Consider the following 144,179-nt stretch of genomic DNA (forward strand, 5'->3'; position numbering starts at 1 on the left):
CCAGTCTCTAACCATCTAATTCAGGAGATGGTCAGAGACTGCAGACATGCTACAGGAGATGGTCAGAGACTGCAGACATAGTACAGGAGATGATCAGAGACTGCAGACATGCTACAGGAGATGGTCAGAGACTGCAGACATGCTACAGGAGATGGTCAGAGACTGCAGACATAGTACAGGAGATGATCAGAGACTGCAGACATGCTACAGGAGATGGTCAGAGACTGCAGACATGCTACAGGAGATGGTCAGAGACTGCAGACATGCTACAGGAGATGGTCAGAGACTGCAGACATGCTACAGGAGATGGTCAGAGACTGCAGACATGCTACAGGAGATGGTCAGAGACTGCAGATATGCTACAGGAGATGGTCAGAGACTGCAGACATGCTACAGGAGATGGTCAGAGACTGCAGACATGCTACAGGAGATGGTCAGAGACTGCAGACATGCTACAGGAGATGGTCAGAGACTGCAGACATGCTACAGATGGTCAGAGACTGCAGACATGCTACAGATGGTCAGAGACTGCAGACATGCTACAGGAGATGGTCAGAGACTGCAGACATGCTACAGGAGATGGTCAGAGACTGCAGACATGCTACAGATGGTCAGAGACTGCAGACATGATACAGGAGATGGTCAGAGACTGCAGACATGCTACAGGAGATGGTCAGAGACTGCAGACATGCTACAGGAGATGGTCAGAGACTGCAGACATGCTACAGGAGATGGTCAGAGACTGCAAACATCCTACAGGAGATGGTCAGAGACTGCAGACATGCTACAGGAGATGGTCAGAGACTGCAGACATACTACAGGAGATGGTCAGAGACTGCAGACATGCTACAGGAGATGGTCAGAGACTGCAGACATGCTACAGGAGATGGTCAGAGACTGCAAACATCCTACAGGAGATGATCAGAGACTGCAGACATGCTACAGGAGATGGTCAGAGACTGCAGACATGCTACAGGAGATGGTCAGAGACTGCAGACATACTACAGGAGATGGTCAGAGACTGCAGACATGCTACAGGAGATGGTCAGAGACTGCAAACATCCTACAGAAGATGGTCAGAGACTGCAGACATGCTACAGGAGATGGTCAGAGACTGCAGACATACTACAGGAGATGGTCAGAGACTGCAGACATGCTACAGGAGATGGTCAGAGACTGCAGACATGCTAAAGATGGTCAGAAACTGCAGACATGCTACAGGTGATGGTCAGAGACTGCAAACATACTACAGGAGATGGTCAGAGACTGCAGACATGCTACAGGAGATGGTCAGAGACTACAGACATACTACAGAAGATGGTCAGAGACTGCAGACATACTACAGGAGATGGTCAGAGACTGCAGACATGCTACAGGAGATGGTCAGAGACTGCAGACATGCTACAGATGGTCAGAGACTGCAGACATACTACAGGAGATGGTCAGAGACTGCAGACATGATACAAGAGATCAATGCAGCCTCACCAGTTCCCATCAGATGCAGCCTGCCAGTGCTCGTCATATGCAGCTTGCCAGTGTCTGGATCGATCAATCAACAGGTTCCAGAGTGCTACACAGTGGCATACACTGAGACCGTGCAGTACCCCCCGGGGGGGTAAAAGTATCTGGTGAGTGTAATCACATTACGAGCATGGATAAAGCCTCATGTACACTGCTGCTGGTAAACGGACGTTTAGGAGCAGTTGGGCATTTTTTTCAACTGCTCCTGAACCCTCCTCTATGTTATCTTATCAGTACATGTACACAGGTTCGTTTATAGTCGTTTCTAGGCAGTTGTGTTTAAAGGCTTTTTTTGGAACCCAAAAAAATACGTTCAGAAGCTGTGTTTAGAGGCATTTCAAACGCCAAACCTGGCTAAACGCGGCAACTCGCGTTTAGCCACGTTTCATTTACAGGCGGTTTTCATTTTTGACTATTTTGAAAAAAAAAAAAAATTTCAAACGCTTTTAGACGCAAACGCGGCTAAACGCGGCATGTAAACGCGGTTAAACAGCTGTTTTTAGATGCTGGTTTCTAGCTATCAAGTTAAATCTTTCAGGAGAGCTTGAACAACGTCCCGTGTACATGAAGCCTAAGTTCACTGGCACAACTGTCACCAAAAAGGATTACAAAGAGCAAAGCACTGGACACCGTTTAAGAGTACAAGTCACTTCGTTTATTGTATCAATGGACTAATATCTACTGCGGTTTTTGCACATTTTTTTTTTTTTTTCAGTGGGATTGTTTGCATATTTATTTGCACCGTTTTGTTTTGCAATTTGTTTACCACTGTATGTATATCTAAGCTGGACGCTGCAAACAGAGGGTCAAACACATTTGTTTGTCCGCTTATATGAAGTATAACAAACTAGTGTATAGTATTAGGGAGTTACCATCCTCATAAACGTCATAGGCACCAGGATTAGTTTATTACGGCACCCTGGTTTTTGCAGAGGGTGCAACACACAAGCATTTATCACTTCAAACTGATATTTTCTTTTTCCCCTCTTCCCACCTTTTTTCTTTTTTCTATTTTAATAGCACTAAAAAGCTGCACTTTGAAGGAAGTGATACAATCATATTTTTAGCACATCCCCCATTGCAACTCTGCATGGTGCAGAGGGTACAACACATAGGCACTTATCACCTTTACAAAAATAATTTTTATTCATCTACTTATAATATTACATTCGGCATTAAATGCAAAATTACGATCCATTATAGGATTTCGTTATCAATACGGTTTGAAGTTTCTTCATTCCATGACTATAATTTTAGCAGTTTGAGCACCTGCAGTAGGTCTCTCTAAAGAGGAATAGAGCCACACCTACATCCCTTTTTAATCAAAATACCTTTACTCCACCTAGGTGGAAGTATTTTGTAGGGGCAGCAATTCTCTCTCTTCTTCTCATACATCCTTTATTGATATCCTGGTTTATATATTCCGTGGCGCAGTATCACAAAAAAATTCTTTGGATGCAGCCTCACCCGTGCCCAGATCAGAGCGACGATCTCCGTGTGTCCTGGAGCTGTGAATTGAATTGCCCGGGCGGCTGCAGTAACAATGTCCCACCTCCTGTAATCACGCTGATTCAATGTCCTGCCATTGGTTCAGTGTGCCGTCTGTCACAGGCGGCGGGACATTGTTACTGCAGCCGCCTGGGCAATTCAGCTCCGTGACACACAGAGATCGTCGCTCTGTGGGGAGGGAGGACCGGGGCGAGCCAGGAAGATGCCCCCCACAATGGGCGGCACGGCCCGCCCAGGCCCCCCCCATTTTCGGCCCCATTATCGGTAAGATTTTCCTTTCGGCAATGCGCCGAAAACACCATTTTCGGCCGAAATTTAGGTGCATCCCTAATTATTTGTTGTTTGTGCCCATAGTAGGGCCCAGAAACAATAGTGCGCCTTTTACTTTTTTTTATTGCACCTAAAATACATTGACCCTGACCTGTGACCCTAACCTTGATCCCAACACTAACCCTAACTTAGATCAAACCCTGGTCTAGCGATTTTTTTTCTTTTTCTTTTTTTTTTTTTTACACACATTTTTTTGTTTACACTCTTCTCCTCTACAAAGGAGAAAAGGATACAATGTATCTTGTCCTGCATTCAAGAGGAGGAAAAAAACACAGAGGTTATCACAGCAATCAGGGGATCGGGAATGGGGCCTTCAAATTTCCAATCATTAGTAGGAGACCTGCAGCTGTCAATGAGAATGCAGACACTGTGCTGGGATTTTGTTGTGCAGTATGTTCCCAGCACAAACACTGGTACGCATATATGCGCCCCCCAGATAAAGTCCCACATCTATGAAGCTGCATATACTGTATGTGTACACTTGGCGGGAAGGGGTTAAAAAAAATAGCCTGTAGTCGAGTTTTAATTTGAGTAAAACAAAACAACATTTTTTTTATTTATTTTTTTGTGACCAAGAGGCCTCTTACCACAGTAGGCACTTTTCAAAGGTGTTTCTATGTACTTTTCATCGAGGTGTTTCCATGTACTGTAGGTCTGCTGGGAGTCGCTGTCAATGAAAACAGCAAGACTGGGCAGGGGTGTGGCAGCTAACTGACCACAGGAGATACAGGAAGCAGGGATACACAAACTGACCACATCTACATGGATTTTCTTTCGTGCCTGGTATGGTCAAAATTTGTAAAAAAAAAAATAAGAGACACCAACAGGATCTCCGGGGTTTTGGGAGAATTTGAAGCATTCAAAAACAAAGAGGCTGGATTTACACATTATATCACAAATACATATATGAGAGAATTTTTTTTGGGGGGGTAACATACACTTTAACGTTTGTGTTTAGGCTAGCTTGCTGTGGAGAACATAGTCTGCACCTTTTTATTTGTAATGTTTAGGTCATAGAGGTTCAGCATTCCATACAGTTTCATAGTTTTCCTTTCTGCTCCTTTTCTGTTCTCTGAATACTGATATTGTTTGTGGTGTTCAACGGCTAAAAATTCCACAGTTCACAGTCATTTCCAGCTTCAAATCTTGTGACTCACAAGTTGAGCTTTTTGCATCCACATGTGCTATGTCACAGGCAGAGTGGAAAATAGCAGTTCTTTTAAAACTCCGGGATAAAGTACAACCTGGTTTTGGTTTTCACTGGCAAAGTTGCTTAAAAAGGAGACGTCTACATTTTGTTATTATAACTCCATAAGCCAGCATCCGTGCTAGTGTACCACTTGAACAAAAAGCAAAATCATGTGTGTCGAGCTTGCAGTGGCATTTTTGTTAATAGCACCCCAAACACAGCAAACAAAAAAATGCATTTTGTATGCACAAGAATATACAATAAAAGAGGAAAAACACACGTTTAAAAAACACACAAAACCCAAAAAAGGTGCAGAAGCTTCTTTATCGCATTTCTTGCATGTAGGGCAGCCTATTCAAATTAATGTTGCCCCTTCAGAGTGCTCCCATAGATTAGTTGCCACCATCGCAGTGGCCCCATCGATTAGTTGCCCCATCAGAGTACATACAGTATATAGGTTTTTTGCCCCATCACAGTGCCCCTATAGAATAGTTGCCCTATCAGAGTGCCCCCATAGATCAGTTGCCCCATCACAATACCCCCATAGATTAGTTGCCCCATCAAAGTACCCACATAAATTAGTTGCCCCATCACAGTCCCCCCATAGATTAGTTGCCTCCATCACACTACCCCCCCATAGATTAGTTGCCACCGTAAATTAGTTGCCCCATCACATTGGCCCCATTGATTAGTTGCCCCATCACAGTACCCCCATTGATTAGTTGCCCCATCACAGTGTCCCATATAACAGTTGTACCATCACAGAACCCCATAGATCAAATATCCCTCCACAGTGTCTCCATAGATTAGTTGCCTCCATCATAGTGCCCCCATATATTAGTATCCGGGGTAAAGCTGTCCACAAAGACCATCCTCCACACCACCGGCTCTCACCGCTGTCAGTTTGCAATCGTGACTGGGAAGACTACCCTGCAGTAGAGCGATTGAACTGCTCGTGGAGTGCAGTGTGGAAGGGATGATGTTGATGACTGTGCAGAGGATGGTCTATGTGGACAGCTTTACCCAGGATGCCTGCATACTTAGATATGCCTGTTTTAATCATCAACCATGTGAGTTTCTAAATGTTGTACCTTCATTAAATGTAACCATATTGCTACATTTAGGGGCGTCTCTCTTCTCTTTTATACTCAGTTGTGACATGACGCTACTTGTATATCAAGACATCGCTTGTATATCATGTCAGAATGTATTTAAACATTTTGCAAAATGCTCTCAAACCAAGTTACTCTCAATCCAAGGTTTTACTGTATTTTGTTAAAATGATCCCTGTTTTTGCTAGTCCAATTTACAAGTGAACAAGAAAACGGTCTGATTGCTATAAACAATACCATGTAACATGGTAAATCTCTTTCATTGTGTTCATATCAAACCAGTCAGCAGGACTTCCAGTACATATTTCTTGCTGATATTTGTGCCTTGGGTGTTAGATCTATCAGCTCTGAGCATACATTACCTTTATTTCACATTCTGTTTGCTTTTCATTCAGGGCTGGTTCAGCAGAACAAAGCCCAGGCATTACCATGGGTGGACAAACCTGATATTCATAATATATTGCTGCAATTGGAGGTTACCAGTCAACACAGTGATAACCTTGTTCCCTTTTGTATTCAAATACATTACAGCTAGGGGTGTTACTGGACTTCCCGAATATCCCTAATTCAGAATGTGGAAGTAATGGAAGGAGGAAGCAAGTAAGTGTATGGACTTCTCGGTAATGTTTTATATTCATGTTTTAAAGCACTATTCAACCCCTGTCTGTTGTTTGAGCCATGGCAACAGTGTAATTTAAACCATTTTAACCTTGAGCTTCTATCACTGCACAGTACAAACTGTTGATGTGTTGCCTTTTTTTTTAAAAAAAAGCTGCTTGTAAGTGGTTGGAATTGCCCTAAAATAGCTGTATGTTTGACCATTATAACATTCTTGCAGACCTGGAAAGATGTAGTGCCTAGGCAGTATTTTTTAGTAACCATGGCAAAATAAATAAGATTTGCCAGGCCTTATGTTCAAAGTGTGTGAATTATGAACTGTGTTGTGCCTAGCATCCACTTGGGAGTATATTTATAAACATTTTCATAGGATATTGAATGTTCTCAGGCTATATTCTCTGAGATCGAATGTTATTCATTGATAAAAAAAAAAGTGTGCATGGATAAAATACTGCATAATAGACATTAGATGGTGCTGAGGACCATACTTATTTCTTATGATATCTAGCACTATCTAGTGCCCTTAATTCTTTCCTTTTCCACATTTTTAAATGCACATAATATCTGCAGAAAATTTAGCCTGAGAACATTTGTTTTTGCCCCATTCATCCATTAGCTGAAAGTGGAAGAAAACCTTAACTATATATATTCTTAAAAATGTTTCTTCCTCGCTCCTTCTACTTACCATGTCTAACCTAAATAAAAAAGGATCGGTATACTTGCCTATTTTTCATCTTCTCCAGACCGGTTACGTGATCCTGCAGCTCTTTCTAAGTGAGCACTCGACAACAGATTCTGAGTTCTGGGAGCGGTGATGTCACCCATTGTCCCCCATGACCCAGCTGTTGTTGGTGCTCCCTCCTGTCCACTGCAGCAGCCGGACACTGACACAGGGGAGCCGGAGCTGTGAGATCATGTGACCAGACCAAAGTGGATTACAAAAAGGTAAGTATACAGCTCTTTTTTTTTTCTTTAATTTTAGGTAGGAGAAAAGGAAGAGGGGAAGATTTTTAAGAACAGATATAGTTACCATAGTCATCTCTACAGGGTGTGCCAGGTGAGCCTGGGCACACCCTAATAAGCCCATGCTTTGCCAATTCCACCTGCTTCCTGGCGCCCCCAGTCCCCCCCCCCCCCCCTGCAGTGCAGCCAGCTTCCGTCCTCTCCTGCCGGTTGCTGTGGGGCATGTTTTTAGGATGGAGAGCAGAGGAAGGGGCCTGTAAATATTTATTTTACCAGCTTCTTCCTTTTATGAATGAACACAGTGAGTGATCTGTAACGATCGCTCCTCTGTTCATTCTGAACTGAAGCATAGTAAACTATGTTTACCATGCTTCGGTTTGTGAATGAACATAAAGTCACGCAGTACAGAGCACTTCCCATTTGTTCGCTGTCCAGTGCAGCTGAGGCTGCAGAGAAAGGGACTGAGGAATCTCCGTCCTCAGTCCCTTTCTCTGCCTCAAAACTTAGATATCAGGGATCTGTTTAGACCCTTGATATTTCACCAAAGCCCTCCAACGTGGCTCCTAAAACAAAATTGTAAAAAAAATAATATTGTAAATAATAATTAAAAAAATAAAATTATAAAAAAGATATAAAAATAAAAAACTACTGCCACCAATCTCTGCTCTACTAACACCGTCCACTGCTCTGCTGATATACACACATGTGTGTTTGTGCTCTGGGGTGAACACCCTTATGCAATAGGTTGGGCACACCAATGATAGTTAGGCTCCATTTGTAGCCCCACCCCCCTTCTAGGAATCTTTGTCAGGTTGCGTAATGTCACAGGTCCTCTTCCCTCTCTTGACCTGCTGCTGCTCTCTTGTGACTTGTAAAAAAAAACACCACAGAAATAAACCACTATCCATATACTGTAGTAATAACAATCTACAAACCATAGCAAATGCTTATTCAACCTCTAGTAAAAAAAAAAAAACACTTAACTACAGTGTATTTGTTGGGTATAAAATGAACTTTGAACAAAAAAGCTGTTTTATGGCCTAATTATTTACCATGTAATTCTTACCAAATACCTGCTCCCTAGCAATACATTCGTGAGTGTGCATACATACTAGACAATACAAATGAGTTTCTTGGCAACCTATGTTTGTTTTGTTTTTTTGTTTTTGAGAAGTGCCAGTGTAATGTGTAGTGCATTGTTTAGTGGCACTGTCTTAATCTTGTACCGTTAAAATAATGCTAAACAGATCTATATTATGAAGTGACATTTCATAACTAAATAGTAAAAAAGCAGTAACACACCAACTATGTTCAGCCCATATATAAGAATTTGCCTGTTCTAAATACTGTATGTGCAATATTTCGATTTAGTAATCCCATTAAACTATTTTTAATGTGCCGCAATGCCCAAAGCTGATAGGAGGAGTACATTGGCTGCGCAGTGCTGACATTATTGGGGGTCCATCCTACTAGCTCTGGAACATTAGTAGTGACGTGAACTGTGTCAGTTCTGCACAGTTCTGTGCCCAAAAAGCAAGACAATGAATCATAGATGTGCTCAATGCCCATTTATAAGGAGGCAAAAGGGGCAACTGCTCCTGATCCCCCTCTATACAAAAATAATATAAAACAATATTAAAAAAATATATCAAATAATAAAAAAATAATAATAAAATAATATAAGACATATACTAATTAAATCAAAACCCTTTCTTGTATTAAATATATCTTGGGAAGTAATATTTTGCCTGACATCCTCTGTAAAAGGTTTTACTCTGGACTGGTATAGTATATAGTTTTTAAAAACAAATTTTGGCAGTTCAAGCAAACCACACTTAGAGCGATTACGGTCTGAAGAAAGGTGGCCCATCACTGCGTGCGTGTATGCACTTGTGACCTCAGAATGACGTTGTGTCACGCATTTTGAAAATGTGTGACTGTCATTGAGAATGTAAACCAACTCTGTGAATAAGGGCCCCCCCGAACCTGAAGTGACCCAGGCCCCCAAGTTTTAAATCTGGCCCTGTACACATTAAAGTAGTTGTAAAGGCTGCTGCACATGGAAGGTTTTTTACCGCTCTTTTTTTGGCTCTCCTGGGTCTCTCCCTCCTCATTGGCTGAGACAGCAGCGGTAACCATTGTCTCCCGCTACTGTCAATCACAGTCAGTGAGCCAATGAGGAGAGAGTAGGGCGAGTATCGCTCTGTGCGTGAATAGACACACAGAGCAGCAGCTCAGAAGCAAGCCTGTTCGGGTGCCCCCATAGCAAGCTGCTTGCTATGGGGGCACTAGGCAGGAGGGTGGGGCCAGGAGCACTGACGGGGATCCAAAAAGAGGAAGATCAGGGCTGCTCTGTGCAAACCACTGCAGAAAGCAGGTAAGTATAGAATGATTGTTATTTACATTTATTATTTATTCTTAAACAAGCCTTTAATATCGCTTTAAGGCCCACCAGCCTTGCCGCTGCCTATATGGATAAAGGGGTTAATCAGTTTGTAAACTTTCGCTGTATGAATTACCATTATCCCCTGCACACCAACTGGGAATTCAGATCAGACCGACAGTGAGAGTGTTGGCACTGCAAGTTTATTGAAACCTGCAATTTTATTAAAACCACTCATTGTCATTATCTCCCTATTTAAAACATTATTCTCTATTGGTAATCCAGAGGCATCTGCCTGTCGATCACAGGAAGCCAACAGGTAGATCACAAGCAGGGCTGTGCCGATGCTTCCCCCCAGCCTCCGCCTCTCTTCTTTTAATAGCAAAGCAGAGTGAGAGGCAAAACAGTGCTGGATGGATGGCGGGGGTGCGGGAGCTGCTTTAGTTAACTTAGCAACTCACCTGCTGGTTAACTTGCAAGGTGGTCCTAGCAACCAATCATCAGCTTGTTAACATAAATATTAACTCTGGCAGCTCCCGCTCATGCCCTTCATCCAGCACTGTGCTGCCTCTCACTCTGCTCTAATGTACAGCTGGTGTGAGGTGGGAGAGAGCTACCTACACACTGCTGTGTGCAGTGCAGGGGGCAAATGTCTCTACTTCTGGCAGATAGAGAACACCTCTGGGGGGGGGGGGCAGGGGACACTACTATGGGGGCATGGCAGAGGACACTGCTATGGGAGGGCAGAGGTCACTACAGTGGAAGAAGGGGGGCATAGGACACTGCTTTGGGATTGGGGGGCACAGGATGCTACCATGGGGAGTCAGAGGACACTGATATAGTAGGGGGCACAGGACACTTCTATGCGGTGGCAAAGGACACTGCTGGGGGGGGGCAGAGGATACTGCTATGGGGGGGCAGAGGACACTACCATGTTTGGGGGGGCAGAGGACACTGCTATGGGGGGGAGGGGCAGAGGACACTGCTATGGGGGGGGGGCAGAGGACACTACCATGTTGGGGGGGGCAGAGGACACTGCTAAGGGGGGGAGGGGCAGAGGATACTGCTATGGGGGGCAGAGGACACTACCATGTTACCATGTTTGGGGGGGGCAGAGGACACTGCTATGGGGGGGGGTAGAAGACACTACTATGTTTGGGGGGGCAGAGGACACTTCAGTGGAGGGAGGGGAGGCAAATTACACTGCCATGGGGGGGTAGAGGACACTACTGTAGGGGGAGGGGGGATGGTATAGGACACTGCTATGAGGGGCAGAGGACACTACCATGTTTGGGGGGGGGGCAGAGGACACTTCAGTGGAGGGAGGGGAGGCAGAGGACACTGCTTTGTGGGGGGCACAGAACACTACTATGGGGAGGCAGAGGACACTGCTGTGTGGGGGACAGAGGACACTACTGTGTGTGAGAGGGGGAAAGAACACTACTGTAAGGGGGGGACATTAATGTGTGGGGGGCAGAGGGGCAAAGGACACTACAGTGGGGGGGGGCAGAGTACATTACTGGGAGGGTGATTGAAGGGGGCAGAGGACACCACTGTGGGGGGGGGGGGGGGGGGGGGCTGAGAATACTATCATGTGTTCTTCATGACATCTTTTTATTAGGGGCTTGATTTTATTTTTTAAAATGGGTGACACTGCTCCCCCCTTCTCCCCTGGCATCTTTGATTCCCTTCATGTTGTCCAGGTAGAACTCAACCTCTGAAAGGTTGTCAACCACTGATGTAGATTTATCAACCAAATGATCAGTCTGACAGCAATGCGCAACTTGAGGTTTACTAAATAAAAGCAGGATAAATTGGCAATGCCAAGAAAATGGTAATGGGGGTGTGCAATAAGTAAAGAAAAAATAACAGGCAATGCAACAATTACAAAAACAAGAGTTACCTAGGAACATTTTCCCCATAATGGCACTAGCTGGCAGCACAGTACAGTTTTCAAAACACTAAAAGAAACTCTATAGGAACAATAAAATACAAATGACTACTTGCATTCTCCTTGGAGCAACAACTCTTGTGAACGTAAAGCACAGAACACCGTTTGCTTTTCTTTTTAACTTTATTGAAATGGCACTGTTACATTTCATTCAAATGCAGAGAGAAATGGAGCTATGGGGGAGCTGTGGTGTGGCATGGAAAACTGCAGACATGTTGAAGATTTCTGCACTGCACTGCAGCTCTCCCAAAACGTCGCATTCAGGTGTGAACAGGGCACATAAAAAACAACACAAGTGTGAACAAGTCCTGATAGACCAGGAGGTTGGCTGGAGGGTTCCCCGATTCTGTTCCAAAGACAAGTGGCAGGAAGAGTCTCTGGTGTAGACTCTCAAGTGAATGGCTGTAGTTATATGACCACCTCACTGGAAGCTCGGCACTCTGGAGATAGTTTATGCAGTGCTGTCTGTAGTGACCAGGTGCTCTCTCTGAGGCTGCATGCTATGGTACCCCAAACCAGCTGCTCACATGCCAGATTAAAAGATGGAGGACCTGACACCTGGTAGCAGATCTCATGACCTATCAGCTCTGTTTCACCAGGCACGGTCTCTCAAGACACTGATGAAAATTAGGGAAGCTTATATTCCCTGGGCCTGTCTAGGAGCCCAAGAGCTGATGGGAACCCAGGGGATTGTGGGGGCCCATTGGATTGTGGGAAAAGGAACAAAATGAGTAAAGAGGGATGCTATTATAGTGTAACACCCCTGTGACACTGTACAAGCGGGTGAATGTTCAATGTAGCAATTCTTTTGCTGCAAAGTTATGACCAACGACAGAGGAGCTAGTCTGTCAGGGACCTTTTACTCTATAACTGTAGTTGAGTTTGCATGTACATTTGCATTCTAGATAATTTGGTGGAATAACCACCGCACTACTTTCTAAGTGAAAATTAAACCCTGCAACCAAATAAAACAAACACAAATGTCAGGTTGCTAGTAAACACTGATATGTGTTCCCACACCCACCTAAATTATTAACAATAAAGTGCTACACTACCTGATTACCCTTTAATAATGTATATAAACTCATTGGCCACTTTATTTGGTACACCTTTCCAGTACAGAGTTGGACCCCCTTTTTCCTTCAGAACTGCCTTAATTCTTCGTGGCAAAGATTTAACAAGGTGTTGGAAACATTCCTCAGAGATTTTGGTCCATATTGACATGATAGCATCACGCAGTTGCTGCAGATTTGTCGGCTGCACATTCATGATGCGAATGTCCCGTTCCACCACATCCCAAAGGTGCTCTATTGGATTGAGATCTGGTGACTGTGGAGGCCATTGGAGTACAGTGAACTCATTGTCATGTTAAAGAAACCAGTGGTGAGATGATTTGAGCTTTGTGACATGGTGCATTATCCTAGTGGAAGTAGCCATCAGAAGATGGGTACACTGTAGTCATAAAGGGATGGACGCAGTCAGCAACAATACTCAGGTAGGCCATGGTATTTAAATGATGCTCAGTTGGTACTGAGGTGCCCAAAGTGTTCCAAGAAAATTTTCCCCACACCATTACACCACCAGCCAGAACCTTTTGATACAAGGCAGGATGGATCCATGCTTTCATGTTGTTTACTCCAAATTCTGACCCTGCCATCTGAATGTCGCAGCTGAAATTGAGACTCATCAGACCAGGCAACGTTTTTCCAAACTTCTATTGTCCAATTTTGGTGAGCCTGTGCAAATTGTAGCCTCAGTATCTTTTTTGGACCATTCTCTGCAAACCCTAGAAATGGTTGTGCGTGAAAATCCCAGTAGATCAGCAGTTTTTGAAATACTCAGACCAGCCCATCTGGCACTAACAACCATGCAACGTTTAGTGACTTAAATCCCCTTTCTTCCCCATTCTGATGTTTGGTTTGAACTTCAGCAAGTCATCATCACCACGTCTAGATGCCCAAATGCAATAAATTGCTGCCATGTGATTGTCTGATTAGCAATTTGTGTTTCCAAGCAATTTAACAGGTGTACCTAATAAAGTGGCCAGTGAGTGTATTCCTCACTCATAAATAATGGCGAAACCTTCCTCAGTCAATGACTATTACATTACAATAATCACAAATTGTTCACAAACTCCTGCCAATTATGGTATAACAGCACACATAGAAAAAATCTTTATTATGAAATTCCTTCTGTGTGTCCGTGTGATACTTATGTATTGTAACACCTGATGAGCACCACCACTAGTCATACTATGCACTAACCTCTCATGTTTGGCCTATACAGTATGTATAATATGTCCGAGTGCACTTTTTCCCAACAGGGGATCTTATCCTTTGTGAATTACTCTCTCTAAATTCACCATCCAGCCTTCTCCTTATCATCCTTAGTATTACAGGAATAACACTCACATTGAAAAGTGCATTTAATTCCGTGCAGAAAGATATACAGTGTAGAGAGGCGAGCCCGTGCCACCGTTTATTTTGGCAGTTTGGGCCAGGTCTTGCAAAAAACTGGCACACTAATGAGCCAGGTGTGTGCTGGGGTTGTATTGGAGCTGGGATTAGAAGTCAGTGGCTCCACCCTCCTGAGGGGGTCAGTCTGTGAAAGGGAAATGCGAGGAGCACATTGCTCCATACTGTCCATGCTGGGACAGTGAAAGGCCAAGCCTGTAAGGATGTAGCAGCAGGGAGCTGCAGGAGAAACAGTCAGAGCCGAGGAAGGTTCAGTGTTTAGTGCACGAGCACTGGAACTGTGTGTTTGACGGTCTGGAGGACCAAGGCTGAAGGCCTAAGCAGAGATACTGCAAAGAGGAGCCATGAGGCTGAGTGCTATTTGGTTATCACATTGATGGTGAGAACCCCTGCAAAGGGAAACTTCTTATGTGGACTTTTACTTTGTTTTCAATAAAAGTGAGCAGAAAAGGCCTTAAAACTGACTTTTGGTGTGGAGTAAACTCACAGTTTGGCGCTACCAATGAGCTAAAATACCCCAAATCATCAAAACAGCTTATAGAGATAGGGTGTATTGCCCCCTTAGAGAGCTTCACAAGACAGTATCACCATTCAAGCAGACTGTAAAGCATTACTTCCATTCCAGCATGATGACGTCACTGACCCCACCGAAAACATTTTTTGGAGTGGGGTCAGTGATGTCATCACACTGGACCGGAAGTGATGCTGTACAGTCTGCTTGAGAGGTGATACTGACTTGTGAAGCTCCTTAAGGGGGCAATACACCAAATCCCCAAAAGCTGTATATCGTTGTGCATGGAAGTAAGGGCACTTTTCAATGTGAGTGTAATTCCTGTAATTTATTTTTCTTTTTTATGTTTTTTCATCAAATCATCAGATTTCCGGGAGCTGCGATGCGCTCTGGTTTCCCCCCCCCCTCCCTCCCCTCCGTCTTCTTTGACGCCGGGGGATGGGCGGGTTCCCACAGCGCATCGGCGCCACCCATCCCGCTCCACTAGTGACGTCATAACTGGCGTCACGACGAGGAGCGTGCGACTCTCCACCATTGACGGCTAGATGGCAACAGGGGGGTTTTCTCCGCAGACGCAACACAAAGTCTGTTTTTAGAGACGCCACACTGCAATACAGCGCTCCTTTGGACCAAGCAAGGCACTACCAGTTTTGGGTTTGTGTTTTATTATTATTTTTTTTTTCTCTGTCTGGTATCTCCCACTGATCGGCCTGATGGAACTGGATATATCTCTGCCGTGCATTCCTTATCTCTCTTTATATACTGCACTCCATTGTGTTATGGAGTTGGCTGTATTTTAATTGACATCAATGTTTTTTGTTTTTTGTTTTTTTTTCTTCTGGCACAGACATTCTTTCCACCATCCCCATCAGACCAACGTTAATTTATCCCATTTTTATTGTATCAGCACATTTTGATACAATTTTTATATACCTTTTTCTTTTTAGGCTGTCCATTGTGGCGCTCCAATTTCTTTTTGTTTTTCTTTCTTTTATTTTTATTTTTATCATTTTTTTACGATCTTCTACCACCATTTGGGCACCTTTGTCTTGGGGGAGGCTTGTGTGAGCCCGCCTCGCCTGCGCTGACTCCAGCATACCTCAGCTCCCGGGACGGATGCACATGTTTGGTCCTGGTCCTGCGTTAACCACACACCCTAAAGTATGGACTCCGTGTAAGTATTTAGGGTGTTTGGCACCCTTGTTTGCCTGTTACGTTCAATTACCAGTATACTCACCATAGAATTTATTCATGTTTTAGATGTCCCCTGAATATCTGCCCCTAATGAGTGTCCTTCACACGAAACGCGTCGGGCACATGGGATCTAGACACATGTCTACAATACACCTTCTATCCAGAACATCTTCTTTATTCTATCAATATGTTTACTGTTTTCATCTGGTTTCCCTCCACCGGTGCTGCTGCATTTTACATGTATATATATGAAATGTTTGTATTTATTATCCATCAATGAGACCACAATGTGACGCCAAGTTTGATATGTTCTTGTCGTTTTTTGCATATGCACATACATATGTGTTTGCAATGTACCATTGAAATGATGTTTACTACAATGTCTTTTCTTTATGTGTTTCCCTTCTGATTGGGTTTTTATGCATCTCATTTTTTTCAATAAACATATACATTTATTTCAGTTTCCTTCACCGTGTCCATGACCTCATTTAAAGTCCCGCCCTGTCCAACAATTTTCCGCAACAGGGATGGAGGCACATTTTAATATGTGCCTCATTTAAAGTCCCAAATCCCCCTTTTTTCTTTTCATCAAATACAGGCGAGCGAAGATCGCTCAAAACAAACAGCAAACAATGTAACAAACAGATGTCCATTCCGTATATTATAACAGCAGATTACAAAGATATACTAGATCATGTAGAGGTACAATGCCACGATAATATAGCCAATAGTAAGAATACGATATGCAAAGGAATCAGGAGCCATATGGTAGTTATATAAGGTCAATAAAACAATGAAGGGGCGCACAAATAAAGCACAAAATACATAACCACATTACTCCTTATCAGGTATAGTGGTCAAGGAATCTACCCATGGGGACCAAATCTTATGAAACTTCTTAAAGTGGATGTAAACCCACTCTCATCCTTTCTAAATTACTGCCCTAGTGGTTATCTATAAGGATATACATGCCTCCTGCATGTATCCTTACCTGTCAAATGTCTCCCCTCTGTCTATTATGAGACCCAAAAAACTGCAGATTCTGTGGGTGGGTCTGTTGTCCGGAGCTCGGTGGGTGGAGTCGTGATGTCAGTAGACTCTACCCCACCTCTACACTCCCCTTATCAATATGCATTTTCTCCTGTGTATTTCTTACACTGAACTTCTGCTATGATCACTAACATCCAGTCAAAACCCAGAAAAGTCACCACATGACTTCAGCATGCCCAATCATGCTGAGGTGTAGAGCAGCCAATCCTGGGAGAGCAGGAGAAGAAAGGAGGGGGGGTGGGAAGTACACAGAATGCCTCTCTCAGGCTCGTGCACGAGATATGTAAATCACCTGTCACTCACAGCAAGGGGGAAGAACTGACTACTATTTCTCTGTGTGTCAGTTTTTATCTTACTAAAAAAGATAAGAGGATTGCTCAGAGCTGTATTAACTCTTCGTGGCAAGACTGGGCACAGAAGACATGAAATCCTTTACTGTACTAGGTGCAAGCCTTAATTAATTTTTTTTGTTTCGGGTTTACATCAAATTTAAGGCAACCTTTAGCCCCGTAGGTTAGTTTGTATGAGCGAATCACCTAGTTAACTAGTCGAAGCCACTGAGTCATTGTAGGGGGATGCTGTGACCAATGGATATGCTATCAATTTTCTAACATTAGAAAAATACCAAGTGTAGCAGAATTTTAATAACTTATGGAAGACTATCGAATTCTTGCATTTTTAATGGTATGTGTGCATTGATGGCCTTTTATGATTTTATTTGAGTGTTGCTGACAGAGGAAGAGTATTGATTTATCCCTGATGATCTGATACTAAGGATCATAAGGAGAAGGCAGGATGGTGAATTTAGAGAGAGTAATCCTCAAAGGATAAGGCCCCCTGTTGGGGAAAAGTGCACTCGGACCTGCACTCGAACCTATTATAAATATACAGTATCTAACACAAGTGAGTACACCCCTCAAATTTTTGTAAATATTTTAGTATATCTTTTCATGTGACAACACTGAAGAAATGACATTTTGCTACAATGTAAAGTAGTGAGTGTACAGCTTGTATAACAATGTAAATTTGCTGTCCCCTCAAAATAACTCAACACACAGCCATTCATGTCTAAACCGCTGGCAACAAAAGTGAGTACACCCCTAAGTGAAAATGTCCAAATTGGGCCCAAAGGGGTTGATTTACTAAAGGGAAAAAGGCAAGTGCAGATGCTCCAGAGCTCAGTAAATGAGCAGAAACACTGCTGACTTCCATCATCCAATCTTGTGCAATTTTTTTTTTTCCCTGCACGTGATCGGGTACTCTTTGCAAAGTGAAACCTTACCTCATTTACTAAGCTCTGGAGCAACTACAATTAGCAAAGTGCAGTCTTTTTGTCTTTAGTAAATCAACCCTAAGTGTCAATAATTTGTGTGGCCAACATTATTTTCCAGCACTGCCTTAACCCTCTCAAGCATGGAGTTCACCAGAGCTTCACAGGTTGCCACTGGAGTACTCTTCCACTCCTCCATGACGACATCATGCAGCTGGTGGGTGTTAGAGACCTTGCGCTCCTCCACCTTCTGTTTGAAGATGCCCCACAGATGTTCAATAGGGTTTGGGTCTGGAGACTTGCTTGGCCAGTCCATTACCTTTACCTCAGCTTCTTTAGCAAGGGAGTGGTCGTCTTGGAGGTGTGTTTGGGGTCGTTATCATGTTGGAATACTGCCCTGTGGCCCAGTCTCTGGATCATGCTCTGCTTCAGTATATCATAGTATATATTGACATTCATGGTCCCATCAATGAACTGCAGCTCCCCAGTGCCGGCGGCACTCATGCAGCCCCAGACTATGACAGCAAACTGTTTGCAGGCTTTCTTGTGCATCATCTTTAGAGGCTTCTTTCTGGGATGACAGTCATGCAGACCAATTTGATGCAGTGTGCGGCGTATGGTCTGAACACTGACAGGCTGACCCGCCATCCCTTCAACCTCTGCAGCAATGCTGGCAACACTCATATGTCTATTTCCCAAAGACAACCTCTGGATATGACGCTGAGCACGTGCACTCAACTTCTTTGGTCGACCATGGCGAGGCCTGTTCTGAGTAGAACCTGTCCTGTTAAACTTCTGTATGGTCTTGGCCACCGTGTTGCAGCTCAGTTTCAGGGTCTTGGAAATCTTCTTATAGCCTAGGCCATCTTTATGTAGAGCAACACTTTTTTTTTTTCAGATCCTCAGAGAGTTCTTTGCCATGAGGTGGCATGTTGAACTTCCAGTGACCAGTATAAGAGAGTGATAGCGATAACACCAAATGTAACACACCTGCTCCCCATTCATATCTGAGACCTTGTAATACTAATGAGTCACATGACACCGGGGAGGTAAAATGGCTAGATGGGCCCAATTTGGACATTTTCATTTAGGGGTGTACTCACTTTTGTTGCCAGCGGTTTAGACATTAATGGCTGTGTGTTGAGTTATTTTGAGAGGACAGCAAATTTACACTGCTATACAAGCTGTACACTCACAACTTTACATTGTAGCAAAGTGTCATTTCTTCAGTGTTGTCACATGAAAAGGTATAATAAAATATTTACAAAAATGTGAGGGGTGTACTCACTTTTGTGAGATACTGTAGGTCAAACTTGTAAGGTTAGTGCATCTTGTGGGGGGTGTTCATGAGGTGTTACAATGCATAAGAATCACGTAGACACATGGAAGGAATTTCAAAATAAAGATGCTATTTTTGTGCTACAATTATTGGCAAGATTTTGTGAACAATTAGTGATTATTGGAATATATGATTTTGTCATATTTGAATTCCACACCACAACACTGGTATCATATGCATATTTTTTCTGAGCAGAAATCTACATCGCATGACATCAACATTTTGGTGTGAACAGGGCACTTTGTTTGTGCCCAAAAGTGGCATCAGTATTTCAACTCTCTAGTGAATGGGTGCTTCCAGCCTTCCCAGCAGAAGCAGATGCTAGCCTGAATGAGTTGGACATTCCCAAAGTCCTCAAAGCTTATCTCCAGGATACTTCTGCATTCAGACGTTCTGACAAACTTTTCATCATACCTAATGGAAAATTTAAAGGGAAAGAGGCTTCGACCAGAACCATCTTGGTCTGGATAGTAAAAACATTTCAACGGGCATATAGAGCGGCCGTGAAGGACCCTCCAGAGGTGGTTAGAACTTACTCAACCAGGGCGATGTTTTCTTCTTGGGCAGCACGGGCAGGAGTGTCTCTGGAGACAGTCTACAAAGCGGCTAGCTGGTCATCCCATCATACGTTCCTGAAACTCTACAGGGTGGATCCAGCAGCTCTTACTACAGTAGACTTTGGGAGGAAAACTATCCCAGCTTCTATGTCCATTATTAAAGACTAAGTTTGCAGCATTAAACCCTCCTTCTCAAAAGCTCATTATTTATCATATGTATGCTGCCATGTTGGCGTCAGGAAAATAGAAAATTGTATCAAATACTTACCGTAATTTTCCTTTCCTGGCACTAATACAAGGCAGCATACGCACCCTCCCTCTGATCTTTGTGCTTTATACGGAGAATGGGGGAGGTAGCTCTCAATTAGACTTTTAGGGCTAGTTTACACTTGTTTCAAAACATGGCTTCGGACCACGCTTTGTTAAAGCTCTCTGAATGCCAGTCAAAGCCCCTGTCACTAAATAAAATGGTGAGCTTACAGTCCTGTTTACACATGCTTTTGCTTGGTGCTGCTTCGATAAAGCTTTGGTGGAGCTTCAATGGGGCTTCAGTGGAGCTTCGGTGGGGCTTCAAGCAAGCTTTGCCACAGACTTCTATGGAGGCTTTGAAGATGCTTTAAAGCAACAGCTACATGGGGTATCATTTTTGAAGCAAAACCAAAGCAAAGTAAAGCAAAAGCATGTGTAAACAGGACTGTAAGCTAACCATTTCATTTAGTGACAGGAGCTTTGACTAGCATTCAGAGAGCTTTAACAAAGCCTGTCGGAAGCCTTGTTGAAGCCGAAGCAAGTGTAAATTGAGCCCTTATAGAGCTAAACCGGTCCTGTGGGTGGAAATAGGGGCGAAGCTATATCATATGTATGCTGCCATGTATTGGCGCCAGGAAAGGAAAATTACGGTAATTATTTGATACAATTTTCCAGTTTTTGTGCACTTGCAAATAATTTATGTTGCATATTTCTGAGCAGAAAAGAAAAACTCACGTGACAGCAGTGTTATGGTGTGAACAGGGCACATAGAAGACAATTGTTTTGGTTTTTTTTGGTGCCCTTTCAGGGAATTTATGTTGTATATTTTTGAGCAGAAAAAAACTCATGTGACAGCAATGTTATGGTGTGAACAGGGCACATAGAAACCATTTTTTTGTGCACTTGCAAAGAATTTATGTTGCATATTTCTGAGCCGAAAAAAAAACCCTCACGTGACAGCAATGTTATGGTGTGAACAGGGCACATAGAAGACAACTGTTTTTTTGTTATTTTTTGTGACCTTGAAGGGAATTTATGTTGTATATTTCTGAGCAGAAAAAAAACTCATGTGACAGCAATGTTATGGTGTGAACAGGGCACATAGAAAACAATTGTTTTTTTCTGTGCCCTTACAGAGGATTTATGTTACATATTTCTACACAGAAAAAAACCCTCAAGGAACAACAATAGTATGGCGTTAACAGGGCACATAAAAACAATTTTTTTGTGCCCTTGCAGAGAATTTATGTTTCATATTTCTGTGAAGAAAAAAAAAAAACTCACGTGACAGCAATGTTATGGTGTGAACAGGGCACCAGTGTTAATTTTGACATCAAATTTCGATTTTGATTTAGTTATAGTCTTTCGAATAAAATGCCATTTTAGCTTAGTCCTATTTTAGTCTTTGACTAAAATACCATTTTAGTTTTAGTCGTATTTTAGTCGACTAAAATCTCCAGTACATTTTAGTCGTCTAAAATCTAATGGGTTTAGATAAATTTTAATGCATTATTTAAGACACAGATTTAGTAAATTAAACCAAGTTTCATACAAAAAACAAATATAATGTTTTTTGACAAGCAGAAGTACAACTTGAAAATATAAAAAACCCAAAAAACTGTAAACTCTATTGACTGTAATGCCAATGCACATATTACCTGAATATATTACCAACATTAAATATTAAGAAAAAACATAATAAAAGCTTTTTCTTATTTTTTTTTGCCGCTTAGTAGATGACCCCTACATATTCTTAAGTGGTAGTGCAGTGTTCATTTTGACGTCAAATTTCAATTTAGTTTTAGTTATAATCTTTTGACTAAAATGCCATTTTAGTCGTATTTTAGTCTTTTAACTAAAATACCATTTTAGTTTTAGTCATATTTTAGTCATCTTAACTGTTTTAGTTTTAGTCGTATTTAGTTGACTAAAATAGTATTAATTTAGTTCATGAAAATATTTTGGTCAATGAAATTAACATGAAAAACAAAAGCAATACAGGGCTTGTGTGAGTGAAAACAATCAAGAGTTGAAATGAACAAAAAAGCTGCAACAGTGAAATGTGAGATATACCACAACAAACAAAATAAAACAAGTAACAGTTCGCTAATCATGTGTTGAAAATAAGCAAAAGTCTTATAGTGATCTAAATACTCCAATTTGATCAGCAAATGAGTGATAGATTCTTAAAAAATTGTACCCAGTGATATCTTCCATCAAGTGACATCACCAACATTTAGTCAAGGTGTACCCTTACCTGCATGGTGGACCCTCTAATTATGGAAGGTCAAACGCGCTCTTGATACATCTATTGGTAAGGCGTCCGAAGGAAATATGGTGCAGGCACTCCACGTCTCTCCAGCCGTTTCTCCCACACTAGGAATAAACCATCATGGCAGCCTGGCAGTACCCAAAAAATGAATGAGAAACAAGGGGCCTCCGATAGTATAAAACCTTAAAGGTATTTTATTGGCACATCAACAGAGGAACTCTGAAGTGCATAAGAATAAAATAGCTGCAGCAAAATATAAGCTAAAAAGCTCACAAAGAGTAAAAATCGCGGTGTAGTAGATTAGCGTTTCCTTGCCCGACCGGTTTCATCACGATAGGACTTCTTCCGGCGCATAGGAAATGCTTCCTATCACCGCATATACAGTGGGGTAAAAAAGTATTTAGTCAGCCACCAATTGTTCAAGTTCTCCCACTTAAAAAGATGAGAGAGGCCTGTAATTGTCATCATAGGTATACCTCAACTATGAGAGACAAAATGTGGAAACAAATCCAGACAATCACATTGTCTGATTTTTGAAAGAATTTATTTGCAAATTATGGTGGAAAATAAGTATTTGGTGAATATCAAAAGTTAACCTCAGTACTTTGTTATATATCCTTTGCTGGCAATGACAGAGGAGAGACGTTTTCTGTAAGTCTTCACAAGGTTGTCACACACTGTTGCTGGTATGTTGGCCCATTCCTCCATGCAGATCTCCTCTAGAGCAGTGATGTTTTGGGGCTGTCGCTGTTCAACACGGACTTTCAACTCCCTCCAAAGGTTTTCTATGGGGTTGAGATCTGGAGACTGGCTAGGCCACTCCAGGACCTTGAAATGCTTCCTACGAAGCCACTCCTTCGTTGCCCGGGTGGTGTGTTTTGGATCATTGTCATGCTGAAAGACCCAGACACGTTTCATCTTCAATGCCCTTGCTGATGAGAGGAGGTTTGCACTCAAAATCTCACAATACATGGCTCCATTCATTCTTTCATGTACACGGATCAGTCGTCCTGTTCCCTTTGCAGAGAAACAGCCCCAAAGCATGATGTTGCCACCCCCATGCTTCACAGTAGGTATGGTGTTCTTTGGTTGCAACTCAGCATTCTCTCTCCTCCAAACACGAAGAGTTGTGTTTCTACCAAACAGTTCTACTTTGGTTTCATCTGACCATATGACATTCTCCCAATCCTCTTCTGGATCATCCAAATGCTCTCTAGCAAACCTCAGATGGGCCCGGACATGTACTGGCTTAAGCAGGGGGACACGTCTGGCACTGCAGGATCTGAGTCCCTGGCGGCGAAGTGTGTTACTGATGGTAGCCTTTGTTACGTTGGTCCCAGCTATCTGCAGGTCATTCACTAGGTCCCCCCATGTGGTTCTGGGATTTTTGCTCACCGTTCTTGTGATCATTTTGACCCCACGGGGTGAGATCTTGCGTGGAGCCCCAGATCGAGGGAGATTATCAGTGGTCTTGTATGTTCCATTTCTAATTATTGCTCCCACAGTTGATTTCTTCACACCAAGCTGCTTGCCTATTGCAGATTCAGTCTTCCCAGCCTGGTGCATGTCTACAATTTCGTTTCTGGTGTGATTTGACAGCTCTTTGGTCTTCACCATAGTGGAATTTGGAGTGTGACTGTCTGAGGTTGTGGACAGGTGTCTTTTATACTGATAACAAGTTCAAACAGGTGCCATTAATAAAGGTAATTAGTGGAGGACAGAGGAGCCTCTTGAAGAAGAAGATACAGGTTTGTGAGAGCCAGAAATCTTGCTTGTTTGTAGGTTACCAAATACTTCTTTTCCACCATAATTTGCAAATAAATTCTTTCAAAAATCAGACAATGTGATTGTCTTGATTTATTTCCATATTTTGTCTCTCATAGTTGAGGTATACCTATGATGACAATTGCAGGCCTCTCTCATCTTTTTAAGTGGGAGAACTTGCACAATTGGTGGCTGACTAAATACTTTTTTGCCCCACTGTATATAGAGCAACCTAGCCAAGCCTCGTTCTGATGAAATTAACACTGCAGGGCACATAGAAAACAATATTTTTTTTTCCTGTGCCCTTGCAGAGGATTTATGGTACATATTTCTGTGCAGAAAAAAACCTCATGGGACAGCAATCTTATGGTGTTAACAAGGCACATACAAAACATTTTGTAGGTGCCCTTGTAGAGAATTTATGTTGCATATTTCTGAGCAGATAAAAAAACTCACATGACTGCAATGTTATGGTGTGAACAGGACAAAAAGAAAACAAGGGCAGAGCGACGTGCTGACGTCACCAACCATCTTTCTCATGTTCCGACGGATGTGTTTGGTTGTGTGCCGGCGGACACACCAAACTTAAGGTGCTTTTACTTACTGCTTTGAGTGTTATAATTGTATTACATGATAAACCCACAAAGAATTTTATGCTATGTGGAGCCTTTGGTCTCTTTTTGGTGCCCAACTCATATCCAACTCATTGAGTGACATCGGAAGTGTGGAGAAGCCCTGAGATGTGGAGAAAGGCTCCGGCTGGGTTTTAAGCCACAGGCGTACACCAACCCCCTACGATAAGGGGTCTACAAGAGCTGGTAAGCAGTCTCTACAGCTGGTGGGGGATTCACTGCAGTTTTTGGTGATGGATGATGGACACTGCCATTAAAAAGATTGATTCATTATCACATTGCTTGTGGACATTTTTGCACAGATGAATATATATTGATTCACCTATGGACTTCACAATTATTATTTAGTGTGATTCTTATTTTTTTTTCTATTTACTGTTTGTGATTGTGTTACACAAAAGTATTGCTGCTTACAGTTTATTTATTTTTCAGTGATAGATGGTTTATAGCGCAGTTTTTATATTTTTTATCCATAGAAAACAATTTTTTTTGTGCCCTTGCAGAGAATTTATGGTACATATTTCTGCGCAGAAAAAAAAACACTTACGTGACAGCAGTGTTGTTGCTATGTGGGAAAAAGACCAAGGGCTTCAGCCTGAAGGTAAATTTGATCCTATGACGCTCCCTTCCGATATTAGAAGGGGGCGTGAAGATCAGCGCCAGGGAGCTTTGCCCGGCGCTGGATTAAAGGTGATTTTAACACCAATTATAGCATTTTGATGGGGAGACACCTCTGGACCTTTACATTACACAGCCCCCACACCTCTGGACCCCTTTACATTACACAGCCCCCACACCTCTGGACCCCTTTACATTACACAGCCCCCACAGCTCTGGACCCCTTTACATTACACAGCCCCCCCACACCTCTGGACCTCTTTACATTACACAGGACCCCCCCCCACCTATGGACCCCTTTACATTACACAGCACCCCCCTACACCTCTGGACCCCTTCTGCATTACAAGGCCCCCACACCTCTGGATCCCTTCACATTCCACAGCCCTCCCTTCCACACCCCTGGACCCCTTTACATTACACAACCACCTCCCACACCTCTGGACCCCTTTTGCATTCCACAGCCCCCCCCCACAGCTCTGCCCCTACCTTATTCAGGGGAGACACAGGAGAGAGGAGCAGGGAGCAGGACAGAGGCATAACTGGAGAGAGAAACACAGATGCTAACAGCGGGAGCTGTCGGAGTTAACTTTCCAAGTTAACCAGCAGGTGATTGGTTGCTAGGTGGTCCTAGCAACCAATCACCTGCTGGTTAACTTGGAAAGTTAACTCCTGCAGCTCCCGCTGTCTATTCAGTGCTAGTGTGCAAACTACATACTATAGCCCCATACCTCCCAAGTTTTGAACTTCAGAATGAGGGACACTTGAGGGAGGAAGTGACCTGCAGTGCACGTAGTTTGGCATAATGGGTGTGGCCAAATGCTTAAGAGTGGAAGGGGCTGAAGAGGTGTGATTAAAAAAAAAACAAGCTTCCTTGTACTTATAGAAAGGGCTTTGATTGCTCTACCACAAGCTGGAGTCTCAAGTACACAAACCCCAGTAGAATCATTAAAAAAATTAAGAGTAATAAGCTTCCATTACAAATGGTTTTGCACAAACTGTGGAAGATTTTGTTACGCTAAGTAAAAATAAACAAAATGAACTAAAGATAGTGTGTGAGGGTAGGATGCACACCAAGTGAATGGAAATATATAAGTGCTCAAAAAAGAAAAATCCAAAAGTGTGTGAGTGGAGTCATGGAGATCAGTGTGGTTGAGACATGCTCACATCACACACAACACTGTCTGTGTAATGGTGATCTGGCCTGCCATTTGGCTGTCTCCTCAGTCCAGACGGGGTTCCCTGCCTCAGCCCCGGGCCAGACATTTTGCCTGATGCCCCCATGTCTCCCTTGAAATAAGCTGGGCATAGTTTTGGAGCTGACTTGTGAGTATCAGACCCCTTGGTCTTAACAGATCATTTTAGTTTATCTGTATTTATAGCTTATCTTTGCATCAAACTCCTGATGAGTGGTCGTAGAGTTTTTTAGGGTGCCTAGACAAGTTCGACTGTTAATTCCCTTCCATGATGTATTTTATGAGGAATATTATCTGAAGTACTATGTCATTCATGTGCATGTGTATTTCTGCATTTTTATATGTCAGCTCTTTTGCATATGGTTTTGTTATTTATTAAAAACATATCATGTGTTTCAAGATTATTTAATGTTCAAATGTTATTGATTAATAAATTATAAATATACACTATGCAATATCTATTGCAGTGACATCCCTCATTTAAAGTCCCACTATTTCTCTTTTCTGTACATGTATTAAGCTATGTGTGGAAAGATTCAAGAGTGTGTTATACAGAGTGCAAGGTTCAGGAGTGTGTTATACAGAGTGCAAGGTTCAGGAGTGCATTGTACAGGGTGCAAGGTTCAGGAATGTGTTGTACAGAGTGCAAGGTTCAGGAATGCGTTGTACAGAGTGCAAGGTTCAGGAGTGTGCTGCACAGGGTGCAAGGTTCAGGAGTGTGTTATACAGATGCAAAGTTCAGGAATGCTTTGTACAAAGTGCAAGTTTTATGCGTTGTACCAAGTGCAAGGTTCAGGAATGTGTTTCATACCTGGTGAGAGGTTCAGGAGTGCGTTGTACCAAGTGCAAGGTTCAGGAATGCGTTGTACAGAGTGCAAAGGTCAGGAGTGTGTTTCGTATGGAGTGAAAGGTTCAGGAGTGCGTTGTATAGAGTGCAAGGTTCAGGAGTGCGTTTTGTACATTGTGCAAGGTTCAGGAGTGCGTTGTACCGAGTGCAAGGTTCAGGAATACATTGTACAGAGTGCAAGGTTCAGGAGTGTGTTTTGTACAGGGTGAAAGGTTCAGGAGTGTGTTGTACAGAGTGCAAGGTTCAGGAGTGCATTTTGTACATTGTGCAAGGTTCAGGAGTACGCTGTACAGAGTGCAAGGTTCAGGAATGCGTTGTACAGAGTGCAAGGCTCAGGAGTGCATTGTACAGAGTGCAAGGTTCAGGAGTGCGTTGTACAGGCTGCAAAGTTCAGGAGTGCATTGCACAGAGTGCAAGGTTTAGGAGTGCATTGCACAGGGTGCAAGGTTTAGGAGTGCGTTGTACAGGGTGCAAGGTTCAGGAGTGCGTTGTACAGGGTGCAAGGTTCAGGAGTGCGTTGTACAGGGTGCAAGGCTCAGGAGTGCATTGTACAGAGTGAAAGGTTCAGGAGTGCGTTGCACAGGAGTGCATTGTACAGAGTGCAAGGTTCAGGTGTGCGTTGCATAAGGTTCAAGGATCAGGAGTGCATTGTACAGAGTGCAAGGTTTAGGCGTGCGTTGCACAGGGTGCAAGGTTCAGGAGTGCATTGTACAGAGTGCAAGGTTCAGGCGTGCGTTGCACAGGGTGCAAGGCTCAGGAGTACATTGTACGGAGTGCAAGGTTCAGGCGTGCGTTGCACAGGTTCAGGGGTGCGTTTCAGGTGCAGGTTTTCTTTCTACATAGAAAAAAATTTGCGTAACAGCAATGTTATGGTGTGAACAGGGCACATAGTAAAAACACGTCTCTGCACAGGTTGTTAAAAGTCTATGCAAGACAAATATGCACGTTTTTTTCCATCAGTCTTTATGCACATATGGTGTGAATGAGGGCTTAAATGGCTCTTTTACCTACTATTTGGATAACAGTCTTTCCAGTAACATACTATATGGTGTGTGAACTCTGCTCGCACACACTGCTGCTAAAAGTTCACTCACAGAATTAATTCCTATTCATTTGGTGTGTGACGTGCAGCTAGTTGTTGCCATGGTGACCAAGGTAGAGCTTCAAACCACTCCAGCATGAAGCTGCCCCTGTTGTCAATGGGAGAGGAACAATAGCCACAGGCTGAATGTCAGAGAAGAGTCAGGCTCCCCATCTGCCTATATGCCTTTGGAAATATACCAGAAATTTTCATGCAATGCACCAGACTCATCGACCAACTGGCAGCATTTAGTAAAATGCTGGCTCTATGTCAAGTCTCCCGGTAACGGTAGACATCCTTAGCAGAGGCATCATAATACAGAAGTTGCACAGTATTTATTAAGGAAACACAATGGAATCAATCTGCGTTACTGGTGAGTAGATATGAAAATAGACATACTCTTTAAAAGGTATAATTGTCACATATATCATTTATAATGATTTGCTTTCTGTCTATTCTCCTATTTAAAATGTTGCTGTTTTTGCTTGTTTACAGCCCTGTTAGCTGACGCAGTGCAGCATATTTAAAAGGCATTGCGCTTAGCCATTCATTCTTAAAAGCACAGTAATGTCAACCACTCGGGAGGGTAGGACTACTTTTCACCACCTTGCCACTGACGTAAAATTAAATATATACATATAGATGTAACAGAATTGCAGGTGAGATGTTATTCTCATTACAACGTGACCAACGATCAAGCTTGATCGCTCCCGATCCAACATATTTGAGGGTCGTGGTTACATTTTTTTTTTTTTTATGTACTGGGACTTTAAAATAAACTGTTCAGACTTTCATTTAGCTCTCGGATGATATTATTATCTTTAGTTACAATAAAATACGCAAGTGCGTTTGTTGATTTCTCTTGCTTGCTAGTTGCTCAGCCGTCATCCTGATCCTCTAGATTCAGTACTGTAAGCCCGTGCCCCAAAACTATTAAGGTTTGTATAGACAGGCATTGCAGCTTTTATTGTTTCATACTCAGGCTTTTTGAAATGTGTGCATTTGAACATGAATGCAGCAAAAGGGTGCGCTCAATGTATTTGCCTGGCAGGCAAACGTGTCTTAGGAGGACCTGCTGTGTCCAAAGGAACACAAAACAAAGCAGGTCAAGGTCATTCTCAGCTGTCATCCACACTACACCATTGAAGTAAATAGGAATCTCTTGACCTGTGTTTGATGTTTGTTTCAAACGCATGTCAAACGCAGAAAAACAATGATCAGCTACATGAGCTCTTATGGAAGCCAGGAGCTCTCACTTGACCACCTGCATACAGTATTTGTTCCAGGGCTGTGACTCAAAGTTTTGATCCAAAGTGTTGAAGCCAGAGAAGCTAGCATTTTCAGAAATACTGTAGGTCAGCAATGACTGCCTATATGTTTCTCCAATTACATGTTTTGACAGGAATGCCAGATGAAAAGATTTTTCCATGTGTTTTACAATTGAAAAACTAGTGTTGCCACTTTTTCTTCAAGCTAAACAAGCGAAACACTTTAGCAGTGCACAGCTTTTAGCATACACTATAGGATTGTAACAGAACTGGGACACCTTTGGGCACTCCAAAGAGAATAGTAATGCAGTGTGCATAGTGCCCCTTCACCCTCCTGTCAGGCCCAGTTCTATGCCACATTCCTCTCTGAATATTGTGTCCGGGTTTCAGGCGGACTGAAACCCGGACACATGATTCAAAACCCAAACTGTCTGGGTGAATCCCGAACAGGTGGAAACCCTATTGCAAACCCTGCTAATGATGTTTCTTATTAATTTTTAGTGACATGTGGCAGTGCAGATTTGGGCATCATTTCGATAGCAAGCAAGATAAAATGTGTGAGCAGGATAGTCCATATGTGCAGGTGAGTCACTGAGGCATACTGCTGGAGAGAAGAGATCTCGGTTTGGCTCTGAACTGGCACATGGGCAGCTGCTATAACCTTAGCATAACTCCTAACTGTCCCTGATTTCGAGGGACTGTCTCTCATTTGGGGCAAAGTCCCTCTGTCCCCCTGTTCCTCTTTCCTCCTCATTTGTCTCTCATTTTCACACTGAGGTGCTTTACAGGCGCTACAGTGCTAAAAATAGCGCCTGTGAAGCGCCTCTCCTGTCTCTCCAGTGTAAAAGCCGGAGGGCTTTCACACTGGAGCGGTGCGCTGGCAGGACGGTAGAAAAAGTCCTGCAAGCAGCATCTTTGGAGCGGTGTATAATTTTTATTTTTTGCGCTATAAACAAAAAAAGAGCGACAATTTTGAAAAAAACGCAATATGTTTTACTTTTTGCTATAATAAATATCCCCCAAAAATATATAAAAAAAAACGTTTTTTTTCCTCAGTTTAGACCGATATGTATTCTTCTACATATTTTTGTTAAAAAAAAATTGCAATAAGCGTATATTGATTGGTTTGCACAAAATTTATAGCGTCTACAAAATAGGGGATAGTTTTTAGCTTTTTTATTTTTAATTTTTTTTATTAGTAATGGCGGCGATCTGTGATTTTTATCGGGACTGCAACATTATAGCGGACACATCGGACATTTTTGACACTATTTTGGGTCCATTGTAATTTATACAGCGATCGATGCTATAAAAATGCATTGATTACTGTGTAAATGACTTTAACATGGGCTTTAACACACAGGACAGTGATCACTGCGCTCGATGACAGAGAGCTGTGATCTCTGTCCTGTCACTATGCAGAACGGGGAATGCTTTGTTTACAAAAGCATCTCCCCATTCTTCCTCTCCGTGACACGATCGCGGGCACCCGGCGGACATCGAGTACATTGGCGTGCACTGGTCGGCAAGCGGCTAAAATAGGTTTCTTTACACATCCTGTTTTCACTACTTGCTCCAAAACAGACTCCGCAAGTTGAGGAGAACCTTGGGAAAATTGACCACGAAGACCATGAGGGCGCTGCATATAGTGAAAAAAGTAGCCCCATGGAATATTAAAGTCTTCTACCAACCTTTCAAAAGATATTACAGCTCTTCGATGCACCACCTGGCCAACAGTTTTAACATTAAATTTAGCCCAAGCTCCTGGATCTGTTATAGAGCCTAGATGGGGCAACTGGGGATTACTCCACAAGGGGGTATTCAGAGATAGTGTCGACCTGGGATATTTTTCACAAGTCAACCCCATCTTCCAAGCCCTAATAGTTGTTATCATTGAAGGGGTCAGCTTATATGGTGCTTTAGGGCCTCAAAACAAAAGTAATTGAAGTGCTTCAAAAGAATTAATTACTGAAGTCTCTAAAGTTATAGAGGGGTTGTATTTTTCTGGATTAAGCCATCCTACTGCTGTTACCAACTGTGCCGTCAGATAATATTTATGGCAATCTGGGAAGGCTAATGCTCTTTGAGACAAAAATGATGCATAAGTGTAGAAAATTTATATCTAGGTGACTGATTCCTCCATAAAAAAGAAGAAAAAATACTATATAGTCATGTAAAAAAAAGATTTGGCAGCCACTGTGGGGAGTTTCAAAATAAATATATAAATTTTGGAAGAATTTTAATTTTTATTAAATTTATACATCCCAATATCGACAAGGGTAATGTCTCCCATGCTTTTAATTTTTTCCTAACCTCCTGTACCACTGGAGCTAAATTAAGCGACAGATAATCAGAGGCCTGTTGTGAAATTACCACCCCTAAATATTTAAATTCAGTCATCCATTGTAATGGTATATCCGGGGAAGCTGTAGCCTATGCCCAAGTATCTATAGCCAATAACAAATATTTAGCCCAGTTCACCTTGAGTCCCGTGACTACAGAATACACATTCGTCAAATTAAGAGCTCCTTGTAATGACGGACCTGCATCATTAAAAAATAGCAGCATATAATCTGCATACAGGGCTACCCTCTCCTCCAGTCCTCCAATCCGAAGTCCCCGACTATTAGGAGACATGGGATTTCGATAAAGTATCTGTAATCAAGAAATAAACACTAATGGGAATTCCATCCTTCTAAGGACTTCCCACAGGAAAGGCCATTCGACAGTGTCAAAGGCCTTTTCTATATCTAAAGAGGCCACTGTTCTAGATCCTTCATTTATATATTGGGTATGTAAATTAGTGAATAGTCTATGCAGGTTAATATATCTCGTCTTTTGGGGCATAAAGCCCGTTTGATCAGAATCAATAATAGAAGGTAACAAAGGTTGTAAGCTAAGCGTAAATAATTTAGTCAAAATTTTAAAATCATTATTAAGTAGGACTATAGGCCTATAAGAAAAACATAACTTTGGATCTCTAGCTTTCTTGTGGCTAAGATGGGCATATCTCATGGAATCAGGGAGAGACCCCCTAAACACTTTGCTGCAAGTTTCGGGGCCAAGACATCTCCATGTGTTTTATAAAATTCGATAGGAAGTCCGTCTGGACCTGGAGCCTTTACACTCGGAAAAGAACCTATAGCCATCAAGACCTCCTCTGAAGTAATAGGACAAACTAAAACCTCTTGCTCCCTATCTGACAACCACTCAAGTTCTACCTGATCCAAAAGAACAGATAAATATCCAGGGTGGAAGCCAGAAGGGAGAGAAGAGGTATAAAGAGAACTATAGTATTGACTAAAGGCATCTACCTCTGGAGAGGAAACTTTTTCCCCACTCGAAGTAATAACTTCTGATATAAGTGTGGCCGAATGATCATGTTGTGCCAACATTGCTAAAAATCTCCCATTTTTATCCCCTCGCTCAAAGAATCTCTGTCTATTTTTATATAGGTCTAACCTAGTTACTTCAGTCATGTGTAAATGAAGGTCGCGTTGCGCCGCCATTAATAATTCAAAGTTACTAGTACTAGGGTCAGAGCTATAAGATTCCTTCTGAAGCTCCACCAGAGTTTGTAAAGACCGAGCAGTGGTCAACTGTCCCTTTCAGAGCGCTGCTATGGCTGAAATATATTGACCCTGAACAAATGACTTATAGGCATCCCATACAATATCTGGAGAAGATGATCGATCCCACATTATTTTCCCAGTATTCAACTATCAGAGATGGCATCAGAATGAATGACCCAATGAGGTCATAGTCGCCATAATGATGCATTTTTAGAGGTAGGAGTACAGATTAACAGGGATAGAGGACAGTGGTCCGACAAACCACTCGGTAAATATGTGGCTTCTATAATATCCGCCAACACAAATGAATTAGAAAATGCCAAATCTATTCTAGAAGAAGTCCTATAGGAAGTGGAAAAACAGGAATACGTTTCGTTGAATTTTTCCATCGCCAGATTTCTGTTACCTCTGCCGCCTGTGCCCAGTTATGTAATTCAGCAGCATACTGTCTAAATCTGGAGACAAATGGAATTAAAATCTCCCATAAAAAGTAATTTCGCTGGGCAATGTGGGACAATCTTCTCCAGAACAACATTTAATACCATAGAAGAAAATAGAGGGGGAATATAATATGCTGCTATAAAGTAACGTTGTTGCCAAAGCGTAAAAACAATTATAACATATTTACCCTGTGGGTCCATATATATGTCCTCAATTATGCAGGGGAAAGATTTATTTATTAATACATGGTAGACACACCCCTACCATAAGAGGAGTAAGTGGCATGGTAAGCCTTTTGAACCCATGGTTTTTTTAATATCATTAATTTACCTCCCATCAAATGTGTTTCCTGCAGTAGAATTATATGAAGATTATGAATTTTTAAATATTGAAACATCAATGCTCGTTTGAGCCCATGGACATTCCACAAGAAAACAGAAAAAGAACTATAATCATGTGAAGTCATGATGAACCAGCAAACATTTAAAAAATATAAGGAGCAATCTAACCCATACAAAGTATCTAAAGAGCGTCCATGGATCCATGAGCCTACGCTATTTCACACCCAGTAAAACAAAACAAAAAACACCAACCAACACCAAATTTTATAGCCTGCCCTTTTCGATTTCCCTCCCTAAAAAACTACTACAACAAAACATGGCAGGGGAGTAGAAAGAGCCCCAACCCTAAACAATTAGCAAAAAATTGCTACAGCTACTACTATATCCAGTAATTGTAGAAAGGAGCCAGCAACACTGAAGTCCTTGAAGTGTAATTTATTGGTACATCGGAGTGACAATAAAACATTAACGCTGATGCGTTTTGGCAGAAGCCTTAGTCGTAGCTAGTTTAAGACAGATATGACAAGATACATATATGTGCACTTAGACAGACTCCACCTATAAACAATTAGCATATTTGATTGAACACTTTTTTTTTAACCTAACTGGATGCCATTCTAGAATGTGAGCCCCCCCCCCCCCCCCCCCAAAAAAAAGGAGCCCAAAAATACATATGGACTTGACACATATCATCATATCATAACCTACAATTCAAAGATTCACAAAAAACATGTATTCAAAATTTAAAGAAGGGGAAACATGTTACTTAGTGAAACGCTAAATAAGAATATAATTCAAAAACCTTCTCAAACAAGTGTATTCAGCATTGGGAAAAAAAGACCCCAGTGTTACTTAGCTGAAAATCTAATTTTGAGATAAATAAGTGAATATAAAAATTTCTTAGGCAGATCTAACATTGTTTATCGGATGTCAAGTCACTCTGATGCAGCTATTGGAGTATCGAAAAAGCGGGCACGGTTTCCATCAATAACTCGTAGCCTGCTAGGGTATAGAAGACTAAATTTAATTCCATTGTCAGGTAATATTTTCCGCACTTCAGTAAAGGCTCTGTGTCGTTGCTGCTCCTCCCGCGGATAGTCCGGAAAAAAAAGGAGTTTGGTATTTTCATACTGTAACTCTGACTTTGCTTGAGCTGTCATTAGAATACATTCCTGATCCCTATAATTCAACAAGTGGAGAAGAAAGGGACCTGGAGGGGCCCCTGGTTTGGGGGATGAGTGGGGATTCTGTGTGCTCAGTCTAGCACAAATGTGGATGGCATATCTGTAAAATCTAGCAAGCTTATTAAGAGCTGTTCTGCAGGCTGTTGTCTGATCTCACTGTATCCTCCACCGTTGAAACCCGGTCTTCCACCTCTGAGATCCTGGATCTAAATTTATCAATCCATTCCCTGCAGCTGTCTGTGTACCTGCAGACATTGCTGCACAGGGAGATTTTGTGGGTAATTTAGCCGCTGATGGAGAGGCACAAGGAGTGCCTGTTAGTGCTTAGAACACTGAAAAGAGATGGAAAGTCCATTGCTGCCACTCATCTTGGCGCCTGACCCGCCTGGAACCCTGCAGCTCTGCTCGAAGGGAGACCCAGAGTTGATCGGGAACAGCAGAAGAGAGACAAGGAGCACCCAACAGCACTCAAGCCCACACACCGCCGGTACAGGACCTGCAACAATCCGCCGAGCGGAAGACCCAGGAGCTCCTGGAATCACGACACCTATCTCTGCCTGATAACAGTGAAGGGGGCGCCACTGAAGTCTTGATGGATCAGGGCTCTGGCTCACAGCGTCCTCTCTCTCTCACATCTTAACCACATCCCTGGGTTTAGTAACACTTTAAGCTTTGACAAAAAACCTGGAAGCTGACTGGTTTCTGTGCAGAGTTGCACCAGTTTTGCACTCTCCAGTTTTAGTAAATGCCCCCAAACCATGTGTTTTAACCACTTGACCTTTGGAAGGATTTACTGCCTTCATGACTAGGCCATTTCTTGCTATTCAGCACTGTGCTACTTCAACTGCCAATTGAGCAGTCATGCAGCGGTGTACGCAAATCAATTTTTATCATTTTTGTCCACACAAATAGAGCTTTCTTTTGGTGGTATTTCATCACCACTGAGTTCTTTATTTTTTATTATATAAACAAAAAAGACCAAAAATTTTGATATTCTCTCTTTTCTGTTATAAAACATACCCAATCAAAACATCTAATTTCTTCATAAATTGGGGCCAAAATGTATCCTGCTACATGTCTGGTGAAAAAAACTCAATAAGTGTATATTAATTGGTTTGTACAAAAGTTATTGCGCCTACAATTGCTGAGAACTAAATTGTAATAGTGTCTATAGGTGGAATATAGTTCCAGCATTGTTTCATAAGCAAAGCATTGGTTGAATACACCAAATTAATCCTTCTCAGCAATTTTTTTATAAGCATTGTTTGAATACCCAGGATGCCGCAGTCGTTCACTTAAACTTTCCCTCTAGCCTTTATTGTTCAGTTGACAATGGATCATTCTCAGTTAGACAATAAAAGATCTCAGATGTCTCTGGCTTTTGACTTGCTTATTTAAGTTTTAATTTTTATCTGCCCTCGAGCATACAAAGGTAAATGCCAAATGGGAAGCAAAAGTTTGTGGCTCACACTAATAAGGAGTAGAAAAATTAGTTGTAATAGATAGTCCTATGTACCAGGATAGTTTGTCATTTTTAAGATTAATTGCTGATGTTGTCAGTGGACATTTACTGGACATCAAAAACAATGGGAAATGTTTACAGAGCTCAATGGGAAGTCAGCGAAACTTTATCTGGCACATTTCATAGTGGGGTTGATTTACTAAAACTGGACAGTGCAAAATCTGGAGCAGCTGTGCATGGTAGCCAATGAGCTTCTAACTTCAGCTTGTTCAATGAAAGTGTTACTAAACCCACAACAGTAAAATCAGTCTGCATATGCAGTAAAGCATGCTTGTTATACTCACTGTGGAACCTAAGGGGTTAATCCTCCACATTGTGTAAAAAGGCTGTTTGAGCCTGTCTTCTCTGATCCTCACCTTCTTCCACTGTCCCCAATCCATCTCCTGATGAGACAGAGCCTTTAAAATCACTCTGCACATGCTCAGTTTGGTGTGTATTGCTAGAGAGTTTTTTTTTTCTTGGGAGGGTGCATGTGATTGGCACAGGGCCAATCAGAGGAGAATTAAACTCCTCCTACAAGCTTTAACCAGACAATGATAGAAGTCACAAGACTGCCACATACTGCTAATGAGAAAAGTTATTTAGTAGTATAAATTTACTAAAATAATTGCATTTCCGTGTTCTGTGTACTGTGGGAGACCAGATATAGGGTCTTGGGTTTAGAACATATGGCTCTATTTATCGTCTCTTTCATTTTATCCCCCTATACTTAACAATTAAGCTTTGGCAAAAAAAAAACTGAAAGCTGATTGGTTTCTCTGCAGAGTTGCACCAGATTTTGCATGCTCCAGTTGTGGTAAATCAACCCCTCTAAGTCAAAATCAATAAGAAGTGTGTACATAATGTAAGCAAATTTTCACCATGTACTACCTGTACCAAATTCTGGCACATTCTCAACTTGTACCTATGCATATGTATATAGATATGATACCTTGCATTGAAGAGCTCATGAAATGATACATGGCAGCAATTTTTACCTAACATGTAGAAATATGCAAACACCATATACTTTGTCGCTTAAAAGGGCAATGGAAAAGTATACAAATCATGAAAAGTGGAGTTCAGCTAGAATAAAGCCAAAATAGAATGCGGGTCGGTTCCCTATCCCATATGTGATCTATTTCCAAACATTGTAGGTTTTGTCCATTCATGTTAAAGGAGAATTTCACATTTTGGAAAAAAATAAAAAATGCACCCATTTTTAAAAAATCAATATTGTGCATTTATTGTTTCTTTGCATTTGAACCTGCGAACCATTGCAACCCGTGATCAGTGCTCTTGCTCTTGCAGACTCTTCCTCCAGCTTAAGTTTCACTAAACTCACATCGTAAAAACTATCAATAAATAGTGTATTACATACTGCTCATACTCACTCAGTCACTATGAGATTAATTTTCTGTATTCTGCAAAAAAAACCTGGTTGATCCTGCTGCTCTCTATCTCCACCTTCTACCCATGTCCCAAATTCAGGTAGGGATTTTGCAGCTGCGGTGGCAACTCTGCACATGCTCAGTTTTTTAGTGAGCAACCCATGTGAATATAGAGTCACACATGTGGGCATATACACAGTGTTAAATGACAACCCACTCCCTCCCTCCTCCTCCATGCCCACTAACCAGCCAAACACAATGGGGAAGGGATATTACATGTAGATTGATGTTGGCTTTACACCCCTCTTATTCTAAGACACAGGCTGGAGGGGCGTGACACAATTGAAGAAGGTGGGGGCACAGCTGTGGACTCTCACAATGCTTTCTGTTATACCCTAAATATGGGTGTAACATGAAACATGATCAGAAAGCTAGAGTTAGCTTTTAAATTAACAAGCAAATAGCAGACTTCATATATCAGTTTAAAAACATGGCAACAGTATTAACTAATTAACTAATTTCTAGTTAAATGCTAAAAACTTTAAACAGATAAAAGCAATACCAGGTAATACAGTTGTATTTTTACTGAAATCATCGTTACACATTTTTTTTTTATATGCAACAAGCGTAAGTACCTGAAGATAGTTTGCTTTAGCCTCCTGCACAGCAGTACATGTACTCAGATTCAGAAAGTTGGGGACAAACACTAGAAGCCAGTCAGGTTATGTTGCATATCAATGTACTGACTATAAGCATGCTATCATGATGAAAGAGATGATCTCATTGGTGTACTTCTGCCCCTGCATTGCCCAATCAGAAATCTGTGGGTGTGTTTTGACTTAGTGTTCTTGTCCAAGCAGTGCTGCTGTTGCAATGGAGGTCAAGGATCTGGCAGTGCTGACTGGCAGGGTTGTCTGAATTACAAAGAGGCTTCATAGAATTATAGATCCTTTGGCAGGAAGGACATTTCCTCTTACAGTGTTTTAAATGTCAATTGAACGGATTTCTTTAAAAATTCAGACACATCCAACATACATTACACTTGATATACCTAATCACTTTATTTACTCTGTCTATGTTTATTGTAGAGACACTTCATTGGCCTAAAAAGGAACTTTCAAGAAAATCAGTGCTAAATGTTGAAAGAGGTGTAACCCGAGAGAAGATAAAAGATGCGCAGGTTCTGTCTATGACTGTTTTGCGAGATACGTTCACAACTGGAACCAGCAGCTATAACGTCCTTCTTCAAAGTCAAGAAGAAAAGAAACAGGTTCAAAAAGATCTACTCCTAAGTCACAACAAAAAAAGGAGGAAGGGGAGCAGAGTGTTGAGTATATCACGCAGCAAGGAGTACCACAAAGTCTGTCCTTCTTCACAAAACAATGCCTGGTTATATGCCAGGAGGAACATGTCAACCTTTATCTCCAGAACAAGGACAGTGGCCCATAAATGTCCATCAAGTATTACTGTGTCAGGAAACAGCCTTGGGTTTACTCATCGGCCTAAACCCAAAGCCAAGAGAAAGCAAGTGTTAACTACAGGAAAAGACACCAGGGTGTCAAAATCCCTTGCGAAAGAAGACCCTCCAGGGAAGAAGTTTTGCATTTTAAATGCTATAAAGCCTACAAATGTTGATAAGGAAAAGATCAAATTTTTCAAGGCAGCGTTTACTTACAACCCTCAGTTTGAGTATGCCAACCCTGCACTGCCAAATGTGTTAGCTAGACACAGCCATGCCTCAGACAGATTCCTTAAACAGGTATGAACCACTTTATGTAAAACTATATATACCTGATTTTCAGCAAAACAGCATGAAGTTAATATAAACGCAAATTGAAGAATTGACAAGAGACAAAAAACAGCATAAACATCAAAAATCAATACATGGTCACATATAAGCTAAACATATTGTTGTAGTGGAACCACACCCAATTTTTTTTTTGTAATATTTTGGTATATTTATTGTAGGTATTTTACCCCTTCTCTCCCTCTCTGGGCGTCCCTTTCACTGGGTCTTTACACTGGTGGGCGGGATGGATTTCCCAATCATATGATAACCCGCGATTGGCTGCCACAGTGGTCACATAAATGGGAGCCTGTCTCTTCAACTCTCTCTCAGGGACTGGGAGCTGACTGTGATAGCCAGTCACAGTGCTGGAAGTGTGCAGTGAGCACACTATCAGCATGGAAACTTGGCCACCATGGATGCATATGTGTGGCATGTGGGTGTTAAAGTCCACCCTCCTTGCAGCTATACATATGCGTTACATGTTCGGCAAGAGGTTAAATCTTTAGAATGCTTATGGCATTATTGTACACATTTTATTGTTGGTAAATGTGCATGTTTCTGCAGCATAAGGATGCATTTTGAAATTTCAAGCCATATGGTTTTGTAGACCACTAAATTGACAGGTGCAGAAGTGGCAAGACAGATGCCTCTATCCTTTCAATCAGGTGATAGGATATGACAACAGCACACCTTCATTTCCTTTTAGAATATCTTTAGTAATTAAAATCATAAGTTAATGTGAAGCAAATGCAATGTTTAGAGGCCATGCATGGTTCCCTTGTCAATGCAAGGCTTTTACCATTTGAATTTAAAATGTTATGCTAATTGCAGATGAAGGTGTGTTGATGATATTGAGCAGACTCAACCCCTATCCTCTGGTGCCAGAGAGATCATTGCTGCATGTCCACTGTGGAGGATCAGTTTTTACTCTGGACTAACAAGTGTGCCCATTTCTTGAATATTAAATTTGGAATAATGGGTTTTATTTATATATGTTATGTAGATTACGTAGCACTGTAAATGTGTGTTTGCCCTGATTGTAATTGTGAATGCAACAAAAATGGAAACTGAAGTGCTACACCACCGCCAAGAGGTCCAGATATAACTTTAGTCCAATAAAAGTCAGGGGGACTGCATGCCAAACCAGCTGCTGGCAAGGTCTGTGCTCACCATCACACTTCAAAAATAACATTAAAGGTCCAGTTCACTTATAGTCTATTCACATTTTTGTCAATCAAGCCCTGGTACTCTTGGACCCACAAAACACTTTTTGTCCCCCTGACTTTTATTGGAATAAGTTTTTATCTGGACCTCTTAGTAGTGGTATGGTGGTTCAATTTCCAATTTTGTTACAGTATGCTACAAGCCAAGGACTCACTGCCCTGACTGTTAAGCCCCATACACACAAGTCGAATATCGGCCAAAATCAGCTGGTATAGTAGAAACCGGCCGACATTCGGCCCATGTGTACAGGTCCTTGTTTGACAGGAGCCAATCTCACGACCGGCTTCTGTCAAACAAGCATGCTGGAAAACCAGCATCGGCATCTGATCAATGCTCTCAGCCAATTACTGCGAGCACTGACTGGTGTGTTCTGGCGGAGGGCAGTCCCCCTGTAAGAACACTATAGGACAGTGGGGAGATTGCTGTATTAACATTGAATAATTAGTACAGAGACCTCCTCACGAGCTCTCCAGCTTTATTTGAGCTCACTGGGCTGAACAAAAAATAACTTGCTGTGTGTGCCAGCCTTTAGAGTTTGAGTGTCTCTGCCCTCATTGTGTATGCCTGCTTTGGCTGAGTTTTGGTGTTCAAGTGTGTCTGCCTTGATTGTGTATGCCTTCCGTGACTGTGTATGCCTACCCTGACTGTGTGTGTATGTCTAGCCCGACTTTGCATGTGTGTATCTGCCCATACTATGCGTGTATGTGTGTGTGTGTCTTACCTTCTGTGTGTGTCAGTCCTGTCTGTATCTGTGTGTATCTGCCTGAGCTGTGTGTGTGCTCATCGTGATTGGGTTGAGTGGATTGCAACACTAAAGCCTGGTACACACATACCGTAAGCCGGCCAATTTTGCAGGAACCAGCTGACTTTCAGTACATGTGTACCACTGTCTGTTCAACAGAAGCACATTTAATGACCAGCTTCTGTCGAACAGTCTTGATGGAAAACCAGCATTCAATGAGCGCTTGCATAGTATAGCGGGAGAAATCCCCACATCACACATCATTGTGTCAATATAGGGATCTGTCAGGTTTTTTTTTGTTCAACCCACTGGTTGAACGAAAAAAAAACTGAATGTGTATACCCAGCTTACTTAGAGAGGAGTACAGAGATAGAGTTGTTGCATGAACCATAAAGGTGTGAAGCTGAATTTACACAAGAAGCCTCCAGTACTACTGACAAGTAGCAGGGACTCCCTTCAGCAAAGGGCAGGAGGATTGGGAGGAATGAACACTACACTCAAGTCATGATCTTGGCCCTCTATTGTATATCGCTGTGCTCACTCAGCTACCTGTTAACAGTTTGTTTATGTGCTGCTGGGACATGAATGATAGTAAACTATACTCTGCACAAACACTGAATTAAAAATATGAGAAGTGGGAGATGAAAAGAAGATTCCACAGAGTGCTCTAACTAAAGCAAAACAAGCTTGAAAAATGGTACACTAGGGAACCATCATTCTATGGCATCTTGTTTGGTAAATGGGAAATGTCACAGAAGTATCCCATAAACAAGCCAGAACAGTGAAGCACAGATGGCACATTATGTTTGCAAGTAGGCCATCAAGTCTGCAGAAGAAAAAAAACATGGCTGTGAAGTGACAACAGAGGGGGTTACAAAACTGTAGTAAAAGGGCACAGTAGCATTCCAAATGTTTCCCAGACACGCAGAGCAGAGGTGATGTGTAGGAAAGACTAGACTGTTTTTCTTGTTCCAGTAACCAGTACAAATTTTGTAGTTTCAAGGAGCATCAAGAAAATTTAATTATACTTCTGTATACACAAGGCATGGCAAATACATGTAACCAGACCCCTTCATTAATGCAGGGAAGTAAATAAACATCAAAAGCTGTGATCAATTGAGCAAAGATTTTTTTCCACTTTATTCTTAAAGCGGAGTTCCATCCAAAAGTGGAACTTCCGCTCATTTGTCTCCTATCCCTCTACGGTGCCATATTTGGCACCTTTTGAGGGGGGGGGGAGCGGACCTCCACTTCCGGGAGACCGGGACGCGGCGAATTACGTCAGCAGCTCGGCTCCCTCCTCCTCCTTCCCCCACCGCTGGGGCAGTAGGAGAGTGCAGCGGTGCCTCGCGAATGTGCAGTAGGGACCTGGCGTGAAGCCATAATGCATCACTGCCGGGTTCCCTTACCGGCAATGTTCGCGGCAGCACCCGACAGCTGTGGTGTCTACATCACTGGACTCCAGGACAGGTAAGTGTCCTATTATTAAAAGTCAGCAGCTACAGTATGTGTAGCTGCTGGCTTTTAATTTTTGCTGGGGTGGGCAGACCTCCGCTTTTAAAACGTGACTATTGCTTGCTCATCTAGCTGATCATTTGGTGGTTTCTTGCTGGTTTCAAAGCTGGCCATAGATGAATCGAAATTCAACTGTTGAAAGGGAATGTTAGAAAAAATGTTTTTGATCAGCAGCTGCAGCCATTGAGCTGCAGCCACTGCTTAGTGTATTCTGACAGTCCCCACTGTCAGAGTACAACATGTCAGCGGTCAGGATTCCTCTATCCACCTCGACTGAGTGGAGGAAGGTATCTGTTAGTTTTCTTTTCTGTTCAAAAAACGATCCATCTATGGCCAGCCTTAGTTGCCTATCTGTGGTACAGTTCTGCATCGGGTGGTCAGATGCAGTTCATATATCCGTCAGGCAGTCTTCATCCTGCATGGACATCTGAAGCTTTATGTTTGCTGCTTCTCTCCTTAAGCCTTTTGCCTCCCAAACATTCTTGCACACACGCACATGCATTCTTTTTGTCCATTTAGTCTGGTGGCCCATTGTAGAGCAATGCTTACATCCAGTCCTGTTTCTTTAACTCTCACAACTACCCTTGGAATAAAATAACTCTGAGAGAATTGCACCTGCTCTTTGCTATAGCTCTTGACAAGTATTTGTGCTCTTAGTTCAATTTATGGAGCTTGACTAGTGACCTATTTACTGACCGATGACTTGAACCTGACTATGTTACCAGTCTACCACTTGAGTTTGTATCCAATTGGCTGGCTTGATCCCCTGGCCGACCCTGGCCATACTTATTTTGACTCTCTGTTCCCATTTGACTCTCATGTACAATGGCCTGTGTGGATATACCCCACTAATCTGTGTTTGCAGTCATTCTGCCAGCTCATAAGATCCTGAGGGTATGGAAGTATGATGCAAGCACCTATGGTTTCCTAAAAGGCATCTGATAAAAAAAAAAGCAAAGCAGCAAACCAGATTAAGTAGCGGACTCTACATTACCAACACAATTAAAGTGTTAGTACATATTGAGATATTGTTAGCAGTAGCATCCAATTTGCCCATTACTGCAGCATTTATGAAAAAAGTTAAACGATTATACACAATTGTAACCAAAGTGATGTTCACTTTCTAAACCACCCATTCTGAACCACCCATGGTGTATACATTTGCTAAGAATAACAATTGATCTCACCAGTTCCCTGCAGTCTTATAGTTCTTACAATGCGCCCCCTCTTTTCTTTTCTTTGCAGTTCCTTTCTTCATTCTCTCAATCTGTTGTGTTAAGCATGTGTTATTTGTACAATCTTAAAAATAGCTGTTTTGCATTCAGCATTGGGATAATGTTGTATTCTTGCGCAGGCAGTAAATATCATGAAGAAAGCATTGAAAAAATACGGCAGCTATGAGAAATTTGAGCAAGCCACAGGAGGTAGTTTACTTCCAAAGAGCCGAATATGGCTCCAGGTTCGAAAATACATGGAAAAAGAAGGTTGCTTGGGTGAAGTAAGTGGCCTTATATTTGTAATACTTATTTCTTCCTAGTGTGTATATAACTGCACTGATTTCTCTTTATGAAGCCTCAAAATTAGGTCCCTGGTATTTCTGAGATCATGATCAAGCTCAAAAAGTGGTGGCAAGCTATATTAACCATGAATAATTGTAACTTGAAAACATCTTAAAGTATATTAATAATTTATAGTATAAATGATTTGAAGCCTGCTTGAATTCAATACTGGAAAGTGAGCCTTGCAAGAATTGCTCAAATTGTAATATATATACCAGCTTAGAGAATGCTACAAGCAATATTAAATGTAGTTAAAAGGTACTTGTGGGTCTAAGACAACACATTTTCTCTAAACCTGGTGGATGAAGATGTCATTCCAAGAGAATAGTCCCTGTAAAACTTGTAAAAGTGATGAGCAACTGGACTCTAAATAAGGAAAAAGAAGGCTCAGTATGATTGATTTACTAAAGGCAAACAGACTGTTCTTTGCAGGAATGCAAGCTCTGGAGCAATTGCACTTGTAAGGTGTACAGTCTATTTGCCTTTAGTAAATTAACCCAAGTTTGTGTAGTGTAATAGATTATATCAGTCTTGCTTCAAATTTGTGGCAATACTGGAGATTGGATTACAGAACATAATCAAAAACAATAGCCATGGGAGATTTTAACAATGTGATGAACAAAAACTAGACAAGTTCCCATCTAGAATTGATAGTGCTCCCCACGTGGGTGGTCCCACTCCCTTTGCTAAATTCCTAGCGGAGATAGGTCTGCGAGGGCGCTGTGCACATTGTGTGTTCCCGGGGGAAGGGGGAGGAAGTGCACACCCCTGGTCTGAGAGGAAATCTGAGACTTGATAAAGATCCAGCTGACTAGGATATCCGTTCAGGTTTCTGGGAGACCCAATTCCCTGGGCTTGGTGAGACCGCCATTGCGATCATCCCTGCGGGTAAGGAGACTACATGCTCACTTTGGGTGGACACCCTATTTGGATGAAGGCATTTCACTATCCTTTTCACGGCGATCAGCTGTTTATACTCTTATGAACATTCTTCAACAATTTCTATTACCTCTTTGGGACTTTAATATAATCCTTTTTATATATTTCATGACCACCCCCTTTTTTTGGAATTTCTTTGAAGTTTTTGTCATTTTATATTTTGCATCAATGTGCCTTTTTAGTTGTGACTCACATTATTGTCACTTATAGGTTTTTATCCCTATATTTCTTATGTGTCTCTCATGAGATTAATTTTTAGTTTTTCACTTGCACTTTTCATTATCACTGTATGATCATTTAACTGATTGCTTGTGTTAAAAAACTAAAATTTTATAGGGACACTGTTTTAGTTTTTCACCTTTCATGGTTCACCACTACTGAATGTTAATTCATTCTTTATAATCCAATTTTTTGATCTACATTTTTGATGTGTAGGGACATTGCTTTAGTTTTTCATTTATATATTTTTCACCACTACTGAATGGCAATTTGTTTGGTTTTTTATATGGTTTTATGTTTTTTTTGATCAATGTGTTCTCACAATTCTTTAAAAACCTATATACATCCAAGGTACACCCCACACAAGAGGATCTGGCCCACTTTCTGGTACAGTGTTCTCTTCCTCGGGTAACACAACAGGGACTTGCTGCCCTTAATGCACCACTGAAATTAGAAGAATTGACATTGGCGATTGCACAGATGGCCAACAATAAATCCCCGGGGGCTGACGGTCAGCCTACAGAGACATACGGGAAATATGGTGATACCAGGGGCGTAACTAAAACCTTCAGGGCCCCGATGCAAGAAATCATGAAGGGCCCCCCTGCCCCCTGGACAGCGCTTTTCCTAGGGGGATGTCTGATAAGAGGAGGAGCCGCGAGAGCCGCCGAGGGACCCCAGAAGTCGGTGTTCGGGGCCACTCTGTGCAAAACTAACTGCACAATGAAGGTATGACATGATTGTTATTTAAAAAAAAAAAACCTTTACAATCACTTTAAGGGGTTAAAACAGGTGGTCAGTAGGCAACATATTGCCTCTTTACCAGCTGTCAAATGCCTCTGAAAAGTGATCTGAGCATGGATCGCTTTTCAGAGGCACAGCATTTTGTTGCTGGTACTTTGAACGAGCAAGAAAAAAAAAATCAGTCCTGATTGTACACATATAGGGTGTCAGGATTAAATGTGCATACATAAAATGTGCATACATACATCTAAATAGTGGCGGCTGGTGCTCAAAATTTTTTTGGGGGCGCAAACATTTTTTGAAAAAAAATCATCAAATGCAGCCACTGTGCCCATCAAACGCTGCCACTGTGCCATCAATTGCAGCCACTGTGCCACTTAAATGCTGCCAGTGTGCCATCAAACACAGCCACTGTGCCAAATGCTGCCACTGTGCCCATCAAACGCAGCCACTGTGCCACTTAAATGCTGCCAGTGTGCCATCAAACGCAGCCACTGTGCCATCATTTGCAGCCACTGTGCCAAACGCTGCCACTATGCCCATCAAACGCAGCCACTATGCCCAAACGCTGCCAGTGTGCCCAAATGCTGCCACTGTGCCATCAAACGCTGCCACTGTGCCCATTAAATGCTGCCAGTGTTCCATCAAACGCAGCCACTGTGCCATCAATTGCAGCCACTGTGCCCAAATGCTGCCACTGTGCCCATCAAATGCTGCCAGTGTGCCCTTGAATGCCCCCAGTGTGACCCCCGACCGCTCACCGGCACTTACCCTGTCTTGGTGGGGCAGCGGGTGACTGCGACGAGTGGGGTCCTCCATGCGTCTCCTGCTGTCCTCATCTCCCGTCCTCTCCTCCTGATAGGCGTCCAAGAGCGGCGCCTGTCGTTTCAGCCAATCAGGTGATGGGTAACAGATCCGAGCACCTGATTGGTGGAGAGGCAGTTTAGTGTTAGTAGAGCGAATAGTCATTCGCTTTTCTAACACAGCTGAGTGACCTGTGAGGTCACCTTTTTTGATGCCTATTAGAGCCTATGGCTCTAATCTGGTGCTTCAAAAGCACCCCCCGCCGCTGTAATTCAGGTTCCCTGCGCCCAAAAAGGGGCTGGGCGCCTGAATAGGGGGTGGCAGCGGCGGCCATAGATAGATTCATGCAATGCATGAATCTATCTATTGGTGATAGAGGGGTGGCTGGAGAGAGGGGGCGGCGCCCGTGCGCCCTTAATGCAGGGGCCGCCACTGCATCTAAACACACACACAATATACACACACATATACTGTATATACACACACAATATACACACACATATACTGTATATACACACACAAACACATATACATATATAAATACACACATGAACACATGCAAACACATACAAGAACACACATACAAGAACACACATACATGAACACACATACATGAACACACATACATGAACACACATACATGAACACACATATAAACACACACATACAGAAAGCCTTTTCAAAAACGGCAGTGCTTTACCTTACCTCTTCCTGCTGGGTACTGCACTGTAGGGGGAGACAAAGAGCACAGCACACACTGCTTTCACTGATCAGTGTGACAAGCTCCCCTTACAGTGCCGATTACAGTTCGGCTGACGATGGGGAGAACGATCTCAGCCGCTCATCCTTACAAGATAAACAGGGGGCCCTCAAGGGCCCCCTGCAGCATGGGGCCCAGTCGCCATGGCGACCTCAGCGACCCCTATACTTCCGCCACTGGGTGATACCCTATTGCCCAACCTTTTAAAAACACTAAATAGTGCCTTAGAGGAAGGTAATTTACCAACCTCTATGAATGAGGCTATTATTATTGTATTACCGAAACCGGGCAAAGACCCACTGCAGCCAGACTCCTATAGGCCTACATCTCTGCTTAATGCAGACGTTAAACTATTAGCAAGAGTATTAGCCACTAGACTTTCGGGAGTTGTGGCTGAACTGGTCCACTCTGACCAGTCTGGCTTCATTCCAGCTAGATCTACGGCACTGAACATTAGAAGGTTGTTCCTTAATACCCAGATACCAGTGGATAACCCGGGTAATAGGGCCATTTTTTCCCTCGACGCTGCCAAAGCTTTTGACAGCATGGAGTGGAAATATCTGTGGGAGGTTTCGCGGCGTTTTGGTCTGGGAGATAAATTTATCTCCTGGGTGCAGCTGCTGTATGCTGCTCCGAAGGCCAGAGTGAGCATAAATGATTCCGTATCAGAACCCTTCCCTTTGTTTCGAGGCACACGGCAGGGGTGTCCGTTATCGGCCCTGCTGTTCGCCCTTGCGTTGGAGCCGCTTGCAGCTATGGTACGGACCTCCCCTGAAATTACGGGTTTCCGCAGAGGACAAGGGGAGGAAAAGATTTGCTTATATGCGGATGACACTCTGCTATACTTGCGAGATACCGACTGCTCTCTGAGAGCAGTAATGCAATTAATAAACCAGTTTGGACAGCTATCGGGATTTGCCATTAACTGGCATAAGTCAGCCCTGTTGCCATTGGATCCATTGCCGACACCTTTGCCGGAGGACGTTTCCCACATACAAGTGGTTTCTTCATTTAAGTACTTGGGAATAGTGGTGACTGGGGACAACAGGACTACATAACCCTAAACCTAAAACCTATATTGCAAAAATTCCAGCAGAAACAAGCTAGTTGGAGCAAGTTGCCTCTGTCGGTGACCGGCCGTGTTAATTTTATAAAAATGATCTGGGGGCCGCAGCTGTTGTACATTTTACATAATGCTCCAATCTGGATATCACAATACTGGTTCCGGTGCATGGACTCACAGTTCAGAGCTCTTACATGGAGAGGTGGAGTGGCGAGAATCAAACTGGCCACTCTACAGCTCCCTAAAGACCAGGGGGGTATGGCGGTTCCGTACCCTCAAATGTACTACTTGTCAGCACAGCTACAGCATTTCATGGGCTGGGGTCTCGGGACGGGGTTAGATCCTTCCAAGGGTCTCCTCCTGGGTAATGACATGAACTACACTGCTTTATCCAATATGGAGGTGGGTTTCCCTAGAGTTCCCTCTACTTTCCCTACAGTTCGGTCACTGATGAAAATCTGGAAGAGGGTCAAGACCATATTGGGTTTGACGGGCTATCTCCGTTAGACCCCTATATGGCGGAATCGATTTTATACAGACCTGACTAGAGTGCCTGACCCATCGGTGTGGGAAAGAGCTGGGGTTAGATTCCTCGTCCAAATACTGGAATACTGGAAGGCTCTGTCTTAAAGCTACAACATGCCATTAGATATCAGAGCAGACACTCTAACTTGCAGCTGGAAGACTCCACATTCCTTGAATCTACATACTATGACCCGGAGAAGAAGGGAATCATCTCCAGAATTTATATTTACCTCCTATCACACATACAAGCCCCAGACATGTTACCATGCAGAGAGGGGTGGGAGCGAGATGTAGGCCCCATCGATGGTGAGCAGTGGAGTAAAATCCTGGGGGTGGGTCCAGTGGTATCAGTGTCAGCAGCACAAAGACTCTCTCACCTGTTTATACTACATAGGGTATACCGCACTCCTATACAATTACATAAATGGGGTAGATGTGATTCTCCCATATGTCCCAAATGCCAGGTTCACCCGGGTGATCTTATTCACATGCTTTGGAGGTGTCCCAAACTAGTGAGGTATTGGAGTGATGTTATCCTTAGCAGTGCTGGGACAAGGCCATCTGGTGCCCAGGGCGACGATGGCAAACTGCGCCCACCCCCCCTCCCCCGGGTATAAAGAAAGAGTCAGTGTCCTTTCAAAACCAGAAAACACTTAAAACAATACAACAATACAATACTGTAGCTGCAACCCCGTCGCAGTATATGTACTGCGGCGGGTTGGCAAATGGTTAAATTATAAGTTCACATAAATCTGTAAGGTATACTTACATTGGACCCCCTCCCCATCCCTCCCAGTCCTGCTAACCTGGAGTCCAGCGATCCCTGCACTGACCCCTTTACATTACACATCCCCCTACACCTCAGGGCCCCTTTACATTACACAGCCCTCTGCACCTCTGGGCCCCTTTACATTACACAGCCCCCTGCACCTCTGGGCCCCTTTACATTACACAGTACCCCCACCTCTGGGCCCCTTTACATTACACAGCCCCCTGCACCTCTGGGCCCCTTTACATTACACAGCACCCTGCACCTCTGAGCCCCTTTACATTACACATCACCCTGCACTTCTGGGCCCCTTTACATTACACATCACCCTGCATCTCTGGGCCACTTTACATTACACAGCACCCTGCATCTCTGGACCCCTTTACATTACACATCACCCTGCATCTCTGGACCCCTTTACATTGCACATCACCCTGCACCTCTGGGCCCCTTTACATTACACATCACCCTGCACCTCTGGGCCCCTTTACATTACACATCACCCTGCACCTCTGGGCCCCTTTACATTACACATCACCCTGCACCTCTGTTCAGTGCAGACCCCCCCTTCAGTGTAGCCCCCCTTGTTCAGTGCAGACGCCCCCTTCAGTGTAGCCCCCCGTTTAGTGCAGGCCCCCCTTCAGTTTAGCCCCCCGTTCAATGCAGACGCCCCCATCTAGTGTAGCCCCCTGTTCAGTGTAGCCCCCCATTCAGTGCAGGTCCCCGTTCAGTGTAGCCCCCCATTCAGTATAGCCCCCGTTCAGTGCAGACGCCCTCTCCAGTGTAGCCCCCCATTCAGTGCAGACGCCCCCTCCAGTGTAGCTCCCCAGTTCAGTGCAGACCCCCCCTTCAGTGTAGCCCCCCCATTCAGTGCAGACGCCCCATTCAGTGTAGCCCCCTGTTCAGTGTAGCCCCCCATTCAGTGCAGACCCCCCTTCAGTGTAGCCCTCTGTTCAGTGTAGCCCCCCCATTCAGTGTAGCCCCCCCGTTCAGTGCAGACGCCCCGTTTTAGTGTAGCCCCCCCTTCAGTGTAGCCCCCCAATCAGTGCAGTGTGCAGACCCCCCCATTCAGTACCTCAGATCAGCGTGGCGGCACATGCTCAGCAGCACAGTGGTGTGGTGGATAGCACTCTCACCTAGCAGCAATAGGGTCGCTGGTTCAAATCCCGACCACGGCACTACCTGCCTGGAGTTTGCATGTTCTCCCTGTGCCTGCGTGGGTTTCCTCCGGGTACTCCGGTTTCCTCCCACACTCCAAAGACATGCTGGTAGGTTAAAAAGCGCCCTGAGGCGATTCAGTTCGCATAGGTAGCGCTATACAAGTCACTCATTCATTCATTCATCCCCCCCCCTCCCCTCCCCTACCCAAAAACAGAGAGGAGGGGGAGGCGGCTTCACTCTGCTTGACTGTGCCTGTGTGACATCCGGGATCGCACAGACACACAGCCTGCGGCCGCAAGAGGAGGGGATGGTAGGTGTCACCCTGCACACCCCCTCCCCCTCGCATCACAATATAGATCGCCTCTCCCTGCCTGTCACTGCGCCGCTGCCTAAACCCGCTGCGCTGCCATTGCTTCAATCACGGAGGGGGGCCAGCCTGACACCCCCCCAGGGTGTTGTGTGGTACTTGGGGCGGCCTCCCCCCACTTAGTATGCCTCTGCAAGCAGGCGCAGCTCTGCAATGTTGTAGGGGCGGCCGATGATAGATGATGATTGCCCAGAAAGTTTAACATCACACTGCCTGCCAGTGCTGCACCCCCTTCCTGCAATAAATTGCTCCGTCCAGGGCACCTTCCCTTCCGCCCACCCCTTGTACCGGCCCTGATCCTTAGAATAAATGGCGTTTTTCAGGTCCAGCTTGGGATGGAGCCACTGGTGTGTTTATTGGGCAGTCTAGATGAAGACCTGTACCTTCCCCCAGTATACATTGCCCTCACAAGACTTCTATACTTGGCCAGGAAGCTGATTGCCCGTTTGTGGCTGCACGTACACCGAAGGAGGCGCAGTGGATTACAATGGTTAACACCACTCTTATCCGGGAAAAAAACACACATCGACATAGAAAATCACCAAAAAAATTTCCAATATATGGCAGTACTGGCTGGGCTCCCCAGAAGTGGCTCCGCCCCAAATGGATCTGGATAGGCTACTGATAGGATAACTGGATGAATGATTATACAACTGGAGTCGTATTCTATATGCTAAAGTATGTACCATAAAGAGAGTTTTACATGAGTGATGGATCTGAGCCATAGTGAAGTATCAATGGTTGGTTTAATACTTGTTTCTTTGTTTATTTCTTAATTTAGTTTTGTTTTTTCTTCTTTTTTTTTTATTATCTGAGTGAACACTTGGATGCGACATTACCCTATCTGTAAGGGAGTGTGATAACAGTATTAAAGTCACGTTTTATACTAGTGTGGAAAATGAAGACCCCTGGTACTTTAGCTATATGTATTTAAAATGTCATACATATGTCTTACATACTATGTAATGCCTTGTGTTCTCATCAATAAAAACAATTTTGTTGATTAAAAAAAAAAAACAATAGCCACATAGACTTCAATTTGTCTTGGATAGTCCTTTAAAAGTATCCAAAGCCACAACTTTTTTAGTTTTTGGATATAGTAGGGAAGGTTTAAAACTTATGTTAGCTGGTAGTTTCCTTTCCCTTTACTTCATGTCCTGTCCACGGGAAATTAGAGGAAATATTTTCAAAATGAGGGGTATTACCCTCTTAGTTGTGCCCAGAACAGGTATTCCCATTATAAAGTTTTCCCTCATTTTTTGGGTAAAAACTCTAAAACTAAGGATCTCCCCTCATTTTTTGTCATGATGATAATAGTAAAACAAAGAAATAAAATGGGGAATTTTCCCAGCGAGGAAACTGACAACAATAAAAAACCCTTCACAAAAACCTATTATGTCCCTCAGAACAAAGAGAGGAAGACCAACTTGTTTAGGAGGGAAGCCGTGCCACGTCCAATGATACATAAACACAAGAAAAAAATTCCCCTAAGTGGACTTTCCCGGCACTTGCATAAAAAAGAAAGCATAGGAATGGAAACTATTGTACATAATAAAAGAATATATATTTTATTAAATTGGAAAATACAAATGTTAAAAACAAAGTGGATATCTAGAGTAACAAAGTGGTACTACTTGGTAAACATAGTAGACAATCAAGCAATAAGCAATGATGAAAAGAAACCAGAAGACTCTTTTCAAGCCTGACGCGTTTCGGGGTATTTAATGTTTCTAGGGTCCTTCTTCAGGGGCATAGTTGAAAAGAGGGGTTCATCTAAATTAATTGAAAAAATGAAAACAAGGATCAAATAATGGTAGGGTTGTCACTAGATATCCAGTAGGAGGTTTAAATGATCCATTGATCACCTACCTGGAAGAATTTCATTGAGTGCTTGTGGAAAGGAGTTAAAAAAGAAACCACTGAGAAAGGGCAGGGTGTAGAGATGGGCAGTTGTGGTGTAGCAGGTATAGGTGCTATTCTAAGGTGGTACGAGCTGCAAGGTGGTAGGCCGCAATCTCCATAGAGGAGTATGACAATGTGCCCATCCCGCCCGACCCGGGCGTGCGCAAGCCAGAGCGATATGCTGAGGTCACAGGAAGGCACCCCTATGAAATGAAAAATTGAGGTACCTTAGAGGGAGTTCAATATATGTGAATTAATGCAAAGATCACAAACCAAAATAGTGTAAAAAATATATATAATGCAGTAAAGTGCCTATTGTAAGTACTGCATATATAGGCAGCATATTAATTGGAACAGTGCAGCAGAGGGAGGCACTGAACGTAAGTTAATAAATATGGTTTAACTTGAAATACATAGGGTAATAAGAGTATACTTATATATGTAATTATAAAACAGGTTTATGCATTGTAAAAGATAATAATAACTTCAAATGTATACCCATGAAAGAGTATATAATATGCATAGATCGTAAAGAATTCTATAGTAATATATCTGAAGAGCTGGGGTAATGTGGACAAATGTAACATAATGATCTGTAGCCAGTATGTCAAAGGCAATTATGTTGCTAAAATAGCCAAATGTATATATTCCCCATAGCCTGCAGGAAATAAAACCATAGCAGGCTAGGAAATGGTAAAGAAACAAGAGCAATGCAACCGTATAGCTATAAATGTATAAATGGTGAAGTAAAGGATATAATGCACTAAAGACAATAATCCGTAGGAAGGAAGGGAGTAAGAAAAAATAAATAAAAATACCTTGAGAGGACAGAATGTGAGTACGGCTGACCACGCAATCCAGCAACCGGCCTGTAAAGCGCCTTAGCAGGGAATGAGTGGGGCCGGTTTAAATAGTGAACGGGCTCCAATTAGCTGGCGTCAAAACGACGCACAGCTGTGTAGTGGAGACCGTCAGGTACGACGCCTCAATCAGACCCCCCGAAGCGAGGATGCGCGGCGTCGCCCCTACCGCGCATGCGCGAGCGTAATGGCGTTGGAGCGACGTCGCGCACACCCGCCCCACCGACACGGAAGTGCCTATCCGGCGAACTGAGCATGCTCGCCGGAGTGGCAACCTGGAGGCAATGGGCATAGGATGGAGCAACGCCCAAATCCCTCCCTGAGCGCCGCCCCAGGAATGAATTCTGGGGCGGCTTTCCGTGCCGGGCAACCGCTCTGGCCACACGCGCCTCGGGGGGGGCGGGGAATGGGGGGACTGGCCAAAAAGAAGAAAGCAAGTGGAAATGTATACCTAATAAGTGGGATAAAAATGACCCAACCAAAAAAAAAGGGCATGGGGGAGCAAAAATAATAAAGGTTGAAGGACAACCTAAAACAATTTTAATCCGGAAATTGGAATATAAGGATGGAACTCAGCCCTGCTAGGTCGGAGTGGTTTCTTAGAAATACAATGAATGGGGACTGGGACATGTTACAGAATGTAAGTTTTTTACAAGAGGGGGCAGACAGAATCGAATATTGAGCAGTGTATTGACAAAAGGTACATTAGGAATGGTAGTATAACAGGCAAAATAATCCCTTTGTACAAACATTGTAATATGCAGGAACATAAACAGAAATAGACAATAGAGAATTTAGCATTGAGCGACAGGAGGCCTAACCATGAATGAGGATACATAAATGCTAACACAGAGTATATAGTAATAACAAACAAATAATATATTAACAAAAGAGAGGTTCCTGGTGGGGAACCAAACAATCTGCTCAATATTCGATTCTGTCTGCCCCCTCTTGTAAAAAACTTACATTCTGTAACATGTCCCAGTCCCCATTCATTGTATTTCTAAGAAACCACTCCGACCTAGCAGGGCTGAGTTCCATCCTTATATTCCAATTTCCGGATTAAAATTGTTTTAGGTTGTCCTTCAACCTTTATTATTTTTACTCCCCCATGCCCTTTTTTTTTGGTTGGGTCATTTTTATCCCACTTATTAGGTATACATTTCCACTTGCTTTCTTCTTTTTGGCCAGTCCCCCCATTCCCCGCCCCCCCGAGGCGCGTGTGGCCAGAGCGGTTGCCCGGCATGGAAAGCCGCCCCAGAATTCATTCCTGGGGCGGCGCTCAGGGAGGGATTTGGGCGTTGCTCCATCCTATGCCCATTGCCTCCAGGTTGCCACTCCGGCGAGCATGCTCAGTTCGCCGGATAGGCACTTCCGTGTCGGTGGGGCGGGTGTGCGCGACGTCGCTCCAACGCCATTACGCCCGCGCATCCTCGCTTCGGGGGGTCTGATTGAGGCGTTGTACCTGACGGTCTCCACTACACAGCTGTGCGTCGTTTTGACGCCAGCTAATTGGAGCCCGTTCACTATTTAAACCGGCCCCACTCATTCCCTGCTAAGGCGCTTTACAGGCTGGTTGCTGGATTGCGTGGTCAGCCGTACTCACATTCTGTCCTCTCAAGGTATTTTTATTTATTTTTTCTTACTCCCTTCCTTCCTACGGATTATTGTCTTTAGTGCATTATATCCTTTACTTCACCATTTATACATTTATAGCTATACGGTTGCATTGCTCTTGTTTCTTTACCATTTCCTAGCCTGCTATGGTTTTATTTCCTGCAGGCTATGGGGAATATATACATTTGGCTATTTTAGCAACATAATTGCCTTTGACATACTGGCTACAGATCATTATGTTACATTTGTCCACATTACCCCAGCTCTTCAGATATATTACTATAGAATTCTTTACGATCTATGCATATTATATACTCTTTCATGGGTATACATTTGAAGTTTCTTTTCATCATTGCTTATTGCTTGATTGTCTACTATGTTTACCAAGTAGTACCACTTTGTTACTCTAGATATCCACTTTGTTTTTAACATTTGTATTTTCCAATTTAATAAAATATATATTCTTTTATTATGTACAATAGTTTCCATTCCTATGCTTCCTTTTTTATGCAAGTGCCGGGAAAGTCCACTTAGGGGAATTTTTTTCTTGTGGATGTGTTATTATGTCCCTCAAGGTCAAATCCCCTCTTATAAAATCACACAAATCAATACTACATTATATATATATATATATATATATATATATATATATATATATATATATATATATATATATATATATATTTATGGGTGGAGCCCTATGTCCGATATGGGCATAGATAACATTGTAGTTAACATAAAACTTACCATCGGAAATAGACCTGGAAGTGTGGACTTACCATATGAAATGGACCTGAAAGTGTGCCTTGGTCTGCTGGTCGGTATGCCAGAATAAGGGGGCATACCCTAGTTTAAGAAATGATTATTCTGTAGAGAGAAATGAATGAAATGAATGAATGAAATGAATGCCTTGAAATGGGGATGGGAGGGTGGGTATCGCGCACAGGAAACCGACAAGCACCACAGGTAAGCGGGCTGCTTAAATACCCCCCGGGCTCCTCCCATAAATTCAGGCCACCATACTGGCCTTCCTACTTATGGGTGGAGCCCTATGTCCGATATGGACATAGATAACATTGTAGTTAACATAAAACTTACCATCGGAAATAGACCTGGAAGTGTGGACTTACCATATGAAATGGACCTGAAAGTGTGCCTTGGTCTGCTGGTCGGTATGCCAGAATAAGGGGGCAAAAACATTCAGGTAGGGGTGTGGTTTTATTAGTTCTGGCTTTATTTATTTGAGCAAGTTTGGTGAATGCTTGTGCCGTTTCCACCTAAGGAGTGGGGACGTACCGGGCGAGGTAGGCAGAGTTTCACCTGCTAAGTCTCTTGATGACGTGGTCTGGGACCCGTGCCGACATGCTGCCAAGGCTGCCCCAATACTAAAGAGTGACTGGAGTGCTGACTGGGGTCGAGGTGTAGGCAGCGTAGAAGAACCCCAGGTGTTTGATGAACTGTCAGGCACTCGAGGGTTGGCTGAAAGGTAATAGGGGACTAGAGTTTGAGTGTTCCGGTAGGAGTGACAGTAGGCGGTCGAGTATGGTTACTGGCCACCGGACGTTGTTTACTTTATGGAGATGGACGTCTATCCTGGAGCTTGATTGCTGGGTTTTGGACACTGCAGGGTGGAGGATGAAATGGTGTTGGCAGCGAGCCAACTACACAGAACTTGGCCTGCGGGATTGCTGGGGGTGAACTCGCTGGGCCGCCAGAACCCGTGATAGGCCAAGTAAATGGCTGCTTGTATGACCAAACTGGGGAGAAGGCCCAATAGCGTACTGGTTAATATAGTAGACCTGTCCCAGAAGATGGCAGCCTGGAACGAACATGCAGTGGACATTAAACTGGTGTTGCCAAGATAATTACACCAGCGTGCGCAGGAAGGACATCACAGAGCGATGCGGACCTGGCTTCATTAAGAGGCTCACCTCGGACCGGATGTCGGTGGCAAGCCATGGCCCGTCCTGTCCAGTTAAGACCCTGGAGTTAAGCGGTTGCCATGACCGGGTGTAACTTGAAGAGGGAGGAAGTCCAGGTAAACCCGGGGTTTTTAGGAGTGTCTCTGGGGGCCATGTACTTGTAAACCGATGATGGCCAAAAATTGCCGCGATGCCTGTGGTGGCTGTGGCATCTGTCGCTACCTGGGGTGACAAGGGCGACGTAGGTGATAAGACCCTAGAGTTAAGGTATAATCATTGATACACGATCCACGTAGTACGGGACCTTCCGACATTGATAGGTCCACATTCTTAGGAAAGACTGCAGCTACTTGTTAGTACACACCCGTGTATGGGTGAAGTCTTGGGGAACTAACCTGATACGGGTCAGTTTGTCAAGGGGGAGGCTGGCCTGCGTGGTATTCGTTAATTCGGAGGAGGTTATTGTAGACCTTGGTTCCGGATTATTGAGTTTTTTGAGACTACAAGCTGAAGGACATAAAGGTATTACCAGCGAGTCAAGTTGTGTCTACGTAGTACCTGGCTGCCTGTGCCAGTAAAGTGAATTTGTTAGGCCGTAGAAAACCACAGAGGGCCAGGTAGATGGCTGCTTGTATGACTAGACTGGGGAATGTCTGAGGTTTTGACATGTCCCTGAAGATGGCTGTTGTGATGGGCAAGCGTTTGCTATTTAGCTATGGGCTGATACTTCTGGACGCCACGTAGAAAGGATCCTACTGTATGAGCCGTAAACACGGATGACTCTCTGGGGTCCTTTGAGGGCAAGAAATGCTGGATGTTGGCTAGGTATAGCCTGATGATGTTATGAGGAGCCAGCTGTGTGTGGCAATACGATACCTGGTGCGGGGATGGAACCTGAACTCAACTGACCTAAGCGAGAAATGACACAGAAATTGATGAGTGGCTCATATGAAATGCCACTGGAGACAAGTGGCCGATTAAGTGCCACAGAAGAATGATGTGTGACTGATTGTGTGCCACTGGAAATGTGTACTGATTGCAAGAAGTCATGCTGAGATGCGAGCCCTGCAATGATTGCCAGAGTTGTGCTTAAATACATGTTTGCAACAATTGCCAGGGAGTTTGTGTCAATGGTGATGTGTTTGCCGTGACTGCGGGAAGTCCGTATTACTGCATGTGCTTGCACGGGCTGCAAGGAGTTATACTTGGATGCGTGTCTGCAACGATTATAAAGTTGTGTTTGGATGCATGCTTGCCATGATTGCAAGAAATTATGCTTGGGTGTGTCCCTGCAACATTTTTGCAAGAAGTTGTGACTGGATGCATGCTTGCAATGATTACAAGAAGTTATGCTTGGATGCATGCTTGCAACGTTTGCAAGAAGTTATGCTAAGATGCATGTCTTGTAATGATTGTAAGATTTGTGCTTGAATGTGTGCTTGCAACGATTGCAAGGGGGTTTCTGTCGGTGGAGATGTGTTTGTAGTGGCTGTGAAAAGTTCGTATTGCTGCATGTGCTTGCAAGACTGCAAGGGTTTAAGCTTGGATGCGTACTCGCAACGACTGCAAGAAGTTATGCTTGAATGCATGCCTGCAACGTCTGCAAGAAGTTTTATGATTGGATGCGTGTTTGAAATGATAGCAAGAATTTGTGCTTGGATGTGTGCTTGCAACGATTGCAAGACGTTCTGTTTGGATGCGTACTTGCAACGATTGCAAGAAGTCATGGGATGTGTGCTTGCAACAATAGCAAGAAGTTATGTTTCGATGTGTGCTTGCAATAAAATGCAAGAAGTTGTGTTTGGATGCGTATTTGTGACGATTGCAAAAGTTATACTTGGATGTGCTGTGACTATGAGGGGGTATAGTAGCGAGGCGAAGGTTTCAACGAATGAATCGGGACCGTGACTGAGCTTCGAAGGAAGACGGGGTGTGGCCCCCCCCTTTTTTTTTTTTTTTTTTGACTGACCTAGAGGAAATGACAGATGAGAACCGGTGGAGAGTTTGACTACCTGGTTTGAAAGGTAAATTGTAACATGTTTAAGCGACAGGTGCATGGCATTAAATAAATGAGTGAACTGTTTGTGCCATGACAGAGGCACGAATCGGTGTGCCATGACTGCGCCAATGAGGCCGTGCCAACTGGGGCTTGCCAGGATGAATCGATGTCTGACGGATGCCCTGAACTTGAATCGGGGCGCGGCATGCGACAACGAAATAAATGAAATGTTTGCCTTAGAGTGAAATGAATGAAAAAGTTTCGCCATGACAGAGGCACGAATCGGTCGTGCCGCAGCTGCAACTGACAGCGACCCGGACTCTGGAGCATGTACTGAAATGAGGCAAAAGAAACGCTGGTGCATGCCGGAGTACATTGGTGCATCACGGATGCAACTGGATTTGAATTGGAGTGTGGTATGTAACCATGAAATGTTTGCCCTGGCAAAGGCACGAATTGGTTATGCCGCAACTGATAGCTAACCAAGTTCTGATGCAGGTGTTGGCTGAGGCCCAAGCGTTTTATTTATACTACTTAATTTATATGTGTATATATATATATATATATATATATATATACATACACATATATGTTTTTTTTTTTTGTATATATATATATATATATATATATATATATATTTTTTTTTTTTTTTTTTTCGACTGCGACAAATGACGAGTCGGACTATGGAGTACGAATGAAATGAGGCCAAGACAACTGGTGCGCGCCGGGACGAATCGGTGCATCTCGGATGCTACTGGATTCGAATCGGGGCGCGGTACGTTACAGTGAGATGAGTGAAATGATGAAATGAATGAAATGATTTGTCATGGTAGAGGCACGCGCCATGACAGAGGCACGAGTCGATCATGTCGCGATTGCAACTGACAACGACCGGACTCCGGAGCATGTACTGAAATGTGGCCGAAAGTACCTGGGGCACGCCGGGACGAATCGTTGCATCATGGATGCGACTGGATTCGAATCGAAGCGTGATTCGTGACAGTTGAAATGATTCCCATGACAGAGGCACAAATCGGTGAGCCGCAAACTACGACTGACAATGAACCAGACTCTGGAGCATGTTCAGAAATGAGGCCGGGCCCTGGGGCACGCCGTAACGAATCGGTGCATCGAAGATGCGACTGGATTCGAACCGGAGCGCGGTAAGTGCAGGTGTAACATTTGTTGCCATGACAGAGGCGCGAATCGATCATGCCGCTATAGCGACTGACTGCGAATCGGACTCTGGAGCATGTACTGAAATGTGGCAAATACCTGGGGCACGCCGAGACGAATCGGTGCATTTCCATGCGACTGAATTCGTATCGGAGCGTGGTACGTGGCAATGAAATGATAACCATGACAGAGGTACGAATCGATGAGTCGAAAGCGACTAAAAATGACGTGACTCTGGAGCATGTACTGAAATGAGGCCGTAACTACTGGGGCACACCGGAGCGAATCGGTGCATCTTTAGGTGCAACTGGATTCGAATCGGAGCGCGGTATGTGACTGAAATGAGAAATGATTCGGAATGGTTTGAAATGTTAGAAATGTATTTAGAAACGTTCAGAAATGAGAAATGATTGGTATCGAACTGACGTGATTCGATAAGATTTGCGAATCGCTATGGCTGTCTACTGACACATGTTTAACAACTTAGACATGCCTGAAATGAAGCGACGCCTGCGTCGCGGTGGTTTCCCAGATAACGGGAAATGGTAACAAAATGATAGTACGAGTGATATACATTGCGGTACGTTCGTGAATTTTGCGAGTAATTCGTAAGTTTGATATCACGGTTTGGTGACATGCTATCTATAATGCGTAAAAACAAAAGTCCGACGGGACCCTACCTGCGACAGCCAAGCCCGACGCGTGGTATGAACATACGACTCGGTAAACACGGGCTTCGAAACTCTCGAGCAGAGAAATTGCGAGTGCGGGAACTTGCACGATAAGAACTGCGGACGCTGGTATACGAATCGTCGGCCTAGTGACGTATATCGCGCACAGGAAACCGACAAGCACCACAGGTGAGCAGGCTGCTTAAATGCCCCCCGGGCTCCTCCCATAAATTCAGGCCACCATACTGGCCTTCCTACAATTTCCACAACTCACTGGACTAAATTCAAATATATTACTTTATTACAGGGGTCTTCAAATTGCAGCCCTCCAGGTGTTCAGGAACTCAATTCCCATCCTGCCTAGTCATGTCTGTGAATGTCAAAGTTTTACAATGCCTCATGGGATGTGTAGTTCTGCAACAGCTGGAGGGCCATAGTTTGAGGATCCCTGCTTTATTACATTGCATATCAAAGTTAAAACCACATCAATAACACCACCCATACATAAACACACATTAAAAACATGCGCCTGCCTCTCTCAAAAGATGATCACCCCTACCCATAGTATGTAAATTATCCTATATATATACTCTATTAACAGTATATTAAAAGTTATAATAATAGAAATTTGGGTGATCCTATGGTAATCCTCCATATGGAAGCGTTTCTATTCGCTGAGTCAGTCAATTAGCAAATCCAAAGTACATACAGTATATCCATCCGCTGAGGGTGCAGTCCTCAAAAGTGACAGAGTTTAATAGTAGTATTCACTGGGAAGCCCCATATGGTACACTGATAATGCCCTCAAAACACTCACAGGGCACTGTGGTCCAGAGGAGATCATTTTACAGTACATGTGTACTTCCTTCAAAAATAAGGATCCAGTCCCATTACAGATAACAGGTGAAGACTCCAAAACCGTAGACACCTCCCTCGTACATCAGCCCAAGCCCACAACGCTGTAAACATAGGGGCTTATTTTTCAAAACGTTCTAAAGCAAAACAACCTCCTCTGGACCACAGTGCCCTGTGAGAGCTTTGGGGGTATTATCATTGTACAATATTGGGCCTTCCAGTGAATACTACTATTAAACTCTGGGACTTTGGTCACCTTTGAGGACTGCACCCTCAGCTGATTTAGTTATTGACTGGCCCAATGAATGGGAGTGGTTCCATCTGGAGGATCACCATAGGATCACCCAAGAGAGGGAGTTGGGTCTAAATAAAAAACCTTCCCTAACCCTTTCCCACTTTATCCAAAGCCAAAAAAAAATGTTTTGCTTTTACATATGCTTTAAAGAAAACATACTAGATAACATGGTTTACAGCTGAACTAAAGCCAATTCTAAAGCTTTTCACCACAGTACTTATTTTCCACCATAAACTGTCCTCAGTGTTCCAGGTTGAGTAATGGCCAGCATCATTCATTTTACTTGATTGGGGTATTGCCCAAATTAGCGGCTGTATGCCATCACCCAATACCCAATTACCACCTTACCAAATTACAATAATTAAGGCAGACAACTTGTTTTTGGGTTTAAAATGGCCATAGCAGCCTATTTTATTTTATTACTCAAAAAACAAACCATAACAAAACTTTAATAAAAGAAATAACTGAACTGAAAAAACTGCATAGGATTTTTGAAGGCACCCTTGACTGTTCAAATTTCTGTATCTGGCACTACCTCGCCTATTACGGCCCCCAGCCGTGCTTTACGCCAGCTCTGGGACAAATTTAGGCAAATTCACCAGCCAATACAGCCAACTTTTACTCCCGCCCTTATTAGGGCAGGTACACCCCTACCAGAGATGGGCCCAACCCATCTTTTTCCAAAGAAATTCACTATCCCCGCCTTCAAAAACCCTACGACCTCTGCCATCTGCTATGACACTATACAATCCCAGCAAAAAAAAAAAAAAAAAAACACCCACACAAATAAACATAACATTCCCCCCAATAGCATATGAAAAATTAGGGAGGGAGGGTGGGAGAATCTACTCGGTTGCTGTCCAACTTCCAAGTGATACTGACAGACCAACACCCACCTAGCAACCCATTAGGACCACCCAGCCACACCCTGCCCCACCCTATTATCCTCCAATGGGTACCTCTTATCATATCTCTCCTGATACTTAACCCTCCTACCAACTGTATCAATTTTTTTAACAACCCCCACCTTGCTATAGCCTTATAGGGAAAACCCCATCATGCTGGCCCTACTCTTATGCTGCGCTTTAGCTCCAGGCCTATACTTGATTGGGGTATTGCCCAAATTAGCGGCTGTATGCCATCACCCAATACCCAATTACCACCTTACCAAATTACAATAATTAAGCCAGACAACTTGTTTTTGGGTTTAAAATGGCCATAGCAGCCTATTTTATTTTATTACTCAAAAAACAAACCATAACAAAACTTTAATAAAAGAAATAACTGAACTGAAAAAACTGCATAGGATTTTTGAAGGCACCCTTGACTGCTCAAATTTCTGTATCTGGCACTACCTCGCCTATTACGGCCCCCAGCCGTGCTTTACGCCGGCTCTGGGACAAATTTAGGCAAATTCACCAGCCAATACAGCCAACTATTACTCCAGCCCTTATTAGGGCAGGTACACCCCTACCAGAGATGGGCCCAACCCATCTTTTTCCAAAGAAATTCACTATCCCCGCCTTCAAAAACCCCACGACCTCTGCCAAGACGCCCGGCGTGAAACCTTACGCCTGGGCGGCCCGCCACACCCACAGAGCTCTTTGAATGCCGTCTTGTAAGCCCAGGAACCAAAGATCAATCCCTACCGCATTCAAATGAACCCCGTCCCCTCTCAAGTACAACCACGGATCCTGCTCCAATTCCCTGTGGCGAATCGCCAAACCGCCGCTGCGGACAAAAAATTTTTCTACAGCCTTATTGATCTTGATCCTGGCTTTATTAATCCGCTCCACCGATACAGCTAAACGCCAGGAGGCCCTAGCCACCATGTCTGACCATACTACAATTGTGTCCGGGAACAGGGTACGCAATCTTAATAGATCATATTTAATATCTCTGCATAATTCCCTGGAAGCCCGGAGCCCCAAATCATTTCCCCCCACATGAAGCAGAAGCACGTCAGGGGGCCTGTCAAGCCTGGCGTAATGGTGCACTTCTGGAAGAACCCTCGACCACATGCCCCTGACCCCGATATCCACCTAATCCTGACCTGTTCTATGGAGAATCCCAACTGGCGACCATCCTGCCTAACCTCAGCCCTCTTAGCCCCCCAGAAAACGTAAGAATGGCCCAGGATCCACACCAAACATTCCGGACCTGTAAAGCAACACAAAACATAAACAACACAAATCCCCAGCACCAAAACACACGACAAGAAACCAACAAATGAACACCCACAAACATGTAGGAAAAACACAAGAAACAGAAACACACGGAAAACATGATCACCTTACTCCACCATTTTTATCGTGCTTACCTACAACCAACCCAATCTCACAATAGATGAGGCCGCACATACAGTCGAAAACGTTGTGACTCCCATCTACCAAGTTGACGCACTAGCTTGTCTTCCAGGCCCCATCGGGCCACTTCAGTGGCCGCTCCAATTCTGAAAGAATGGGAGGAGTAATTCTGCATTGAGAAACCCGCAGCCAGTTGACACTTCTTAAAAACAGCCCCAAACTGAAACCTAGACAACGCAAACCCATTACTATGTTGAAGCAAAGGACCGCGTTCTGTGCCCCTGACCTCCAACCATTCCCGAACCGCCCGAACAGGGCACACTGGCGAGCCCCTTACCTCCCCCAAAGTAACCCATGCACCTTTACCACCTTGGTCAGTTTTGGACCTGCGAATGTAAAGGGACACCACTTCACCCCTGAGCACTACATCAGCCCAGTCCAACCCACCACCTCCCCGTTTTGACCGGCACACTAATTCTCCAACTCTGAACGCCCCAAAAAACGCCAAAATAAATGCCGTTCTAAAAAGTGCAGCCTCATAAGGCGAGGAACAAACCTCACCCATGACACCTATGATAGCCCCTAGCATGCTGAAGGAAACCGGGCAGCGGGAATCCCTTGTGGTCTTACCCCGTCTGTAGCCCTGCAAAACTCGTTTCACCAAAGCATGCTTGGTGACATCCCCGACCCCGGACAATTGAAACCAAACAGCCAAGCCCAACAGTTTTTGACCCAATTTGGATGCGGAAACTCCACAGTCCACATTCCTGCCAATGAATTCTAGCACCAAGCACAAACGGTCACCCTCGCTATCACACCCACCTACCTCCTGTTCGAGTGCAAGCCACTCCCCCCAAACCTTCTCATATGCGGTCCACGTGGCAGTGCACACTGAATCCCTAATGAGCCTTGTTACCGTTCTAATGCGATGTCCCATAAGTGGTCCGGGCAAGGCCTGCCATGCTGCTCCGCTCCCGGCTCCAACATTCTGAATCTGTCCCACTGTAAGCGAGACAAAGCATCAGCCACATTATTGGTCACACCCGGCACATGAACAGCACGAACGTAACAATTCAGACACAAACATAAAAGCACTAAATGCCTCAGAAAACGCACCACCGGTGGGGAAGAAGTGGAAATTTTGTTAATAGCCTGTACAACCCCCAGATTGTCACAGTGAAAAAGAACCCGTTTGTTCCTGAATTCCTGCTGCCAAATTTCCACCGCCATCACAATGGGAAATAGCTCCAACAGCACTAGATTGCCCAGTAAGTCCGCATTGCTCCATGATTCCGGCCATGTACCCGCACTCCACTGACTCCCCAAGATTGCTCCGTAACCGACTGCCCCGGCCGCATCCGTATAAAGCTCCAAGTCGTCCATCATCCAAGTAGTGAATTATGGAATGCAAACCGGATACATCCCTCACCACCCATTCCAAAAATGAGCTGAATGTTTCGAAAAGTGAACAAGATACGGCACAACCCATAGGCAGGCAGTGATCGACAAAATAATGACCCTCCCAAATGCAACCCAACAAACGGAAGCTGTCAGGATGCACCGGAAGAATCGGCGGAAAAGCCGATTCTATATCCGTCTTTGCCAAAAGAGCCCCCCTGCCAAACTTCCTAACCCAACTAACCGCCTTGTCAAAAGATGCGGAAGAGACCGTACAAAACTCGCGGTCAATGGCATCATTAACCGACAAACCCTGCGGATATGAAAGCTGGTGGATCAACCGGAAAGAATTGGGTTCCTTCTTGGGAACCACCCCCAACGGAGAGATAACCAACTCCGCTACGGGGGGGGGGGGCTTCGAAAGGGCCCGCCATCCTACCCAAAGCCACTTCCTTAGCCAATTTTTCCGACACCACCGATTGGTGTTGTCGTGCCGACAACAAATTAGCAGGGACAGGAGGAACACCGGATAAAGTGCAAGGGATCCTAAAACCTACCGAAAAACCGTGTAAAAGAAGTTGTGGCGCTGTTTGTTCAGGATACCTACTTAGAAATGGAGCCAGTTTTTCCACCTTCACCGGCGTCCTCCCTCTTGCCAGTTTCACCAGACTTACCTTTGTTTTGTTTGAAGCATTTCGCAAGCTGATGAGATCCCCCGCAGCCCTAGCATTCATGTCGGAACCGGCATGATCCCCCGAATCTACAGTTCCCTTCATTGAACTGCCAACAGAAACCTTTCCGCTTTCCGGCCGATGGTGACGCAGTTCCTGCTCCCCCACCAGCCCCCCCTGGAAAGGGAGTGTTTGTCGCCCTCGCCTGGGTCATCAACTTCATCCACAAGCTGATATCCTTGTGGTCCCACCTAATTGATGGCCTAAGCGCCTTGCGTTAACGAAATTGTTCATCGTAACGCAACCAGGACACTCCCCCGTACACCCTCTGCGCCTCACCAATAGCATCCGCGTACTTGACCTTGTCCAGGTTGAACTTTTCCAGGGGTAACAGGGAGAATATCGTACTCACCTTTCCAAATCCGTTCACGCACTTCCTGTTTTAAATGAGATCCCAGCGGTCCCTCGAAGCACACATATACTTCGCATTTTGCCGCGTCCGCTAAATGCACACCCTCGGTGTCCCCCGTGGACTTCTTTCCCTCCTCAGCCGCCTTGACTGAGCTCTGCGACGATGCCACTTCGGATGTCGTCGACACCACCGCCTGCCCTGCCCCCTGACGTCACCGATACCCTGGCTGGCCACATCCCCTGATGAAATTATCGGAGATTGTGCAGCCTTCCATGCCGACGCCGGGGAAACAACCCCAGCCGCACTTGTCCCCGTGTCGCACCTGGCTAGCACCTCACTGACACTGGCCATGAATGCTTGTAGCAAGCCGGCCACACCAGTCATCCCGGCTGCCGTTGCCGGCACCACTGACGGCACCCCTGGCAAGGACCCCCCCCTCACAGCCGTGCTCTGTAAGGCTACCTCCCTCACAGCAGAGTCTTTCCGTAGGCCCCTCACAGCACCCCCCCCCATAGATTGCTGTCCTCCTTCAGCCACAGAGCCCCCCTTTTCTTGTACCTGCCCCTGTGACAACAGCCCTGTACTGACAGCAGACACAGAAGACACAACATTAGACAGAAGACACACATGGTTAGTACTCACCAGGCTGCCCAGACCGCTCAGCCGTCACTCCGGATTCCTGCAGCTGATCCTCCTGTCTTCTCCCTGAGCCGGCATCCGCCCCCACCTCTCCATCCTCCGTTGCTGTCAGCTCTCCTTCCAACCACTCTGCATCTTCTTGTAGCCCGCCCGTATTTCGCCCCGTTGACAGGCGCCGGCCGATGCGTCACTGGAGGCCGCCGCTCTGTTCTCCCTCGCGTTCCTCCTCCCCCGCTGCGCTCTCTGCCTAGTGTTTGTGACAGAAGCTGTACGCTGGTCCCGCTGAGCTGTGGACTCGGCGCCGGCTCCCCTCTGGTGACCTCCGCTTCTTCCGCTGTCAGTCCCGGCTGCCCCAGGCATCAGGCCGGCACTGGGTGAACACACTCTCCCCCGCAGGGCTGCTCTAACAGCGGGTGTAGCACCCGCAGAGGCAGCTGTATGGTCATGCGAAGCTGTAGAAGGGGGGTGGGATCGTGTGGCTAACCAACTTCTTCCCCCAGGGGGATGCCTGTGAAGAGGATTCCTCCCAGCTCTGCTAGCCCGCTGAGAAGGCGTTCTCTTGGCCGCGGAAGCTGAAGGGTCCATTACTGGGCTCCCAGCGCGGCGACACCCCCTCTGAGTCAATTCAGGGCTCAAACGCTCAGGAGGCCTTGACCTCCTAGCGCTTGCAATAGAAGGGGCAGGTGTAGCAATTACCTGCCCCGACCCCGGCAAAAGTCCAGACAATTGATCACGTAGCCATTGCGGTCCATTGGCAACCGCCGCCGTGCGAATCCTGCCCAGCATATTGTCAAGATCCTCCATCTTAAATCTGTTAACTGCTAGACACAGCAAAACTACTCAGAGAATCTACTCGGTTGCTGTCCAGCTTCCAAGTAATACTGACAGACCAAGACCCACCTAGCAACCCATTAGGACCACCCAGCCACACCCTGCCCCACCCTATTATCCCCCAATGGGTACCTCTTATCATTTCTCTCCTGATACTTAACCCTCCTACCAACTGTATCAATTTTTTTAACAACCCCCACCTTGCTATAGTCTTATAGGGAAAACCCCATCATGCTGGCCCTACTCTTATGCTCCGCTTCAGCTCCAGGCCTATACTTTCTCTACACCAGGTTGAAACAGAACAGTGAAGGAGAAGCAACACAGTTTCTCCTCCTATCAGCATGCTCCTTATCAGTACATGAACTGATTGGCTGCTTAGCAAATTATCCCCATTCCTACTGGGGCTTACCTGATGGTTTTGACAGTCAATATACAGTAAGATAAATATTTTGGCTCCTCCAATCCTGGAGATAAAAATTTATGGGAAAGTAAACTGCTCTGTCAGGAATGCAGGCTGACATTCTTGCTTTCTGTGTTCCAGATTGTAGTTCACCTTACGGAGGATTTACTTTCACGAGCTTCCATGACAGTTGTCAATGGACGTCCAACGTTGACCATCAACATTTCTACTGCACGGGAACAGTGGCTTGAAGGGATGCTCAGACATGAAATAGGTAGGTGCTAATTTCTGATCTCTGAGGTATAGCTTGACTAACATTATATGATGGCCAGGCATGCATCTACAATTAAGCTGATAAATATGCCGGCTTGCGTCGGGGGAATCTGTATGTTTGTGTATATAGAGCATGAAGCATTGTGGATACTGGCCTGTTCAGGGGGAAACAATGGGTGATCAATAAAGAAAATCAATCCTGTCTGATCAATTGTCTGAGCAAACTTGTTCAGAGATAATCGACAAGGGCTTTGGAGGTGACAGCCAGAAGAGACAAACATTCTCTAATTTCTATAGACACTTTAACCCAGGGGTCTCAAACTGGTGGCCCTCCAGCTCTTGCGGAACTAAAAGTCCAATGAGGCATTGCAATGCTGACGGTTACAAGCATGACTCCAACAGGCAGAGGTATAATGGGGCTTGTAGTTTCGCAACAGCTTGTTGGGCCACCAGTTTGAGACCCCTGCTTTAACCCTTTAAATTCCAGAGCCATTTTTGCATTTTGTACACATGTAAAAAAAATAATTTTAGGCCTGAATATTAGCGAAAACCATAGTCAACCAAGCCTCCCTGCAAGTTAATGCCATACTAGCACATTATGACAGGCTTACCTTTTAAATGAAGCACTCCAGTGGTGCGCTGTCACTGCTGCCAGAGTTTCCATCCTCAGCCCATCTTCCTTCTGGGTCAGTTTGAATGGCTGAGCCGCGATGACATCACTCTCACACATGGGGACGGGAATTATGTCCTCTAAATCTCACGAGCTCTGAATTGACAATACACTCAGTGTGCTCTTAATGCAGAGCTCAGTACGCATGTGCTGGTGATGTTACTGGCTGCTGAGATTATGAATATTTCCTAAACTACGCAAGTTTAGGAGATATTCACTGTACCTACAGGTAAGCTTTGTACTATAAGCTTACTTGTAGATAGAAGTGAAAAAGCAGAGCTTACTACTGCTTTAAAACCCCAAAACATTATATATTTTCTGAAAGAGGAAACCCTGGAGAATAAAACAGTGGTAGTTTAAATTTTTATGTTACACCATATTAGCACAACGGTTTATGGAATGCAACATTTCAGTAAAGATGCACCAAACTTAATTTTAGGGCATGCAAAAACAATATATTACCCAGTTTTTAAATAAAATATCATAGATGAGGTTGTACAGAATAAATAGATACCCAACATGTCAAGCCTTGTATGCACCCATGAAATGGCGACAAACTTTCATACCCTAAATTTCCCATTGGTATCGCTTCAAAAGCCACTACAGGCCTTTAGTTTAACGTAAACCAATAATAATGAGCCTAGAATTAGTAATCTCACTTCATATACATGGCAATATGTAATTTTTAGAACAAGTTACATGTACATTTACATGGGGTCATTTTTGAATCTGGGGGAAAGGGGGTTAAATGCTTGTGTGTTACTTTCATTTACTTATGTCAGATAGGGGACCAAAAGTCCAAAAGGATGGGGAGAAAGAGGTGCCAGAACCACCAATAGTGTAGCACAGTTTATTAGGTAATGTACATAAAAAACATAAGTAATGTATTTACAGAGTTTCCAAGGTGACAGGCATGCATTGTATCAAATGAGTGCTGCTCGAGGAATTCCAGTCTGTGCTGTGGCAGGCGTGGAGCTTGATTCGCCCCGGGCGGAGATGCAGGAAGCTGTGAAAACACGCCGGGGAATTGCCTCAATGACACAGAGCTGTTAGAGAGCTGTCAAGCCTGAAAGTGAGCTGGCCAGTAGGAACGCGTTTCGTAGGCAAGGCCACGCCTCCTTCATCAGCATCCTGGCTAAGGTGTCCTCTAGATTTAAATACGAGTCACATTTAACCCCATAGTACCCAGGGAAGTGGAGGCAACTGCGGTGGGGCTAATAACAATATATTGTATCATTAAAAACTAACCAATTTTCAGCTTTCAGCGCTGTCACTCTTTGAATGACAATTGCACGGTCATGCTACAGTGTACCCAAATTGAATTTTTATCATTTTTTTTACACAGATAGAGCTTTGTTTTGGTGGTATTTAATTGCTGCTGGGTTTTGTATTTTTTGCTAAATAAAACAAAAAAGGACCGAAAATTTTGAAAAAAAAAACAAAAGGTGTTTCATAGTTTGTTGTAAAATTTTGAAAACAGGTAATTTTTCTCCTTCACTGATGTGCGCTGATGAGGCTGCACTGGTGGGCACTGATAGGCTGTGCTGATGGGCACTGATAGGCGGCACTGATGGACACTGATAAGGCGGCACTAATGGGCACTGATAGATGGCACTGATAAGCACTGATGAGGCGGTACTGATAGGTGGCACTGAGAGGTGGCACTGATGGTTGGCACTGATGGTTGGCGCTGATGGGTGGCACTGAAGGGCACTAATAGGTAGCACTGATGGGTGGCACTGATTATGAGACACTGATGGGCATTGATTGGCAGCACTAGTGGGCATTTATGGGTGGCACTGTGGGCACTGGTAGGTGGCACTGGTGGGTACTGATAGGTGGCACTGGTAGGTGGCACAGTGGGCACTGGCAGCTGACACTGGTGGGCACAGAAAATGCAGCTGCGGCTTTCTGTGTAAGGGACCGATGTCCTTCTGACAGAAGCCGGCGGGCTGCTTTTTTTTTCTCTCACGCTGACACGCTGTAAACAGATTACCGAGCTTCTGTTTACATCACGAGATCAGCTGTCATTGGCTGACAGCTGATCATGTGGTAAGGGGCCGGGATCGATCCCTTACTCAGATCTGTGATCAGCCAAGTCTCATAGACTCGGTGATCACAGAGCAAGCTGTGTGTGACCTGCAGAGTCCCTGCTGCGCATCCCTTCTCTCTGCAGGGACACGCAGACAGCAGTTGCTCAGGAGGACGTCCGTGGATGCCGTCCCGGCAATTAAGGCCCGCGCTGTAGCCGTCTTTCGGCAAGTAGTTAATAACCAGAACATAAGAAAACAGGAACATAATCATATGGCAAGCGTTCTAGATAAAATATATTTCAAACATATATGTTTAAAAACAATATATATAAAGATATAAAAAATATACATGTGTGGGGGAATATTCCCATATAGATGGGAACCTATAAATGGTAAAGGATGATCATATCTATGAATGGTTTCTGAGGTATCTATATTCATGAAAAAATAAGTAATAAAAGTGCAAATAAAAATAAAGATAATTTTTAAGTATAAATTATTGTGTATAAGACAAGACATCAGGGATTCAAAGCGGTTGCTTGAAAAGACTATTGGGCAGAATACATGTATATTATTGACCCTGAATGTAATGGAGAACCCAAAAGGAAATACAATAGCTAGAAACTAGAATCCTGAACCAACAGAACCAAGGAACAAAAGAGCGAAGCGTCAGGGATATAAATTTATGAAAAGTTACTGTATTATACTCAGATGTATTGAGGCTGGGAATAATAACATATATTGCTATGGGGCACGAATATTGGTTGTGACAAACTTATCTATGAGTAATAAAAATCAATTACACGCAAATTGCCAGGGATACAGAGACGTGGGCCAATGTGGTGTTAATAAAGACCTAAGGTCAGTTCAAACAGAAAACTCTATGTGAGTGTAATGTGTAACTTGGTCTAATTAGATATTTTTGCATTTGAAAAAACTGGATAAAATTGCATGAAAACAACAATGTATATGCCCAGCATTACTCCCCAGCATGTCATAGCTAAATAGCTCTGAACCAGCAGGAAAAAAAAATTGGTCCCACTATGCAATTAAAGTGGTAGTCAACTCTTTATTACCACTTGTACCTACAGGTAAGCCTATGATAATGTTTACCTGTACGTACTGTCAATATCTCCTAAACTTGCACAGTTTAGAAGATATTCAGAGTGAATGCAGCCAATGAGATCATCGGCCCATGCGCTTTGAAGGTCCGGCTTACAGTGCTGGACCTACAGAACCTGTGCTGGAAACTGCAGCTCCCATGTGCATGTGCGAGAGCATTATCATCGTCCCCCGGCCACTCATGTAGCTGGAGGCCGCGATCCCGGAAAGGTAGACCGGGGGAGGATGGAAGCCATCTCAGTGGTGACATTGGGGTGCTGGAAGGGCTTCGTTCTAAGGTAAGTTTCTCATAATGTGCTAGTATGCATTGACTTGCAAGATTTTTTGTTTAAACCATTTATCATTTTTCTTCCATTTGACAATTATGTGCCACTTTGTGTTGGTCTATTACATAAAAACACAATAAAATACATTTACATTTTTGGTTGGAACATGACAAAATGTGGAAAATTTCAAGGGGTATGAATACTTTTCCAAAGCACTGCATATTCTCTTTTGCAGATCGAGAATGTGTGAATGCAGAACATATTTCCTTATGGCCTCTAGATGGCACTAGCAGCTCAGTTTCATTTAGTTACATTTACACATTTGAGCAGCAGAGAATATACAGTATACAATTCGACTGAATTCGGAAAATGTGAGTTCAAATTTTTTTTTCGATTCGAATGCGGCTGACAAATTTTTCACATCGGAGAATTGCAATATGTTTACATTTCATATTTGTTTCCCAATTTGAATCAAATTCGACTTTGAATTTGAATTTTGGTATTTCGGATGAATTTTGTTTCGTTATTTCAGAGGACTCGTTTACATTAGTTGCTATTGTGATTTGGAATCCGGATAACAAAAATTTTGTCTGAATTTCGATTCAGATCTAAACTAATTGTACATGTCTTTTTTAAGGATGAACAGCTTTGCAATTTTCTTTATAAGAACACCCCATAGTTTTCAGTGGAGACAGTTATTGGGCTGCAAACCAGCTGCTGTAATGGAAGTTTGGGCAGAACAGAACACACACTGAGATCATGAGTGGCTTTAGGGATCTTGGCCAAGGGGTTCTTTTTTGAGGGGTTCATCAAGCAGAGGTTTATAAAAAGATAAGACCTCAGGGCAGTACTGGATCTGGGCACAGTAAGGGATCAGTTAGCAGTTAAATCCAGTGGTAAAGAGGTACTGAAAACATGGCTCAACTGCACCCTTTTAACGCCTCCAAACTGCAAGTCTAAACGAGCCCAAATGGCAGGCACCTTGTTATCAATGCTTCCCAGGGATTCCGTGATCTTCCTGCTGGTTGTATCCAGAGATCAAAGTTGGTTGCCGTTTTGCTGGGGGGTCAGAGGAAGAGCCAGAGGAGGTGTAATTTGAGGGGAGCAGGGTTGGGGACTGATGCCTGGGACACTGCGCGCTCATTGTAGGGATTGCAGTTTTATGTGTTTATTGGTTGTATTTAGTGATTTTCAAAATGATATTCCCACTTTACAAGACCAGAGCCCCTATCAAATGTAATGTTTATGATCAGTACTAAAAAATAAACATTAATATAAAATTCTGTTTCTTTTTTGCCACTTAATATATGAAATATTGCATAAAAATATTTTGTCTACTTTGCAGCCAGGAGGTAGCGCTGTAGTCTTCTTTCACATGTACAGCACTGTATTATTTTCAGCTATGCTGAAAGAAGCCCATTGTTAATAAAACTCAGTAGGGGACAAATATCAAATCTGTCACACAGAAAGGTAATGCTGAACAGGAGACAGATTTATGATAAAGCTGGCTATACATGTCTGGAATTGTGTCCGATTCCTGATGAATCAGCTAAAGTTCAAGCTGTGAGTGGCTCTGTTGGCACCACCCAGATCCACAAAAGTAGATTTTCAATCCACTTTTCTCAAAGGAGCCAGGTAGAAAAATGTTGGCTGAACATGGACTGCAACCAATTAGATTGGATATGAACACTTCCTAATTGTGTGTTTATAGTGAATAAATATCTGTCTCATCTACAGTGGTAAATGTATTGTAGACCCTTGCAAACATGTCTTAGTTTGCACCCTAGGATTGGTGGTGCAAGGGTTCGCAGATACACAATACATCAGCTGCTCCCTGTTTGTCTTCTATGATACTCTGATATTATTTGTATCTTTTATATTATTATGTAGCATTTTTTTGACCCATTTATATTTAGTCCTCAATTGTGTTGCACATTTTGTTGATTCCAGTTATTATCTTTTATTGGCATTTCACCAGTGTCTGTTTCATTCCCAGTCCCTTTCCAGCTCAAAATTACCACCCATAGTAGTGGACCTTTCCTTTTCCATTCTCCAAAGGCAACTAAGAAATGTAAGTTCCTAGATGATGATCTACATTTTCATCTCCACCAAATGCACTTTAGTAAGGCTGAATGTCAACAAAGAACAGAGACTCAGGATGCTTTAAAAAAGCCAGGAAGAAATTGATGAAATTTGGACGGAATTACTAAAGTGGAAGAACCATGAGAGATACGCAGATCTGGAGACCAAGATGCGCAAATATGTACAGGAGAATAAAGAACACCTAATCCAGAAAAAAACTCTCAAACTTTAATGAGACATCTCAGACTTTGAGACAGGAAGAATCCTCCAGTGGTCCAGAAGCATTTCCATCACATTTGGGAGCAACAGTGGGATTTGCTTCCTCCCTACAAGTAATCCAAACCATGTTCTCAGTGTCCATTAAGTAGTTGTCCATCATTATAGAATGATCCGCTCTCTCCATGAGCCATAATCAGTAGGTAGGAGGCTTGCCCCTAGTCCTCTCCAAAAGCCCCTGTCCTGGTTGAATCTGTCACAATAACCAACAATCACATCTCCCCAGATCTCCAAACAAAGAATTTGGAGACAGCTGCCCCTACCCCATTTAGCCAAAGAACCCAGCCAGAATCCAGTAATAGGGAGAAGCAAAAACCCCTGAAACCCTAGAAAAATAAGCCTATAAACGGGCACGAGAACCCTGTTGGCAATCCCAAAACGGACCTTCGCAAAAACACTTCCCAGGAGATTGGGATGTCCGTAAAGCCCCAAGACCCAGATCTCCAGCAGTGGCCCACCATCACAGCTACAGCGAATCCCCCTAGGAAATACACTTACCAGATGATACTTGGTTATATGCTTATCCTGGGTTATACACTTGGCTGGCAATGGGTGTTGTTTCGTGACCGCGCCCTCTGACGAAGCAATCACGAAACTAGTCAGGGCCTGACCACGCAGCAACCTGCATCGTCGGCTTTCCTGCTTGCCTTACCCGGGAATACCACTGCGGCGGTGAGAGGTAGTCAGGAATATCGACTTGTGATACATTGTTGTTACTCTTTTATTTTGAATTACATTGTGCAATCTTAAGGAAACCTATAATAAATACTTTTTAGTACTGAATTACGCTATGTGTATCTTTGTTCTCTGCTTGTGAAGAGCAAACATCTAGATGGATTACATGCAGAGAGCTGACAACACCCATTACAAGCCAAGTGTATAACCCAGGATCATCTGACGGAGTGTATGCAGTGAGCAGACATCATCCATTGACAGATAAGTGTATAACCCAGTATCATCTGGTAAGTGTATTTCCTAGGGGGATTGTGACACGTGCAGTGCGGAGGTGATTGTTTTGAATTACTATCTGCAACGTTTTTTCTGTGATGGACAATCCTACATTTGCATCTGCCTCATTTTATATATAAAGTGGACTTCATACTTATTTAACTATTTTAGTGAACTTTTAACAAATCCTAAAATGTTTGGATTATTTTAGCGCTGCTAATGTTATGGTATTTGTTGCTGTGACATATTTCTGCTTTAAGGTATACAGATGACGTGATTGTCATCTGGCACGGAGATACCAACATGATCCAATAATTTTTTCACTACTGTAACGACAACCATTTTGGGATACAGTTCACTTTAGTCACTGATCCCAACAAGCTAATATTTCTTCATCTCAAATTATTCCATGACCAAGACCTAAGGATTTGCTTCAAGCTGACCGTGGGAAATTCCTATCTGCACAAGAAGAGTTGTCACCCAAAAAAATGGATTGAAAACATTCCCTACAGCCAATTTTGCTGTTTGAAACTGAACTGCAGTTCTATCGAGAACTACTAAACCCAGAGTTCGATCCTTAAACAAAAATTCTTGGAAAAAGGCCACCAGGAGAAAGATATCGATCAAGGTATTCGGAAATACCTCAATGAGTACTCCGCCATAGTGAACATGGACAACCATAAACCGTCCCCTTCTAAGAAGGGCCCTTTCTTCATCACCCAATTCAACAACAGGCATTGGACCATCAAGGATTCTCTTAATAAATATTGGGGCATCATTTGCAGTGACCCAAAACTACAAAAATACATACCCTAAACCCCAACTTAGTGTTTAGGAGAGCAAGAAACATAAAAAATATTATGGCTCCCAGTGGGATTCAAACAAAGAAAAAAGGACTCCCGGGGTTCCATCCCAAGGGTGTTTTCCCTCACAGGGATGTAAAAGAAAAAATGCTTCACATGTGCACAAGTGACGCATTGTCAAAAGACCTCTGATTTCCGGGGCAACTCCTTTGAGATTAAAGGAGAAGTATAGCCAAAGCTTGTTTGGCTGTACTTCTCCTGTGGATCACAGGATTGCAGTTCATTTTGCACTCCTGTGACCCATTTCTGCTCTCTGCTGACGTCACAGAAATCAGTCCAGGCACCACGTCATCCTGACAATGGAAGTCTGGATCCTCCAGGTGCCTGGACTGACACCCCGCTCAGCCTTTCAGCGAGCCACTGAGAGCCTGGGGCAGCCGCTCCCCACCCCTCCACAGCTCAGTGCTCCAGTAAACGTGGAGGAGCAGAGCAGTGGGAGAGCTTCTGATTGACAGTCAGCAGCTCTCTGCTCAGGGGGCTTGAGAACCGAACCATCGGCGGTGTTCGATCCCTCGGTTATTAGTGCAGAGGCGCTGGGGGACAGATGCAGCAGGAGACCGATGCTGTATCCACCTAGATAAGTATGAAACTGAAAAAAAATCCCATACTTCTCTTTTAATGAATTTCTTACATGTTCCACCAACTATGTGGTTTATTTAATTACTTGCCCCTGCAAAATGTGTTAAAAAGGTTGCACTTTTAGATCACTCCGTACTAGATTCAAAGAACATAGAAGAAGCCTTAAAAGAAGAATATCCTAAGTTTAGCACCCCACGTCACTTCGCAGCTCATCATTACAGGGATTCATCTTTGCTCAGAGTAACGGCGATCCAATTCATATCCAATTCTCTACCTGAAGGAGAAAGATTAAAAAAAGATGTGCATATGAGACCTTTTGGATATTGAAACTTAACAGCCTATCGTCGGAAGGTCTCAATGAAAATTTGGAAATGAACACCATCCTTTAGCTCCTCCCACTTTCCTGTCACCATCCTATTTATTATTCATCATTACATCGTCCGCCCATATTCATACACCACAAGATGTAAGTTGATACAAATCCATAGCACACCTTGTAACAGTTTTAGTTGTCTCATGACTTGGATAGCAACTTTTGGTAGTACGTTACATTAATCCATTTAGCAGTTTTTAAGGTTATGTCTACTTTTTATAATCATCTGGTGCTCAGTTGGGGTTGAATTCTATTATTATTTTATAATTAGTATTTGAAAACACTCAGGAAAACACACACTAAACATTTTCTATCTAATATCCCCATTTCATCATTTAGACAAACACGTTGCTTATATGAAATAATCCTCTTGTGACCAGGATTTAAACTAGAACAGATTTTTATTTTCACCAACAAACCTCAATTGCCCAGCACATTCCAGGGTGTTGTCGTTGAAGGAATGTGGGAGTAGTCACTGTTTCTATTGTTACTTCTATGTGATTCTATTCTGTAATATTGCTTTAGCTTTAGCAGAATATGTTCACTGTAAATTCATTCACTTCTTCCATCCATTGTTCTCTTGTGTGTTCCTCAGAGCGACTTGCTTACTGAATGATATATTGCAAAAACAGATGCTTTGCAAATCATCAATTGCAACCAATTAGGACTTCAAACCAGTCAGGAAAGGTGCTGAAAAGTAGTGCATGCACAACTTTTTCTGCGTTACGGTGCGATTTGCAGCCCATTCAGGTGTGAACCAGTATTAACTAGTAATAAACCCAAAAGCAAACCTTTATTTTATTTCAGCGTACCAATTTTTAGATGTGATGGCTGCATTCGTTTTCTAGGCTTTCTTTCTTCTATTTTCATCTGGTGATCCAGCCAGTAAGTCTGTCTCTTGTAAATATATCAAGTACACAGGGATGAGTCAAACCATTCAACACTGGCAGGGGTGCTTACAATGATCATTTTTATTTACTTATGAAAAAACTTTATCCCAAAAGGAATAAAAAGTAATATAACTGCTTATAAAGTATTAGTTGGGGGTTTGCTTCAATTTGTTAGTGTATTTACATCTGCTAATGCCTCTAACACTAACAGGGTAAAAGCCTAAAAAGAAAACGAGTGCAGCCACACATCTAATGATTGGTAAGCTGCAATATATTATATTTTTGGTTTTGGGTTTACTACCGCTTTAACCATAGATTTATGGCATTATTTTTTTTACCAGTAATGGCGGTGATTTTTAGCAGGACTGCAGCATTGCGCCGGACAAATTGGACGCCTAAACTGACATTTTTTACACTTTTTTGGGAACCAGTGACATTATTACAGTAATCAGTGCTAAAAATATGCACTGTTACTGTACTAATGACACTGGCTGGGAAGGGGTTAACATTAGGGGCGATCAAGGGGTTAAATGTGTTCCCTGCAGGTGTTTTCTAACTGTATGTGGGATGGGCTGCCTGGGGAAACACACAGATCCATCTTCCTGCATAGCAGAAAGACAGGATCTCTGTGATCTCCCCTGTCAGAACGGAGATCTGCCTTGTTTACACAGCAAGGTCCATAAAGACATGGATCAGCGAGTTTGGGGAGGAGGAACTTGACTGACCTCAGCCCAATAGAACACCTTTGGGATGAAATAATGCAGAGACTGCAAGCCAGGCCTTCTCGTCCAACATCAGTGCCTGACTTCACAAATGTCCTTCTGGTCAAACATTCACATAGACACACTCCTAAACCTTGTGGACAGCCTTCCCAGAAGAGTTGAAGCTGTTATAGCTGCAAAGGGTGGGCCAACTCAATATTGAACCCTACGGATTAAGACTGGAATGCCTTTAAAGTTCATGTGCGTGTAAAGGCAGGTGTCTCAATACTTTTGGTAATATAGTGTATTTGTAGGGCTTGCCCCAAAAGTTATGTAATATCTAGCAATCCTAGATCGATGCGTTGGTGACCTGACTTGGCAGTCTGACTTTGGGAATGTGCCCCCCCTTATTCTGGTACCTGCTAACCAGTTATGTGCAATACATACAGTATCTCACAAAAGTGAGTACACCCCTCACATTTTTGTAAATATTTTCTTCTATCTTTTCATGTGACGACACTAAAGAAATTACACTTTGCTACAATGTAAAGTAGTGAGTATACAGCTTGTATAACAGTGTAAATTTGCTGTCCCCTCAAAATAACTCAACACGCAATGATTAATGTCTAAATCGCTGGCAACAAAAGTGAGTACACCCCTAAGTGAAAATGTCCAACTTGGGCCAATTTGCCTTTTTTCTTTCCCGGTGTCATGTGACTCGTTAGTGTTACAAGGTCTCAGGTGTGAATGGGGAGCAGGTGTGTTAAATTTGGTGTTATCACTCTCACTCTTTCATACTGGTCACTGGAAGTTCAACATGGCACTTCATAGCAAAGAACTCTCTGGGGATCTGAAAAAAAGAATTGTTGCTCTACATAAAGATGGCCTAAGCTATAAGAAGATTGGCAAGACCCAGAAACTGAGCTGCAGCACGGTGGCCAAGACCATACAGCAGTTTAACAGGACAGGTTCCACTCAGAACAGGCCTCGCCATGGTCGACCAAAGGAGTTGAGTGCACATGCTCAGCGTCATATCCAGAGGTTGTCTTTGGGAAACAGACGTATGAGTGCTGCCAGCATTGCTTCAGAGATTGAAGGGGTGGGGGTCAGCCTGTCAGTGCTCAGACCATACGCAGCACACTGCATCAAATTGGTCTGCATGGCTGTCATCCCAGAAGGAAGCCTCTTCTAAAGACGATGCACAAGAAAGCCCGCAAACAGTTTGCTGCAGACAAGCAGACTAAGGACATGGATTACTGGAACCATGTCCTGTGGTCTGATGAGACCAAGATAAACTTATTTGGTTCAGATGGTGTCAAGTGTGTGTGGCGGCAACCAGGTGAGGAGCACAAAGACAAGTGTGTCTTGCCTATAGTCAAGCACGGTGGTGGGAGTGTCATGGTCTGGGGCTGCATGAGTGCTGCTGGCACTGGGAAGCTACAGTTCATTGAGGGAACCATGAATGCCAACATGTACTGTGAAATACTGAAGCAGAGCATCATCGCCTTCCTTCGGAGACTGGGCCGCAGGGCAGTATTCCAACATGATAATGACCCCAAACACATCTCCAAGATGACCACTGCCTTGCTAAAGAAGCTGAGGGTAAAGGTGATGGACTGGCCAAGCATCTCTCCAGACCTAAACCCTATTGAGCATCTGTGGGGCATCCTCAAATGGAAGGTGGAGGAGTGCAAGGTCTCCAACATCCACCAGCTCCGTGATGTCGTCATGGAGGAGTGGAAGATGTATTGACACTTTGGGCCCAATTTGGACATTTTCACTTAGGGGTGTACTCATTTTTATTGGCAGAGGTTTAGACATTAATGGCTGTGTGTTGGGTTATTTTGAGGGGACAGCAAATTTACACTGTTATATAAGCTGTACACTCACTACTTTACATTGTAGCAAAGTGTCATTTCTTCAGTGTTATCACATGAAAAGATATAATAAAATATTTACAAAAATGTGAGGGATGTACTCACTTTTGTGAGATACTGTAAATATCTCGATGTAAAGCTTCAGGATGTCTGAGTTTGTCAATGTATAACATGTCTTCTCTTAGCACACCTGCGAGTATGCAGTTTGGCTACTGGCACTTACAAAATGCATAAATAGGCGTCTGTAGACTATTGTTCACCTTTGGGTATACCAGAGCAATGTGAAGTAAAATAATTATGTAATAATAAATAGTGATGAGTAGGCTGGAGGGTTGAGTAGGCGATTTCCTTTAATGTGCGCTTACACTTTAAATAAGCACATATATGCAGTCAGACCAACAAAAATCAGTTGCCATATTATGTCAATCATGATTTTTTCCCCACAGGCACCCATTATTTTCGAGGGATGAACAATAATCAGCAGCCTTGGAATAACGTCAATGGTCGTAAGAAGTATGGTTTAAAGCCAGTCAACCCAACAGAAGAAGGTCTTGCAAGCATACACAGTGTCTTATTTCGAAAGGATCCCTTCCTGTGGAGGGCTGCTTTACTATATTACACGGTATACCAAGCCAGCCACATGTCCTTCAGTGAGTTGTTCCAGGATGTGGGTCAGTTTGTCAAAGATCCAAACACACGCTGGGACTACTGTGTACGAGCAAAGAGGGGCTGTACTGACACGTCACAACCAGGTAAATGCAAAAATTATATTACATTAGTTGCGGGAACTGGCACATAAAAATAATACTACTCAAAGCATAGATGTCCTGCACTGCTAGTACTTATATTCCATGCACTCCCCTGCCACCCTGTTTGCCTGCAGGAACCCTAAAATATTGGTACTTCTGGGTATGTGTGGACTTGTGACTCACCTCTCTCTCACAATGCATTGCTCAGTGCCTAAGCAGCCACTTGTGTAAGCTCAGGGGGCTCCAGCGGGTGAATGAGGTAGAGCCGCAGCAAGTAAAAGGTATGTACTAGCGGCAGATGGCGCCTGCTCTGTTACTTTTGCCTGAATGGGCAAAGGACTGGTTCCCACTGCAGCAGAGCCTAATTGGTTACCAGTGCTGGCCTTCCACTCCGTTAGTATTGCTGTGCAGGGAATGTACAGGAGGCCGTTAACAATAAAATTACACTAGTTGCAGGGTTGTTCATAGTATAGAGGCTAAAAACGTCTGGAAGTTTTTTAAGATGCGATTTGAGTGCAATGATATGGTGTCCTAGAACCCTTTCTGAAGCTGGCAAATTACACAGAGTCCCCCGTTCCGACAGCGGCTGTCAGAATACCTGAACAGTGGCTTCATCTGATTGGAAGCAACCACTGTTCATCTGGCAATTTTCCACCTGGTTCCTTTGATTTTTCAAAGGCTGTTGGTTCGAAGGGTTCCGAAAGGGCCACCTACTAAGTGGATTTTGAGCAGTTCATCGGGAACTGACCAAAATTTGCCTAGTGTATGGCCAGGTTAACTCGCATGCAGGAATTCAGTACTTGATGGAAAAAAGTACATGTCCCATCTTCCTAGGTGGCCTGTAACACTAGGTGCAAACTAAGACAAGGTATCCCCCTTGGTGCCCGGCAACCTTACACTGCAGCTAGCAAGGAGATGGCTGCTTTGCTAGCAAGTGCCTGTCTCCAGCTCTTAGCGCATGCTGAGGCAAACACCGCCAGGAGACATGCAGAGAGAAGTGAGAAGTACCTGCTAACTAAAATTTAAATGAATTCTTTGGAGATCAGCTGTCTGATTTGCCAAGAATAGACACTTCTTTCACTACTTGCACACCAGGCAACAAGCATTTGGCCCATGCCATGCCGATACCAGCCTAAATTTGCTTTAGTATATAGCAGGGGTGTTTTTATAAGCAGGCCCTCACGCATTGTGTGCAAGTATACCAATAGTTTCGGAAGACACACACAAACGCCTAACATGCCCTTTTATTATTCTTTGTGTAGCCAGAGCTTGGCTAAGAATGGAGAGTGAGAGAAACACTGGCTGCAGCTGCTCTCTGTAGCTGCTGCCCTGCAGTGCTGAACTGGTTAGGAGGAGTTCAATAGACTGAGTCAGGCAGCACTGCACTTCGGGAACTGTAGTCCAGAGCAGTTTCTCAACTCCAGTCCTCAAGGCGCCCCAACAGGTCATGTTTTGAGTATTTCCATTATTTTGCACAGGTGATCAGTATTACTGCCTTAGTAATTACCAGAGCTGTTTTATCTGAGGGAAACCCTGAAAACATGACCCTTTTTTTTTTTAAGCACATGATTAGAGCCCGAAGCTCTAATTGGCGTCAAAAAAGGGTGGGCTTGGGGTGCAGAGCATTGCGACCTGAGCCTACCCAGTTTTGTGACAATAGCAAATTAATATTTGCTATTGCCTTCCTGCTTCTCCTCCCGGCCAATCAGGAAGCGGGTCTTAGGACTCCCAGCCAATCAGGACCCACTTCCTGTTCGGCCGGGAGGAGAACTAACGCCTGTAATGGGAGGGGCTGCCCAGGAGGGAAAAGATGGAGCGGACAAGCGGGAGCTGGTGCGGAGAGCGGGGAGCCAGTGCGAGGCCTGCCTGTGGGGGGGTGGCGTTATGTGCGAGTGAGGGGGGCACTGGGTACCACTCAGGGGACATTGCACCATATCCTAGCCATTCTCCTAGGGTGTGCTCTAGACTAGTTATAGTATTATTATTCACATTGCAGTTAATGCTTATATGCACTGTTTATTGCTGACTTTGCTGATTTCAATCCAGTGGTACAGGACTCTATTCGAAATTACTTTGGCATGGTGATTATATTGTCTAGTGGACTGTGTCTGAACCTACCTGCCGTGTGATCATTTATGGTCAAACCACCATTTATTCTAACCAGTACCAATACATTGAGTTCATTTACCAGTAAATGGTCTTGTGTCTATTTCCTGGTCGTAATTCACTGCCGAGTTAAATGTATCTACATTTGTGTTTCTATAACTTTTATTTCAACCAGGTGTGTCAGAGGGGCTGAGGTCGTTCTTGGAGCCGAGGCGCAGAACAGAGAACCCAAATCACCAAACGGCTCCTGCAGGGATAGCACTACATTAATTTTAATTTGTTTAAATCAATTATCCAACAACATCCATATTCTTTGGGTCCCATGCTGAGTCTCCTCTTCATTTTCTCTGACCAGGATTCTGAAATGGGGAACACGTGTACTCCCATCCACACTACTAAGGCTTGGGAAGTGACAGGAATCCTGTCCTGTGAATAGTTTTAAGGACCCAAGAAGCTCTAGAAAGGTGACTTCTGGAGCTCCTTCTTTAATTCACTGGTGCTAAAACCCTATGAGGTATTAGCTGTTAGGACTGCTACTGTCTCCTGCAATCCTCTATTCCCTGAAACAAAATAATATGATTTTACTTGCTGCAAATGTTAATTGGTATCACAGCCAATCCATGCAAATTCTTGCCCATCTGTGAGCCCTATTACCGTGGTGTCTGATTTACAGCTCCATTTTTTTTGGTGGAAAATACCATATTTTATATAGCTATGGCACTATCTTTTCATTTATAGGTTTTAGATCTAAACTTTTTTTTTCATCTTTCTAGGCTGTTTTAGTAAAGATCAAGTATATCTTGATGGGATTCTTCGAATACTAAGGCACAGAGAAACCATAGATTTCCACCTGTTGACAGCCATGGGAAAGGTATACTTCATGCTTCCTGTATTATCAAATCTTACAATAAGAAAACATTTAAAATTTATCCATTACCGTTTATGTTTGCTTTAACCACTTGCCGACCGCCTAACGCAGATATACTGCATCAGAATGGCACGGGCAGGCAAAATCACGTACCTGGTACGTGATCTGCTCCCCGCGGACAGGGGGCGCATTGCCCCCCCCCCCGGTGCCCGAGGCAGTCGGCATCGTTAGGGGAGCGATCAATGCTGAGGGGGAGGCCACTCATCCGTGGCCACCACCTCGCGATCGCTCCCAACGAATGAAACTCTTCCTCTGCTGCTGTAATGTAAACAGCGGCAGAGGAAGTGACGTCACCTCTCCTCGCGTCGGTCTTTTTCGTTCCAGCGCCGAGGAGAGAACACATCTACACTTACACAAGAAAGTGCACCAACACTACACTAACAGTAAAACACACTAGGCACACTTTTCACCCCTGATCACCCCCCTGCACCCTCTGTCACAGTGACACCAATAGCAGTTTTTTTTTTTTTTTACTGATTATTGCATTGGTGTCAGTTTGTGACAATTATAAGTGGTAGGGCAGTTAGTGTTAGGCCCCTTTTAGGTCTAGGGTACCCCCCTAACCCCCCCTAATAAAGGTTTAACCCCGTGATAACCCCTCGTCGCCAGTGTCACTAAGCGATCGTTTTTCTGATTGCTGTATTAGTGTCACTGGTGACGCTAGTTAGGGAGATAAGTATTTAGGTTCACCGTCAGTCTTTTATAGGGTCAGGGACCCCTATATACTACCTAGTAAAGGTTTTAACCCCTTGATTGCCCCCTAGTTAACCCTTTCACCAATGATCACTGTATAACTGTTACGGGTGATGCTGGTTAGTTAGTTTATTTTTTATAGCGTCAGGGCATCCGCCGTTTATTACCTAATAAAGGTTTAACCCCCTGATCACCCGGCGGGTGATACAAGTTAGGTTTTAGGGTCAGATAGGGTCTGCGTCGCCCCAGGCACCATCAGGTTAGTGCCAGTAGCGCTAACACCCACACACGCAGCATATACCTCCCTTAGTGGTATAGTATCTGAACGGATCAATATCTGATGCGATCAGATCTATACTAGCATCCCCAGCAGTTTAGGGTTCCCAAAAATGCAATGTTAGCGGGATCAGCCCAGATACCTGCTAGCACCTGCGTTTTTCCCCTCCGCCCAGCCCTGCCCAGCCCACCCAAGTGCAGCATCAATCAATCACTGTCACTTACAAAACACTAAACACATAACTGCAGCGTTCGCAGAGTCAGGCCTGATCCCTGCGATCGCTAACAGTTTTTTTGGTAGCGTTTGAATCAGTCGCTAACAGTCAGGAGCTTTTTTACCTGTGAGTCTCACTACTGTACCACTAAATTTCTGAGCATGACAGATAGTGAAGAGGAAGTCACTCATCTGTCAGATTCAGGTTCAGAATACAACAGCGGCTCCATGACAGATAGCTCTGATGACGGAGTTGTGGTCCCTGCCAAGGTCAGGCGTACCCGACCCCAATCTTCTTCTGCTGTTGTTGATGCAGGTCCCTCGTATGGAGCAGAGCAGTACTAGCGCCGCTATTCCTTCTGGTGAACTGGCAAGCACCAGCGGCCTAGTACACCCCGGTCGTAGTCAAACCAGCACTGCAGTAACACTTGGTGGTGTGGCGAGTCCCATAAGTGCAGTTCAAGCTGGTGAGGTGGCAAGCACAAGTAATGTCCCGCTGCCACCAATAAGAAGACAAACACAGGCCCGTCGTGCCCATAGTGCCCTTCCTGCTGCATTCGCCAATCCTAATTGGGAACCCACCACTTCTGCAGCACCCATACTTCCCCCATTCACATCCCCAACCAAATGCAGTCGGCTGCATGAGAGGCATTTTCTTTATGTCCTCCCGAGTACCCCTACCCAACGAACCCCCCAAAAAAGATGTTGTGTCTGCAGCAAGCGCGGATATAGGCGTGACACCCACTATTATTGTCCCTCCTGTCCTGACAATCCTGGTCTTTGCATTGGTGAATGTTTTGAACGCTACCATACACTAGTTGAGTATTAGCGTAGGGTACAGCATTGCACAGACTAGGACACACTTTCACAGGGTCTCCCAAGATGCCATCGCATTTTGAGAGACCCGAACCTGGAACCGGTCACAGTTATAAATGTTACAGTTACAAAAAAAAGTGTAAAAAAAAAAGTAAAAAAACAAAAAAATATATAAAATAAAAAAAACAAAAATAGTTGTCGTTTTATTGTTCTCTCTCTCTCTATTCTCTCTCTATTGTTCTGCTCTTTTTTACTGTATTCTATTCTGCAATGTTTTATTGTTATCATGTTTTATCCTGTTTGCTTTTCAGGTATGTAATTTTTTATGCTTTACTGTTTACTGTGTTTTATTGTTAACCATTTTTTTGTTTTCAGGTACGCCATTCAGCTGCAGCGCGGATTTATTTATCTTGACAGCAACAGCGTTTGCTCCCACGATACATACAGCCGTGACTCCAGCGCTGTCGGAGGTGATATATGCCGAAGCATGGGGGCAGCAGGGGCGGAGGAGCGATTTGCTCCTAACTTTTGGGGCAGATGCCCCCATGCTTCGGCATATATAAATGGTGCATGTATGCCCATCATTAGAAGTGGGTGGATGAAGGGAGGTATTCTAATGGTGGGCATACCCACCGATCAATCTCTTTTTTTCCTTCAGCCCACAGGCTGCATAAAAAAAAATTACAATATATGCCCAACAAGGACCAGCAACGTACTGGTATGTTGCTGAACTTTGAGTGGTTATACCAGAATGATGCCTGCAGGTTATCATCTTGGTATAATTCTTTTCAGCCAGCAGTCGGCTTTCATGTAAAAGCAACCCTAGCCGCTAATTAGCCTCTAGACTATTTTTACAAGCAGTGGGAGGGAATGTCCCCCCCCCCACCGTCTTCCATGTTTTTCTCTGGCTCTCCTGTCCCAACAGGGAACCTGAGAATGTAGCCGGTGATGCGGCAAGTTGACCATAGAGCTGATCAGAGACCAGAATGGCTCCAATCATCTCTATGGCCTAAGAAACCGGAAACTACAAGCATTTCATGACTTAGATTTCGCCAGATGTAAACAGCGCCATTGGGAAATTGGGAAAGCATTTTATTACACTGATCTTGGTGTGGTCAGATGCTTTGAGGGCAGAGGAGAGATCTAGGGTCTAATAGACCCCATTTTTTTCAAAAAAGAGTACCTGTCACTACCTATTGCTATCATAGGGGATAATTACATTCCCTGACATAACAATAAAAATGATTAAAAAAAAAAAAAAATGAAAGGAAGAGTTTAAAAATAAGATAAAAAAGTAAAAAAAAAATAAAAAAATAAAAAAACAAAACAAAGCACCCCTGTCCCCCCCTGCTCGCGCACAAAGGCGAATGCAAGCGTTGGTCTGGCGTCAAATGTAAACAGCAATTGCACCATGCATGTGAGGTATCACCGTGAAGGTCAGATCGAGGGCAGTAATTTTAGCAGTAGACCTCCTCTGTAAATCTAAAGTGGTAACCTGTAAAGGCTTTTAAAGGCTTTTAAAATGTATGTAGTTTGTCGCCACTGCACGTTTGTGCGCAATTTTAAAGCAAGTCGTGTTTGGTATCCATGTACTCAGCCTAAGATCATCTTTTTTATTACATCAAACATTTGAGCAATATAGTGTGTTTTAGTGCATTTAAATGAAAAAAAGTGTGAAAAAAAATGAAACACCCACCATTTTAATCTGTAGGGCCTTTGCTTTAAAAAATATATAATGTTTGGGGCTTCAAAGTAATTTTCTTGCAAAAAAAAATAATTTTTTCATGTAAACAAATAGTGTCAGAAAGGGCTTTGTCTTCAAGTGGTTAGAAGAGTGGGTGAGATGTGACATAAGCTTCTAAATGTTGTGCATAAAATGCCAGGGCAGTTCAAACCCCCCCCAAATGACCCCATTTTGTAAAGTAGACACCCAAAGCTATTTGCTGAGAGGCATGTCGAGTCCATGGAATATTTTATATTGTGACACAAGTTGCGGGAAAAAGACAATTTTTTTTTTTTTTTTTTGAACAAAGTTGTCACTAAATGATATATTGCTCAAACATGTCATGGGCATATGTGGAATTACACCCCAAAATACATTCTGTTGCTTCTCCTGAGTACGGGAATACCACATGTGTGAGACTTTTTGGGAGCCTAGCCGCGTACGGGACCCCGAAAACCAAGCACCGCCTTCAGGCTTTCTAAGGGTGTAAATTTTTGATTTCACTCCTCACTGCCTATCACAGTTTCGGTGCCCATGGAATGCCCAGATGGCACAAACCCCCCACAAATGACCCAATTTTGGAAAGTAGACACCCCGAGCTATTTGCTGAGAGGTATGGTGAGTATTTTGCAGACCCCACTTTTTGTCACAAAGTTTTGAAAATTGAAAAAAGAAAAAAAAATACATTTTTCTTTTCTTTCTTCATTTTAAAAAACAAATGAGAGCTGCAAAATACTCACCATGCCTCTCAGCAAATAGCTTGGGGTCTCTACTTTCCAAAATGGGGTCATTTGGGGGGGTTTTGTGCCATCTTGGCATTTTATGGCCTTCGAAAAAGTGATAGGTAGTGAGGAGTGAAATCAAAAATGTACGCCCTTAGAAGTCCTGAAGGCAGTGATTGGATTTCGGGGCCCCGTACGCAGCTAGGCTCCCGAAAAGTCCCACACATGTGGTATCCCCATACTCAGGAGAAGCAGCAGAATGTATTTTGGGATGTAATTTCACATATGCCCATGGAATGTTTGAGCAATATATCATTTAGTGACAACTTTATGCAAAAAAAAAAAAAAAAAGTTTGTCATTTTCCAGCAACTTGTGGCAAAATATAAAATATTCCATGGACTCAACATGCCTCTCAGCAAATAGCTTGGGGTGTCTACTTTCCAAAATAGGGTAATTTGGAGGGGGGTTGAACTGTCCTGGCATTTTATGTCCTTCAAAACTGTGATAGGTAGTGAGGAGTGAAATCAAAAATTTACGCCCTTAGAAATGCTGAAGGCGGTGCTTGGTTTTTGGGGCCCCGTATGCAGCTAGGCTCCCAAAAAGTCCCACACATGTGGTATCCCCGTACTCAGGAGAATCAGCAGAATGTATTTTGGGGTGCAATTTCACATATGCCCATGGCCTGTGTAAGCAATATATCATTTAGTGACAACTTTTTGTAATTTTTTTTTTTTTTTTGTCATCATTCAATCACTTAGGACAAAAAAATTAATATTCAATGGGCTCAACATGCCGCTCAGCAATTTCCTTGGGGTGTCTACTTTCCAAAATGGGGTCATTTGGGGGGGGGTTTGTACTGCCCTGCCATTTTAGCACCTCAAAAAATGAGATAGGCCGTCATAAACTAAAAGCTGTGTAAATTCCAGAAAATGTACCCTAGTTTGTAGACGCTATAACTTTTGCGCAAATCAATAAATATATGCTTATTGACATTTTTTTCACCAAAGACATGTGGCTGAATACATTTTGGACTAAACGTATGACTAAAATTGAGTTTGTTGGATTTTTTTATAACAAAAAATAGAATATATCATTTTTTTCTAAATTTTCGGTCTCTTTCCGTTTATAGCGCAAAATATAAAACCGTAGAGGTGATCAAATACCATCAAAAGAAAGCTCTATTTGTGGGAACAAAAGGACGCAAATTTCATTTGGGTACAGCATTGCATGACCGCGCAATTAGCAGTTAAAGTGATGCAGTGCCAAATTGTAAAAAGTGCTCTGGTCAGGAAGGGGGTAAATCCCTCCGGGGCTGAAGTGGTTAAAGATTTATTTAGAATTAAACAATAGAATTGACTGTGCAGCTTTCCAACACAGTTTTTTTTTTCATACTGTACTGTAAAGTGGGACCCAGAACATCCTCGTCACTTTTGTGAGCTGAAAAGAAGCAATAAAAACTGAAAAGAAAACACAAATATCCCTATATTTCTTGTGTAAGTTAATAGTCCCATCCAGTTACCATGTAATGGAGAAGAAGAAAGGCAGACATATGTAACAACTGTGGCTCCCTCCAAAGACACAATGAAGAAATACAAAATTAATGTGCTGCACCAAAATAATAAACATAAAATATAACAAAAACTAATAGTTAAAGATAAATCGGCAGATACATAATTAATAATTTACATGCAATATCAAATAAATAGCAAAGGAGCTCTTGCTTAAAAAGTGTTCAAGTGTGATGACGATACTGGGAACTTGCTGTGATCATATGAGTTTAGTCTAAATGACTTCCCCAAGGGCTCAAGCAAATGGCCCCTACAGGGATCAAACCTGCAACCTTGGTGTTATTAACACCACATTCTAACCAACAGAGCTGACTGGCCAACACAAAGCAGTCATTCAAACGAAACTCATGAGTGTAGGGCGGGTTACCACTTTTTAATAAAACGTTTTTTAGAGGTACAGCCTCTTTTTCTATGAATATGGGATTTTCATCTTGATGTATCCACCTGTGATCCGGATACATATATGAGGACAACAGTCTTAAGCGTATTATACAAAAGCGCTTTTGGACCTTCTATTTATCTTGGGGGTCGAATTGTGATGGTGGATGGCTCTTCTATGGGATTAGTCACTCAGTTCTACTTTATAAGCACAACAGTAGGAGGAAGATTTTCATTTCCCTCTTGGGTGTTTAATCATGCCCTTACTGATGCTATAGGGGGAGATTTACTAAAACTGGTGCACACTAAATCTGGTGCAGCTGTGCATAGTAACCAATCAGCTTCTAACTTCAGCTTATTTAATTAAGCTTTTACAATAAGGCTGGGTTCACACTGGTACGACATGACAGTTGTACGACTGTGGATCCAACTTTGCCCTGCTACTTCACGTCCAACTTCTGTCAAACTTCTGTGAACAGGACCTGACTTTTATCCCAACAATACCAGGCCCTTTAAGTGTGGTATGGATCTTGAGGGAAAACCCCACACCAAAATGTAAAAAATAAAATGGCGTAGGGTTCCCCCCAATTCCATACCAGACAATTCGGTCTGGTATGGATTTTAAGGAGAACCCCCACGCCAAAATAAAAAAACTGCGTGGGGTGCCCCCCAAAATCCATACCAGGCCCTTATCCAAGCATGCAGTCCTCTACTAAAGCAGCTCTAGCGTCTCTTCTCCCTCCGATGTCCATCCTCCAGTTCCTCTCGCTGTGATGGTGTCTTCTTCCTTCGGTCTTTTCTCTGCACTGATGTCTTCTTCCTCTGCCAGGTCTTCCTCCATTTTTCTGGTTCTTCTTCTCTTCGCTGTCTTCTTCCTCTGCCGGTTCTTCTCCCGATCTTCTCCCGATGCTAGTTGTGTGAGCTCCGCTCTCTGCTGGTTCTTTTATAGACATGGGGTGTGGCCACCCGATGATGTCATCTGGAGATTCCGCCCCCTTGTGACATCACCACCCCATCATGCCCTGGATGGTGGCATCACAAGGTGGCGAGAAGAAGAACCAGTGGAAGGACCAGTAGAGGAAGAAGACATCAGTGCAGCGAGAAGAACTGGAGGATAAAGAAAACACCAGCGGGAGAGGAAATCGAAGGGGGAAGAGATTCTGGAGCTGCTTTAATAAAGGACTTTGTCAAAAACCTGAGTGCTGGTTTCATTTCTTTGACACTTTTTTGGGGGTAAATGGGTAGGGGTACAATGTAACCCACTTCTTTATTCATATAGGGTGGGGGGCCCCCTTTGATCCGATTAAATTGTATTCATTTAGCTGAAATAGGACCAAAGTCAGACCAAAGTAACGCAGGGACCTTTTTTAAAGTCAGACCGACTTGTGTCGGACCAGTTAAGATGGCTCTCATAAGAATACACGTCATGCGACATGTGCTCCCAAAGTTGGAGCATATGTTGTACCAGTGTGAACCCAGACTCAACCTAGAAGCTGGTTACTATACACAGCTGCACCAGCTTCTGAGTGCACCAGTTTTAGTAAATCTTCTTGCTGTGTGTGTGTGTGTGGGGGGGGGGGGGGTTAGATATGCTGTAAACCCTTTCCTTTTTATAGGGGAGGCTGATTGATACCCACATCCTTTTTGGAGAGAATAATAAGAACAGATAGCTAAAAAAAACAAAAAACAGCTGTATCTATACATAAAAACTTTTTAAAATATCAGTGACTTTTCATCAAATAGGTGCAAAAAAAATAAAAATAAAACATTATGAAGAATTCTTTGGTTACATTTATGTATGTTACAGGAAAATGGTACAGTATGGGGTGATGGGACTTTAAATATGCCAAATGAGAATTTCTTCCTGTGTAGTAGTTGACGATCAACCAATCCTTTGGGATTTTAGTAAGAACCTTATATATAAGGTATCTACGATACATGTATGGTCCTGAAGAAGTGGGGAATCCCGTGAAGCGCGTAGACCATTTACAAGTACATGTATACAGTACATTGATATGGTTCTAAATTTAACCAGAAGGTTCTTCTATATAAAAGTGTTTTTAATCATTATTTTTGCTGTAACTTTTTTCTTTTCCTTTGTCTATATTTGTACAACAATAACATTTATATATACTTTTACTTTGTTCTCATTTACCATATTTAAAATCCTATCACCTTATACTGTACCATTTTCCAATATATTTACGAAATTATGCTAATGCGAACTTGCCAATGGTTCCCATGACATGTCACTGGTTTTAATATTTATGTATGTTACACTTGGATGAAAAGGCCATTTGATTATATAAATTAGCGCGCTGACATTTTCAGGTGATACCCTTACTTACTATTCTAGCCAGTCTTAACTGTTGATAAATCACACACACATATTGTACTACATTCAGAAATCTTTGTTCATTTAGGTATGCTGCCATTAGTGTCAATATTTAGGAAACTGTGCTCCTATACCAGGGGTCTCCAAACGTCCAAAGTAATGGGCCAGTTTACTATCCTTCAGGCTTTGGGTGGGCCAGACTGTGGCCAGTAGGAGTAGAAAATGCCCCATCATTGGTGGCAGTGGGAGGAATAGTGCTCCATCATTGGTGTCAGTTGGAGGAATAGTGCCCTATTGTTGGTGTCAGTGGGAGAAATAGTGCCCTATTGTTGGTGTCAGTGGGAGGAATAGTGCCCTATTGTTGGTGCTAGTGGGAAGAATATGTCACATTGTTGGTGTCAGTGGGAGGAATAGTCCCCCATCATTGGTGTCCGTGGGATGAATAGGGCCCCGTTGATGGTTTCAGTGGAAAAAATAGTGTCCCATCATCTGTGTAAGTGGGAGGAATAGTGCCCATTATTGGTGCCAGTGGGAAGAATATTGCCGTATCATTGGTTCAGTGGGAGGTATAGTGCTCTATCATTGGTTCAGTGGGAAGAATAGTGCTCTATCATTGTGTCAGTGGGAGGAATAGTGCTCTATCACTGGTATCAGTAGAAGGAATAGTGCCCCATCATTGGCGTCAGTAAGAGGAATAGTTCCCCATCGAAGGTATCAGTGGGAGGAATAGTGCTCTATCACTGGTATCAGTATGAGGAATAGTGCCCCATCATTGGTGTCAGTAAGAGGAATAGTTCCCCATCGAAGGTATCAGTGGGAGGAATAGTGACCCATCAATGGTATTAGTGGGAGGAACAGTGCCCATCGATGGTATTAGTGGGAGGTATAGTGCTCCATCATTGGTGGGAGGAAGAGTGCCTCAAGGACCAGATAAAGGCAAGCAAAAGGCCGCATCTGGCCCTAAGCCACAGTCTGGAGACCACTGTCCTATACCAAAGTGACATATAATCAGTCCATGGAGTTTCCTGTAAGTGCAATCACTCTTAATATAACATATATAATATATGAATAAATAGGTTCAAGCGCAGTACTGACCACTGACTAATATACAATACTGCACAACACAAATAAAATGAATGTGCCATCATATATCATGCCAGTGAAAAAGAATATGACTAAAATTCTGGGAAATTTGGAAAGAGTGTTGTAGATGGAGTGTCCATGGTATGGAAATTCTAGCTTCAGTGCTGACCCTCCATGTGACAGATTCTGGCCCAGGAAAGTACATGAATCTTTCCACACTAACATGTTGCACAGAGGAGTGAGGAAATTCTCAAAAGTCTCTATGACACTCTATGAATTTTTCAGAATGTATTTAGCCCCATTCCTTGACTCCAGTTTTAGTTTCTGCATTATACACAGATCAGGACCAAGAATTAGTGCCTAATATACAGTATTAAGAATGCTCGGCATAGCAACAAAGTAAAAGGTAAGGCACATTTTACAGGGATAGGGATCATTGTGGATTAAAAAAATGCCTAGTATTTTACTTTAATTGGTTTAAAAATATGATGTGCATTGTTTACCATCCCTAAGTCTGACTGATTCTTATCAAAGGTTTCATATGAAGATGTAGACCGCTTAAAAGACCTTGCTGTTCTGCACAGCCCCAGGATTCCTCAGTTTCTTCAGGACAGAAGTCGATATATGGAGTATTTGGAGAAGATCATGGAGGTGAATGAATTGACAGATGAAGAGCTGAAAATGTTTATTGCTTGAAAAAGTCCATGTTCATTATTCTTAGAGCTAGACTCTGCTGTAGATCTGGACAGTGAAAAGGACACCGTGCAATACTTTTATAAACTATTGTTCAAACGCACACGAGAAGTTCTGAGCTTGTTATGTTTTACTTCTTTCCTTTTTTCTATTCTTTATATAGATGTCACTATTGTTTATTGAAATAAGATTTATCACTTTTAAAAATGTTATTATTACACTCCCCAGTGTTATTAAAAAGAAATAAATATGCACTTTAGAGATTGGACATTCCTAGTCTGTAATAATTTATATCACGTATTTTACAATATAGAAAAAATGATCATTTTAATGCACTGGACAAAAGTATAAATTTACCCGGCTGCTCACTCTCCAAAAACAAACCTTTACAGCAGTGTAGGTAATATTGAAGAGCACAGCCAGGGCTGGCGCTCCCACTATGCGAACTAGGCAGCCACCTAGGGCGCACTGCTGCCTAGGGGACGCAGCCACAGCCCACTGATTTCCCCGTTAGCCTGGCCGGGGAACACGAGGCAAAGGAGGGGAGGTGGAGGCGCCGAGCATGAGGTCGGCGGAGGAGGCGGGCACAGCTGGGAAGGCCAAGACGTAGCTGCAGTCCGCTGAGTCCGCTCTTTGATCCTGTCACCTGCGTGGCCCTAGGCAAGACTAATGGCAAAGGAATGGGTAAGCGCTGGCAAAGGACAAAGGCAAAGGAATAGGTGAGCACAGCGACTGGCTACATGGAACATGTCAGTTTTCTGCTGCAACTGTGCCAGTCAGTGCTGGGACAAGGCCATCTGGTGCCCAGGGCGAATATTGCAAACTGCGCCCCCCCCCCCCGGGTATAAAGAAAGAGTCAGTGTCCTTTCAAAACCAGAAAACACTTAAAACAATACAACAATACAATAGTGGCTGGTCGGCAAATGGTTAAATTGTAAGTTCACACAAATCTGTAAGGTATACTTACATTGGACCCCCTCCCCATCCCTCCCAGTCCTGCTAACCTGGAGTCCAGCGATCCCCCGCACTGACCCCTTTACATTACACAGCCCCCTACACCTCTGGGCCCCTTTACATTACACAGCCCCCTGCGCCTCTGGGCCCCTTTACATTACACAGCCCCCTGCACCTCTGGGCCCCTTTACATTACACAGTACCCCCACCTCTGGGCCCCTTTACATTACACAGCCCCCTGCACCTCTGGGCCCCTTTACATTACACAGCATCCTGCACCTCTGAGCCCCTTTACATTACACATCACCCTGCACCTCTGGGCACCTTTACATTACACATCACCCTGCATCTCTGGGCCCCTTTACATTACACAGCACCCTGCATCTCTGGACCCCTTTACATTACACATCACCCTGCATCTCTGGACCCCTTTACATTGCACATCACCCTGCACCTCTGGGCCCCTTTACATTACACATCACCCTGCACCTCTGGGCCCCTTTACATTACACATCACCCTGCACCTCTGGGCCCCTTTACATTACACATCACCCTGCACCTCTGGGCCCCTTTACATTACACATCACCCTGCACCTCTGGGCCCCTTTACATTACACATCACCCTGCACCTCTGGGCCCCTTTACATTACACATCACCCTGCACCTCTGTTCAGTGCAGACCCCCCCTTCAGTGTAGCCCCCCTTGTTCAGTGCAGATGCCCCCTTCAGTGTAGCCCCCCTGTTCAGTGCAGGCCCCCCTTCAGTTTAGCCCCCCGTTCAGTGCAGACGCCCCCATCCAGTGTAGCCCCCTGTTCAGTGTAGCCCCCCATTCAGTGCAGGCCCCCCGTTCAGTGTAGCCCCCGTTCAGTGCAGATGCCCCCTCCAGTGTAGCCCCCCCATTCAGTGCAGACGCGCCCTCTAGTGTAGCCCCCAGTTCAGTGCAGCCCCCCCCTTCAGTGTAGCCCCCCCACTCAGTGCAGACCCCCCCTTCAGTGTAGCCCCTGTTCAGTGTAGCCCCCCCATTCAGTGTAGCCCCCCCATTCAGTGCAGACGCCCCCTCCAGTGTAGCCCCCCGTTCAGTGCAGATGCCCCCTTTTAGTGTAGCCCCCCGTTCAGTGTAGCCCCCCTTCAGTGTAGCCCCCCCCCGTTCAGTGCAGTGTGCAGACCCCCCCATTCAGTACCTCAGATCAGCGCGGCGGCACATGCTCAGCAGATCCCCTCCCCGTTTACCCATAAACAGAGAGGAGGGGGAGGCGGCTTTACTCTGCTTGACTGTGCCTGTGTGACATCCAGGATCGCACAGGAACACAGCCTGCGGCCGCAAGAGGAGGGGATGGTAGTTGCAGAGGTGTCACCCTGCACCCCCCCGCACACCCCCTCCACACAATATAGATCGCCTCTCCCTGCCTGTCACTGCGCCGCTGCCTAAACCCGCGGCACTGCCATTGCTTCAATCGCGGAGGGGGGCGCCAGCCTGACACCCCCCAGTGTGTTGTGTGGTACTTGGGGCGGCCTCCCCCCACTTAGTACGCCTCTGCACATCTTTGCAAGCAGGCGCAGCTCTGCAATGTTGTAGGGGCGGCCGATGATAGTCACTTGCCCAGAAAGTTTAACATCACACTGCCTGCCAGTGCTGCGCCCCCTTCCTACAATAAATTGCTCCGCCCAGGGCACCTGCCCCTTCCGCCCACCCCTTGTACCGGCCCTGGTGCCAGTGGTTTGCTGACAACAGAATATAAATGCTTAAAGTTGAAGTTTAGTTAACCACCTCAATACTGGGCACTTTCACCCCCTTCCTGCCCAGGCCAATTTTCATCTCTTAATGCTGTCGCACTTTAAATACTAATTGCGCAGTCATGCAACACTGTACCCATATGACACTTTTATCATATTTGTGAGACAGATAGTGCTTTCTTTTGGTGGTATTTAACCACTTCCCACCTGGCAACTGTATATGTACAGCTGGGTGGGCACTCTCTCCTTCTGAGTGGATGTTCAGGAAAGTCCCTCAGAAGAAGGGGGATCACGCGCACGCGGGCCTGTGCAGCGGCGCGATCCCTATGCGCTCATGTCACCCGGACACGGCACATCTCAGAACGGCAGGAGGGCTCTGTGACTGGCCCTCCTGATCACATGACGGCCGTGTTCATTTACAGCCGTCATGTGATGTAGACAGAGATCCGGTTGCTAGGTGATTGGCTCTTCTCTCCTCACACATTAGTTGTCGTGAGGAGAGCGGATCGCTGCAGCCGGCTGGTGATCAGTGTATATGAGCTGTTTGTTTTTTACAGCTTTTTACACACTGATCACCAGCATAGTAACACACAGTGTAAAACACAATGTCCCAAAACACATGTCCCCAAAATACATGTCCCCACACACATGTCCCCAAAAACACCTGTCCCCCACATATGTCCCAGTAAAATCACATGTCCCAATGATTATCTGCACACATATGACCGTGATTACCTGTGCACATCTGTACATGATCATTTGCGTACATCTGTCCGTGATCACACAAACCAATTATTATACACTTAAGGGGATTTTTTTACCAAAGACGTAGCAGAATACATTTGGCTTAAATTTATGACAAAATTCGATTTTATTGGATTTCTTTTAAAATAGAATACAGAAAATATTGTTCTTTTTCCAAATTTCCGCTCTTTTTTCGCTTATATCGCAAAAAATAAAAAACAGAGTCGTGAATAAATACCACCAAAAAAAAGCTATTTGTGCAAACAATATGATAAAAATTTCATTTGGGTACAGTGTTGCATGACCACGCAAATGCGAGAGCGCTGAAAGCTGAAAATTGGCCTGGGAAGGAAGGGGGCGAAAGTGTCCAGTATTGAGGTGGTTAATCACCGCTGGTTTTTTTTCGCTGGTTTTTTTTTTTGCTAAACAAATGAAAAAAGACAGAATATTTTGAAAAAAAATATGTTTTTCTTAGTTTCTGATATAAAATTTTGCAAATAACTAATTTTTCTTTACTGATGTGCGCTGATGAGGCTGCACTGATGGGCACTGATGAGGCTGCACTGTTAGGCAGCACTGATAGGCAGTACTGATAAGCACTGATGAGCAGCACTGATGGTGCTGACAGCTTTGCCAGTTATCGGTTTTCCTTTCCTCACACAGAGACAGCATATGAGGAAAAGACTGCTGTTAACCAGCAAGTCTGTTTACATGCAATCAGCTGTGATTGGACCCAGTTGATCACATTGTAAAAGGCTGCTGTGACTGTCCCTTTACCATGATCTGTGATCAGCTGTGTCCTAAGGACACAGTGGTCATAGAGCACACCCAATGCATGCCCCAGGGGGCGCATTGGAGGCATTGTTCTGGGAGGACACCCATGGATTCCCTCCCAGAACTAGAGAGCCACGCTGTAGCCATCTTTCAGCTATAGCGCGGTAATGAGCTGGTTGAAAAACATTTTTTTCTCTATCTTTAATTACATTACATACCTGAACTGAAGTATGTCCCACGATGTGCAGGCTGCTGGACTCTGTACAAATCTTCACTACAAGGCTGCCCCGTCTTCTTCCTGCTACTGAACTGTAAGCACTGTGGGGGTTTACAGCTTTGGATCTTCAGGCTCAGCTTGCACTAAGATTTACACCTGAATCTCACAGGAATGCGGCTCGCGCTCCTGTGCGATTCAGTGCAGTGAGATTTTGCAGCTTGTTCGTTAGCTTGCATGCACTACTTTTCAAAAACACACCACACTGCACCAAATTGCATGCATTTCTATCTTGTGCAGGTAAACACTGCATTTGCAATCTGTACTTGGGGTGCCATTTAATAATGTATTTGCACCTGAGGTGGATTGCAAAGGCAGCGTATTTTGAATGCGGTGCAGGAAAAGTGCACAGAATGCATCCCCTCCTGCCCACTCCTCCATTGAGGGCTGGTTCACACCAAAACACAGTGCTGGAAAGGCGTTGCATTTTTGAAAAGTAGTGCATGCACTACTTTTTCTGCATTCCAGTGTGATTTTGAGCCCATTCAAATGAATAGACCGCAAAATCGAACTGCATTGAATCGCACACACCAAATTCCTGTGCAATTCAGGTGTGAACTGGCCCTGGGAAAAGATCTTTCCCTGATTCTACTGCCTGTAACACCATCTGTGAATGGTGGAGAGAATCCTATGACTGATCAGACTGCCCCCCATTCACAGAAGGTGTCACAGGCAGTGTTCTCAGTGAATATCAGTGCTGCATGCTGATGTGAATTTTAGTGAGAATGGGGTAAGGCCCACTTTAATGCCCCATGTGTATGTTGGTCTGTCCGACAGAAGCTGGCCATTTTCTCCGGCTTCTGTCAGACATGCATGCTGGAAAGCCAGCAGATGACTGACTCCCGATCAGCGCTCTCAGCCAGTGGCAGAGAGCGCTGATCAGAGTGTTCTGGCGGGGGGGGCGTCCTCTTGTCAAAACACAGCAGCTCAGCGGGGGAGATCGCTGTACTAACCTCACATAATTAGTACATCGGCTCCGACCGGAGCTGTCAGTTTTCTTGGTTGCACGAAAAAAACAAATAGTCTGTACCCTGCTTTAGATTCTTGGATTCTCAGCCTATTAGGGTTGATTTATTAAAGGCGAATTCACTTTGCAAAGGAATTTTTCCCAGAGCTCTGCTGACTTCCATCATCTGATCATGTGCAAGCAACAATGTGTTTTTTTTTGTTTTGTTTTTTCCCTGCACGTACTGACCCCAGTACTGACTGTAGTCAGAACATGAAGGTGGTTAACCTTACGGACTTTCCTCTTAACCAGCATCACATTTCATTACTAAAGAAGGGTCTATCATTCTCACCAAAGGTGGTGATGAATGAATTTGAAGTGTTTAAAGTGGTTGTAAACCCTTACAGACCACTTTGACCTACAGGTAAGCCTTTATCTGTCCAAGAAATATCTCCTAAACCCACGCGGTTTAGGAGATATTTGCAAAAAGATAGGCACCGCTGTCTACGGCCCATGCGCGCGTCGTAGACAGCGGCGCGCAGACGCACTGAGCGCGCTGCTGCTAATGACGATATGGCGTTAATGGCAGCTCCCGTGCGCATGCGCGGGAGTGACGTCATCGCGGCTCCGGCCAATCACAGCGCCGGAGCCACGATACCCGGAAGAGGATGGACGCGCCGTACCAGAGGGGACAGCGGTGACATCGCAGGCTCCTGTGTCAGGTAAGTGACACATAATGGGCTACTATGCGATGCATAGTAGCCCATTATGCTTTACCTTTGCAGGGAAACAAAGAGGAAGTAAACCCATCAGGGTTTACTTCCTCTTTAAGGATGTCAGCCTTCTCCTGAGAAAGGTCATTTTCAGATATTGGCACTCTAAACAAAAAACCCCGGCTGATTATAGCAGAGAGGAACGGGAATCTTTGGATGCCTTAGTAGTCCTTCTGCAGGAAAACCCTGACTTTGATTCTGATACAGAACCCTCTACCCAGCCACAAACCAACCCACGTAGATCCAATTTGCCAATTAGATCTCTCAAAATGCCCCTACTATCAAAACACAAGTGGATTAGCCTTTTGTTGGAACAGGTTAAAAAGGATCTGTCAAAAGTAGATTGGCAGAGGAGAGGGATAGATAACCTAACTAAAGAAGAGCGGAGGGCCTTCAGGGAATTGGAGGAGGCCACCGATATTATAATTAAAAGCAGTGATAAGGGGGCAATACTGTCCTACTTTCACAGACACTGTATGAGGGGGAAACTTTACGCCTCTTACAGGACGAAACTACATACCGGAGGCTCTCATCCGATCCTTTTCAGGAGATCCTAGTAGATCTGAATTGTATACTAGGTTTTGCCCTAGAAGAACATCTCATCACACGAAAAGAATATGACTATCTGATTGTCCATGAATTTAACACTCCGACGTTTTATACGATCCCTAAGCTTCATAAATCCATGTCTAGACCACCAGGAAGGCCAATTGTTTCGGCCATCAAAAGCCCTTTAGAAAGGATTGGAAAATATGTGGATACACTGATAAAAGAATTAGTACAAGATCTTCCATCCTTTGTACAGGACACGCGTGATGTCCTACGCAGCCTTGAGAATTTCACTCTTCCACCACAGGCCCTACTCGTGGGAATCAACGTAGAATCGTTGTATACCTCGATCTCGCATGACTGGGGCCTTAAGGCGGTCCACCATTTCCTCGAATCCAAATTTCCCTTACTTGCCGCACAAAATTAATTCATTGTGGATACTCTGAAATTCATGCTTCATGCAACACAATTGTTTTCAATTTCTGGGCATCAACTATCAGCAGATCAGAGGCACGGTAATGGGAGCCCCTTGGGCTCCCTCTTATGCATGTCTACATTTGGGACTCTGGGAAAAGGACCTGGTTTACTCCTCGTCGATGTACCTCAGCCACTGCTGCCTGTGGCTGAGGTACATCGATGACGTGTTCATGGTATGGGGGGGGTCACCCCAGGAACTACTTTTAATTATTGATGAACTCAATGGTAATGATCGAATTATTCGTTTGACCTTCTCCTATGATTTGGTGGCTTTGCCCTTTCTGGCTCTCACTATCCATGTGAAAGATGATAAATTAAGGATGAAAACATTCAGGAAAGAAACTGCGGCGAACACATTGTTATTGGCCTCAAGTCATCACCCAAAGTTGCTCATACAGGGCATTCCCCTTGGTCAGTTTCTCCGCATCAGAAGAAACTGTTCAGACATGGATGATTTCAAAAATGAATCACGTGAACTATATGGAAGGTTGCGGGACAGGGGATATTCCCATACCTCCATCAGAAGGGCAAAGAAAAGAGCCCTTTGGACGGAGAGGGGGGAACTTCTGGCCTTTTTGTGGATTGGAAATTCAAGAGAATACTATATCAACTCCGATAAGGATAATCACCCGATATGGAGCACAGTGGGAACAGGTCAAGAATATTCTTAGCCATCATTGACACATTCTAGCTGAGGCTCACTTTCTGGGTGATTTTATCAGAGACAGACCTCTACTGACGGCCAGAGGAGCCCCTAATTTGAAGGACAAGCTGGTCCACTCCGAATATCACAGACCAAAAAAACACAATTGGCTTACTGATCTCCCTCCACTTAAAGGCATGTTTCCATGCGGCAGATGTCATATCTGCAAATATGTAGACAAAATGGACATGTTCACCGATTCTGACGGTAGGAAACAGTATAAGATCAATAATTTCATTAACTGTTCAACAGACCGTGTTATATATATGTTAACTTGCCCATGTGGATTAAACTACGTGGGCAAGATAAAGAGACAGTTAAAAATACGAAACGATGAACAAGTCCAGAGCTTGCTTCAAAAAGACGAAGAACGTCCATTGTCATTACATTTTTTGAAAGCCCATGGAGGGAAACCAACTGGCCTTAAGTGTAAAGGAATCTATAGGCTTAATTTACCTCCAAGAAGAGGTGATTTTGATAAGATATTATATCAGAAAGAAAAGATGTGGATCTTTAACCTGAGAAGTATGCAGCCTACAGGGTTAAACAATGAATGCAACCTGTCAGTATTTTTGGAACAGTAATAAATCTGACTAATGTGTTCCAACTTTTTACCTACTGAAAGTTTCTGATGTGCACTATTTTCTTTGAATATGAGGTATGGGTTTTATGTTTAATATCCTGACAACACACACCCGATTCAGCTTAATTTAATAAGACTTCTTTATATATGTATTTCTTTTAGTGTCCGTCCTATGCTATCTAGGCACATATATAATTATTATTATCTTTTTTATTATGTTCTCTGATCATGTTGATTCAGCTATGTATGGGGACTCGGCTTCAGGATCTGTAGGGCTTCTGTCTGATTTTTCTTGATTTTTCTTGTTTTTTCTTGATTTTTCTTGTTTGAATTTGGACCTACCTTAGTTTTTAGATTTATTTTCATTTTTATATTTATTATGACTTTGGTTGGGTAACTATTTTGATGTTCGTGGCCACTAATAGAACTTATGGTCTGTGACATCAAAAATATGGCTTTGTTAGGTTCCAAATAGGCTTAATTATCTGAGTACACTTGACATGCAAAGTATTCTGGCAATGGGTGTGTGCACTGGGTGAAAGTTATGTCTGTTTGATGTGAGACTTGATGTCATATTAGTCGCAGTATAAACAAGGTATCCACACCGATTTCTAGTTACTTAATTAAACTCATGGATACTTAATGATACACCTTTAGTAACTGCACATGCTCTGAGGAAGCTTGGTTTACAAGCAAAACATGTAAGCAAGCAAGACACTCACATGTCTTCAGTGATGTGAGCACAGATCTGTCTACCCACACGGTGAACCCTATCTATCCACTCCGAGTTCCATTCAGGTGATATCTCCAGTATCCAAAACTTGCGGATCAATTGGCCAGATCTGGATCGGACAACTTTGTAGCCTATGTATGGCACGCAGAGGCGTTTGAGATACTATCTTAAGGACAACTGACTGGAGGAACTTTTGAAGAGGAATATTATCTATCCCGACTTCCCAGTGGTTGTATTGCTGAGTGACTGGACTGCATCTATGAACTTTAAACATAGGATAAGTGAACATATGGAGCAAGACGTCTAAACGGTGAGCTGTATCAGTTCCCCCCAATTCAGAAAGGGAAAATATTCACTGCAAAAAATCTGTTTCGTTTCCTTGACCGATGTTACCCTTCATATGTCCTTTTGCGATCCACACTCACAAGACAATTATCTAACCAATGTGTCTCTGCCGATTTTTGAATGAACTCCCTTCTGTATCTGCTTTCTATCACCTTAATATGCTCGAGTGAAGATCAAAGTAATTATAATTAACATTTCTTTTTCTGAACGGAACCTATGAACTCTCAGCAGGATTTCTATAGGCTACTCATTCTCCGAATTGCTTTTTTAGAGTCAGTGTTATTTTTTCATATACCTTTTTTGTAAAGCGAAGCCTTTATTAGAATTCCCCTTTTTTGTTGAGCTGATTCGTTTGGATGGGATGGATGATAGATGTGTATGGCTGATTGTGGTAGACACCGGTGTCTCATTTAAGATATTTCTGTCTTAATTTTAATTAAATGTTTTGGAGGAGGGTATTTATATTGTATTTCATCATATGTAAATGTTTTTCTACTTTTGTGGATATTCAATAAAGATTATTAGTCCCTATAACCTACAAATCCTCTTTGAAGAATACTTTTGGGAATTGCTTTCCCGTCTTTTTTGTGTTTTTCTGCACGTGATTGGGTATTCTATGTAAAGTGAAATTTCACCACATTAAAGGGTAACTTCACTTTCGTGGGAGAAAAAATAAATAGCAAAAAAAATTAAATAATATAGCATATACAATTGAATGTTATTAAAAATCACCTTTCCTTTTCCATCTACAGCTCTGCAATTTTCTGAAAATGCAATCCAATATGGCTACCTAGAGTTGTTCTGTACACAGAATGTGTACTGACCACCCCCCAGAAACATCATTTTCTGCTTGTGTGATTGGCTCACTGATTATGAAACCACTCCCATAAGACTCACTTTCCCACATGGACACAGACAAACAAACAGGGATTTCTTCAGAATAACAAAAGGTAGGAATCTGCAACAAAGTTTGGTAAAATCCTTGCAATGTACATAGATCACGCAGAGAGAATGTTTTTTTAAAAGTGGAGCTTTAACTAAACTCTGGGGCAAATTTCCTTGCAAAGCGAACAGCCTATTTGCCTTTAGTAAATCAACCCTCTTGTCTCTTGTTTGCTGGCTTGCATTTGAGACATGTCCACCGGATCATACCGACCTCTTAGCAGTCTGTAAAAAATCAGTGCCATACATAGACATTCTAAAAACAGGGCCACCCATCTATTCAGGGAGGAACCTACTGTATAGCCCACAACCTACTTTCTTAAAGTAGAACTAAAGCCAAAACTTTTTTCTCCATTTAGGATAAGATGTAAAGTAAGGAATCCAGAAGTGAAGGAATCCATGGTTGTCACCAGAACTAATGTCCCCACAGGAAGATATTCCTTCTAAACCTGTTGTGGTGCTTTACCTGTTTAAAAAAAAACAACTTTTGTGGTGACAACACAAACTTTGGAATTTTCTTTCGCTTTCACACTCGGTGATAATGGTAAACAGAACAAATAGACCTAAAGGGGACACACACAGCAATAAAAACTCAACATGGTTTCTAATCCCTCTCCACTCTATCCAAAACTAAAAAAAAGTTTTGCCCTTACTTATACTTTAAGATATTCCATGAATACAGGGGTTGACTTTATGAATTGTGAGACGATAAAACAAAAGGGATGGTCGTTAAACTCCCAGGTTTAAGGTAATTATAGACAGAAGGGGTTATCCCAATAAAGATCTCTTTGACTCTAAGGTCTACAGCTTGCCTCTAAACACCCTGGGACCATCTGGTAGCAGCCCATGCACTATCTTTGGACTAGAACCTGATATTCAGCGATGCCTTTCCACTCATGCACCTAATATTGTTTTAGATGGGCACAGGTCATAGTGCTGGTATTATCAATGTATAGACTGAATGACTTAAAGTAGTTTTAAACACTCAGACTTTTTTAGCCTAATGTGGTTATAAACCCTTACATATACCCAGTGAAGTGACTATTCTCAGGTGATACACAGAGATGAAACAAAATTTGCTACATACGTTGTACCTGTTTATCTGCAGTCTTCTTCTTTCTACATCTGTTCAAAGTGCAGAATTCATAAAGCTGAAGTTACACTCTGCAGAGCTCAGTGAGGAGACCTCTGAGAGCTGATTGAAGGGAAGGAACACACCCCCTTCAAACAGCTCACAGGAACAGAGCTGAGGCTGTCAATCAACTGGATCTCCTTCCCTGTGACCATTTTTCTCTTGGTGTCAGAAAAACTCATCAGAAGTGATTTATACTGATAGCAGAGGAACCAAGTGATTTTATTTGAGACAAGCGCACACTACAGAGGGACATGCTTTGCTCGTATTTCATGTCTGAGGTTTACAACTACTTTAAGTGCATAGTTCATCTTTATCAAAAAAACTGCCTATGCAGATAAGGGGTGTCTGTAGATTAAAACAAGCTGTGCAGTTTTGACCAAAGTTGAATAATGCCCTTGCTATGGGTGTAGACCATTTACGTATCTCATGAAGCCTGACTGGAAAACTTCTAGGGCCTTGCTAAGAGAAACCTAGCTGTTACAGTTCTCCTTTACCCTCACAGGAGCCAGCTTATTCTCTGATTCAAATCTCCTCACATGCCCTTTCCTAGGATACAGTAGATGTCAGTTTTTCAAGCAGACCCTTTATTCTCCTCTATGGAGCGGAGGGTGTAAACAGGCATGTGTCCATTTACACCTGCTTACATCCAGTTGGTTCAAATCCCAACCATGGCACTATCTGCCTGAAACATCAGAGCTCACTCCTGTGATGGTAAAGGTGGGCGGTAACACTAGGCTTCGCTTAGCAACATCCTGGGAGTATTCCAGTCAGGCTTTGTGAGGTACATAAATGGCCTACACCTATATCAAGGGCATTATCCAACTTTGGTCATTGCTACACAGCTTGTTTGATTTTGGTAAAGGCTTTCCAGCATGCACATCTGATAGAACCTGGACAAAATGGCCGCCTTCTGTTGGACAGACCAACATACACACGGGGCATTAAAGTGGACCTTACCCCATTCTCACTAAAAGACAAACCCTTTAAGACACTAACCACAATAAAATAGACATTTCCCAGTAAACTATTTGTTAAAATTCTTACCCAGCACTTGCAGCTTACAACTTTTATTGCTGCTGGCTCCTGTTTTCTCTGTGGTGTTTTCCTGAACTTCCAGGGACAGTGCAGTCTGCAGCCAGTCTGTTAGAAGGATGGGAGTGTCTTGCCATCCTAGGCTATGGGACAACCCCAGGGAAGGACTGGGAGTAAAAACCAGCCCTTGAAATAATTTCATAGCAGCCCCATAGCACTATTATACCAGCCCAACAATATAAAGTCACAGAGGCTGTGCGGACATGGTACAGGAGGTGGTCCTAGGCTGTGCGGACATGGTACAGGTGGTGGTCCTAGGCCAGTGATGGCGAACCTTGGCAACCCAGATGTTTTGGAACTACTTCCCATGATGCTTAAACACTCTGCAGTGTAGTGGTGTATCATGGGAAATGTAGTTCCAAAACATCTGGGGTGCCAAGGTTCGCCATCACTGTCCTAGGCTGTATGGACATGGTACAGGAGGTGGTCATAGGCTGTGCGGACATGGTACAGGAGGTGGTCATAGGCTGTGCGGAAATGGTATAGGAGGTAGTCATAGGCTGTGCGGACATGGTACAAGAGACGTCAGAGGCTGTGCGGACATGGTATAAGAGGTGGTCAAAGGCTATGCAGACATGGTACAGGAGAGTAACAGGAGGTGATCAGAGGCTGCAGAGGAGTCTGGTCTTACCTGACCGTGATGTGGAAAGGTGCGCCACCGCTGAGACTGAGACGAGTGCCTTACATTTAAAAATGGCGCCACCCGGCACCATTACGTCACTGTGCATGTGCCCGCCTGCCCGAAAATGAGCATGTACAGGCTTTCCCGAGCCCAGCTAGCTTCAGAATGGAGCATGCGCAGTTGTCATGTCGGCCCACAGCCATATTTTTTACGGACGCCGCTGCCTGTAATGGGTATTTACGGGCGGCCCTAAAATTGGCTGAAATTTACGGACTGCCTGTAAATTAATGGGCGGTTGGCAACACTGGGCTGACGGCTAGGCGGTTGCAGCCACAGCTCAAAGCGGCCCCAGGGCAGGCGGCCTTCCGGGAAATTTCCTGCTTTTCCGGTAGGCCAGTCCGACCCTGGACTACCCTCTAGGGAGACACAGCTCTAATTCCTGTATGAAAGAGTGACTCCATAGGACGCTGCAAGAGAAAGAAGCCACTGTGATACAGAAAACCTAGGACAGCAGCCATGGCATCAGCCTAAAGTGAAAGCAAGGCAAGGATTAGATAAAGAAGCTGTATACTCAGCAAGTGAATAAATCAGCTGCCGAAAGTGCTTAAATAACTGAGGTCACAGATGAAAATAGTCCCGCTATGGTAGAATCAATAGCAGTCTCAGCCTTGACCCCAGCCAGGCCACGCCCCCAACACATTATGCTCCACGCCCCGGAGCCTAATCATGGGGATGGACAGTGGTGAATATATAGGGAAGATATGGGGTAAAGATGGGACCTGAGCTGTGGGTTGCTGCAGCACTTGCTCTTTGAGAGCACTGAATGCTTCCACACAGGATCACTAGGTATGTTTAAGATGCAAAAAAAAAGGCTCCAGTTCCTAAATAAGAAAAACTGCTCAATTTTACTTACCTTAATCATTGCATTAAGTTGATAGCTTATAGAAATTATTTTTTTAACAGATAGATGTTTATAGAAATACTTAGATGTTCAGCTGGAAGGTGCTTCTTGAAGCATATTTTGTATAAAATGTTTTTCCTGCCTCTTTGGGGCTCTTGCACTCGGACACATGAAGTAAATTTTGGTGTTTTTTTATTTACTGATCTCAATGCAGCCTATTGTTTTTAATGGGCCTGTACACACAAGTGAGTAAACTAGTGCTGCTTTGAGATCAGTTAAAAAAAAAAATGAAAAAATCTGCATTGCTGGTCAGTATTGTACTCAGGGCCGTCTTTAATATTGACTGGACCCTGGGCAAACATTTTCTTGGGCCCCCCCTTCCATGCAATTTTCGCTCTCCACATGCTTTCAGACATACAATAAATAGCAGCTAGACTCCAAATCAGTTTACTGAATCAGATCGGGCAGTGATTGCGATTGGTTGCCAGAGGTTACAGTGTATCATTACCACTCACTGACTGGCTGCTAGAGGTTACAGCACACATTATGGCTCACTGTTTCTTTTCTAGAGGTTACAGCACATGACTTCTGCTTGTTGATTGATTGCTAGAGATTACTGTACATCAAAACTGCTCACTGATTGATTGCTAGAGGTTACTGGACATCTATACCATTCACTAATTGGTTGCTAGAGGTCACTGTACATTATTACTGCTCACTGATTGGTTCCTAGAGGTTACTGCATATCCTTACCGCTCAGTGATTGGTTGAAAGAGGTTAGTGCACAGCATTACTGCTCACTGATTGGTAGCGAAAGGTTACAGCACACCATCTCCTCACTGCCTGCACACCATGGGCTGGGAAGCAGAGGGGACCCATTCATAGACAGAAAAATCCTAGGAATCATAGGACTCCTGGGATCATTGGCAATGCTGGGGGGTTGATGGGATCAGTGGCAGTGGTGGTGGTGGGGTGGTTGGGATTAGTGTTAGGAGGCAGTACACTGTGACAAATTCTGAATCATGTAGAACAAAGCTGGAAATCTTTGGCAAGTATATAGTGGGCGATTCTACCAATGTAATGAGGAATTTACAATGACCACCAATGTGATGGGGGATTTACACTGACCATCAATGTGAGGGGGAATTTGCACTGACTACCATGTAACGGGGGATTTTACACCACCCACCAATAGAAAAGAGGGATTTCTACATTGACACCAATGTAATAAGAGCATTTACACCAACCACCAGTGTAAGGGGCAATTTACACTGATAACCATTGCCAAGGAGATTTGTACTGACCACCAATGTAAGGTGACACCTCTACACCGAACACCAATGTTAGGGGGGATTTACAGTGACCACTAATGTAAAGGGGATTTACACTGACCACTAGTGTAAGGGCAATTCTGCACTTACCACCAATGTAAAGGGAAATGTACACTGATCATGTTATGAAGAATTTACACTGACAATCAATGTAATGGGAGATTTTACATCAACAGCCAATAAAGGGGGATTTCTACACTGGCCACCAATGTAAGGGGGATTTACACTCACCACCAATTTAAAGGGGGCTTCTACATGGACCACCGATGTAAGGGAGGATTGATTCGAAACTCACCACAAATGCAAGTTTGAATTTTTTAACGATTACCAATATAAAGAGGAGTTTCTACACTGGCCACCAATGTAATGGGGATTTACATTGACCACTAATGTAATAGGAGCATTCACAGTAACCACAAATGAAAAGAGGGATTTACACTGACCACCAATGTAAGGGGCACCTTCACACTGGCCATTAGTGTGAATGAAAGGATTGCACACCAAGTCCCAATGTAATGAGAAGATTTACATTTACCACCAATGTAACTGAGACATGTCAGGAATACATGCAAAATCGCTTTCCTGACACCACAGAAACATGCTCCCCTTTGGCAGATACACAGAAGTGCCATTAATTGTTAGTCACACCCCCATGCATTGGTTGAGATGTGCGTATTCACATGCACCAAAATTCAGGGTGCTGTGGCACCATGTTCTTTTGAAGATGGGGTTCTACCTCCAATTTGCTTACCTTTGCAGAACAGGCTGATGTTAGGCTTAATGACTATAGTTGTAGGCAGGACTTTCATGCATGCTCCTTTACCTCCCCGGTGGGCAGCATTCAGCTGAAGTGATGATAGATATGACCTCAGCGGGACATGATATACATAACAATGCCGTGGTCATGACTACCACTTACCGACCAGCCACTGTATATATACGTCATTACTTTAAAGATGTATATCTCGGTAACAGCAGCAGCTGCTGCCACAACCGAGGTATCCATCTTTAGGGCCAGCGGTTCTGTACACAATAATGGTGGTCTCTGCAACGGGTGCACCACGAGATCACCATTATCGGTGGCGGGAGAGGTGCCACCCCCCCTCCCGCCGCTCTCCCGCGCCCTCCGCCGCTTACCGGAGCCGTCGGTAGTGGCGGAGGCGATCGGGTCCTTTCCCTTCCTCAGTATGGAGACGAGTGAGGCTAAGATGGCGCCCACCCGTCTCCATACCATAGGATGGCCGCAGCAACGTCATTACGTCAGCTCTGCCCACTTCTCTTAAAGGCACATTTTTTTTGTGTCATTTTTTTTAAACTACTTTTTTTTTTTTTTTTTTTTGCATTAAAGTCTAAATATGAGATCTGAGGACTTTTTGACCCCAGATCTCATATCTAAGTGGACCTGTCATGCTTTTTTCTATTACAAGGGATGTTTAGGAATAAAAGTGATCCAAATTTTTAATTTTTTTAAAACAGTGAAAAAATAAATAAAATAAAGTAAAATAAATAATAATAAAAAAAAATTTTTTTAAAGCGCCCTGTCCCGACGAGCTCGCGCGCAGAAGCGAACGCATACGTGAGTAGCGCCCGCATATGAAAATGGTGGTCAAACCACACATGTGAGGTGTCACCGCGACCGGTAGAGCAAGAGCAATAATTCTAGCCCTAGACCTCCTCTGTAACGCAAAACATACAACCTGTAGAATTCTTTTTAAATGTCGCCTATGGAGATTTTTAAGGGTAAAAGTTTGACACCATTCCACGAGCGGGCGCAATTTTGAAGCGTGACATGTTGGGTATCAATTTACTTGGCATAACATTATATTTCACAATATAGAAACAAAATTGGGCTAACTTTACTGTTGTCATATTTTTTTATTCAAAAAATGAATTTTTTCCAAAAAAAGTGCGCTGATAAGACTGCTGCGCAAATACGGTGCAAGAAAAAGTATTGCAATGACCGCCATTTTATTCTCTAGGGTGTTAGAAAAAAAACAATATATAATGTTTGGGGGTTCTAAGTAATTTTCTAGCAAAAAAACTGTTTTCAAACATGTAAACACCTGAAATCCAAAATGAGGCTGGTCTTTAAGTGGTTAATGCCACCGCTATTTACATATCAATGCACATTATTTACATGTAAACACAGGGTCTGTAGGTGAGTGGTCTGTACATGGCAATAGGGCAGAGCTGGGCAGCAGCAACAGAACTTTACAGTGAGATATCGTGACACAGCACGGGACTAAAACTTCAAGGGACAAGGGAATTTAAACTGGGATAGTTGGCAAGTATGAGGCAGCTGCTTTAGGCCCCACAACAATGATGTGGCCCAGGGCAGCTGTCCTTTTTGGCCTGCTTTAAAAACGGTCCTGATTGTACACACATACGTGCATATATGTGCGTATGGAACCCTCCCTTGATAAAACCAAAAAACTAGATTAATTTTTTGTACGTGTATGTGCAGTTTGGTGCATATGTATGTACTATACAGCACATCATCACGTTTTTATGCCAGAACTTTCTGCCAGGTATATCTGATGTTCATATATCAGTATTGTAAGCAAGAACCTTAAGGCAGGGGTCACATATGTGCGGCTGCAGTTCCCAGCATGGGGTTGGGTGCATTCCTGTTCACCGATTCTGGGGTGAATCAGGTCAGAATTTTTGCCTGAATTCGCACCTGAACCGCAGCATCCAAAATCCAATCGCATATAAAGAAACCCACACAGATTTTGTTTTAGATTTGCTCTCTCAGGTCAGATCAGGTGCAGAGAAATATTTTTAGTTTTGGGTATAAATAAAAGTAATTTATTGAAATTTTACACTGAACACACATATCCCTGTGGATTCACACTGAGTGGGATGTTATAAGCTTTCACCACTAGATGTCTCTCTATGCTCAATGAATGTTTTTTAGTGAACAGTTTAATGGTTTTAGGTTTGTTCTATACTACTTACAGTTGATAGATACTATTAATATTGGATAAGTTTTGGAGGTTTGGGTGATTGGTTTATTTGTAATATATATTTTTTCGTAATACTGAAAGAACCACATTTAACACTAAAAAACCTAAATGAGTAAATTGGATTATTACATAGATCTGAGGTGGATCCAAGAAGTACAACTGTATCAGCATAGGTTAGTTACATAGTTGGTCAGGTTGAAAAAAAACACCATCTAGTTCAACCAAAAACAAAAAAAAAACAAAAAAAAACAAAAAACAACCATGTTAGACATATAACATTTTGGTCCTTAAAGCGGAGTTCCACCCGTTTTTTAGTTTATTAAAAGTCAGCAGCTACAAAATGCATAGCTGCTGACTTTTAATAAACCGACACTTACCTGTCCCACGGTCCAGCGATGCGGCCGTCCGGAGCCTTACTCCTCTCCCCCTTCTCTCCTTGGCGCCTCCATTGATACTGTGGGCATCCGGCCATGACAGCTTATGGCTTCACGGCCAGGCGCGCACTGCACATGCGCGAGTCACGCTGCGCTCTGCTATTGGCTAGCCAATCTTCTTCAAAATTGCGCATACTTGTATAATGGGGACAAACTACGGTACTTAAAAACCTCCATAGGCGACGCTTTAATTTTTTTTACAGGTTATCTGTTTAGAGTTACAGAGGAGTTCAAGTACTAGAACTTGCTCTTGCTATAACGATACCTCACATGTGTGATTTGGACACCGTTTACATATATGGGCGCGACTTACGTATGCGTTTCCTTCTGCGCGCGAGCTTGGAGGGACGGGGTGCTCTTTATTTTTTTTATTTTTTTTTCTTATTTATTTTACCTTTTATTTTTTATTTTTACATTGTTCCTTTAAAAAAAATTATCACTTGTAATAGAAATAAGCATGACAGGTCCTCTTTATTGCGAGATCTGGGACCTCAGATCTCACATTTAACCTAAAAAAAAAAAAAAAAAAGTAATTTTACTAAAAAAAAAAAAAATTGTTCCTTTAAAGGCGTTAGGTGGAAGTGACGTCAGACGTCGCTCTGGTCCTCCAACGGCATAGAGTCGAGTGGGGGTCATTTTGCCCTCACTTGACTTCCTGACAATCGCTCCAGGGGATCGCTCATTTCCCCCTTTACCAACGGCTCCGGGAAGTGGCAGCAGGGGGGCGTTTCACACTATAGAAGTGCTTTGTCAAAACCGGAAAACAGAAGACTGAAAGCAAAGAGGAAATAAGTGAAATTATATACTGTACATTTTATACAGGGAACCTTTTTTTCCTATACAGGTGACAAACCTGTCGAAGAAAGAGAGGTACTGTATATATGGTTGAAAAAAACAAGTAGTGAATGATAGTGTGCATTGATTAGTTGGAGAAAATAAAAACAGTTTTGAGTTTATGCCTTTAAACTGAATATACAGTACCTAAAGTGGAAGTCCATTCAAAAACGAAATTCCCTGCATCTATAGCCACCATGGATCTAACACTAACCTTTCTATCCCTGTAAAGAATAAATCAGTATACATATCTTTTTGGAAGCCAATCTGACCCACTCCGACACGATTTCTAGCGGTGGAAACTCTGCAGAGGACATGGCCAACAACGGCTGTGAAATGAATGTAGGGCAGGTGCTAGACTATTTTGCGTCCTAGGCAAGACCAGCTACTTGCCCCCCCCCAAAAAAAACAAAAAAAAAACAAATAGAAAACTTCTATACCTCTAAAAATAAATACTTTCTATACTTCTATACAGTAAGGGTGCAAAATAGTTTAGCACCGGCCCTGTATATTTCCCCTTGTTATGTGTGTTGCCCCTTCATTGATCTGACCTGAGCCGTGTTGCTGGACACAGTGAGCAGCACATGGCTGGAGTACCTGGTCTATCCATCCCTGTTCAGTCCCACCGCCCATCTCAGTACTTCTACGGTTCCATCAGGCAGCTGGATTTGTCCACCTCCATCTTGGCTTGCAGCCCCCTGCACAGTCCCTCATAGCGGACATTTGCTCTCCTCCTCCAGTACACTACTGTAGACTGGCCACACTGACATCTCCACCCTGGCACTCAATGCTGATTGGCAATGACAGGGGGCTCTCAGGGCTTTGGGCTAACTTTAGCTGCAGCGAGCGGCAATCACCATTGTCCAGTAAATGACCTTGTCTGGTACCACTCCACCAACTAACGCCTCCCCCACTACCAGACCCTCACTGCCCCCAACTACTGCCCACCCACCTACTCCCCACTGACAGACCTGCACCCCACCAACTAATGCCCCCCACTTCCAGACCCCCAATGTCCCCAACTACTGCCCCCCCACTCCCCACTGACAGACCCACAATTTCCCCAACTACTGCCCCACCATTCCCCATTGACAGACCCCCACCATCCCCAACTACTGCCCCCCCACTTCCCAACTACTGCCCCCCCACTCACCACTGACAGACCCCCACCCCACCAACTAACGGGCCCCCACTACCAGACCCCTACACACCCTGAACTACTGCCCCTCACCAATAAAACTCCTGCCCCTCACTGATAGATCTCCACTCTTCCAACTACTCATTATAGCCCCCACTGATGGACCACCACACTCTCTACGACTGCCCCCGCCCCATCTTCATACTAAAGCCCCTGCGAAAACCCTGGGGATACTGACTATTCATCATTCAAGAGGTAATTCCCTGTGCTGTACTCTGTTCCAGCCTGTGTGCCCCCACTCACCAGTCAGCATGTAAGGGTTTAATCTTAGTAAGGTACCCGATCAGGCTGCAGCACCTCCACGCTCGGCTTGTTTAGCCTGAAACCGGAGCTGCAGTCGCAGCAGGGGATGCTTTCTTTCACGGATATCAATCTTGCTGCTACACCGGGATCTCACTTCCACTGTGTGCAGGTGCACCGGCGTGTGCAGTGGAGGGATGGTGGCCCCAGAGGCGACATTCTCTGGAGATGAGGAGGTGACAGGCCATGGCTGCGACCTTGGTGGCAGTGCATCCTAGGCGGCTGCCTAGTTTGCCTAGTGGTAGCGCCAGCCCTGAATGAATGGGAAGTGACATCACCCATAGACTTACTATGGGGATTACGTTGTCACCCGTCTCCTCTGCATCCGCTTTTACAGTGAAGCCGCGGCTGACAGCTCAGCATGGGATCCGATCAGAGTGGGTCAGATTGGCTTCCAAAAAGGTATGTATACTTGTTTTTTTTCTTTACAGGGAAAGAGAGGTTAGTGTTAGATCCGTGGTGTCTATAGATGCAGGGAATTTAGATTTTGCATGGACTTCCACTTTAAAGTGATTGTAAAATCTTGTTTTTTTTCCTATAAAAATAACAAATATGTTCTGTTGCAGTGAATTTGCACAGAGCAGCCCGAAACCTCCTCTTCTCGGGTCCCTCTTCTGTGCTCCTGGCCCCTCCCTCCTGTCGAGTGCCCACACAGCAAGCAGCACTGGAGCCGAGTCACAGCTCCCTGTGTCCATTCAGACATGGAGCCCGATCTGGCCCCGCCCCCTCTCCTGATTGGCTAGCTGACTTTGATTGACAGCAGGGACAGCCAATGGTATCACTGCTGTGTCTCAGCCAAATAGGAGGGAGAATCTCGGATGGCTGAGACACTTGTGGACATAGCTGGACAGAGAGAGACATCAGTTAAATGCAAAGGGGCTGCTGCACACAGAAGGCTTTCTATCTTAATGCATGGAACTGCATGAGCAAACTTTAGTCTGCTGAGATATATACAACAGCTGGATGGAAGTAGATTTTTTTTTCTTAAAGGGACTGCAGGAAATGAGAACCCCTACATATGGTCAGTGCAAACTCATGTGGGGTTTGTGCAGTTTAATGAAACTCAAAAACAACCATTCACGATTTGGCGTTAGTAAGAATTTGAATTTAAACTCATAAAGTACCCTAAAATGGAAGCTCTGCTTAATGTCTCCCCCCCTCCTCCTCTAACACTTTTGGGCATTATTTTGGGGGGTACATAGTTTAGTAGGTACTCACTCCAATTTCTGTTTGGATCGCTTAACCGATTCCACCAAAAGTTTGGCACCCCCTGCCTGCAACCACCTGGGACATGCCACAGGTCCCAGGAGGCTGTGGGTCCATTTACACAGTGCAGCTCGCAAATGAACAGTGGAAAGCTGCAAGGAGTCACAGCTAGTTTCCCACACTAAACAGGTTGCACTGGTTACCTGCAGACTGGCGAAGAACCAGCCCGGGTGAGAACAGCACTGGATCCTTGGACAGGTAAGGGTCCTTTTATTAATCGTCAGCAGCTACAGTATTTGTAGCTGCTGACTTTTAATTTTTTTCAAACAGTCTGAAGATCCTCTTTAAGCTGCTATGTTATATCTTGGGGATAGGAGTGGCTGTTAAGCCTAGCACACACTGTTTTTTTTGTTCAGTCTAGTGGGTAGACATGTGCAGGATGGAAAACTGGTTTAGTTTCGGATAGATTTGTTATGTTACTAATTTAGTTTTGTTGATTCATTTCAGAATTAGTTTAATTTGTTTTGTTTATTCATTTTCAAACGGAATGATTCGAATTTGGATCGGGTGAAAAATTATTGAGCGGTTTGAATTCTGTGGAAAAAATAGCTGGTTGTTAAGAAATGGGCCGTCCGTCGCGTCCTCCACAACCAATGACTCATTCTTGAAATGTAAACAAAAGAATGCCAGCAATAGAGAATTTTGAAAAAAAAACAGCATGGGATTTTCCCCAATCCTTTTTTTTAAGGGGGAACCCCACGCCAAGATTTAAAAAAAAACCATCAAAATCCATACCAGTCCCTTGTCTGAGCATGCACCCCGACAGATAGGGTTTTTTTTTGGGGGCCCTCAACATGGGGAGTGCTTTTGCTCCACCCCCCCACCTCAAAGCGTCTTGTCCCAATGTTGATGGAGACAAGGGCCTATTCCCCACAACCCTGGGCGGTGGCTGTGGGGGTCTGCGGGCAGGGGGATTATTGGAATCTGGAAGCCTCCTTTAACAAGAGGGCCCCCAGATCCTGCCCTCCCATGTGAATGAGTATGGCCTACCCATTCACTAAAAAAGTGTAAAAAGTGAATAAAGACACTACACAGGTTTTTGACAATTACTTTATTAAAAAATCAAAAACAACATCCCTCCATAAAGATCCATTGTCAATTGCGTCGCAAGCCGCACCACCAGACCCGGAAAAAGCAAAATCCTCCGGCCTCATCGAAGGATCCCTGCCGATTGCCTGCTCCTCCATTTGACATTTCTTAAAAAGCTCAGGGCGGAGGCACCCGATGATGTCAGCGGGTGACCCGTACCCCCTTGTCACTTTAATGACCAAGCATGCTGGGTCGATGATGTCACAAGGGGGTGGTGTCACCTTGTTGATGTCATCAAGTGGCTGCGCCCTTAGCTATTTATTAAATGTCATGAGCAGGCAGTCAGCAGAGAGCCTTCTGCCGAGGCCAGAGGCTTTTTTTTCTTTTTTTGTGGGTGCAGCAGTGTGGCGGGCGGCATGATTGACGATCAAGGGACAATGTTTTTGATTTTTGATTTTTTAATAAAGGAATTGTCAAAAACTCATGTAGTATCTTTATTCACTTTTTTGATGAGTGGGTAGGGGTACTATATACTTGATACTCATTCACATAGGGGGGGCCGGGATCTGGGGTCCCCCTTGTTAAAAGGGCTTCCAGATTCTGATAAGCCCCCCCACCCTCAGACCCCCACAACCACAGCCCAGGGTTGTGGGGAAGAGGCCCTTGTCCCCATCAATATGCTTTGAGGTGGGGGGGGGCAAAGCCACAATAGCGGAGTAAAGGACTGCATATCCGCAGATACTGTAGCATCCTCTGAATGATAGATGACCACTGACCAAACAAACCACTTGTAGCCTGTCAGTGTTCCTGGGGAAACAGTAAGGTGGATGATAGTTCCTGGATGACTAAATAGTGTTCACAGTGAGATGGATGCAGAGATTCAATCAGCAAATGAAATGCATTGTTATACTCACTGTCAGCAAAAGGCAGCACTGTGCAGCAAAGCTGTACCATCAAAACAGAACTCCCGTACTTTCTTTTCAAGGCTAGATTTCTAATTACGTACCTCCAGAGACAGTTTACACATGGAGTGTGGAGAGCAGAGGGATCTTTACTGAGATGACTGGTGGGCCGCAGCTGCTGCACATTTACACAACTCCCATGTTCCACTGTTCCCAGAGCGTGGTCCGCGCCACGGGCCGGCGCGAAAGCGAGGCAGTGGTGTCAGCTAGGTGCTTGGGAAGGTATCTGATGCTCAGAGGAGTGACGTCAACGCGTTCACTGGGAAACGCCAGCTTCTTCAAGCCTGATAATAATAATTATTTTTATTAAATTTGGGAGTGTCATTCTTGGCTTCGTTATATATAATAAAATATCATCTGCATATGCTACAACCTTGTGTTCTTCTCCCACCTTCACTCCTCCTATATCCACACTATTCTGCAAGGTTGCTAAAAAAGGTTCCAATGACAGTACGTACAGGAGGGGCGAAAGCGGGCACTCTTGTCTTGTTCCGGTAAACATCTCAAAGGGAGGGACATATTTCCATTGACTTTTACCAATGCTGTAGGGTGATTGTATACACTTTAATGCAGTGGATCATTTTTGGCCCTAACCCCAAATCTCTTAATGTATCCATCATGAATCCCCAGTCTACCCTGTCAAATGCCTTTTCCGCATCTATTGACAGGAGTAGTGCTGGGGAATCCATATTTCTTTCTTTTCGCAGCATTAGTAATGTTCTTACACTGTTATTTTCCTTCTCTACCTGGTATAAACCCTGTTTGATCTGCATAGATCCATTCCAACATCAATTCCTTCATTCTTGTTGCTAGGAATTTTGCATATAGCTTTGTATCTGCATTCAACAGTGCTATTGGTCTATAATTAGAACAGATTGTTATGTCTTTTCCTTCTTTAGAAATTACAGTAATATATGCTAACAATGATTCTCTTCTCATCCCCTCTTCCTCTCCTAATTTATTCAGATATTCACAAATTTTTGGTATTGGTTGTTCCTTACATTTTTTATAGTCTAATTGTAAACCCATCGGGACCTGGGCTCTTCCCTGATGCTGTGCTATTTATTGCTGTTCTTATTTCTTCCTGTGTTATTTGATCTTCTAGGGCCTGCAGTCTTTCTGCTTCTCATGTCTCTTTATTCCTTACCACATATAGGACACTATAATATGTTTAGAAGGCCTTTGCAATTTCTGATGTTTCATATACCATTGTTCCTTTGTTATTTTTAATCTTTTCTATGTAATTTAATGCTTTTTTAATTTTTAAGGTTTTTACAATGTATTTCCCCAGTTTATTCCCCCATTTATACCTATTGTTTGCTACTTTATTAAAGGCTTTTCTTGTTTCATTAAATCTTTTAGCTGGTCTCTTTTCATTGTTAGTACCCTGTTTCCCCGAAAATAAGACCTAGCGTGATTGTTGGTGATGGCTGCAATATAAGCCCTACCCCCCAAATAAGCCCTACCCTGTTTCTCCGAAAATAAGCCCTACCCTCAAAATAAGACCTACAAGGATTTTAACTAGGGCTTATTTTGGGGGTAGGGCTTATATTGCAGCCATCACCGACAATCACGCTAGGTCTTATTTTCGGGGAAACAGGGTATCTGTTGTATTTGAACATCTAATCCCTTTTTATGCATCTGTTCCAACTCGTATATTTCCATAATCGTATTTTCCATATTTGTTGTTCTTTCTTTCTTTTTTCTAGCCCCTATAGAGATAATTTTCCCCTAATATAGGCTTTATGCGCTTCCCATATAGTCGCCCTTGCGACCTCCGGTGTGTCGTTCAGCAGGAAGTATTGTTCTATTAAATTTTTTATTGTTTTTTTCTACTTCTGTGTCTTCTATTAGATCTTCATTGAGCCTCCACATATTTGTCTTATTTTCTATTCCTTTAAGCTTCAGCTTCATCACTACTGGAGCATGATCCGAGATTGATATGATCCCAATAGATGTTTCTACTGTGTTGATTCTGGTAGGCCCCGGATTCTCAAGTTCTTCCTTCTGTTTCTGTTCTCCTGATCTTCTAATTTCTATGCCAACTCCATTTGACCATTCTTTAAGACTTCAATTTCTCCTTTTAGATCTTTTAAAACGTGTATATGGTTATCTAATTTCTTTTCAGTCTCTTCCACTCGTTCCAATATATGCCACATATCATTATGTATTTTCACCATTTCGTTTTTTAAAGAATTTTCTAGGACGGCAAACATAGACGCCATTTCTATTTTTGTGGGTAGTTGGTCATTCAAGTGTTGGTCTTCCCCTTTATGGGTCATGTTCAAGTTCTTGATCTGTTCTAGACTGCTCAAGTATACTTGTATCAGATGATAATCTACTGTGTCCTTTTTTTCTTTCACTTCTACTTGTCTCTCGCGAGTTCCTTGTTGCTTTTCTATTAGTTGCTTTTCAGAGGTTCCTTCTTGGGACATATTTTTTTCCACTGGACCTGGGCTTAGGCTTATTTTGGGTAGTTTTGCCACTGTCCCTCCTTTTGCTGTTTTTCCCTGCATGTTATTATGTGTATTTATTATCAACTCTCCTTCATTGTCCCTCCCTTTTTCCTTCCCTTTCCTTCCCCTTTTTTATTTTTTTATTTTTTAATGGTCTTTTCTTTATTGACTTCCACTTTTTTATTTAGAATTGGTGTACTGACAGTCTTTCACCGTTATATATGCATTACATCTCCATTTTGTTTCAGTCTATGCATATAAAAAAAGAAAGTTAGGGGGGGACTCACCACCTCTGCTCCCAGCTCTGAGATGTATACGGATCTGGGGACGTGCTGACAGGTAGGCCTCTTCAGGCTTCCTCCGTTTGCCTGTCTTTCCTTACTCCTCATTCTAGGGGGGGTGTTGCTGGCTGGTTCCTTAGTGCTCTGCTTCACTTTGTCTCCTGCCGAGACCAGGTCTCCGCACTCCCATCGGGTCCCCACCGAGTCGGCTGGTCTGGCCACACACTGTCTCACTGTGACCACAGCAAGTCACTTCCAGTCTCCCTCCGAGCTCCCCTGAGGACTACCGAGCCCGGCCGAGTCTCCCCGACCGCTCTCCTCTTCCTGTTTTCGGGTTCGGGCTTGCTTCAGTCTCACCATCTGTGCTCGGACCTGCCCACGAGCCAAGCACTCGTCGCTCCGGGTCACGGTCCCCTCTCCTCTTTCTTCCCTGGACCCTGGTCCATCTGGGTCTCACTCAGAAAGGTTTGTGGCAAAAAAGGGGGTGAGGCTGGGGGTTATTTAAATACTAACAAAGCCTGGAGAATGCCCAGGAAAAAATCCAAGCCTACTTACCACCAGCTCGCAGACAACCAATTAACCTGTCTAACAGTATGCGTTAAAAACAGGGGTTTAGTCCGCACGCATTTGCAAACGCATACGTAAGCCACAGAGCCTCGTCACGGCACCCTGATATCTGTGGTCCTAACACTAAAATATGAGTGTCCCCACAGTAGAGGCACATACATTCTGATGGCTAAATGAGGGCAGGTGGACTGAAGGGGAGCCCACCCCTTCTTAAAGGTACAGGAGCACACCAAACACCCATGGGTAGCACAATGGCTGCAAAGGGGCTGGTGCGTTGGGGGTTATTTAGGGCTGCTCCGCTTGCTTCATTGAAGGGATGAAAAAGCCTGGAGCTCCTAGCACGAGCTCTCTGCTAGTGCCATGTTTAGGCTCCTCCCTCAGGCAACTATGTATTCTGCTACTTTTTTTGTTAAAAAAATCCCAATAAGCGTATATGGATTGCTTTGTGCAAAAGTTATAGCATCTACAAACTAGGCATTTTTATTTATGAATTATTTACTTGTAATGGTGGTGATCAGCGATTTTTAGTGGGACTGCGACATTGCGGCGGACAGATTGGACACCTAGCTGACACTTTTTTGGGAACCAATGACATTATTACAGTGATCAGTGCTAAAAATATGCACTGACATTGTACTAATGACACTGGTAGGGAAGGGGTTAACATCGGGGGGACTAACCACTTCAGCCCCAAAAGGATTTGCCACCTTCCTGGTCAGGCCATTTTTTGCGATACGGTGCTGCGTCATTTAACTGACAATTGCGCGGTTGTGTGACGTTGTACCCAAACAAAATTTATGTCCTTTTTTCCCACAAATAGAGTTTTCTTTTGGTGGTATTTGATCACCTCTGTGGTTTTTATTTTTTGCGCTATAAACAAAAAAAGACCGTCAATTTAGAAAAAAAACACAATATTTTGTACTTTTTGTTATAATAAATATCCAAAAAAAACCCAAACTAATTTCTTCATCAGTTTAGGCCGATATATTTCTTCTACATATTTTTGGTAGATAAAATTGCAATAAGCGTATATTGATTGATTGATGGTTTGCGCAAAAGTTATAGCATCTACAAAATAGGGGATAGATTTATGTCATTTTATTATTTATTTTTTTACTAGTAATGGCGGCGATCTGCGATTTTTATCAGGACTGCGACATTGCGGCGGAGAGATTGGACACTCTTGACTCTATTTTGGGACCATTGACATTTATACAGTGATTAGTGCTAAAAATAGCCACTGAATACTGTATAAATGTCACTGGCAGGGAAGGGGTTAACACTAAGGGTCGATAAAGGGGTTAACTGTGTTCCTTAGGTGTGTTCTAACTGTAGGGGGGATGGGACCGACTAGGGGAGTAGACCGATCCGTGTTCATACTTAGTATGAACATACGATCTGTCTCCTCTCCCATGAGAGAACCAGGATGTGTGTGTTTACACACACACATCCCGGTTCCGTCACGAGTGTTTGCGAGTGCCCGGTGGACATCGCGCCGGGCACGCGCATCGGCTCTGAGGACTTGCGGCGGGCGCATGTGCGCGCACCTGCTATGCTGTCTTAAAGAAGCTCAGCGCCCTGAGGACTATCTAAAGGAAGCCAATAGAGCTTCTTGTTTGCAATCACATGATTGCAAACACGTCATGCTTCCCATAGCAGATGTGTGTCTGGCGCCCTGCACACACTTAAAGGGACATTCTTTTTTAAAATTTTTCTTTTGGTGATTGCAGCACGTCATGCTTCCCATACACCCATGTCTGGCATCCTGCACACACTTAAAGGGCTAGTATTTTTTTTTATGATGAGTAGCTTTGGGGGGGGGGGCACCGCCCCTGTGCCCCCTATGGGCGGGCTGCCACTGATCAAAGGGTTAAGTGTGTTCCCTCAGTGTGTTTCTAACTCTGTGGGGGGGGCATGGGCTCATTGCATGGACACTCTGATCCGTGTCCCTGATTAGCAGGAACACTATATCAGAGTGTCCATGCCTGACAACACGGCAGTCTGCTTGTTTACATTGGCAGACCGCTGTTCTGTCTCTGCGGGGAGCGATCGTGGGTGGCTCCCCCTGTGGCCAATCAGCGTGCGATCCTGGCTCCGGCAACCAGCGCGACCCCAGCGGCCATTGACAAAATCATGTACAGGTGCGTGATTTTGCGTAATGGAGCCACCTTTCTGCAGTATATGTACGGCAGGCGGTCAGGAAGTGGTTAAAGTGACATTAACTGCTTGCTGGGTGCCCCATGAATATTTACTGCGAGGCGGTGTCTCCTGTGCCCAGAATCATGTTCAGGTACATGATTTTGCACTTCCAAATTTGGGGAGCGCACACACGCCACTGGCGACCCGCTCTCGCTGTGATTGGACACAGCGGAAGCCAATCAGCGGGTCTGGCGGACCCGATGTCTGCTGGGACCCGCCGATTGTTCCGAGAGAGGCAGAACAGCGGTCTGCCTATGTAAACAAGGCGGATTGCCATTCTGCGACAAGGGAAGATAGAGATCCTGTGTTTCTGCAAAGCAGGAACACAGATTTCTGTCTCCCCACAGTTAATTCACCCCACATACAGTTAGCAAGCACTCCCAGGGAACACATTTAACCCTTTGATCTCCCCTGATGTTAACCCCTTCCCTGACAGTCATTAGTACAGTGACAGTGCATATTTTTGAGCACTAATTACTGTATTGGTGTCACTGCTCCCCAAAAAAGTGTCACTTAGTGTCCGATTTGTCCGCCTCAATATCGCAGTCCTGCTATAAGTCGCTGATCACCATCATTACTAGTAAAAAAAATAAATAAATACAAATGCCATAAAAATATCCCATAGTTTGTAGATGCTATAACTTTTGCGCAAAGCAGTCAATATATGCTTATTGGGATTTTTTTTACCAAATGTGTAGCAGAATACATCTTGGCTTAATTTGATGAAGAAATTAGATTTTTTACATATTTTTTATTGGATGTGTTTTATAGCAGAAAGTAAAAAATATTGAGGTTTTTTTTCAGTCTTTCTTTGTTTATAGCGCAAAAAATAAAAACTGCAGAGATGATCAAATACCACCAAAAGAAAGCTCTATTTGTGAGAAAAAAATGACATCAATATTATTTGGGTACAGCGTCACGCGACCACGCAATTGTCAGTTAAAGTAATGCAGTGCCGTATCGCAAAAAAAAATGGCCTGGTGATGAAATGGGGGTAAACCTTCCAGAGATGAAGTGGTTAAGTGGTGAAGTGGTTAAACAATATTCTTATTCTCTAAAACTAACCCATACCCATCTACTACTTAGCGGGCCTGTAATCTATTTTTCTTGAAATAATTTCTTACCTTTTTTTCTGCCTCCTTGTATCCTTTTCATCTTCACTTCTGTTTGTTTGGAATAAGCATTGCACAGTAGTTGCGGTCATGTGCACACTACAAACTCCATAGTCTCTACGTCTAGTTCATCTCAGGCGCGTGCATGAGAGGGTGGCTACATTGCTACATACAAACGGACCATGGAGAATGGACTTAACCACCCTTTAACAGAAAGTCAGATCACAGCAGCAAAAAAAAAAAAATAGGGTTTTTGAACAGGCTAAGAGCAATAGAAAGTACTTTTTAAAGTGTTCGCAATCCCTCCATTGTTTTCAGCCAAGGAAGCTGCCATCTTTACCTCTGTTTAATCTACAACTGCCATGATGCTGCACATGTGATCAGTTATGACACCATTATAAAATACATGTGTAAGGCCTAATAAAAAAAAACATATGTAAGGTCCGTTACATCTAGATGTGCTATGCCTTTCCAGCAGGAACCTTTCCATGGAAATAGAATTGAATTTGGCAGCTATACTACATTTTTCTGTTGTTCCCTGGATCAGATTTGTAAGTGGATTCCATTGGTGTTATGCAGGAAATTCCATCAGGGCAGAGAAGAGAGCATAATACAACAGTTCTAGGTTTAATTTTATGTGAGATTTTTTATATATATGTAGCGCTGGTAGATTTTTAATCTACCACTTATATGTAAATTTAGTGGGTCATCTGTTCTGTACATAGTTCAGATTTAATCTATGGCTAAATTAGCTTCTGTTCTAGCCTTAGTTGTGTTGCGTGCAGTTCCACTCTGTCGCCTGTAGATGTCGATGTCACTACAGACTGGAGCTGGAAGGCAACAGACTGAGGTGTATTGAGTGCTCTTCTTTCTCAGAAGTAACTCGGCAGAGGTTGTCCCCTGCGGTGCATTCTGGGAAGAGGTATTTAAGGGGCAGACGCCATATTTCTTGGTCTCTTTCTTTCTACCTGCTGGCCCTCCTGGCCGTCAGGTATGTGCTAGGAGTCCTACCTTGTGGTCCTCCGGGCCGGAGGACTGCGTTGCTGCAGCGTGTGAGTGGGCCCAGAAGTCTGTCTGGGGCCTACTACAACTACTGCAGAGATGGTCCTGTGCTGTCTGTCTTGCGGGAAGAAGCTGGACAATTGAGAAGAATCCAGGGGAGGACCCTTCTTGGAAGGATCATGCGGAGCGTTGGTCTGGAGAGGGGCCTGGTGACTCAATTGGAGGATGCATCTTAAGTTAACCTACCACATAGTACTGCCGGGTCGGCTTAAAGGTTCTGGTACTGTGTTGCTGTTCATCGAAAACTACTACGTCCTGTGGCAGAGGATTGTACAGTTTTGTTCTACCCAAGTCTGTGGCAGAGACTTTATGTTCGTGCTGCGCTCCGGCTGTTAGGTTAGTGAGAGAGGCCTATCCGGGCGGGCAAAGATTTAATCCTGAACTGAAGATACATTCATTCCTGAGATTTCAATTCCTTAGTGCTACACCAAGAAAAGGTATTTGAACTTCCCTGCAACTCTTCTTCTACCTCTTTCCTGCTACTTCTTCCAGTTATCTCCCATTAAAGCATTGGAAAAGTACTAAAGTGACTGGTGCCTACATTGTTAGATGATAAGCTCAACGTGGACTCTAAGTCTGGTATTGGTGAAACTACAGGTAAATATATATATATATATATATATTATCCAGTGTGAAAATAAATGTTTATTCCAGGTAAGAGGTGCATATTATTGAATGGTAATTATGGTAATTTTAGCAGGTTCATAAAATGCATGTAACTATCAATGGTCGATAACATAAATGAACCCTCTTATCCTTTATACATGGGCGTAGCATAAAGGGTTGCAGAGGTCACAATTGCAACCCCGCCCCTAGCTCCAGGGGGCCCCTGCAGCCTCCCTGTCATATTATCATCTCCAGCTCCGATCTGCCCTAGGGCCCCACTGCCACGCTCCAGTACTGGGCTTACACTTTGCCTTCCACAGTCCACGCCCCTCCGTTCTCATTGGCTGGGAAGAAGCTGTGAGCCATTTCCTGAAAGGAGAGGAGCACAGGGTGAGAACAGCCCAGGATGGGGAAGTGTCTGTGCTGTGTGCTGGCAACATGGAATGGTAACTGAGTTTAGCGAGGCAAGAGGAGGAGAGTGCTGTCTTGTAGCCACAATGGGACCGATGTCACTGGTGGTAAGACACCGCTCTGTGTCACCAGCCACCAGCTGGGATTCTCCGTACCCTCTGACCCGGGGATGTCCGCTTACCCCACTTCCCTGAGAACTGGGGAGAAGACACACACCTCTGGGAGGTGACCTTTCCCCAACACCTGCCAACACTGACAGAGAAACCATCAGGAATTGCTTAAGCAAATCCCTTAACACCCCCTGAGGGGCTGCAGGCTCCAGATTTTGTGTCACATGGCTTTGCCCCACCCCATTTAAGTTGCGCCCCTGCCCCCTGACCACTCCCTCCACCCTGGATGCTATTGCCCGGCTTCTGTGCTCCTTTCCCAGTACAGCACTCTATACTGTTCCTGCTTGGCAGGGCTGATATCACATTCGTTTACAACACAGCCAGTCAGCCACGATCTGCACAGGGTGTATCTGCCTATTACAACTACACTGCCGTTCTGACCAGAGAATTTCACAGGTCAGAACGGCAAAGCCGGATACACCCTGTGAAGGCTGACAGACTGTGTGTAAAGGAATGTGATTTCAGCCCTGTGTAGTGTGGGGGAGAGGAGCTGTATACAGTGCTGGGATGGGAAAGGAGCTCTGCCAAGTGGCCTCCAATTCTCCAGCAGTAATCCCTGTCCTCTGATTCTCCAGCATTGATCCCTGTCCTCTGATTTTTCAGCAGTAATCCTTGTCCTCTGATGTAAGGAACTCAAAACTCTAATGCTGCATACACACGAGCGGGATTTCCGATAGAAAGAGTCCGATGGGAGCTTTTCATCGTATATTCCGAAAATATCGAAAATTCAGACAGACTTAGATAGAAAACATGTTCTATATTTTTCCGACAGAACAAATTACTATTGGAAAAAACACTCGTCTGTATGCTGTTCTGACGCACCAAAAACGATGCATGCTCTGAAGCAAGTATGAGACGGAAGCTATTGGCTACTGGCTAATGAACTTCCGTTTTCTAGTCCTGTCGTACGTGTTGTACGTCACCGCGTTCTGAATGGTCAGGATTTGGTGTGACCTGTGTATGCAAGACAGCTTGAGCGGAATTCCATCAGAACGCCGTCGAAAAACCTTCAGAGTTTATTCCGACGGCAAAACCGGTCGTGTGTACAAGGCATTAGGCCACTTTGAGTATCTTGGCGTGCAGTGGGTGTATTTACACGCACGGTGGAAGTGGTGGTGGTAGTTGGGGGGGGCCCCAGGTCAACTTGTGCATCAGGGCCCACAAGCTTCAAGCTACGTCTCTGCCTTTACAGCCTAGACAGCTACCATCTTAGTCTCTATTTGATCTGCAGTTGCTATCGTGCTGCACATATGATCAGTTATGACTTCAGCAATTTGATGGCTTGACAGTTTGATTGCGAGCACAAGCAATTGTGACAGTTAATCACGGCATGCTATCACGTACCTGGTAGAAGAGCCTGATTGGATGAGCAAGGCCTCCCTTATACCTCTGACTCGGGGCCTCTGCTGGTATGAACAAAAGGTGCCAGAGTACAGAGTCGCATGAGTGCCAAGAAGTCTTTGATGGCAGCGGGACGGCTGTCCTAGTAAGGCTGGTGAAGTCACTGGAAGGCTTCAGCAGGAAGACCGACAGGCAGGCAGCTGGTGCGGATAGCAGAAGTCAAGGGTGGCAAGGCCAGGCAGGCAGGGTCATACACGGCTAGGAGAATCAAATGCAGGGTACAGGCAGGATCGTAGTCAGGAGGCAAGCCAGGTCAAAAGTCGGATCAGTAGAACAGGAGCCAAGGAGAAGACAGGAGATTGGTCACAGGACAAGCCGAGGTCGGTACAGGTAGAGTTCAAGGGAAGGTCAAGACAAGCCGGGTGGGGGGGCGTGGCTTTGGTATGCAGCGGTGAGGACGTACTTCTCTCGAGCTCTGGGGCTGACACCAACTTTCGCCCAGTTAACCCGCAAACCATCCCCACTGCCACTTCGCAAAACATGTGGAAAAGGGCAAGCAAACCCTTTCCCAAAAAAGGATCCTCTTCGAGATCCATAAAGCAATTCCTGGCTGCGGAACTGGAGGATATCCTTAACATGGATGGCCTAGGCCGATCTCCACATCGCTCGGGCTCTGCCTCCCGCCACATCCCTGAACCCAGATGCCGCTCTCCAGCTTCATCAGCCGGCTCAGAAGGGGAGGGCAGCACTTCCAGACACTCTGGAGTGGCTTCGCTGGTTAGCGATCTGCCCACTAAATCGGAACTGACATCCTTGTTTTTGGGGCTGGAACGCTCCATCAAAAAAGAGCTCTCAGCAGTTCGTTCGAACTTATCGCAGGTATTAGACCGAGTGGAGGAGTCGGAACAGCGTCTCGACTGCCACGCGGCTGCTATAAGAAGCCTCCAAACCACTACTCACAACCTCACCATTGCACATAGGATGGCTCTCTATAAGATCGAAGACCAGGAAAACCGCAACAGGCGGAACAACATCAGGATAAGAGGCCTACCTGAAGCTACCGGTGATGATGACCTCCTGCCGTCCCTCCGAGGTATCTTTAACGGTCTATTAGGCTGCACGACCGACCATCCACTGAAAATTGATAGAACGCATAGAGCTCTGCGCCCCTGCAACCTGTCATCTGAGATTCCAAGAGACATCATTTGCGGGGTCCACTATTATTAGGAAAAAGAACTTATAATGCGGAAAGCCTGAGAAAAGGCCCCAATGGACTTTGATGGTGCCACCCTTCTGTTCTTCCCGGACCTGGCCAGAGAAACACTGGAACGCCGTAGGGCCATGCAACCACTGACTGAGAAACTCCGGGCAGCCTCAATCAACTACCGCTGGGGCCTCCCAGTGTCCCTTATTGCCAACAAGGATGGCAAGATATCGATACTCCGCTTCCTGGAAGAACTAGGAAAGTTTTGCTCAGACATCAACATGGTGATTCCATATTTTTTTCCTCTGCTTGATCTGCAAAAACAATTGCAACTGACTACAATTTTCTTTCTTTTTATTTTTTAACAGTTTCTTAATGCCAGAAGGTTGGAATGTTAAATGAAAATAGTCTTGAAGCATGTCTGTGATTATTTTTTTCTACACATGCATTAAGGTAAAAAAATATTCTGTGCTCAAGGATGCCCTCCCCCCTCCCCTATACTTACCTGAGCATGATCCAGCGATGTTTTATTTTTTTAAGTGTCTCTTAAAGCCAGAAGATTGAACTGTTAACTGAAAATAGTTTTGAGGCATGTCTGTAATTAGTTTTTTTTTTTTACAAAATAAACAATTGAATGAACATTTTCCAAGAGTGGTGAGTCCATACCTTTTGCCAGGGGTTGTAGTATATTTATTCACAGATTGCTGTGTGTGTGTGTGTGTGTGTGGAGGTTCGCTGATTTTGGATGTGACAGCAGCTGCAAGGGAGAGGAACCCCCACCCACTGTCACAGGGGAAGGGTTTGAGGGGGTCAAGAGGGTTAGGTACTGAAACATATTACACCCTAAATACAGGTGTAACTGTAACATACAGTATTCCAAAGGTGAACTTTTAAAACACGTTCTGATTTGTCCTCTAGAAACCAAAGTAACTTGTTCTCTAAGATGGTCACATTTGTATGTACCTAACTATTGTGACAGTGCAGTTATCTGGGATGGTGTATGTCACCCAGGATTCTCAACTAGGCAGGTTGAGGGACTCCAGGATGCTTGTTTTATTTGGAGGAAACTGTTTTTTCAGTTTCCTCCATGGTTGGTAGAACCCGGTTTGGGACCTGGAGCCTGGAGATTTCGTAGTGATCCGGGTGAGAGGAAATCTCCAATCCTGGGACCAGGTTTTAGTACAAGTCAGCACACTGATTATGCAGGTGTGTGTTGGGCTTTTTGGAGAAACAGGACCAGGGTTCTGGGTTCCAGGTGTGCAAGGGAGTAGTCACAAGGGTGTATGTCTGCACGGTGCAGTCTGATAGAACAGATGGACGGCCCAAGCCTAAGGGCAGGAACGAGGAACGAGTGCCAGCAAAGGTACACAAAGTGTGTATTGAAGTACACTGAGTGTGTATGGAAGTACAGGGAAATTGTTATATAGTCAGGAGGATCAAGGCACAAAGCCTCTGCTAAAGAGAGCCAGGAGGCCGAATAGTACCTTATATTGTGTTGATGGTAGAAACCCCTGCGTAGGCAACTGTTCTGCCGTTGGACTTTTTTTTTTCTTTAATAAAAGTGGACCAACAAACCCTTAAAAGGCAAAACTGGCATGGACTCTACTCACTGGTGAGCTCTACACTTAACCTAAATGATCCACAAACACCACATTATGTATACAAATAGAGTGATGCATGCCATACATCTATACATTCTTTATTTCAAGATACACTATCATGTGCTAAAATGTGACCATTAAACACAATTTAGCAATCAGCATCAGAATCTTTGTGCACACAAAGTGGCTTTTTTTCAATGGACTGTAGAAACAGCACAGTGCTGACTGCATATTTCTAAAACAAGTAAGCATTTGATTTATTTCAGAACAGTACAAGATAGATTCTGGCTGACTATAGGCACAATACTTTGTACTTGGGCATTTACTCCTTGCACTGTTTTTGGTTTAAAGCTGAACTCTATAAATTATATTGTTTGCATACTTACATTGGTCCTGGTTCAAAGAAAGTATGTATCTCTATTATCCAGGCATGTACAGTGGGAGCCATGATCTTCTAAGTTCTGTATGAAAGACTTCCCCTCTACACACGGACCACAGGGAGAGTCATTCAATGGGCAACTCAGCCATTCATAGTACGCTCGCTAATTGGACGAGGTGGAGAGGAGGAGCAGTAATGCCACAATCTCCACCTTGCCTTGTATTCATAGAAAAAAACAAAAAACAGCGTTCTATGAATTGCGGAGGTGCCGAGTGAGCAACTACCTGTAGTCAGTGTGCAGAATGGAAGCTACATGCACAAAACCCAAAAGATCATGGCTCCTGGATAATTCCTGGAGTTCAGTTTTATGTGGAAATCTGGCCAAATGTAAAAAATATGTGGGAAATGGTTAGATCCCCTATCAGGTTTTTATCACGGTCTATATCCACATTTCCTCCTGCATTCCCCTTACTTCCTCTCCTGCTGACTGCAGTTACCTAGGACAGAAAGGGAAATGTCCTCAACAGGTAAACAGCAAGAAACACATCAGTAATTGTTGCCACTTGTCACAGAAGTAAGAGGCAATTTCCTAATTTTCTGTTCCAGACAACAACAAAAAACTAAAACAAAACAAAAGTTCCAATTCTTCCATACTTTTTGGATAGACTTCCTTGTTAACGTGACCCCTGTCACTTGCTGAAAAAGAATGCTGCATGGTAAAAAATTATTTTGATACTTACCTGCACCACTGGCAGCAGCAGAAGCCGGTGATGGGAAGCATAGAGCACAATGGAGCATCAGGCATTCCACAGTCAGATGTAGAAGATTCTTCAGGCAGCAGTACTTCTTGGATACAGAGAAGAACCATGTTGCAGGCAGCGGGACGGGCAGGATTTTGTTCATTGCTGTATATGGATAACAAGGTGCTTATAAGACCGATAGTATTCTATACTACCTGCATGTATCATTAGGCTGTGTTTTTTGCGCTTAAAATTGATTCCTAGAAACAACTGTCAAGTATAGTCATACATAATGCATATTATTGAGCTTCTCTACCCTTGTTCTATTGATATCTACATTGGCCATTGGGCAAAAATGCATCCCTTCAAATATTATTAATGTATCCATATTTTCTCTATGGTGACATCTCTGCACTTAACTTCCTGGGTTTGCATTTCTGCTGTGGACATTATACAGAGTTTGCCTGTCCCGTCTGGAATATATTTAGAAATATTATATTATGCAACAGGAGGTGCTGGAACACTCATTGATTGGAACAGGTTGACAGGAAATTTTGCATTTATGGCAGGGAGATCTTGCCATATTTCCAAATTCCATATTATGAGTTCTAAGATTCAAATTCCCAAGTTCCAAGCTTTGAATTCTGTATTCCAATCCTGAGTTGCATATTACAAATTCAGATTTTGAGTTCAGTATTCCATTTTTTGAGTTCCATGTTCCATTTTCTCCTGGGACAAAAAAGGAACCAGGGGCTGACTCAACCCAACAAGATCCCCCCTATAACTACAATATCACTTTGGGTTGACTGACCCTTAAATTAGAACTGTGTCTAATCTCAATAGGCATATTTTTAAGAACAAACTTATTCCAAACATAATGAATGTCTTTTTGGGAGTCATTTATTTTAGGCATAGTTCGATCACATTTTTAAGCCATCTGGCTTCAGTAGCTCTTTAAAGGGGTTAAAAGTGCATAGTTAAAAAGTTGAAAATGTTCTCAATGCGTACTGTAAAAAAAAGCATGCAATCTGCAGGTAATTTCATAAATTTCACTGAGAACAAAAAACAAATCTGACAGTATTAATGGTCTTCTGTTGACAGTCTTATGTTATGTTATTGCATCGGTTACCAAGATTCAGTTAAAAATAAAATGTTTATGTAGAGTTTCCTTCTCGTTTGGGTGCAGACTCTTTGTATGGTTCATAAAATGTCCACTAAAAGCTGAGACCGATCATAAAAAGCAATGGTTTATCTAGCACAGACTGATATTCTAAAATATCCGGTGTTAACATAAGAGGCGGTGGGCACTTGAAATCAAACTTTAATATCTCAGATATTGAAAGCAAAGGAGTTCTGTTCACAGTTCACAGTCAGAATATTGGAGAAATGTCCTCTCCTGATGAGATAAAAGTGCTTATATTGACTTTTCATCTTTCATGTTTAGAGTTTGCTTCGTTGCGTTCCACAGTGACTCCATTAGCTTTTGAAGCCAAGTCCTTTTTGCTGCAGTCTTTCTCCATGTAAAATTCTGCTAGTATAGGGCAGTGCTCTGAAGCTACGCCTCCCCATGACCAGTTGTCTGGAATCCAAGGGTTTGTGAGACCCTCTCTTACCACCAAGGAGTAACCTGTTGAAAGGGAAATTTAGTGAGCTATAGCAAGAATAAATATATGTTTTGTGGCAGCAAAGAAATGTCATTACTTTCTTGCAACGTACAGTATACTTCATTACGCGGGTACACAACCTGTTGTTTGGGAGTCCTAGAATACATTTTCAGGATTCTCATATTATATAGGTGTCCTTCTGTGTTTTAGGCTCCTTTCACATTTGTGAGACTTAGGAATCCGACTTGTGAGACCCAAAGTCGCAGGACATGTGAAATGCCATATATCTCTATGAGAGCCATTCCAATTGACACTACTGAACTAGCTGCAACTTTAGAAAAGGTTCCTGTCCTACTTTGATCCGACTTTGACACAACTTCAATGCCAGAAAAAGTCACTTCAAAGTCGTATCAAAGTCGGACTCCAAAGTTGCACTGAAAATCACGCAACATTGGAGTTGGTTAGTGTGAAAGGAGCCTTAGAGGGAACCCTCTATTTCAAGGTCCTTGCATAATGGTAGAAAAAACATAGGGGTCCAATTAAAATATTAGGTCTACAACTGAAGCCTATTTGGACAAAATTTGAATAAGCCAACCCTAGGTAATTCAAACTAAGCTCATGAAAGGAAAAAAAAAATCCATAGAGGTTACTTTCAGTAAAGACTGCAAAATGATCAGAAGACCCCGAGATTAAAGCCATTAGAGTCATATCCAAACTTTGGCTTTTTTTTGTAAAAGTTGTACAAATCCTTGCCCCATTCCCCTCCTGAGCATGCCCTCCAAATCAATGAAACCACCCATCACTTTTAGGAAAATTCAAGATTTGGATATAAATCCAACTAGCTATATCCCTGGATCCAATTTTGTGACATGCAGCTTTCACTTAAGGGATAACCATTGCATAGTAAGTAAAATGTTTCTTTTGCTACTATAATACTAGGTCTCTCCACTCAGTGTTGGTAGTATAATGCTCCTCTACATGTCATGAAAAGTGACAAGAGGCAGCTCTTAGAAACACACATTGCCCATGGGACTTGGGAAGAGTTGCACCAAACAAAAATAAAACAATACATCCTTAAAAGAATCTAATTTTTATTCACATATATGATTAAAATCATGTTAAAATTCCTTAGAATATATCCAATAACACATAGTTGTATGATGGCACATACACATAGAAAGATGATTGGTTGCTATCCTACAACTCAACGCGTTTCATTAAAACAAAGTTCACTTCTGAAGGAGAGATAGTAGTATTGGTAGTGATCAAAATATAAATGGCGCCAACCATAAAAATTGTGCATAAATTCTGTGACAGCTTAAGTGATTAATACACTAAACATTAGAGTCCATAAGTAAAGTAAGGTGCTAATCCCAGTAAACCAAAATCTTATGAGACTATAAAATATTTGCACATTTGTGTATCAAACTTGAACACCCTGTTATTTGTCTTTTGGGGAGTTGATGACATATATTGGATGTGAGAATTTTACATGTTGAAGGCGTGTGGATAATGCAGGAGATGGAGTGATCATCACATCTGGTCTTATTGGTGTAGCAAAAAGGCTATATTGGTATTGATGACCATAAGGCTCTGGTGAGTGAATCTGTGTTATCACATGTGGTGGAGCACAGTTTGCTTCTTTGGGAGTGGAGAAGCATTCTTTAATTATAATCGCACATAGCATGGTGGATGGGACTGTGAGACTGATTGGAACAACACTGGAGTGCATTTGAGGACTTTAAAGCCTTACCACTGATTTATTTATTCCATATTTAAAAAAAAAAAAAAATATATATATATATATATATATATATATATATACACACATTTATATATACATTTATATATATTATGCATAATTTCTCACTTTATATTCACTTTTATCATTTTTTGTCACATTTGTTTTGTTTAAATTACTTTATTACAATTATCTTTGTTATCACCATATTCAATTGGTATATGTTTTTAAATGAATAGTAATGTTTTTCACTTTAGCATGAAGCTTATTTTTATTCTTGTTTGATACACAAATGTGCAAATAGTTTATAGTCTCATAAGATTTTGGTTTAATAGGATTAGCACCTTACTTTACTTATGGACCCTAGTACTATTGGATAGAATATCTGCAGAGAGAACATGTCATTAGTATACTGTAATAAAAAGGAGAGAAACAAAGAGAAAAATACTAGAAAAAAATATCCACAAGGAAAGAAAAGCTTTTCAGAAATACATTGATAGGCTGTGCAGATATAAAAATTCTATGAGGATTCAGTGGCTGCATCAAAGTAATTAGTCTTGGATGACCAGTGAGTGGGTCTTTCTCTTTTTAGGTCAGTCACTCAGTTTGTGGGCTTTTCCTGGATCTCTCTTGTCTTCACTGTTTTGATCTTCCATTTCACAAAACACGTTGAGTCATAGGATATCAACCAATCATCTTTCTATGAATATGTGCTATCATACAACTATGTGTTATTGGATATTTTCTATGGAATTTTAATATGATTTTAATCATATATGTGAATAAAAATTGGATTCATTTAAGGATGTATTGATTTATTTTTGTTTGGTGCACCTCTTCCAAAGTCCCATGGCCAATGTGCGTTTGAGAGATCTCATCTATATAGGGGCTGGGCTGCACCCATATCCATGGTAAAGTTGGACTTTTGTACTGTGCGTGACAGAAGGCAGCAGTGTGCCCAGTGTCCAAAATTCTCCTTTAATTATAACTTCAGAAGACAGATGGCAATACCAATTGACGTATTTTGGCCTAAGTTACTACTAAGCATGTTAAAACTGAATAGATAAACTGGTAATGTCACCTGTATGCTAAAGTTGTTAATAAAGAGGTATCTGAGGCACGAGGCATGTTACTGTAAGTGTAATGACGCGTCCTGACTCATAAGAATTAATCAGACCACACCTAGCTACTAATATCTAGATGGTTGCAATGAGCCTATAGCATAGTATTGTACTGTTTTTCGAGAAAACATGTTTTTTTTCTTGTGTTCCACTTTATTAACTAAAGTTAGCCAACAAAGAGTATTGCTTAAACTCTAAAGTGTTGAAATTGCAACCTTGTAACTTCTTTATTTTGGACAGAGCGAGGCATGTTAAGACCTTTGTCAGAGGTTTATATAGCTGTGTGTAATAGGAAGTCACTAGGATCAGTAGTAAGTGGAAATTCACAGCAGTAAAAAACTGATTTTTAATGTGTCTCTTTAACCACTTCTGTACAGAAGCAGAAAAGCAAAAGATTTTAACAATCATGGGAATTTACATAGATTTGAAGAAGGATATGTCATTTTATTTTAGTATCTATGCTAAACTCCAGAAAATGATGTAGAAAATCCCTACCCTGACTTTAGGGTATTTTAATGCTGGGCATTTATACAGATGCAGCGCACAGTACACAAGGGTCTAACCTGTGAAAACTTTCTTCAAGCTCTTGCTGATCCAGATATTGTCCATGGACCTATTCCCTTGAGGAGTCTTTGTGCTGATATTTGTAAATGTGTTCGCTGGAAGCAAGTTGTGGAACTTTTCTTTTCTTAAAGAATCAAAGTTACTGCTGTCCGCGGGTTGGCTGAATCCTCCTAAAATGATCACATCCTTTTCCCCTGAAAATTAGAACACATAAAAATTGACAAAACCCATCAAATTGCTGCTGAATAAGCAAGACACTAGGCTAATTTAATAAGGAAGCATGCAGATTATATATAGAGTGCAGCGGTCTATAACCGCCATCATTATTGCCACTTACACTGCAGAGATTAAATCCCCAATTAATGCAGTTATCTGTTCATTAGAAAATCATTAAATGTATTTTTAAATGCAACGGGGGTTAATTTACTAAAACCGGAGAGTTCACAATGTGGTGCAGCTGTGCATGGTAGCCAATCAGCTTCTAATTTCAGCTTGTTCAATTAAGCTTTGCCAAAAAACCTGGAAGCTGATTCTGTACAGAGCTGCACCAGATTCTGCACTCTACAGTTTTAGTAAATCAATCCCAATGTCTTTGCGTTACACAATTCATTTTTTCTTTATGACCTTATGTTTTCCTTCCACAGCAGCACTCAGTGTGAGACAGGTAGAACCAGCACTAGGAGCAAATCAGGTTTCAGCGGTGGTAATGTGCTGATACATAACATGCTGACAGGAGGAGAGAGCAGAATGAGCAGAGTAATGCTTCATTATTGTGATGCTGCCACTTCGTTGTCCAATCAGCAGATTTTGGGTGGGTTTCTGACCAAGCTGTGCTGATGCTGCAGTAAAGAAGATTAAGCATAAGCTGTGCTGTATGGCTGTGTGGATTATAAAACTTGCTGCAAAGGTTTACTGTTTTTTGGCTGCTAAAATAGTTGTCACATATATACCTCAAATGTATCTTTAGCTGGCTGCCTGGAGTATAGCTTTAAATAAGATCCCTTTTATTGTAATGTAAAAAGCAATCATGGCTATCAATGCATGGCAGATGGTAGAACTCCACTTTTAGCAAGGGAAAGTAAATTAATTATAATTTAAATATAAATAACAATAATATATAATAATGCTGGTTTCTTAGAGGCTGTTAGTGGTGTGTATAGAACTCCTTTTTTCATAAAATTAGTTTATGAAATTATTTATTGAAATTATGGTTTGGTTACACAATACTGTACCACTTTACTTGATTGCTGACAATTGCATTCTTACAGCTCTCCACTAGGGAGCAGTATTGGTTCTGCCAAACAGATCATTTTTAATTTTACCCCAGAGAAGTTGGCCAGCCCTCAACTGTGCAGCAAATATTTCCTAGAATTGAAAAATGTATTAAAATCAGTTAATATGTGCACTAAACACACAGTCAATGTTAATGTTTAACATTAAACCATGCACAAAAGCCACATCTCTGAATGTGCTAACAGTTTTAAGAATCCTGGATCAATTTGTTCAGATAACATTTAGCTCACCCGTACCGCTGTGAGGTGAGAACTGGTTTGCAACAAATAAGGCCAATTTGTAGTTTGGATATTCACCACAGACATTGATTTGCTTGTGACCAGTAAAGGGGTCCTTTTATCCCTTAGCAGTTTATATCCAACATTCAGAATATACAGTAATTCTCCAGCCCACATTCCTTCCATAACATGGGTCCCTTAGTCACCTCCAGTCACTGAGCTAGCCAGTAAACAAATGCTTTTCTGCTGAAAGGGCAGCACATAGGCTTATGGGTGCGCCATGCCTACATGACATACAGGATATACTTCTATTTGAACTTTACCAAGTTCAAAATGTCAAACCAATTTGCCAGCCCTTGAACTTCATTACTGGAGGTCAACAAGAGATGGGTGAAGGGTATGGGCACATCGAGAGTGGGGATGGCATCAGGGCTTGTGCTTAATCACAGGTGAGAAGTCCAAAGGACCCCTTTACCAGGTCACTTGGTGCTGCAGAGATATGACCCAAGAAGCAGATCGCATGTATGGATTTGTTTGATTGTTGTCATAGCATATCTTAGCAGATTTGTCCATCACTTTTTTTAGATTGTGTAGAACACAGGACAAGGTAAGAATGCACCTCTTTAACGTCTATGCTACCCCACAAAAAAAGCGTAATTAGGCCTAGCATAAATCCTTCAAATGATGGTCATTTGAAGCAATTAGCACAATACAGTAATTGTAACTATGAGACAAAGGGAAAAACCTTGTCTCAAAGGTCCTGTGAACTTCTCTTATTTGCTTCCTTTTAGTTCGTTTCATATACTGTACAATGGGTAGTGTGTTATTATATCTTTTTGATATAATAAGTGCCAAAAAACCTGATGAGCATGTCAGAAATTCAGAGCTGTCCTTTGTGCTCTGTATACTTTTTGTGTTATTTCAAAGAGCCAATTAAGTTGTCTTAGTTATTATCTTGTAGAAATCTGAAAGTGAAGCTGGCCATTGATGGTGCGATTTTTTTTATTTCCGTAGCCACGGGTTTCAGGAAAGAAAATATGTCGATTCCCCCATCAACACGGATTCCCTCCCGCAGAGCTATTGTGTTCTCTCAGCAGGGGAGCCCCATCCCTGCTGGGAGAATACACAGTGATTATTGCTAGAGGCTATAGCCTCTGGCAATAGTCACATGAAAAATCTGACATGCTGGTTGTACCCAAGTCGATCGA

The 144,179-nt window shown here is 43.5% G+C and overlaps 2 protein-coding genes across 4 annotated transcripts in view; one reads left to right on the forward strand and one right to left on the reverse strand.

The window, feature by feature from the left end:
- The first annotated feature begins 6,102 nt into the window (after positions 1 to 6,102).
- Positions 6,103 to 97,968, forward strand: MATCAP2 (microtubule associated tyrosine carboxypeptidase 2). 2 transcript variants are annotated; one of them, XM_073630516.1, is made up of 7 exons: positions 6,103 to 6,261; positions 39,417 to 40,087; positions 44,953 to 45,096; positions 70,604 to 70,736; positions 83,862 to 84,167; positions 87,044 to 87,141; positions 97,542 to 97,968. In XM_073630516.1, exons 2-7 carry the CDS (start codon positions 39,518 to 39,520, stop codon positions 97,701 to 97,703), a joined length of 1,413 nt encoding a protein of 470 aa, XP_073486617.1. In that variant the 5' UTR covers positions 6,103 to 6,261; positions 39,417 to 39,517; the 3' UTR covers positions 97,704 to 97,968. The 2 variants fall into 2 exon arrangements, with proteins under 2 accessions (XP_073486617.1, XP_073486616.1); XM_073630515.1 differs by lacking the exon at positions 6,103 to 6,261 and adding an exon at positions 28,682 to 29,003.
- A 39,340-nt stretch (positions 97,969 to 137,308) lies between these two features.
- Positions 137,309 to 144,179, reverse strand: part of EEPD1 (endonuclease/exonuclease/phosphatase family domain containing 1) — a 176,547-nt gene continuing 169,676 nt past the window's right edge. For both annotated transcript variants that reach the window (XM_073630517.1, XM_073630518.1), the window contains 2 exons: positions 141,460 to 141,654; positions 137,309 to 138,057 (listed from right to left, as the gene is read on the reverse strand). In XM_073630517.1, the coding sequence (XP_073486618.1) occupies positions 137,858 to 138,057; positions 141,460 to 141,654 (395 nt within the window). In that variant the 3' untranslated portion in view covers positions 137,309 to 137,857. The remainder of the gene's footprint in view (positions 138,058 to 141,459; positions 141,655 to 144,179) is intronic.

The sequence above is a fragment of the Aquarana catesbeiana genome, linkage group LG05 (genome assembly GCF_042186555.1).
Source record: "Aquarana catesbeiana isolate 2022-GZ linkage group LG05, ASM4218655v1, whole genome shotgun sequence".
Classification (NCBI taxonomy): domain Eukaryota; kingdom Metazoa; phylum Chordata; class Amphibia; order Anura; family Ranidae; genus Aquarana; species Aquarana catesbeiana.

What these genes read in the sequence shown, in the direction of transcription:
- MATCAP2 (XM_073630515.1), top strand. Translation starts at nt 28,982, where the DNA reads ATGGAATCAATCTGCGTTACTG. An exon ending in GGAATCAATCTGCGTTACTG is followed by an intron (nt 29,004 to 39,416) that starts GTGAGTAGATAT and finishes TGTTTATTGTAG; the next exon opens with AGACACTTCATTGGCCTAAA. An exon ending in CAGACAGATTCCTTAAACAG is followed by an intron (nt 40,088 to 44,952) that starts GTATGAACCACT and finishes ATTCTTGCGCAG; the next exon opens with GCAGTAAATATCATGAAGAA.